Below are 143,436 nucleotides of genomic sequence, written 5' to 3' on the forward strand. Positions count from 1 at the left end.
TCGAGCACACGGGTGAAGGGGGGGAAAAAAAGTGTTGGGTGGGGGTGTGCTGAGGGATGCGGGAGCGGATGCGTGCGGGTTGGAAGAAGCCGCCGCCGACTGTCGTAAAAAGAGCAAAGAGGAAGACGGAAAAGAAGAGGAGAAGAGAGAAAGAGGATTCAATGCTGTGCGGCGCAATAAAAGAATATGACGGCAATAAAAGTTTATAGCGTATAAATTTCTGAAGGTTAAGAACTAAACGGCTGTAAAGCAAACACGGCAAAAGAAAGCGAAGGGAGGGCGAGGAAAGACACACAGAGAGAGGAAATATTAGAAGAAAAGTTTCGAATCCCCCGGCCTGATCATTTATTTGGAGGTTATGATGGAAGTGATAGGCGCGTAATACACACACAGAGAAAGAGAGTGTGTGCGCTATAGTGAGACTTTGCAGACTTCAGGGAGGCAGTGACGGGTAGGCCTGGACTGGGTGGGGGTGGCGGTGGGGTTCAGGAGTAAAAGCCGAGCAATAGTGGGATTCTCCTCGTTTGCTTTTGTGCTACTTTTGTGTTGTAGCAGCATGGGTGGAAGGATGAGACTCCTTCCTCCTCCTCCTCTTCTTTTCAGCTTTGGGAGTTTTATGGTTTTGTAGCCGTTTGGCTCCATTGACGTATTTTTTGCAGCCTGGTTGTGTGTGTGTGTGTGTGTGTCGCCTGTTTGTGTGTGTTGTATCCCGTCCGACCTCCCTTTATCTCACTCAGATGCATCCTTACAGCCGGGGGGTGTAGAAGATATAACCCCCCCCCCCCCTCAAACAAAAAAAAAAACAACACACAGCCAGACAGCTGACCCCGACAGGCGGGCTGTGCTGTGGCCGGCTCACATGCTTCTATTTCCGTCCTAGAAGGCTCGGTGGGGCCGGGACTGGGGCCGCACAGCGGGAGCTGAGCAGAGAAATGCCTGCTTGATGTTGAACCTTTAGCGGAAATCCTGACGGGTTTTCGCCTCCAGAAAGGCTGTGTGTGTAGGGTTTAGTGCGTTGAAGTGGGATTACATTATATATGTCATTATCAGGCCTACTGTTTTTTTAAAATCTCTTTAAGCGCCATGATAGCCGGATAGGGTTCATATTTCCACAGGGCTGAAACTAAGTATCTGGACTGAAGTCTCTTCAGATAATGGTTACAACCGCTTTTTTACAGTCCGTTTACAGCCTGTAATTTAGCAGCCTGCACACACACACACACACACACACACACACACACACACCAGCTCCCTCAAACATAAAAACAGCGATCATCTGCGGTAACTGACACCATTGAGGAGATGCAAGCAGTTTACGCACACGCACACTTATTTACAGGGTCTTTGTTTGTTTTTTTCAGTTTATGCAAACATAGAAATTGTATATATATATCAAACATATACGTATAAATATAATTACATCCAGTTTACAATGAAACTAAGACTACGTCACGCGAGGCTTGCTTAAACATTAGGTTTGATTTACAGATGAGGATTGATATAAAAAAAAGTAATAAAAAAGAATTTGCTTAGTCCCACGCCTATAATTTACAACACAAACCGCAAACTGACTTTTGTGCAACTCAGCTGACTTCTGGTGATTGGGTTTTGAGACATTTGTTTAGGTGCGTGTTCTCACTTTGTGCCTTAGTCTTCAATTCAGTATTTGAGCTTTACACTACACCGATCAGTTCTGTCTGTCTAATGAGTGAGAAGAAAAGTCAACCTAAAACTCCTTGAATGTACCGGGGTTCATATTTCTATTAGACAGGTCTGCCTTCCCTTTCTTTTTTATTTTATCATAAATCCCAAGTCAACCACCACATCTGGCCTCCAGTTAAAACGCGTAGTTGTATTTAAAAGCAGCTTATGTAGCTTATTGTGCGCACATAATACAGTCATAAAACCGCATTACGGGCCCACTTCCCCCTTGTGTTCTTGCTGAGACCGACCGCTTGATGGCGCTCTTGCTCCACCGATGAAACGCGCCTCGCCTGAGGTCTCGCTTGTGCTCATAGAAGACGCGCACACGTACGGGCTCCTTTAAGGGGGTGAAACTTGGCGTTTTCTGCCTCTTAATGTATTTTAAAGGGGATTTTTTTTTTTATTTTTTAGGAAGAAGTGAGGTGATTGGGCCGCTTTTCGACTTTGCTTTAGAACATCCTGACATTTAAAGTAGTTTCAGGTCATTTTCACTGCGTTGGGGGAATGAAGAGCAAGACCTGAGGCCTTGGAAAATAATAACCCATAGGTGTACAGGATATGCATAGGCTGCCAGGAAATGTTTATTTTTCTTTGTGAAAAATTAACACCGAGAACGAGCACCCTCCGCCTTTTTGCACAATATGCTGGACTGTGTGTACTGGGTGTATAAGTGCTTGTGTACTGGGTGCCAGAGATATTTTTCCTCTGGTAAAATGTGAGTAATATCCGCATCCATCACATAAAGGATACACAGACGTCTTTATGTGAACCGGTTCTACGGCCAAATCCATTCTGCGCAGTGTTCAAATGTTATCTTTAGCTGTAATCCAGTTTCTTCCTGCTCCTGCATTGCGGTGAGTGTGGACGGAGTTCACTGTGCCCACTTGCTGTTTTGTCCAAGCTTGTCTTTATTCTTTAACTTCAACTGTCTTCCAATTCAATGGCCTGTCATCGGCTTACTTGGTCAGAAAATGTGACTTTTTCTCATATCTCACCACGCGGAGTACAGATCTCATAAGCAACCGCTTTATTGGAAGTGTAAAACACGACGCGCTGAAGTTTCAATAAGATCAGATTCTGGGTAATAAATTGGAAAAATACTGCGGCAATCACTGCTCAGAAAGTCCCGGGTACAATCAGCTGATTTAGCACAACACAATCAACATTTGGGCCTCCTGTATGAGAGCTGCTTAATCTAAATAAATTAAATTCGGATAATGACAGTTTTATTTGTCTGATATGGGTACATATTGGACACAAAGACAAATAAGACGGTAGCTCCAAAACAAAATAATATTACAAGAGTCAAAGGAGAAGATTTAGGACTGGCTGTTGTACCTGCACAAACCTACATCACCGATTGCTCGGATATGACTGATCTGGAACTATGGGCATGTGGGAACATATTGTGGGAAATTAAGTTTCAATCAAAGGAGAAATAACTCCACAGTTGAGCCTTTTCCGGCTAATCGCTGCACATTAGGCCATCTTACTTTTTACGAGCCCCGGCTGCTCTACAAGGCCGAGCTTAACCTTTCCACAACTTATCTCTCGTTAGAAAAGCCCACCTTACACTTCGACAGGAAGGACCACGGCCGTATGGAAACGAAAATGACAATTAAATACCGAGCAAGGATGAGGCGTTTACGGCCTCCGGCTGCATAAAGGGCGCATCGTAAACCCCCCTTTTTGTTTCTGCGCTGCAATGACGTAAACAAGCAAACAGTGTCCCTCCGCTTTATGGAGCTTTATAGTTGGTTAAATCGTTTACAGCCACTTTCTCCTAGTCTATTACTCTCCCCACTCCTCCTTACATGTTTATGGAGATCATATTTTTCAAAGTATGGGCCTATACGGTGACCAAAAAGCAGGCGTCCAGGGGCCGGAGCTCGTCTATTTCCTGATCAGCAGTAGCAGTCACACAGGAATGGAAAGGAAGAGTGGCACCGACTACTGGCTTTAAAACCTCAATTACATTTATAGGCTAGTACTTGTTAAAACCAATACCAATTAGGAAGCCCCCCCCACCACCACCACCACCACACACACACTCTCTCTCTCTCTCTCCTCAGTCTGCGTTAACCTCTCTCACCCAGGCTCCCTGACATTTTCGGGCCTCATTCACTTCGCTCCCATGCAGCCACGCTCTCTCCTTTAAGGATTCAGGAGGAGAAATGAGAAAGAGCAATTAATGAGAGACATGCTCTCAACGATGCAATACCACACACACGCGCGTACATACACACACACACACACACACACACACACACACACACACAGCACCACCACCACCCCCAACCTCAATCTCAGCTTTGAAGTAAAAAAAAATCCATCTCTTCTTCTTTTGGTTGGTTGGTTCCAAGAGTGGTTGATGTGTGTGTGTGTGTGTGTGTGTGTGTGTGTGTGCATTCGATCAGATGCAAAGCGGCTGAATTCTCATTAACTCCCCCCCCCCCCCCCCCCCCCCCCCCCCCCCCCCACACACACACACACAGTCCTCTTGCTTGATGCTGCACCTCTTCTCTTTCACCTCCTCCTCCTCCTTCCTCTCCTCTTTTTCTTCATTCTCTCACTCCCGTTGCATTATCACAGGCGTGCGGAGCTCCGGGAGCGGACGCCGGGAGACTATCTTCTATGCTTACAGGCGCGTGAGAGTGCAGGCGAAAAAAAAGTGTAATAGACCGTGTGTGCGAGTGTGTATGTGCGCGCGTGTGTATGTGCATGGAAAAAGCCAATGGGATGAAGAGCTGATAATAGATGCAAATTATCCTTGAAGCCGAAACACACACACACACACACACACACAAGAGGACCAAGAGCAGAGAGAGAGAGAGAGAGAGAGAGGGAAAGAGCTCGCGCCAGAGAGAGTTAGAGAGAGAGCGAGAGAGAGAGAGAGAGAGAGAGAGAGAGAGGGAGGGAGAAAAAAATATGAAACAACTCATTTGCAGAGGAGTAAATCACGGAAAACCCGTTTGAGAGCGCGACAGGGCTCCCGCTTCCAGCGCTAACACCGGAATTGTGATGCGCACGAGCCCTTCCTCCTCTACTTCTCCCTCTTCTTCTCCTTCCTCTTCTTTTTCTTCTTCTTCGCTGGAGATTTTATGGAATCGGTGTGATTGTTGTTATTGTTGTTGTGGTGGTTGTGGCTGTTACTGCTCTGGCTGGCTGCCGTTGCCGTTACTCACACCGCTCGTCTGTTGTGGCCGTGAGGGGAAACACCACAACAACGGTCACCGACACCGGCGGCAGACCTGCCTCACACTCTCTCTCTCTCCCTTCCCTCCGTCTCTTTCTGTGTGTCGGTGTTTTTCTGTCTCAAACCGCAAGACAGAAGCAGAAAAAAAGAAAACACAATTGAAAGCCGCCGGTCGCTTCCTTCAGTCCCACTGTGACTCTGCCGATCCGAACACACACTGAAACAACAATAAACAACAACACAAAAGATGAGTTCATATTTCGTCAACTCGCTCTTCTCCAAATATAAAAGCGGGGATTCGTTACGTCCGAACTACTACGAGTGCGGTTTCGCACAGGACCTGGCCGGCAGCCGGCCCACCGTGGTGTACGGCCCGGGCTCCGGCGCCACCTTCCAGCACGCTCCGCAGATCCAGGACTTCTACCACCACAGCGCCTCCACGCTGCCCAGCAACCCGTACCAGCAGAGCCCCTGCGCGGTCACATGCCACGGCGAACCGGGTAACTTCTACGGATACGACGCCCTGCAAAGGCAGACGCTTTTCGGGGCCCAGGACGCGGATCTGGTCCAGTACAGCGACTGTAAGCTGGGAGGAGCGCAGGGGCTCGGCGGCGAGGACGCGGAGGGAACCGAGCAGAGCCCCTCACCGACGCAGCTGTTCCCCTGGATGAGGCCGCAAGGTGAGGAAAAGGACAGACTTTTCTTTTAATATGTTTTGCCTTACTGAAAGCATATCGCGCCGAATCCTTTTTCAAAAGGTGAGTGTTCATGCAAGGAGCAAAGCTGCCGCTCCTCTAGGAGAGGAGGACGGCAAATGTCGGCGTACAGGGAGGAGGAAACAGTGCAAGAAAGTTGGAAAAGTGGTTTTGAAAGCAGCAGTTAATACGGGGCAATTAGAGTCCCCTGCGTTCAAAGCGGGAGACAAAAGTGCGTTTATGGTTTTATTGGTGGCACCAAAACTTGTGAATGACTTTAGGGTTTTATTTCCCAGGCCATATACCGAGTGAACGAGCAGCAAAAGCCCGGATTAAAGCTCAGAGTGAAAGAGGAAAGCAGTCCAAAATAACTGAGAGGTGGTGGAGGAGGAGGAGGAGGAGGGGAGGCGGAGGATAGAGAAGTGAACCTCAGAGACCTCTTCATGAGAAGCCCCTCCAGAAACTGAGAAACCCGTGCTCAGTGCAGACGGGAAAGTGTTGTTAGAGGTAGCTGTTTCCAGCCACACAGACTCATTGTGGACATGCCGCTCTGACCCGGGTTAAACTTTTACTGGCCCCCCCTTTTTTTTCTTTTGCGTTTACTGCCTTGCCTGTAGCCTTCGGACAGCATGGCGGCCAGTTCCCCATAGGGTTAAAGCAGGAGGGTCGCGTATGCGTTTGTGTGAGTGTATGGAGGAGAAAGGGCAAAGGGAGCCTTCACAGCGTGTGTGAGCTCTAAACCCACAGGCCTGTCTGATCCACTGACTCTGATACTGAAATCAAGTAGCCTTATGTCGTTAAGTGTGTGTGTGCGTGTGTGTGAGAGAGAGAGACAGAGAGAGAGAGAGAGAGAGAGAGAAAACATTTCGTGGTCTTTGTGTGTTTGTGCACACATCTTGTGAATATGGATCAGGCCCGATTGGTTCAGACTATAAATCTTAGAAGAGGATTTTTTTTTTCTAATTATTTGCATCATAGGGAGAGCCGAGCTTATAATTGATGGCTTCAACCGAGACCACAATAAGACTGATTATGCAAGGGGGTATTTTTGTGTTAGAGAGACTTAAAGGTGAAGAGAGAGAGAGAGAGAGAGAGAGTGAATGGATTGACATGTATAGTAGCCTATTTTGTTTGAGCCCATATTTCTTGTGTGTGTGTGTGTGTGTGTGTGAGCGGAGAGAGAGAGAGAGAGAGAGAGAAAGAGTTTATTGCTTATGTTCTCGGTTGTATTTTTTAAAGTGGAGCTGCAGACGGGTTATAGCCTGTACAGGACTTTTGTGGCTTCATGATTACGATCATAAAATAGAAAAATAATAAACAACAACAGCCCAGGTCAGTCTTCACCTCGAGCTGCTCTCTCTCCATCCTTATAAGACGTACATTTCAACCACCTGCTACGTTTAACAGTAAGAACTGTGACTAATTTAGATACGTTTTCATGACATTATGAACTATTCCTGCTTGCTGCTCCCCACCAGTGCGTTTGTGTGTGAGAGTTGCTCCTTGTGAATCTGTATTAAACTTTTTTTTGTTTTTACGGCCTTTGTAAAGTGTGTGTTATATATTCCTAGCAGTAGTCTGCCTGGTGCTGTGTGTGCGGGGCGCCTTTTCAACTCATTCCCAGCTTTAAATACGAGCGGCCACACTCGAGCGTGGGGCTGAAAATTACTTCTTAAGGGCTTTGGTCTTAACCGACGATGGCAGTGATTAGCTCCCATGATTAATAGTTTTCAAACACTATGCTTGAGCTTAACGGCGCGGGTGCAGGCTGATGTGGTCATGCGGGGGACAGAAAAGTCGAGTCAAAACAGGAAATCAAGCCGTGCAGCTCTTCGCCGTTCAAGTCCGAGAACGCTTTGTGCGCACGCAGTTAGAGCCTGTGCGCAGTTTGATGGGATATTATTGCTCGGCGTGAGGATTTATTAGTTATAATAGCAGAAAAAGGCGGATGATCGTTTGTGGGTGAAACAGGAGGATGGGGCGCAGCGGCGCAGGCGGTTACCACCCAATTTGCATCGGAAATTCCCCTTTAACGAGGGGGTACAATTCATAATTTGTTTTATAAAGAGGGACATGGCCTCCTCCCTCCTCCACACCTTTTATGTTATAACCCCAACACAGAAGGAGGCTCCTACTTACCATATCTTGAAATTCTCTTGAGCCCCTAAGGTGGAAGTTTGATATCCGAGTTTGATTCTAAACTCGTGAATATGAGCCGTTTAACGACTTTCAGCTATGAGGCTGGAAATCTCGATGAAATGATTTTCTCTGTAAGACTTTTTTTAAATGATAAAAGAGAGAGAGAATAAAATCTGATTAGGTGGAAGATCGGTCGTCCTTTGCCTCGGCTCTCATTGGCATCTGATCTCCCTCCTCCAAATGTCAACTGTCAGCTGCCATGAATTTGTTTGGGGCTTATTTAATTGGCTTTGTAAAGGTTTCACATGTAATTGGTTTTGAAAATGTTTCACTCCCAAAGCTTGTGTCATTTTCTCAGACCGTTAAAGAGCACGTAATCCGTCACTTGACACTAAAACGGGAAAATGTCAAACAAAAGGTACAAATTTTAGGATTTATTCTTAAATAAAGCAGTTTGATCGGCCTCAGCTGTTTATGGAGGGTGTGGTGTATACAGTGCACTGACGCAGACAAGGTTGGGGGTTAAATTCCCCATGCATGTTGCTCCGTCAAAAACCCTTCGGATCAAAGCGTCCGTGTTGTCATTTTATCCAGGAAAGTGTTTCTCGTTTCCCTTAATTCATGGCTGGTGACAGCAGTAAATGTGGCGCCCACTTCCCTTTAGTCCCTATAGCACGAAATCACGGCGCCAGCCCTGTGACAGATAACACATTCAAGACATTTACATCACTTACAAGTCCATGCATTTCCATAAAGACTCCCCTGTCTTCTCGGTGTTTTACCATAGAAAACAGCTATGTGCCCACACACACACACACACTATATGCTGAAATCCAGTGAGACCATGAGAGACAGTACTTATTTCAAAATAAAAGGCATCCAGCTGAACTTTGGTTCAGGCAGACTATGTAATGGATATTGAAGATATTTTCAGCCTTAACTTGCAGCTTTCATATAATGTGATCGGAGTAGATAGACTATATGAGACTTCCATGTGATTATGGCAGTAAGTGCGCGTCCATCAAAGTCATGGTCCTCTTCCTTAATGTAATCCAGAAAAGTGTGTGTGTGTGTGTGTGTGTGTGTTTTCAGTCAGGCAATCAGAACCGTAAGGAAACTGTAGAGGAAATAAATGACATCAATGAATTAACTGAGAGTTTTTCCTCCAAATCCTTTTGCATGCTGTGAATTGTTCCCTTTACGCTGTTCTTTTTAGAATATCAACACCAAATTTGCCCATCATAAAAAAAAATAAAATAAAAAAAATAAAATAAAAATCTGAATATCCCCTCAGATCAGCTATTTAGAAGCAGCAGTTTTGACTTAAAAGCTTTATGATTGTTGGCATATTTTTTCCGTGGCGCAGAGCTCATTTTTATAGTCCAATAATCAAAGAGCAAGACAAACAGTTTAATGGAAATATAATCACTAACACAAATGTCCTGTGTGTGTGTTTGTGTGTGAACTGTCGGGAGCTTGCTGCCAGGCTTTCGCGGTTAAATGTGATAGTTTTATTTGCCCTCTTTATACCGAAATAACTTTTTTTTGATAAGGTGCGGCGTGGAGGACGTATGACGCCAAACTTTTGAACTAAAATAACACATTTTAAGAATATGTCCACATTTTTCAGTGTTGCCAAGCTGGAAATGGGGCTGTTTTGAACATTTATAAGGTAGGATTTTACCCAGTTTGGTGGAGTAAGAGTGTAGAAAATATTAAGAATAAAACATTTTGCAAGTGCATCATCTGTGTCCTCTCTTCCTTCTTAAATTGCAGTAATTAACTGAAAAAAGCCACGCGCCCTTCTCTCATGCTTGTCCAGAGTGTGTGCAGAAATATCTGATCTTTATTAAGTATTTATGAATTTTATATTGCGCCTGTGAACCGGGCATGCTTTTAAAAGCTGCGAAAACAAAGAAACAGCAGCGTAAATGATGGCTTTCTAGAAATAATATATCGTTATCATCAGTCGTCATCGTTTGCACCATTTTTGATTGTGAGTCTTTGCACCAGAGGCAGCTCTTTCAGTTCCGTTCTGATCTTTGCTGAGCGGGATCCTTCTTCCTTTTCAAAGTCTTTACGATGTATTTTTAGCATCAAATATTCATGTGCACTTCTTGAAGTCCTCACTGTGATATGTCCCGTGTTACATAAGAGTTTTGATGTTTTTTCCCTGCAGCTTGCTGATGGAACGATGTGGTCGAGTTTGCACCGAAAGAGTTTGTGTTTCTGTTCTCAGCCTGTGCACGTGTGATACTAATATTAACGGAAATATCTCCATAACAGCGCCGATTGAAAAAAAAAATCATAGGCAAATGTTGACAATGTGAACTCAACTAAAGAATTCACCGGCACTGAGTGTGACGAGAAACGCTAACAGAAGTGAACTGTTGTTAATTGGAGGTTTGCGGAGAGTGTGGGTGAGATAGGGTTGCACCCCTTGTTTGACGTGATTTTTTAGTTAACATCACAAATACTAAAATAATGTTTTTCTCTATTTGTGTAGTTGTCAAAGTGGATGATTAAATAATAAGCTTTCTTAGAAAGCAATTTGCATGGCCTAGAGGCTATCAGGCCTAGACCAATAGGTTTGTTTGGTTTTTATGTAAGGGGCCAACATGGAGGGCGGTGATATACTAATGACCACGTTTAGATGTAAAAATGTTATTTTGCCTCTAATAATGTCATTCTCTCCCCTGTTTCTCCTCTCCTCCCTCCACCTCCCCCCAGTAGCTGCGGGCAGGAGGCGGGGCCGGCAGACCTACAGCCGCTACCAGACCCTGGAGCTGGAGAAGGAGTTCCTGTTCAACCCCTACCTGACCCGGAAACGCCGCATCGAGGTGTCGCACGCGCTGGCGCTGACGGAGCGACAGGTGAAGATCTGGTTCCAGAACCGTAGGATGAAATGGAAGAAAGAGAACAACAAAGACAAGTTCCCCAGCAGCAAGAGCGAGCAGGAGGCAGTGGAGAGGGAGAGGAGGGAGAAGGAGCTGAGAGAGGGCGGCGGAAGTGGAGGCGGAGGAGGAGGAGGAGGGGGTGGAGAGGGAGGGGGTGGTGGTGGTGGTGGTGGTGGTGGAGGAAACTCGGTGGCGGCTACGGCGGGGTCACAGGCTCCCGTCAATGGGGATTGCTGCGAGAAAACCCACAAGCAAATGTAGGGAGAAGCGGTGAATTTAGGGGAGGGGGGAGGAAGAGCTGGAGGACTCTGACGCTGTAAATGTTGGACAGGACGGGGTGAGGGTGGGTGGGGGGACTGTTTTTGTCTTAACTGAGGCCATTGGACTGCTCCGCTGTCTCTACGATCCAATCGATGGAAAGGAACTAAGTCTCCAAAATGGCGACTGGTGAGCTGGACGGAATGGACGGGCCTCGCGCCTCTGTCCAACTGTACAAACCGCGGGAAGAAAAAAAGAAAAAAAAGCAACGAAGCAAGAAAGTGAATTACAAAAAAATGACGAGGGTGGGGGTGGATCAATCAAACAAACATAGTCTACTCTAGTGTTTAAAACAAACAAAAAAGAAAGAAAAATGATAGCTTCCTTTCTCTGTGGAACAATTATTGTGGAAACATTTCTATATTGTTAGAAGTTTATCATTAACAACTTTATCTTTGGCAGCTGTATAGTTTTTAAGTTAAAAATGATGATGGTGCACTTTTTACTGTACTTCTCACTTCTATGTTGTTGTTGTTGTTGTTATGGCAATGATTGATGATGATGATGACGATGATGATGATGACGTAGCAATTAATGAAATTTCCAACAACATGAAACTGCCTATTTATGCCGTTTTAGTAGGTCGGGTCTCTTTTTTACACACTCTAATTGTCGTTTCTTGTTTTAGTTCGTTTTTTGATCGATGGTGTTTGTTTTATGTTGTCTTCCTTTTCTCTTTTTTGGGTAAAAAGCATGCGCACAGTGCAGATTAAAAAAAAAAAAGAGAGAACATTCATAAAAATAAAAAGGAGAAAAAAATGTAATAAAAAAAATGTTGCGTTCTGCATTTAATGTCACGAGTCAGTGATGGCTATGGGAGGCTTGATCTTATCGAGTGTTTAACGTCTTTTCACTCGATTAATCAAGAAGCAGAGAGAATTATTGGTATTAGTTAATCCATGGTATCATTAAAAAACTGTGGCGAAGAAAGGATGAATGAATGCTTCTATCTTTCCCCTTCTTTTCATCCACACTTTCTCTCCGACTTGTCCCTCACCATTCCTCCTCTCCTCTCACCTCTCTCTTTCCCTCCCTCCCTCTCCCTCTCCTCTCTGTACGCTCTTGTCAGCACCCAGACTGATAAAACCGTTCAGTTCACGAGGCCAAGCATTCAAGCCTCGACTCGGAAATCTCCACTTAAAACAACAGACGCCGCCTCCCCTCACACCCTCACCCATCCACTCTCTCTCACACACACACGCACAGACAAACACACACAAAATCCACATCCTAACATCACGTTATTTATGGCCTGGTCCTCATCCTCCACTTACATTATTACAGGCCTCTATTTTCACCATTACACTGTCTTCCATCATCATCACGATGAGGACCGATTGTTTCCATATGGGCAGATCAAACACGCTGAGCATTCATATTTACACATGCATATACTAGGCTATATATCTTTATGTACTGGACTTCAGCATGTTATTCACACGTGATGTTGAATCTCCCCAGTGCTGTCAAAGCACCAAATATCAACCAAATAGCAGGCATGATGGGAAACAGCTTCAGTGCGCACGTTTTGTCTTACGTGGGAAGCTGCTAAAGGACGTCAGAACCAACGGAGGGAGGCTGCAGGCTTCACACACACCCCGAGCTGTCTCCACCATGTGAAAATAAGCCAAACGCCAGCGGATAAAATGGATTTGAGCTCACTAAGTGGAAAGTTGTTTTGACGGTTTGGCGCAGGTGCGTCACACCGGCCAGTTGCGGTTTTCTGTTGCATGATCACGCTGCTGCTGCAGGATTTCCCTCCTTGTTGTCGCTATATTTACATTTTGACAAATATACCATAGAATAAACAAAACAAAGCAAAAAGACCATAAGATGGCGTCATCGGGGTTATCATAAAGCTGTTTGTATAGGCTGGGTAGCAGTCCTAGTACCAATAACTTATATGGCTAAAAATGTTTGTTGACTAAATTTATACATTAAAGCATATCAGAGATAAAGTCCTGAATGTGTGTACTTCTACTGTCGTCCATTGATCTCTATCAAGACACAGGCATGTCTTTTATTGACAAATATAGAAATGAAATAAATAAAATCAATTTAAAGTCCCTGGGTCAGAACTGAACTGTTGGGCTCCACATGACCCTTCACATTACCTGCCTATTTGACCGTAAATGTAGTATTCTTATGCTTATTCTTATGGACCTCTAGCCTAACTGGCCACGGGTTGTCTGAGTCAGTTTGCTCTAACTTTATTGCACACGGTACTCGAAGCACCATGAGAGCACAGTATGGTAATAAAGAAGCAAGGCCTCAGCAAGGCAAAGGATGCCCTTGTTCATACTGTACTTCACTGTTGCAAATTCTCACAAATTTACAAGCGCCAGTTGGCACAAATGAGCCTGGAGGTTTAGTTGTCTGGTTATCGGAGCTCCAACTGTGAATCTGCACCTTCAAAGATGAATAACTTAAACCAGCTCGTTTGGGATTCTCTGCTGTTTGTTACCTACTTGACATAAAGCGTAGAAACCTGCTCTGAGCACAGCTGCTCAGTGGGATGTGATTGAACCTCCGATTGTGGCTGCGGGCCTGTGATATCATAGGGAATCGCTAAAGCCCCTTAGCTGCAGTGTATGAGTGAACAACAAGAGCACGACACTTGCCCCTTTGAAAATACAGATGGCTTCAGGGCACCGTAAGGACCGCGGGTTTTATATATGACAAGCTTTGAGTACAAATGCATGCAAAATCAAATATTTAAAAAGCGCGAAAAGGCAAAGCAACAAAGTGGAGTTTACGCAAATCCCACGCACTTTGAACAAACAAACCTTCTCTTTATAATCAATGAATTGTCTTAAATTTCTTCCCGCTGGAAAAACAGATCTGTACGTATTTTTACGCACGCCTGACTCCTCTTCGGCCCGTTAAACATTACACTCAGTACGAGGGTTTATCTTGATGAACTCAGCGCTGCATGGCGGGGAAAGGTTAACGTCACGGACACGGAACTAAAAAGGGAACCGAGCACCTGCGCCCCAGGTGAGTTTCCCCTGCTGCTGGATCCAGTGCCAGGAGCCAGAACTACTCAGAAGTGAACTCAAAGACAGAGGTGACTTATGTTGAACAGCCTGGAGAGTGGAGACACACCCGCACTCGTGCCACCAGTTAGGATAAACGTGCCTTCCTCTTGTGATTCTCCTCTTTTTCTTTTTTTTTCTTTTCTTATATTAACTACAACTACACGTGTCTCTTCTCTAAAACATTCTACATAAACCCATCGCTTACTTCCAACACCCACTCAGGGTTGTGGTCTTGTTTGCCTAGCGTACAGCTCTCATATTTCAGGAATCATGACACAGTAGTAAGAAATATTAACCTGTAATTCTTAATGTTTATATTAGTTGAATTAAAGTGGAATGTGGGCTCTTGTAGCTCAGCAGCTGCAATCTTTCACTGTGATCGTTATTGCGGAATGATTTTCAAAGTGACACGTTTGACTGCTTCCATAAACGTCCTTCACTCCTGTAATGTTGTTTACACGTCTTCATCTATTACAGTTCCTGCAGTGACCAGTCAGCAGCAGCAGACTGTGTGATGGAAGCAAACAACAGCGTGTTTTGTTCTGCTGTGTGGGACTCTCTCTTCTGCATGTGTGGTCTCTACAAAGAGTTGGGATTAGACTTCGCTGGTGGAAAACAGTGCAAATCCATCTCATCTTTCATTCTTCGAGGCAACTTTACGCACGTGCTTAGCGCCATTCCATTCCAAGTCCAATCAATATCACATCTAATGGTGTTTTCTGCTTTTTGCACACGACTTAACCCGCTTCCAACCTGGCAAGCAGGACAGTAAAGAATGAAGTTTAAGCTGTTTTGTTTTCCGTGTCGACGTGTGCTCGGTGATTAGTGGACAAGTTCGGAGCTGCTGCGTATTGATTGGATTATATAGATTATTGAACACTCTGTGTGTGTGTGTGTGTGTGTGTGTTGCGGCGGTCACTCCCTGCGTGTTGCTGCGAATTTTTTCCATTATAATATTGCATCCGGAGGGAAATCCCGTCGGCCATTGGATATCTTGACATCACATGCACTCGAGGTCACGTGCTTAGCGAGGCAATGGGAGGGAGGGGAGGAGAAGAGCGGGGTGGGGTGATTTTTTTGGTGTAAATCTAGACAGTAATACCGCGCCAATAATTCACGGTACCTCGTAAAAAGTCGACATTAAAGCGCCCCGGGCCTACAAATCACCGGAGCCAAATTATGAGTTCGCTCGACTTCGCCAACGAGCTGTTTTCCAAATACCAACAAGCCTCCGCGAGCTGCTCCGCTATGCTCTTCACAGACTGTCCAACTTCTCCCTTCCCGTCTTCCTCTTTTGCTCCTGCCGTGTCTTCTTCGTGCGCCCTCAGCGGATATCACCTCCATGTCTCTAGTGGAAGAGGCAACAGGGGGCTCCCATTCCCTTCCTCCTTGTCTTCTTCATCTCCTTCCTCCTCCTCTTCCTTTACCTCCACCCCCTCTTCTTCATCGTTCTGTTTATCTCTTTCGGGACTGAACCGGACCAGTGGGAGTACTCAGCCCGGCGTGCATCCCATCAACCCGGCTGAAGTGCTCACAGGAGCGGCGTATAGCGAGTCGGGAGTCGGGCCGCTCTGCTCCTCACTGCCGGGATGCGCCGCGGAGCGGATAGCCTGTCGACCTCAGCTCAGCTCGCTGACTGCCAGACTCCCTGAGCCGGCCTGCAGGAGGCAGAGCAGCCCGGGTCAACAGAGGCAGTTAAATGAGGAGGGGCTACGGATTTACCCCTGGATGAGGAACTCAGGTGAGGAAGAGGCGGGAGTTATGAGCGGTGATGAGAGAGATTAGATGATGATTAGCAAGGCCTCACAGGTGAGTTGGAAGGAGAAAGGCGGAGGCGGGGGGGTGGGTGGGTGGGTTGGGGTTACCAAGAAGAGCTGGGGGAAGAGGACAGGGGTGGTGGTGTGTGTGTGTGTTTGTGTGTGTGTGTGTGTTAATTACGTTAAACGCTCTTAAAACGGCCCGGTTGCGGAGCGGCCACTGCTAGTAGCTGAACTATGCCTGTCTGTCTCTTTCTCTCTGTCACTTTTTACAACCTCTCTCTCTCTCTCTCATACACACACACACACACACACACACACACACACACACATTCACCCTCTCTGTCTCTCTCTCTCTTTGCAGATCTTTTATGGCTGTGCGACCTCCATAAAACCATAGTTTAAGACGTGGTGAATATTCATTAGATGGCATTTTGTTTAAGGAGGGGACAGTGGAGCGCTGGAGTATGAGCGTAAACAGCTTGACAGTGAAGAAAACCTCCAGAGAAAGTCTTCTTCCTCTTACCCTTATCGTTCATATTCAGCGTTTGGCCCAGCTCAGCTCGACCTCTCCTACCTGATAGCCTTGTGTTTCTCTCTCATCACTAGCTGGCTGGCTGAAAGCCTATTGTGCTATTGTACTGTCACCACAAACCGCCAATACTATAAACACTATAAATTAGCAGATGGGTTTGATCTCTGAATGCCTGCCCTTTCCACCGATTGTAAAAGCGGTATTGTGCTTCAGAAGCGGTCTGGAAGCTGAATGGATGCGGGGCCTCGGACCCTCGAACCACAACAAACACACAGCACAAAGAAGATTTTTATGTTTGCGTTAAAATACTGAATGGTAGCGCGTAAAAAAGGTGGGGAAAAAAGATGAAAGTGTTCGCGCGTAAAACTTGCGTAAAAGTGAAGGAGATGTTCTGAAAACAGCAATGTGAAACCACACAGGAGCCTGTCTACCATGAGTGCGCGTGACCAGAGGACGTGCACGGGCATGCACTTTTGGAGGTGTTTTTAACTGAATTTATGCGCGCAAATCTGGTTCATATGGAAAACCGGTCCATTCACCCCATTTGTAAAGATACTCTGGCGACTTCTTCTGCTTAAATTATCAATTCGCATCCACACACACACGCAGAGAGAGAGATTTGGTAAAATTAGGTCTCTCCTCATTAGCAAAAACCTCCTGGCAGCAACTGGACAGCTTCATCGACGCCGCTGGCTTCCTCATAAATTTCCATGCAAGCCCCACTGTGTGTGTGTGCGCGTGCGTACGTGTGTGTGTGTGCGTCTGTGTGTGTGTGAGAGAGAGATAGAAAGAGAACTCGATGTTCCACTGTTAGTGAGCTGCGGAGTAAAGGGAGTGAAATTGCTTTGTATTATATAAGAATTTTTATTTGCTTCGGGTGAATAAAGACAGGCAAATTCGATTGGTGTTTCTGTTTTGAAAAACAGAATGGAGAAATTATAACATATATTTTAAAATATTATAATAATTCATGGTGAGATAAGAGGCACAACCGCCTTACTTGTCTGAAAGTAAAATGGAAAATATGTCAATAAAACTACATATGTCACGTATATACGTGCATATGTAACATTTGTAAAGTAAATCTAGGCGTGTGTGTGTGTGGATGAAGGGGTGGTGGTTGGGTCGAACAAGTCTGCCTGTATAATGAATTTATAGATTTTAATTTAGATCCGTTTCCATTCCAAGGCTCGGAATATGATTGGAGGTAGAGGTCCCGGATGTTCACATTAAAGCCGAAGGAAAAGACAAACACGTTAACATTTATTAAGGTCCCTTATTAAGCTCGAGCTGTAAGACGGACTCACGTGTGCACATATATGAACCTACTAACTCACTACTTGTTTTGCAAATTTATTTGTATCTATCACTGCGTCTGCCTGTGTGTGTGTGTGTGTGTCAGAGAGAGCACAATACAGCCTCTTCTTGTTGTTGACTGCCAGAGAATTCCAGCTCGAGCTCGAGCTCGAGCGCAAATAAATCACAGCCGACAGCGCGAGAGCAGAAAAATATTACCAATAGAGATGAATTCTCCCCATACCCTCTCCCTCTCCCTCTCCCTCTCCCTCTCACACACACATACACACAATGTGTCACCTCGCAACGCAGCAAAAAGGAAGTGGCACACAGATAAATACACACACAGACATAGTTGATCACACACACTTCCACGGTGCTGACACTCACTCAGTCACCCACACATTCTGACTGCTGTCTTCAATAAACTGTGGCGCGCGCACGCACAAATATGCGCAGACGCACACCCTCGGAGACGTGAAAAGATATTGAAGGTGTAATCGCAGGAGCAGCGGCCGAGGAGCGCGTGAGTGCTAACAGCATCCTACTGTAGGGATGTCCTGCGTCACACATTTTGAATGGACCAAATGTAGCGCAAGAACAACAACACATCCTGTTGTAAACACACATGTGACGTTTTCACTCACATGAATAAGAAAGAACTCAAATAAAAAACGGTAAACAAAGAAATACAAGAAACAGAAATAAAATGCAACTTAAATTAAATACAATATAAATTAAATAAATGATAACATATAATGGCATGTAGGTACCAGCATCATAGGAGTCAGTGAAGGCATCATGGCACATAAGTAACACAACAAACCAATAAACATAAGACTTTCCTCTGGTATGTATTGCACAGCTGTTAGAAACTAACTGGAGGGGATTCAGAAAGCAAAATTAAAGCTGTTTCTAAAAAATACATCACGTCTCAGGACTGTCTCCAAGACTCCACTGTGCCGGTTATTACTGTACTGTTAAATTTCAAATGAAAAGCTTGTGTCATCACACTCTGACATTTTTTTGAAGCGTTAATGTAGCACAGCTGTGTCATCCAGAGCAACGTCACGCACACAAAAATACACTTTAAAGATTCATTATTAGAGCTTAAGCAGGCCCCCTCATCCACTGCCCCCTCCCTATTTTCATAGGTATTCCCCTTAAGTTATATTACATAAATGATCCTTTCTGTGCATTTTATTTCTGAACTCGTGGGTATAAATTTTGTTTCGAAGCCAGAAATAACATTTATAGAGACATATACAAGTAAAAAGGAGAGAAAAAGAAGAAAAACCACAATGTGGAAAGGTCTGAACTGTAGAATAAATTCCCCTCAGGTTGCCAGAACTCTAAAATTCTGAGGACACGACCTCAGGGTCGTCAGTCGTAGCTCCAGCCCTTGTCGTATATGTGTAGTAGTCCTGCAGCAAGGGTAATAAAGCCCCTACCTGCGGGGTCAAATTACAGCCAGGACAGGGTCTGCATGGACAGCTTGCAGTCTTTGCTAGAGAAGACTTGAAAATCAATATCAAATCTAAGTAAACCTATTTCCTTTCTTCAGCTCATTTACAGCCAGAAATCAGACAGTCGTGGGCTGAAGATTTACGTCCTAAAGATTTATGTCACTTGTCTGTGCTGAAAAGATGTGGCCGTCTGTGTCCCTGATTAGCATGTAGCAAAATCTCCCAGTCTTCTCCTAACCAGAGCTCAGTCTCAGTGGTCTGTAATGACAACACAGCATTTAGGTTGGAAGCTGTCCGTCATTTGACCCTCTGTATTTCTGTCCTGTATTTCTCTGTCATTGTGCGGTGAGGATTCCAACTGAAAATCTTCCATCGCACATTTATGAGCCTTCACTAAACACCAGCTAATGCTGTTAAAGCCCGGGCTGATTCTCACAGGCTGGTTGCTGCTTTTTATGGCTGCTCGGATGACCTGCGCTCTGTGAGGGTAGATACTACAGAACAGCAGAAACCTTTAAAGATGTATTTCATCCGCGTTGCTGACACTGAACAGCTTCACAGCAACATCCAGGACTCAAATTTTTATCAGGGTCACCTTTTGCATTGCCCCATCTGCAAGCCAAAGACTCAGCAAAGCAGTTTTCTTTTCACGAGGGGGGGGGGGGGGGGGGGGGGATCAGCAGAGGGAAGGAGTTTTGATGTTTGTGTGGCCTGCGGACGACCTCTTAGCTGGGAAAATGTGACCCATTTTCGCTTTAACCTTCAGGCGCTGTGTGACCTCGTGAAGGCAGAAGGTCAGCATGGTTTCTGTGGTCTTACTCAGCACTGACTCGTGCACATTTCACATGAGGAGCGGTGAAGTTTCTGTCTCTTTGATCAGATTAGTAACGCTAATGACTCTCACTGTGTTCATATAGTTTACTGGTCACTTTCTGAACTTCAGCTGCTCATGCAAACTGCTGCAGGAAGCGTCTGGACCCTTTTCGACTGTTTTAATTCAATATTCCGTGTACATCTCCTTTAGGGCTCAACACTGTGAGGTAAATATTGAACAGGCTCCCAGACACACAGCAGCTGAGCCCACAGTTTAACCACAGCATTTAGTAACTACTTTACAATGTTTACGAAGCCACAAGTCAAATGTGTTTGCCAGGAAGTGGAGGTGGCAACAGGTGTCTACCGAGTTTGGACCGAGGCATCGAGATAATAAAATATTGTGAAAAGGTTCAAACTATTCTTTCATTCATTTTCACCACAACTCAATGAGTCCTCATTTACTAATTTTGTTAAATGTAGAGAAAATTGCTATTAGTTTTGGGGTTGTGAAAAAACTAGGATTGTTTTTTTGTTTTGTTTTTTTAAAAAAATGTAACGAAAACAAATATTTATATGTTATAATTTAGCAATAATAATCCTTGAAATAGAACATGTTTAATGAGTCAGTGGTTTGTGGCAGCCAGTTTGAAGTTGCTGAAACTTTATAGCGACTGATGTTGTTGCCAGACTGCATTCCCATATTCCAGAATAACCTCCCAGTTCACTGTTGATATGTTGACACAGTACACTTTCCAAGTATAACTTCCTTTCAGAAGACATTTTAAAACTTAATCAGTGAAGCGGGAGGGGGGTGTAAGAGACACAAACAAGCCACAAAAAACAAAAGAAATGTAAGAAATGTTCAACTTGCGTATTTTAGGTCAACATTGTGAGATTCTAAATACTTCAAATCAATTAAAGATGATTAAAAGTTGTATTTTCAGGGCACTGGATTTGTAGTTGTTGTTCTCAGCCACATCGATTATGACAAGATTTGACTTAATATTTCATTATTTATTTAATGTAGTGTTTTTCTTTTAGTCATTTTCATTTCTTAGAACAAAGTCGGTTGGAAGGAGTAATTTGGTAGTCAAAATGTGACATGTTTGAGACAATATTGTAAGCCAAAAATCTGATTCATTATGCATTAGTTGTGGCTACAAAATAAATAAAAATATGCATATAATTTTGATTCAGAGTCTGTTTGTGTTGAGCTATCATTCATAACTTCTATTGATTCTTTTCTGGTGGAAATTGACATATATAATATTGGATGCTAGAAAAAGTTGGCTCATATCTCGCTTAATATGAGCCAAAGCAAAGCTGTTTCTTCTTCTTCTTATTGTTGTTGTTGTTGAAATCGATGCTGATGGTCAGTCCGCAGCAGATGACAGACTTTGAGCAGACATGGAGAAAAAAAATGTGTTCTTATGTGTGCAGGTGCCGACAGAAAGCGCGGGCGGCAGACGTACACGCGCTACCAGACGCTCGAGCTCGAGAAGGAGTTCCACTTCAACCGGTACCTCACGCGGCGGCGGCGGATCGAGATCGCGCACGCGCTCTGCCTCACGGAGCGCCAGATCAAAATCTGGTTCCAGAACCGGAGGATGAAGTGGAAGAAGGAGAACAGAATCACGGAGAGCAGCTCTCCAGCAGCGGCTTTACCGACTGCTGAAGACGAGGAGGACGACGAGTGATGATAATGAGTCTACTGGACACTTCAAGACAACAAACAGCCTTTGTCCTCCGGTCAGGTTATCATCAGACAATACATCATGTTTGCTTTCTAAATAAGCAATCTGTGTTAACTTCAGTTTACTCTGTTCATTATATTATATTATATTATATTATATTATATTATATTATATTATATTATATTATATTATATTATATTATATTATATTATATTATATTATGATAAATATAGGCAGATTTTAGAACACGATAGCCCCTCACTTAAACCTGTCTTAAAATGGAGGGATGACATTAGGGAAAGAGTTCTTTATGAAAAGAAATTTCTGATTTTTCAGAAATAAAAGTAAATCAAATATTACTAACACTAACATATGGTTAACCATAGGAAAAGCCCACGTTCTAGTGGAGGGATGGAGCCTGATGTCGTACCTGTCGCGGCAGGAAGGGACAATAAAGTTGTTGATGCACAGGAGCGCTTGCTTCCTGTGGACACAAAGCTTATTGTTATCTTATCTTGGTGTTTGTAATTGCTCCAGTGTGAGGAAAGCCACACAGGAGTGAAACCGATCAGTGTGTTATCCTATTAGAATATCAGACTGTTCTGGGTTCCACTCAGAACCACCAAAAGGATTTTAGAAATTCTAACGTCATGAATAAATTTTCCACCACAGAACCGCTATCACTTAAAAAAATTATTTTGGCTGGCCGCCAGCCAAACTGTGTGCAATTTTCTGTGTATTTAAGGGGAAAAAAATGTAACTTTGTTAACGACCCTCATGGTATACGTTTTAAAGCCTTCTCCACAGACATGTGGAAAATGTTACTTTTGACTAAAAACATTTTTAAATCTAATCAGAGTTACTAATCATATGACCTTGGTGTCATTAACATCAGACAGAGTGTGTCATCAGTTTGGTCTTTTGTTTGAAGAAAAGAATTTGGGTTCAGTGCTGCTCCTACTTGATTATGTTTTAATTGTAAGGTTGCTGACCCACCTTGATGTACAGAAAGTCGACTTAGCTTAATGCTGACATACCTCATAGACAGTAATTATTAATATCAGCTGTCCATATGAAAACAAAAGCCCAGTATGATTTGATACATCTGTCTGAATTATATGCTTTAAAAAGAATTATAAGCTTTTCTTTGTCATTGTCTTGTTCAGACTAAAACGTGCTTATTTTTTGTATGTAAATAATAATAATAATCATAATAAAAGCTTAACTTCACTGAGCTTGTTGTCATAACTCACAGAAATATTCCGAGACAGCAGCTGTGGTAGGTTTTTCACACTTTTGTGCTTCTGCTGGAAGATCAGATTCCTTTATGAGAAGATGAGAATAATAAGACATCTGCTGCTAGAGCTACCATAGCACTGTCAGTCAGAATATGAAAAACAGCTAAGCGCCACATAAGTCATAAGTAAAGATTTCAACATGTGGTTTGTAAAATCTGGATTGTGTGTGTGGAGAAACGTGTGCATCGACAGCACTTATTTCATCTTGTGTGCTTTTGGCTACTAGTACTTATACTTCTCTCTCATGAGAGGAGAGAGTTTGTGAGAAAAACAAACATTTCTCTCTCTAACACACACACACACACACACACACACACACACACACACAAGCACAGTGCAACAGAAGAGTTATTAAGTTCTAACCATCCTTTATAGGCTTCACTTTGACTTGAGAGTGTAATCATGACTTCCACAGATTATAAAGCACAGTAATGAGAGCCAGTGCTCTCTTAAAACATCCTCACCTTGTTTACAGGTTTAAATGTATCGACGGGCTTTTACCCCCCACTGTTACAGCCATTAGCTAAATAGCATCCAAAGTTTCAGCATTTACACTTGTATCTTTATTTAGCAGTAATGTAACCAGGGCTTGGGCTCCCTGAAAGGAAAAACAAAATGAACACACAGTGTAACACAAAGTAAATTACAGACAGGATGACACCCAGCTTTGTTTAACCTGTGTGCATCACAAGAGTGGCTAAATGTTTAATACTGAAAAATGAATTTAACTCTAGCAATCAAAGCATAAAGGATTTTGATATAGTTATTTACGAGAAAGTGAGTTAACTTGACACTTTGTGAAACACAGACTGAAGATACACAGGAAATGTTTTGGCTTCGGTGTTACACGGAGTGAGGAAAATACCTGTTTGCTATTTAACAACACTAACATATCACCTCATAATTCTGCAGTGTAGCAACAAATAACACCGAGAAGCTCGTTTAGATGTTGTTCTGCGTCACCAGTTGGATATTCGACTCACAAAATAAAAAGAATATCTAGAATATGTGACAGCCTACACAATGCCACGACGAGCCTCACAGAAGCTGAGCGCAAATATCTGCTGCCACAGGAAGACGAACGCATGTTTTGTTTCTTTCCATATTTTTCCATATACAACCACAACAGGCCTACGTGTTCCTGTGGAAATGTAATTATTAACACATTTCTGATTAGATTAATGCCAGCCGGTTTAAAACGTGAACAAAAAGCTGACTTTTAAACTCTGCTCCCTCCAGACCGAGAGACACCTTCACAGCTCCCGGCTCCCTGTAAAAGCAGTTCGGCTCACGGCAGTTTCCCCACCGTTTAGTTTCTTCGCAGCTTTGTGCTCCAAAAAAAATAAATTAAAAAAATTAAAAAAAACACAAACACAAAACATTCCAGGTGTACTTCATTCACGGAGCACAAAGTTTTCACCGGATCCAGACGACATTTCTGGGAGACGGTGTTTCCTCTGGAAGTCATCTGCTGTCTGTGGAAACCAAAAAGGCCACAAAATGTGGTGGAAGGCGGTGGTGTGTGTGGGGGGATGTCATAGCAGGTCCTAATGTCTTTATGGCGTCCATGAAAAGGCCGGAAACCCCAATAAAAAGCAGCACACACACACACACACACACACACACAAAGAAACCAACAGGATGGGGATCGAGCCTCCTGCTCTGTTTTGCTGCTTTATTTTCAGTTAATTTTTAACTCGGAACATTCGCGTAGAGGAAACTGTGGATCCGGGTCTTCTGCCAGCCAGACGCGGCTTGGAAAGGTCACTTGTGGGTCACTGAAGGTTTAAAATCAAGTTTTCTGGGTTTAAATATGATAATGTGAATAAATAAATATGAATTTTAAACCTGGAAAGTGTAGCCTTTATAGGACCATCCAAGCCTTAGTTTAGATGAGGAGTTTGCACTTTCCCTTTACTTAGTCCTGATAATAACTGTTATGCAGACACAAATCCTGGCTTTATGCGTAAATTCCGAACTGTATTGTATTGTATTTATCATTCAGAAAGAAGAAGACGGTGGTGCAGACTGAGGACCCCAGACAAAACAGGAAACAGATACAGTATTGTGCGTGGTTATTCAAATATGAGCCATTGTGGGGTCTCATCGGATATATTACTTTTTAAATTTGAACTGGTCCGACACACTGACTTTTGGTTCTTCTGAAAATATCTTTTTGGACGAATTCTCTATCGGGACCGCGCAGCCTTATTGCAGCACAAACACGAATTGTTTGTGTCCTAGCCTACTATTGGAAATAAGTCGACACCAAGCTTGTTTAATATTCAGGAGGAGTTAGATTTGGGACCAGGTTCCTGTGTGAGAGCGCAGGAACAAAATTAAGTAGATGCATTTAAAGACTAAGCAGAGGATGTCCAGTTCCCCTCCATATATTATCCCTTAAAACTCAGTCCGCGTCATTCAGGTGCGTTTTCACCTCTCTCCTATGAGACACAGTGCTCCTCTGAACCCATCTGGCTGGATTGAACTGCTGTAAAGCAACATTTTGTGATTTAAAAAAAAAAAAAGAAAAAAAGATGTCTGCATTGTCTTTGCAGCATCCTGCGGCTTCGGGCCTGCAGGCCGTTAAATTGGTGACGCGTTGCCGCATTGCGAAAGTGCTTTTACGCACGGCTTTTCAGGCCCCCTGTACCGCTCAGGTGATGTTGTGCCTGCAGTTCACACATCGGGATAAATTTTACCTGCAGTTCTCTTTAAAAGGCGTGCAGCATTTCAACCCCTGCGGCTTGGGCATGGACGCCTTTGTCGAAACTGTAGCTATTTCACCCCGGAGCCTAAAATTAGTCTTACCATCATATAAACAGAAATGGCTGTTGATAATGAAAATTCCCTGTTCCCGTTCTTAAAACTGAGGTTTTGCCAATCCAGCAGTGATCACCTTGTGTTATGGTTGTCACCCACAGAGCCAGACTTCACCTCGGAGCTGCTTCCATTCACACCTTGATCCCGGACCTAAGGGACATCTGATGGCTTGGCTGTTTGGTGAGACACTGCGGAGGTTTATTCAGCCCAGACACTGTGGCTCTCACAGAAACACTGAGCAGGCTATTGGTGAAGGAAAAGCATCCAGGGAAAGCACTTCTCTGGTCGCATTCAGGCTGGCATTTTGATATGGGGACACATTCACGTCAACAAAGCGTCTCTTACTATGGGATCTTAAATAAACCTTTATATAAAAAAGAAATTAAAAAAAATATTATTCAAATAAAATGAATGAAGTGCTCTGTTTCTCTGCGTTATGCTGGTCAAATTTTGACATCACGCAAACTTCTATAGACTTATCATTCTTTTTAATCACACGCGAGTTGTTTCTTTCCACCTTTTGGCTTTTAATGTTAATTTTTAAAAATCAACAACAACAACTGAAAGCATTTGAACAAATCTCTGATGAGGTTCATTCACATGTCCAAAATGTGCAGAGAAATAAAGCAGCCTATTATGGTTTGCCTTTCAGAAATGCGACACGGAAGCAGATTAAAAGAAAAGACAAGAAGACAACCAAAGCAGGGCTTTCTTTCTTTTTCTTTTTCATTTCCTGTGTTTTGAGCTGCTGGCTTGTTATTTTTAAGAAGGCTAGGAGAAGAAAATGGCGGCGGAGGGAATGAGAGAAAGAGAAAGAGCTGCTCCCCTCTAACAGCACTCCATGAAGAACTGCAATAAATTCCTTGTTGTTTTATGAAAATTTACAACTTTGTGATACAAGTTTATGAGTGGCCGCGCGCGGGGATTGGCCGACGGGCTGGTCATGTGGACGCGCTTAACGTGAACATGAACTTTTTATGATTTCCCAAGTGGCTATATTGCTGCTGCACTCCGCTCCGGCCCGAACAGCCGCCTCTCCTCCCCTGCTCTGCCCGGGGCTCGCAGGGCGCCGCGCGGAGCTCGGCCACCGTCGAGCAAATTAGCGCCTGGCTATAATTAAACGGACTAGTTAATGAGAATTCTAGGCTAGATGTGACTGTGAAACCGGCACGAGGAGACGCTGACAACAACCCGCCCCCTCCCACCACCACCTCCACCTCCTCCTCCTCCTCCTCCTCCTCCTTCTCCTGCTCTTCCTCCTCCGCTATGGCTCCGCGCTACGTCTGGTCTCGTGCTGCTGTCTATGTTAAATCGGCGGACCGACATGGGGACAGTTCCGCTGCGATGAGGCGAAGAGGGGACGAGGCGCGAGACCAAAACCGGGAAACCCATCCCGGAGATGACATCATTATTCATCTTTTTAATTGTAGTTCTGCCTTTCATTTAATTTGTCACTTGTCAGCGCGAGGATGAGGACGATGAGGATGATGATGATAGGAGCGGTGATGAAGATGACGGCGGTGTTTTGACGACTGGGTGACAACGGGGAGCGTATCCCCCCACTTCCCCCTCCGATTCCTCCTCCTCCTCCTCCTCATTCTCACCTCCTCGCGCCGCCACCTCTCCATCCAATTATCATCCATCCGGTATAGGCCTGAACACAAGGTAGGGCTGTCTCGTGCCATTCCAGGGTGCTTGGTTGGCTTGCACGCGGGACACCGAAGCGAGCTGCAGGTGTGCCGTGCTCCTGACGGATTATCAACAAACGGTAAGAGCCATGCATGCACGTTCATCCCCCACCCCCCGGCAGCCCCTGCGCGCGCTGCTGCATGCGCATTGTTAAAGGTGCAAAACAAGTCCAACCGCAGTGTTGTGCGTGATTCCGCTGCTTCTGCTTGATACATTAACGTTATAAATGAGGTGTTGCTTTTCCATCGCAGATTAAAGCGCTTCCTTGCTGGATTAGACTCCATGATGAATTAGCCAGATGAATTGGCTCTCTAAGTGGTGGGATTAGCGGCGGAAGAGCCATCCATCGGTTAAAACTCGGCTCTTTGAGATCCGGAAGATTAGCCGACTGCTTGTTGTCCCGAGCCGTGCACTGAGTATGGAGCAAGGGGAGATATGTTTGTGGGGCTTTGATGTGAGGACAGGTGTGTTGGATCCCATCACTTATTTAGGTTTTTTTCATAAAAAAAGAGACCTTAGTGTGTGTATCCTATCTGATGTTTGTTTCGGGTTGCAGGTAGAGAGAGCTGCAGTCCTTCCATGTCTCCCTGTGTGTGTGTGTTTTTTTACCTTTTATTTTGTGCTCCCTGTGCATTTTTTTATTTAAATTGTTTCACTTCCAGATCTGACTGGAAGAGCTTCCAGGTTCTCCCAGCCGGCCATGAGCCTGTTTTGTGTGTGTGTGTGTGTGTGTGTGTATACAGACAGAGGAATGTTTTTCTGTTGGTCCGTCCAGCCTCTTTTATGACTTTATTTCCCTTCTCATTTCCTCCCTGCGGCGGGCGGGCTGTTTTCTTTCTCCATCTAACCCCACCACTACCACCACCACCAACCCACACCCACACTCACTCACAAACACATTTGCAGGTCTGTCTCTCTGCCTGTTTTCTCTTTGGTCTCCAATTTGTTGCTGTCTCAAATATCAAACAACTCCACTAAAGGAAGCAGCACACACACACACACACACACACTGCTACATAATAAGGTCTATTGGCTTGAGAATAATTCCTCAGAATTGGATTTGGGTTTGTTTTGTTTGTCACCATCTCTGCACCTTTTAAGTGTTCATGCTTGGCTGTCAGTTCATCTTCTTACTGACGAAGTTCGCCTTGTCACTTTAATGGAATCCACTAACCGCTACAACAGCTAATAACAGGACAATTAGAAACTGACCCTGTTTGCTGTCTGATGACGTACAATTTCTTCTTCTTATTATTATTATTCTTATTAGTAGTAGTAATAGCAGTAGTAATAATGGTAATAGCCGTAGTAATAGCATTATTACTAATATTTTTGTTTTGTGTACCGTTAGAAAGCAGTACTGACTTTTATTTACACATGCAATCCCGCGGAATGTAAGAATCAGAAGAATATTTCATACAGAAATTAGGTCATAGAACCAGGAAATGATCCCTGGTTGTTATCTGTTTTAGCACTGCTGTCCAGTTGTTATCTGGAAAAGTACTAAACAAGATATGCGCCTCAGTTGCTTTATTTATTTTCACAGGAAGCACTCGACATTTCTGCCAAAACCAAAGTTAAATCCATCGGTCTGGGTTGATTAGCAACTGAATGCCAGTGATACCTCATGGAAAGCAACTTTGTCCTCTGCTGCGATGCGGTGCATATGTTGTAAACATGGGACAACATGTGCAAACATCGGATTACACTCAGAGACACCAACGCTTTGGTTTCAGAAATGTATTTATGTGTTTAATATCTGCGTCTATCTGCTTTGTCACATTAATGGGTGCTTTTCTTTAAGCAGTTCAAGGAAGTAGTTGTATTTCTAATTTTTTATGTTCGTAAACAGCGTTCCTTCCTTCAGCACAAGTATTTCCCCGTTAAACTGGCTCATATGTAAAACGCATTCAGTGTGCGAGACGAACGGGGAGTAAGAACAAAGAAACGCAACGCCTGCTCAGCTCAACTCTAACCTAATAATAATAATAATATTTTATTTGAATTACATATAATAACCTGATTTATATGTGTAAATTTAAAAGTGTAAATCTTGTGTCAGAAAACCTGCTTAGCAGTCCGCCACAATGAACACATCGGAAACTCACTTAAAGCCATTGCTGTGCATTTTTGAGTTTTCGCTGTCCAGTCACATATTACTCACTAGTGAAAGTGGTTATTATTATTGTTAATTTTAATGAATATTATATCATTAATGTTATTCATTTTTAATAATAGTACTCTTATTTCTGGTCAGTTTTAACAGAAGTTGTAATTCTGTCTTATGTGTTAATTCTGCTATGTGGAGCAGCAGCCTGTTTGTGTTATCAGCGCGTGTATGCATGATCAGTCACGTGGCTCAAGCCAGGTTTAAAAGTTTGTAAGTTTATTTATGTAAACATACATTTATGTAAACATACATTTGTACAACTATACATTACGCTTAAACATGCATGTACATATTCATATTCTTACCCAGTACACACAATACAAACCTGAATCAAATGCACTCCAATTTATAATACAGCATATATTTGGAAAAACATGTCATATATGCAATTAAAGTAGGACTTTCTATTATCTATGTAAACTAAAAACAAAACCAATTAATTTGGGATGATACAAACTCTGAAGTGTCAGTGGTTGCTTTTGCGTTTGGGGCTTGGAGGAAACCAGGCTCACGCATGAACAACAAAGGCCGCTTTGCTTGTATCTGCAGGAGCGGCCGTCTCACTGACACCCACCCAGGGCCATGCTGTTGTTCGGCGGCGGCTGTGCTCATCTGCAAGCCGCCCAGCAGTCCCGACGCGCTCCTAACAAAACGCTCTGGTGCCATCTAGCGTCGTGTTTGCAACAGTACCGGACGGTCGCCACACAAACACTCGCTCCATCTTACAGGGTAATACCCACTCGTCAAAGATTCGTACACATGCAAGCTATGGCGTCGTGGTGTCAGTGCTGAACGCGTCTCTGTCGTCGTTCAAACGTGTGATGTGCTGTTGGCAGCGTGTGAGTGCGTGTATGTGTGTGTATTATGTGTATTGTATAAGCTGTTGACAAGCTGATGATGTGACCTTTTTTTTTTTTTTTTTTAAATCTCTTTGGAATGAAAACAGACCAGACGTGACGAGAGGCAGAGAAGAAGCGCGTGTATGTGCGGGTTTGTGTGGGGTGCACAATTTGCCTTTTGTCTTACTGGTTGCTGGTTTCTTCTTTCTTTCTTTGATGTTAATGTAGTGAGAAAGACAGATTTGTGGCATGGAGGGAGGGAGGGAGAGACAGTAGCCCCTCTCTCTCTGTCTCTTTTTGTCCCCCCCTCCCCGAGTTTAGGCCTGGCTGCTGTTACACTCTGGTGAGTGAGGCGTGGAGAAGTCCATGCGTGCACAATAACACACAAATGGGTTCGGTGTGTGTGAGTGTGAGCGCACACATTCTAAGCTGTGGATGTAAAAGTTGTGCTGATTGGTCAGGGTCTCTGTTTCGGGAAACAGGGGCAACGAGCAGCAGACCCACTGTGCGCGTGCGTGTTCATATGTGTTAAAAAATAATGTCTTTGCTCTGTGATTTCATCTTCTTTACTGGCTCGCTCATCAAATATATGCAACCAGGTGTGTGTGTGTGTGTGTGAGTGTGTGTGTGTGTGTGTGTGTGACGTGTTCATCTGAGAGGCCCATGTGCAGGGCAGGCGGGGGAGGCAGTAATCCACAGTGTTGTGTTTAATTTATGACTCCATCATCATCTGACTTTAATCCGGCATTCAAAATCAACTCCAATGCATTAAGATCAGATGGAAAATCAATATTTTGCCCCCTCTCATCTATTTATTTTCTACTCGACAGCCAGAAACTTCAATTGCATTTTCTGTGGAGTGAGATTATGACTTCCAGGACGGTAGTATCAGAGGGGAATTCCCCATTATTCTTCCGCTGCATATAAACGATTCGAATGCGCCGCCGTATTCACACAAAGTACATCTTTATTGCATGTTCGCAATATAAATGGTAAATTAGAAATACACTACGGGCTCAGAGATAATAAGAACATTTTGTGTTTTTTGGCCTCTGAATTTTTGGTATTAACGACATTAAAGTTAATGATACAAGTTTTTTTTTTGTTTTTTAAAAATAGAATAATTGTTTCACAATTTGTAAGACAACCGGCTGCATCTTTAGCTTATAGCATTATTAGAGTTTAGCTTCAGCATTCGCTCACAACCACACTAATAATAATAATAATACTAATAATGATGTTTATTAATTATATTAAAAAGCTGAACCCAAATAACAATTTGAGTTGTTACATGTTTTATCCTTTTTTATGTCGTACGTTTCCGTTTAATCATTAAAATAAATTGCACGTGCACCTGCACGGGCGCGTGTTCGCTTCCTCCTTATTTTGCAGACCTGGAGAAAAACAAGCGGCCCTCCCCGTGATGCTGCATTCATCTGTCCGTTAATATTTAACTGGTCCCGGGGCCCTTGTGCGGCCGGGTGCTCGCGCCCACCGGTAACAGTCCGGTGAACTGACCCAGAGCACGAGCTCACGGTGCCGTGAAGGACGCGTCCAGTCGTGCTGCCTGGAAACGATTAATACATTAAAACAAAAAAGCACAAGTGAGGCACTTTCTTTCAGTTTGTCTTTAACTCGTGCAGGAAGGGTCGGTCGGTCAGCGAGCGCACTCACACGGCCTCCTTTTCAGTGTGCCGAGCCTTGGCCCGCTACTCTACACGCATGAACATTAGGTGTGTGAAAACACAGTCATCTTAGGTTAAGTCACACTTTCCCTCACATGACTTAACAAACGGATGACCTTTGCTAATTTAAACACGCCACCACCTGTGCTAAAATCCCTAAGTCACTGGAACAAATACCACCTTTGAATATTGTTTTTGTTTAATAAATAGTCTATACGTCTGCGCGTGTGTGTGTGTGTGAGAGAGAGAGTTCCAGATTTTAAATCATTAAAAACACATTTATGGGTTCAAAGTGTAATAGCCTACATGTGCGAAATTAATCTATGCCTTTTCAGCTTATAAATGAAGACAGATATTATATTATTAATTTTTGTAATTAAAACTACATTATCAACCTTACCTCGTCTATGAGCCGTAGTGCAATTCTCCCTGTGCAATGTTTGAAATGAAATTCTGGGTAGGAAAAAACGGATAATAGTGTTAGTCAATAAAATAAATAGCAAAGGTTTAATTTCACAGACTGTTAATTGTTTCACAGTACTTGTTAATAATAATGAGTGAAATGCGGGCGATTCGAGCATTGCCGGGCTGAGATGAACCGCAGATGAACTGTACAGTGCCCGTGTGTGTGCGTGTGTGTGTGTGTGTGTGTGTGTGTGTGTGTGTGCACGCGCGTTCCTTGTGTGCAGCACAGCACATTTCTTCATCTGCTGTTTGCTGCGGGGCTGTTTTTCAGTTCGTCGCCATTCCTCGGACTTTACAAGGAGTCATAAACGGTCATAAAGCCATAAAAGTCCCGAGGTCTCTCACACACACACATACACAGGCGCGCACACACACGAGGTGAAAAAGAGCCATAAAGCTATAAAGCAGCAGTCGCACTCCTTCAGCTTTAATTGTCGATAATCTCTGAAGTTTCTCGGATTCCTGGAGTTCCTTCAGCAGCTCCTAACTGTTTACACTGCAGCTACACCAGCCTGATTTGGGCTACTGCACAGGAACATAACGGGCTTTAAACGCATCGTATATCTGCGACGAAAAACCTGCATATAATCAGCCTACTATAAAGCTATCATTAGTGGTAGTAGGATTGTCGCTGTCCTTTTTGGCTAACTGTGGTTATTGGTAGTAATTAAGTTATTTTCACTAATTAGCGAAAGTAACTTGATATCTTTTGTAGCCCTATTATATTTTATTCGAAAACGTTCAGACTAATCAAATGAACGTGAGCGAAAATTCCTACATTTTTCTTGCGTCACAAGAGTCGCTAAAAACTCGTTCCTGCGGACTGTAGACTATAACTTTAGATGCTCTGAAAACAGGTCTTAAAGAGGCCCAACTGCGCAGGAACATGTAGCACACTTTTTCCAATGTACGCCTACGGCAAGCAGGATGATTCGTATCTGCTAACCTACAAGGAGGAAAAACACAACATAGAGCGCGTGACAGACGACGTTACTGTCTCCGTTTAAGGTATGTCTTCCTATTATCCACTTAGGTTTTTCTCCTTCACTTTCTGTCTCTCAGACAACCTGCTGCTCCCAACGGCTCAGACTCCCGGTTTCTCAAGGAGCAAACACTTTTCCGTCTTCGTTTCCGGTGTGGAGCCTCCCCGCCTTTCTGCCGTTTGGCGCCGTTTGCAGCTCCGCTTCTCCCAAACTGCAGAACACCTGCAAAGACAAACAACAACCCGCTAATTACAAGGAGGCTATTCTGCTAGCATGTAGGCTACTGTATGAATATCTGAAGGCAGTCACATGATATTGTAACAGAAATGAGGTCACACTGTTGCCTTCAAGTTCTATTGAATGAAGCAGTAAATTACATTAAGCCTCCTGCTCAGTTTTTAGTGGGTAAAACTACAGCTAATAGGCTACTTTAATTTTCACTAACCACTAACCTATCTGCGTCTCGTCGAAGAACTTCCGCCTGCTGTTATGGGCTAAAATTTGACACTATTATTACATGATTCTGATGTTAGAAACTTTGGGTAAAAAGCAAGGCAAACAAACAAACAAAAATTATTACCTTTTTAAAAAAACATATCATAAATTATGTCACTAGATTGTAGCAGTCTACGTTTTTAATATAGGCTAAAAGCACTTAATTTAGTAGAGAACAGTTTGTTATTAAAGGCACCCTTTGTCTGTCATGTATGACTTTTTAAAAAATAATTGTTCAGTTCAAATGTAGACTGTAGGTCAGGTTGGGCTAACAGTTGTCTAGAACAGCTTAAGTCTTCATGCTTAACATAAGAAGTATTCTAAAAATTCATATTAGCCTACAGCATTTGCTAGAAACACGTGAACCTCACCTGCTGAGGGCTGTCATTAATTTACGCCGCGTGATGCCATTTAATTCAACTCATGGTAAACGCATTGTAACAGCATATCAATCCAGTCTGGTTGTTTTACACACACTGAGCTGAGTTCTTACTTTGTCGACACACTCTTCTTGGCTCCAACTGCTACATGAGATAAATCCAACTATGTCACTCTTCTGTCAGTATTTACCCTCCAGGCTGCTGAGCAGGTAACACACCACTGATATCATGCCAAAGCCACAATCTAAGAGCCGACGTGCTAATGTGTATTATAAGAATAGGATTACCGTCCTGTGTGTGTCCCAGGCTGTAGGACATGCCTGTCCTGTCTCCACTGCTCATTAATGATTAAACCCCAGTCAGCTCCAACACAATGCTGCTGCTTCCCGTTCCCACAAAGCGGAGAGGAAACGGAGCGTCCTGCCAGAGAGCGAGAGAGAGAGAGAGAGAGAGAGAGAGAGAGATGGACAGAGAGGTCAAAATGAAAGTTAAAAAGAGAGATTCCCCATCTGTCTGTGTGATCCTGCACAGAAAGCCAGAGTCGAGAATTAAATGTAGACCTATCTGTCTCCCTGCTCTGGGCAGTGTTAGGCCTATAGGCTACTTTTCAGAGACATGGCGGAATGGACGAGAGAGGGAGGGTAAAGTAAAAGTAAAAATAGAGTCTCTGTCTCTATTTGTCAGTCGGACTGGCCATGAAGACAAGTCAGAGCCTGTAGCGGGCTACATGGAGAAAGACACAGAAAGGGAGACTTATTTATGGCTGCGGTTATTTTACGACCTCAGCGACACATATTCCGTTTGTAAGTGCGAATGAAAAGCAGGCTGACTGGGCTCTTCTGTTTCCTTTTTTTCCCCTTTCTCTTTCTCTGTTTGGGAGAAGAAGAAGAAAAAGTACAAAATAGGCTAAGTAGTAGTAGTATAGGCTGAGAAGTGTGTGTGTGTGTGTGTGTCCAGCCTCCACTCCACTCCCCTGCTTTTAAAATTTATTTTTCTTGTTTTGAAAATAGATAAGTCAAAAAAGTCAATTGTAACATGTTATAAAACACGTTCACGCGTTTTTAATTACTGAAATGTAATTATTGAGCAAATATAAATATTTTTCTATTGTGCTTCAATGACCAGTTGAATTGTTTTTTGAATAATAATATGATACAGATTACATAATAGCTGCTTTAGTTTTTTCAGACTATGAATATCGTATATTCAGTTTAACTTAACTAGTTATTTTTGTGTTATTTGTATTTATTTATTTATTTTTTTGCCTGAACATGAGCAATTAAGGCCTTTTTTGTGACGGATGTTATTAATTCAGTCCATTTAAAATTGCTGTTTGCGTTAGTTAGACGTTGTAGCCCAGGTTATATAAGCTATAATACATGAAAAAGAACATCTTTCTTTCTGGAGGCTGTAGTATGTATCCTTTAGGCTAAATGTAGGCGATTGGTGTAAATATATCTCAGCTGATTATATATGGCTCCCGTGGAAAAGGTTTCAGGCGCAAAGCTATAATCAGTGTCAAGAACATGGGGAAAAAAATGGGAAACTTTGAGACTGTTTCTTTTCTTCTTCTCCTCTTACATTTCAACCTAATCAGTGTCGCAGAAGAAGAAAATAATAACTCATTGCACGCATTGATCAAACCATACTGACCCGTGCAGAAAACAAGTGGAACACTTTAATTTTCAACAGACACCACAAGCCTTGAATCAACACATCGGCCTCCACTTTATACAGCAGAACCCGGGACGGAGCAACGTCGCCGGGTTTATCTTTCATCAATAACAGTAACAGCTACCAGATTATGTTTAGAATATCCCCTCCAGATTATCAGTTACTCCTCCGATGTAGAAAATAACCGAGATGAAGAGCCTGCGGTAACAACAGGACACACACTGACCGGGGTGGGGGGCACACATCCACCCATCGACCCAAATATACCAATTAGGAATGTACAAACTCCTCAATTATAGACGTGCAGACAAACACACACACACACACACACACACACGGGACCACACATGACTTGTGCGCGCTCCCGGTTGTGATTTACGCGTGCCAAATTCATTTTCACATTTTCATGCGGTCGGTATTATCTGCAAAGCGCCGGGGATATGTTTTATTATTCGGTTGCCTCTGGTGGTGCCCCCCCCCCCCGCCACCCCAACCCCAACCCAATCGGGGAGGGAGCGCGTGCGTGTGTGTGTTTGTGAGCTGCTGTGTTTTATGAGTCCAACAACAGACGGACGAAGACACACAGGGAGAGAAAGAATCAATTTAACGCGCCGAGGATTCCGGTGTGATTGCGCAATCTCACCGGGAACCGGAGGAAGATTAGACAGAGAGATTGAATGAGATTTAGACAGAGAGAAAGGGAGTGGGAGATTGAAAAAGGGAAATAGGAAAAGGGAGAAGTGGTGGGGGAGAGTCGCGGTGGTTCCCAGCACCCCCCTGCAGCCCTCTCTCCCCTTCCTCCTCTTCTTCCTCTCTCCAAGAAAAGGAAAGGGGGCGAACGAATGCCAGGCACGGAAGCTTCCCATTGGTCAGTCTGAGGTCAGCTGGTCTCTGCCTCCCCCTTACCCCTCCTCACCCCATCCCGTCTTCTACACACACACACACACACACACACACACACACAGGCTCTCTCTCTTGTTCTCCCACCTCCTCTCTCTCTCTATCCCATACTGGCACTCAGCCACCCAAATACCCCTTCCCCTCTCTCACCCTCTCTCACCCTCCTCACCCCCCTCCTCCCAATCTGCGATAAACTAAGTGATAGCAGCAGCCCGTTGGACTGTCGGCTATAAAACACAACAAATCATAAAGTGCAGGCAGGGGAAGGCAGAGGAAGGAGGACGGGAGGGAGAACCGTTAGCCGTTAGCCGTTAGCCTCCTTCTACTCCTCCTTCTTCTTCATCGCGTGAACGTTGTTGTTGTGTTTGTGTCGTGCCCTCCTGTCCTCCCCTCTCCTCTTCTCTTCTTTTCCTCTCCTATCCTTTCTTCTCTTCTCATCCTTCTTCTCCTGGCTTTCTCCCGATGAGTTCCTATTTTGTCAACTCCTCTTTCCCGGTGACGCTACCGGGAACGGGTGGAGGCGGGCAGGCGGCGGCGGAGTCGTTCCTGGGTCAGATCCCGCTCTACTCGTCGGGATACGCCGCCGACCACCCGCTCAGGCACTACCCGGCAGCAGCCGTTACCGCTGCCGCGGCCGTGGCGTACGGCGCGAGCGGCAGCGGCGTGCACCAGGATAAAACATACACGGCGTCCACCTACTATCAGCAGGCTGCGAACGGAGCGTACGGCGGGCACAGGGCGGCAGCAGGTGTCGGCGTTGGGGGCACAGCCGGAGCCGGTGCCTGCGACTACGCCACGGCGGCGGCGGCAGCGGCGGCTGCAGCGGCGGCAACTGGCTTCTACCGGGACAAGGAGCACCCGTGCAGCCTGGACGAGCACCAGCTCGCGCTGAGCCAGGACGGCATGCACCGTAAGGCGGAGTGCGCGGGGCTGAGTGGGAAAGGGCTGTTCGGTGACACGATGGAGGATAAGCAACCGTCATCTGCCCCTATTTATCCGTGGATGCAGCGAATGAACGCGTGCAACGGTGAGTGTCGTCTTCTTCTTCCTTTTCCCCTCTTTCTTGCATATTTTATGATCCCCGTCATAAAACTGACGTTGGTTTCCTCTGTCAGCCCCTCTGCTGTCTTTCCTTTCTCTTTTCCTCCTCCTCCTCACCCAGTAGTTGCTTTATGATCCCCGTTTGTTGGCCTGTCAGTCAGTCATGTGCTCTGTATTTTATAGTCCGTCATAAACCGGGTTTGTTTGGGTTGTAGCTCCTGTTACTGTATGTGACCTGCTGACCGACGCAGCTACCGAGCAGGGGGAAAGAAAGTTGAGAGGAAAAGCCTGTCAGAGAGTGTTGTGGGTGAAAACAAGAAACAGATAGAAAGATAGCCAAGACAGACAGAGAGGAAACTTAAGTTTCCACTAGACACTTATCTATTTAACTTTGTCTGTCTCGTTTTGTTTTGTTTTGTTTTGTTTTGTTTTGTTTTTCATTTCTACGTTTAATATTTTTTTCTTCTTTTGGGTTCGAGTCTCCCTTTACAAAAGTAAAAAATAATAACCTAATAATAATAATTTAACAAAAATCACGTTCAAGAGGAAAACGTTCTTTCCTTTTTACAAACCACCTACTGATAAAAGAAGAATAGTATCACAGCTCAAGCCGTTTTTTTTAAATCACAGCTTTTCTTGGGTTATCTTAAATGGAGCCTGTATTGTTAACCTTCTACCGCAGACTGCTATTATGCGCTGTTTATTCACAACCGAGCAGATTAGATAGCCAGTTAAAACACTGACAAGTTCTTATTGAAAGTGATACATGCAGGGCAAGCTTCCAGGGTGGGGTGGGGGGTTATTTGATTCATATTACTGCGTAAATAAGCACAAGTTTGTCCTCCTTTACACTGATGTGCGAATTAAACTAAAGTATAAAATTATTGTTGTGAGGCACTTTGCTGTAAACACGAGTGTCTTTGTTAAACAGAGAAAAACGGTCTGTTGATAAGTGAGTGGATGATGCTGGGCTACTGTTGTACAAAGCCCTGCAGGACACTCCGAGTTATGACAGATGAGGTGGAAACAGGCTCTGCCGCAAAGAAATATATAAGGAATAAAAAGTAACGCGGACTATAAATGACAGCCGAAGATGTAAATGGCAGCTGGAGAGAGAACAGAGTGGCACAAAAAACCTTGAGTGCTCCTCCATAATCTGGTTTGGATGAGTTTTTATTTATGGATATTTAGTGCCCTGAGCAGCGTGCGGTTTTCCATCCATGCTCTGCTTTTCAGATCGATACAGAAAACTGAAGCTGCTAAACTGACAACATGGCCATTTGTTTACCACCGGGGGCCAAAATATAGTTAGTGAGGATCAGAGGAGACTAAAGCCCTGGAAGCTGATCCTCACAGGGGGGGAATACCTTCTGAAATAGAATCGTTACTGCCCTCACTTTAAAATATATATATTATTCTTATTATTATCAGTATTATTATTACTATTGTTGTTGTTGCAGTTGTTGTTGGAGCCATTTCCAAAACTGAAACAAATCGTTTTGTCTTATGCTGCTATTCACCAACACCATTTAAATATTCCGTTTTCTGAGGCTGAATAAATAGATGGGCTGTTATTTTTGATAGCGTTTTGTCTACTTCAAAATTCCAGCCTTCAACAAAGAGGAAACAAGTGTCAGTTTTCCCAGATAAACTTCCTGAAAGCAGATCAGTGTCAAAAACGTGTATATTAAGAAAGACACCAAAAACGTTAGTTGGATAAATGAGGGATTCAGTTCTAAATTTATTGATCCTTCACTGATAGGTTAGGAACAGAATAAATTGAATTGAACAACGGACATGAACGCAACACAGGGTGAGCCAGTCTTTCTCTCTATGTCAGCAGGTAGGCCTACAGTCTATGTGTTCTGACTTTGGTTAAAATGTAACTTTCTCTGTCATTCCTTCTCTCTCAGGGACTTTCGGCAGCCCCGGGAGGCGCGGACGGCAGACTTACACGCGCTACCAGACGCTCGAGCTAGAGAAGGAGTTCCACTTCAACCGGTACCTCACGCGGCGGCGGCGGATCGAGATCGCGCACGCGCTCTGCCTCACGGAGCGCCAGATCAAAATCTGGTTCCAGAACCGGAGGATGAAGTGGAAGAAGGAGAACAAATTGATCAACTCCTCATCTTCCTCGTCGTCCTCCTCCTCTTCCTCCACGGTGAACGGTGCAGAAGAAGAAGAGAAACGGACGGAGTGAAAGAGGAGAGACAAACTGATGTAAGATACATAAAAGAGGAAGAGGAGGATGGAAGAAAAGACATGCTGGTTAATCCTTTCCCCTCCCCGTCTCAAACTTCGTCCAGACCTTTGTCTGATGTGAAAACTCTGGGAAAAAGTAGCCTACATTTCGTTTTACTTTTCTTTTTTTTTTTAAGCCGGAGCAGGGGTGAAACATATTAGAGAACTAAGGAGAAGAATATCCATTTTTGATTCCTCGAGTATCGCCACTCATCCAAAAATGTATCCCACTGCTTCTATAGGCTCAATTTGCCTCTCTGTGTGCTGTGAAAATTGGGAAATCATTTGACTGTTGAGAAAGGATCGCATGGCTGTGGAGGAGAAAAAAACTGATAAAATTAAGAGATTAAAAAAGAACAAAGAATAGAAAAAAAAGAGAGAGAGAGAGAGAACGGTGGCGGACAAGCTATGACATCCGAAGCGTGTAAACAACCCGCCACTCGATGACAAACTGTGTCAAGACACAATTTCTTGCTGCATTCCAATAGAACCTAACTTCTTATATTCTATTTAGTTTTTATTTTTATTTTTCTTGTCTTGCAGGCACTTGTTTTGAAGCTTTAGGATTCGACTTCAGGCTGTTTCTCCCCCCCGATGGTTTTGTTTTCTGTTTTCCTAAACGTGTAGTGTGTATCACTTTCAGTACCTTCAAATACACACAACAACGTGGGGAGCTGTTTGAGAAGTGTATGTATGTCATATGGTGTTCATATTTAAACTGTATAGAAATAAGCAAGGAAAAAAATAAAATAATGTAATTGCGGGAGAGGGTAATTTAACTTTTCCGGCTGTTTTAATTTTCCAATAGAAAGGGGGCGCGTGGGAGGGGGTGTTAACCTGCTGATGTTATTCTCCAAACTACCTAAAAACGTTCAGGAAAGTGTATATTTTATGGATTTTTACATTGTTTGTTTTTGTTAGTGTTTTTGTCAGTAATTACGTATACTACCTATGAGAAATGTTCAATAAAATGTTAAGAAATGTATGGAAAGATGTTTATTTATTTATTTAATTTATGTGTGGGCAGTGACATTTTGGTTCAGTGGAAGGGAAACACTGAGAAAACAGTTTTATTTTATGATGTACTGTTCTGGTTACACCATCGCATAAAGAATTTTAAGCGCAGATATTTACGGCGCGCGAGGCGAACACCAGCCCGGGGCCAAGTAAGCGCACGCGGTGGTCCGGAGGGGAAGTGACAAGGGGCGCGAGCTGCTGCTGATGGCGGGCTGAACTAATTGATGACCAGACCGAGGGAGAGAAAGTTGACCTGTCCTCGAGCCGGCCAGCCAGACACGTCACACATACACACACACACACACACACACTTCACCCAGACAAAGTGGACAATGTCCTCGTGACCCTTTGAACTCTGCTTGTCCTCTGAGTGACCGGCGCGCGGGTTTCATCTCTCGGCAGCGGCAGCTTGGGTTTCAGTGATGCACGCGCGTGAACACAAAAAGGCGCTTTTTTTTCTTCCTTAGCTTATCTTTGTAAATGATTAGCACAGTGGACACATACAAACATGAACGAACACACTGACAGCGTGAGCAGCAACACACAAATGCACACAAAAATGTATGTGCTACGTGTTCACATGAAAACTTTGTATTACAGAAGTCGACTGATTGATTGAAAATATCCAAATTTAAGAAATGTTCTAATGTTAAGATATGCACTTTTAACACAGTGTGTAATCAGTGTGTATCCTCTTTATGTATACTCTGCTGGAAACAAAGGACACATTTTGATTATAATAACAATAATGTTCTTTAGTTCGTATGAGTTTATCGACAGCCATACCACCAGTGCCATTTTCTTTTAAAATGATTATCATTATAGCATGTGCCTATTGGAGAAACTCACATCTGCTGTAAACCTTCAGCTCACTGAATGCTATAGTTGTCGTGACTACATAGAGTTGAAAAAGGTATATTAAGTTTGCTAATGAAAGCCCTTTCAGTTGCAGGGTGTACTGCCAAAGTAATAGGTGGCATGAGTTGTCAGTTAATGATTAATACCACACCGAGGAAATCAAATATTTTCATCGGCCTCTGTGAGAAGCAGTACATTTCGATTTAATGCGATTTCATTCAGTGCACTGCGCTGATTGATAATCACTGTTGTTTTGTGGTGAGATTCAGTTCCAGAGCCACAGACAAAAACAGAGTCCGACTCACCATCAAATGATCTCGGAAGAATATTTTATGGCAAAGTTAAAGCCAGGCAGATAACTTGGCCGGCTGTTGCGTTATATAAACTTCTTTGGCTCTTTGTGCAAAGGTTGGCGGTTCGATTCCCACACTGAGCACGTCTGCTGTAAGGTGAACTGCATGCTGGCAGATGTTCTATGTTAAAACCAGTGGAAATGGTTTCACTGTGACCCAGAGGGCTCATTTTACTCACCAACACACACTAACTGCGCACACGTGTTTTGTGTTTTTGTATTTTTGACAAAGAATGTTATGGATCTTTATATTGCCTATGCATATATCCTCCACCTATGTTTTCTGGAGTTTTGAAAAGCTGCATTCTATATGCTCTGACTTCCTGAGATGATTCTGTAAGAGTTTGAAACGGTTTCTTTAAACCATGAGCTAGACAAAAACATTTCAACTTGAGTTAAAATCTGAAAAGCCCTAAAACTGTAGCATCATAATAGCATCTTAATATCAGTGCACAGCTTGAAGTGAGGATTTAACTACTCTGTCGATTGCTATGAATTGTGCTCACATTTGTGCACTATGTGTAAGAAAATCTGCTATTGAGTGGATGATTTCAGCACTCTGAGCAGGAGCACATACAGATTGCGTGGCTCCAGCTGGAGCACCTTGTTTGACTAGAAGGAATTCTAACTCTGAGTCCTGACCACCCTATAGTCACCAAGCAAACTGGAGAGTTGACAAAACACTGCAGACTATGACGTCAAGGTTACGCTGCGTAACAGAAATACAGAAATAGGACATAAAAACAGAAAATAGTGTCTGCAGTTTTTAAAAGTTGTATTATAAACTAAAAATGAAAGTAAGTCGTGCATTGACCCTTCTTATCTGAGACTGTGGAATTTGTTTGGACCAAAGGGGCCAGCGAGTTGTTTCACGGTACAAATATTCAGCGTGATGGTGAAAATCTATATATATATCGAGGGGAGTATATGTTCAGAAGCCTGCGCCAACTGGGTCAGTGCCTCCTCCTCATCGTCCCTGTGGCTTACTGGCCATTCCTGGCACGCTTTATGTCCTGCGCTTTATAGCCACTCGGCCTGCTTTCAGCCCAAAAGTCGGCTGAATTGGTATTAACATTAAGACTCTAGGGGGTAAAATAATAGCCTACATGTATATCTGTTTTGTGCATTTTAGCCCCCTGTTGCTCGCAGTTGTTTTTACTCTGCCTGGTTACTTTGGAATATTCAAGATGATTTCCATTCCAACTGCTGCTTTCTTTTGCTGGCGCTCAGTGTGAGAGCAGCTGAGTGTCTGAAATGTGGCCTGAAACTGCACACACACACACACACACACACACAGGACAGCACATTTATACAAACACACTCCCCCGCAGAGTGCATTCATTTGTATCATTTCACACTCAAAAATCTGGAATTCCTCATCTGTCCCATGTTCATGTACATGTACGCGTGTGTGTGTCATAGTTACAATGAAGCTTGCACACCGCGCACCCGAGTGCATGATGAGGCCTACTACTACTACGATGACTACTAACACACACACACACACACACACACACACACACACGCCTGAAATGCATCCCAACCCGGGAATCAACAAATCATAAATCAGCAGATTTCCATCCAGTGTGGACGTCACAGATCAGGTTTAACATTCCTCCTCTGCAGCTGGAAGGGAGGCTGCAGGGGGAAAGGGGGGGGGGGGGGATACAAGATAGAGACAGACAGACAGACAGAGAGTAGGAAAGTCAGCTTACTTATACATGTGTGTAAGGTGCCAATGGTTAAAGTTGTGGTGTGGTTTTGGTTATTGTAACAGTTTATTGTCAACACACTGCCCATTCAACTAAAGTCAAAAATAGTTTAATCGACAGTATTTTATTATAAATATTGTTGACAAAAATATATCACCCAAAGTAGAGAAGTAAAGTGGCTGTCTTTTTCCGGCCAATTTATGCGGCCCTCATTGCTTCACTTTATCTGAATGATTGTTTATCCTGTCATTATTATTATTATTGTTATGTAATTTGTGTGGTTTTGTAATTGCTGTTAGAAAACTATACCTTCAGCTGAAGGTGGAAGGCAGCAGTTTTTACTAGCTTGTCAGCCATATCATATTATGAACGGATTATTGATTATGCTTAATGGTCACTGCCTCCTAATTTTCAGCCTAAGCGAAGGTCAGTTAACAGGCCTGAGTGATGAGGGACGCGCACACTCACAGGGAGAAACAGGCAGTGTCAATATTTCATAACAGCACTGTAAGATTTTTTGGCACATCTACTTTCTCTCTTTCCTTCTTCTTTCTCTTTTTAATCAGTGCAATAAATTATGTCTGCAGTAGGTGGCGCTCGGAGCTCACCCCCGGCACCTCCAGCAGCAGAATAAAGGGCGCTAGAGAAAGGGGGAGAGAGAGCCAGAGAGAGAGAGGGAAAGAAAGAGAGAGAGCTGCCCCCGCCCATCCCTTCATCATTAGAAACCTCAGAGCATGAATTACCTCTCCGAAGTCATCGGCGAGAATTTACGACTGGTCAACAAAAGCACGTGACCGACCCCCCACCCCCCACCCCCTCCTTCCCTCTGTCTCTCCTCCCTCACCTCACCCCTCACCTCCCCCATCTCACACACACACACACACCCCTCAATCCAACACACTGACACACACCACCCCACCCCCATATTTGGACGGCGCATACATAGCTAAAAACGAAGTACAGTGCAACGCCATAATTCACTAATACATCATAAATCGTTGAAAGTACCCGCGTTATAACGACCAAGAGAAATCTAACAAATCAAGCGCCCCTTAGTACTCAACTGTAAGCCTGCAACTCTCTAAAACAACCTAAATGAGCTCTTACTTTGTAAACTCGTTCTCGGGGCGCTACCCAAATGGCCCCGACTATCAACTGCTAAATTATGGAGCCAGCAGCGGCGCAATGAACGGCGGGACGTACAGGGACTCTTCCTCCGCCACCATGCACCATGCGACGGGCTCTTACGGCTACGGCTACAATGGCATGGACCTGACGGTCACCAACCGAGGAGGGGGGAGCAGCAGCGCCTCCAACACCGGAGGACACTTCGGGGGCGGCTCGGTGGTCGGGGAGTCTCTTGGCTTCGGCTCCCCAGCATCGGAGAGGAGCTACAGACAGCCGTCCAGTTGCTCTCTCGCCTCTGCGGCAGACTCCCTCCTGTCACCCGGTAATGGAGACAACAAACTGGCCGCCCGGAGCTCGTCCCCCTGCTCGGAGCAACCAGGAAACGGTAATCTCAGCTCCACAAACCTGTCCTCCACCTCCTCCGGCGGTGGTGGTGGCGGCGGTGGCACGACGAAGCGTTTCACGGAGCTGGACGACGCGTCGCCAGAGACCGAGGAGTTACAGCACAACCGGGACGCCGGCCACAGCAGCAACCCGCCTCCCAGGACCGGGCACCCGCAAGTCATGCAGAAGCAGGAGGGCGGCCCGGCGGGATCAGCCGCTGGCAGCACGACGGGCAGCGAGGCTCAGACACCACAGATATTCCCCTGGATGAGAAAGCTGCACATTAGCCATGGTACATGCTGCTCTTGTGTTTACAGCTTATTAGCTCTGTATCATACAAGTTCCAGGGCGATAATATTCATAACGCTGGCTCAATAGATTGTTTGGACACATGGGGTTGGTGACAGTTTAGTGCTTTTAGAAACTACATGGGGAGCCATGGTGCTCTGTGCCTCTTTGAACACACACAAAAGATTCAGCAGAATTATTGCTGCTTTGATTTGAGTTGAGTAAATTGGCTGCTTGAGAATAGCTCTGAAAGACACATATTTAGACACGGTTCCTCTTATTTGTCCGCAGCCTCAAGCCTTTTTAACACTGCGTTAATTCAGTATTTTCAAATGTCAGAAATCAGTCAGCGATGCCTTGAACTTCCCTGTACAGCACCAGCTATCTGATGGATTTAATTATTAAGATGTATTCAGATATTTCACTATTTATTATTTACTTATTTTAGAACCAGAGAGTAACTAAGCAGGGCAGCTGGCCTCCCTCTGGTTAATATTAGTGTGTTTTCTCAGTGCATCACAGCCTAATTCGTTTTGCATTTCCCTCCCGTAGAAGCAAGGAACGCCGGATGGTTGTTTCCTCTGTCTTTTCTCCCTCTTTTTTTTTTATTTAAGCAAATTCCACAAAAGCGTCATAAATCTGTCAAGGGAGAGGCAAGCCGGGCAGCAAAGCCCAACAGGCTGTGGAGCGCAGACAGAGCCGGGTGGGAAAAGAAGAAAAAAAAAGAAGAAGAAGGAGAAAAAAGAAAGAGAGGCCGGGAAGGCTTTGCAGGCTGTTGCTCCTTTGAAAAGTGAAGCTTTATTACGTGTGGGAACTTTATTAGGGAGGTGAGGCAGAGGACGGGGCAATAAAACCCTGAAGGGAGCTAGAGGGAGTGAAAAGGGGGGATAGAGAGGGTGATGGTGAAGGGAGGTAGATAAAAAAAGAAAACAGTAATGTGACAAATAAAAGCAAATCCTTAAGCACAGGCTGTGGAGTGGAAATTGCCGAAATAAAATGTGTCAAGAAAGACTGCTGTCACAGTTAGGGACGGTTTTATGCACTTTTGTTGTGCCGTAACGTACGTTCATTCTGATATAGTCAGTCTTCTGTATATGTGCGTAGCTATGTGTGTGTGTGTGTGTGTGTGGGAGGGGGGCATAGAGTGGGTGGACACGAGCACATTAACACCTGTAGCTACACTATGCGAGAATTCAACGCAGCAAACCAGTAGAAAACACAAGCTTTGTGAGGCATCACGTCAGAGAGGCGTTTGTGGTTCTCTGTATTTTAGCGTACTGTCAGGTAGTTTTCCCACCAACTCTTTGTTTGCATTTCTAATGATCACCCGTTCATATCACGTGTTGATGCAGCCAAACACGTCCCATAACAGCCTTCTGTTCGCTCCAAACCCTCAGATATGACTGGCCCGGACGGGAAACGGGCGAGGACAGCCTACACGCGCTACCAGACGCTCGAGCTCGAGAAGGAGTTCCACTTCAACCGGTACCTCACGCGGCGGCGGCGGATCGAGATCGCGCACGCGCTCTGCCTCACGGAGCGCCAGATCAAAATCTGGTTCCAGAACCGGAGGATGAAGTGGAAGAAGGACAACAAACTGAAAAGCATGAGCCTCGCCACCGCCGGCAGCGCCTTCCAGCCCTAGATATTAACCCGTTTAACAAATCCCATCTCTGTGTAAAGGTTTCTACCATGTGCGGGCCACCCAGGAGGAAGGAGAGACACAAAAGCGTAAAGCGCAGAAAAAAATAAAGAAAACTTGAAGAAAACCATAGAATATACAGCTGAAATGAGCAGAAACGGAGCGAAAGGAGACGGTGATGAAGAAACAACAAACAGATTCCAAATCTAGATTTAAAGAACACTTCCTATCATCAACCGAGTACTGTACAGCAGCGCAGCACTTTTTATTTGTTCGGCATGTTGGTCTTTGGTGTTAAAAAAAAACAAAACAAACAAAAAAAAACACGATGACTGTGGTACTTTCTCATGTAAAAAACAAAAACCTAGTGTTCCTATATGTTGTTGTTGTTTTTTTAAGCAGCTGTCCCGAGGAGAGGCGATAAGGACAGGATGGATAATGCTACCTAACTACGTTTCTACCTAGGCCTACGTCCGCCCTTACAACCTTACTACCTACTTGTTGTTTAATGTCTAAATATCGTTTCTTGCGTCCAGTGCGATGTTTTGTAATTGACAAAGTGCTTTCTAGAGAAGTTAGCATGTGAGCTCTTATTGTAAGTTATTTACAGACAGTAACGCGTGTATAGCCTTTCTAGTTTGAATCCCCCGTCCTTTCTGTCTGTTACTGTCATTCAGATCTGCTCCCATTTTTATTGAGGAAGCAGGGAAGGTGTGTGTGTGTGAGTATGTGTGTGTGTGTGTGTCCAAAATCAAACTTGCCCTCCCTTGCGCCTCCGTATAGATCCACATAATGTTGTGCATAGCGCTATTATTCAAAAATGTAACTGTATATTATTGTTATTATTATTGTAATTATTGAATCCATGTTTCAGAAAAGATGTATATAGATATATATGGACATTTTTAAATGTGACCATTCGGCTATTTGTAGTTGTTGTTGTGTGTGTGTGTGTGTGTGTGTGTGTGTGTGTGTGTGTGTGTGTGTGTGGTTTGAGAGTGTGTGTGTACGCATGTAAGGGAAATGGCTACCGTCCTGTGAGGCCTGTAAGCTTTCTGCCAATGAGCTTTTTGTATTTGTTTGTAACTCGGAGTAAGAAAAAAAAACAATAAAGTTCTCCATACTCATCAAAACCAGACAGACGTGAAGAGCTGCTGTTGGTGATGTACCAAATTGACGCACAAATGGCCTAACCGGGCTTGAAAATCATGACATTTACGCCAGCCAAAAGCTTTATAGGTCTTCAGCATGTGCTGCAGCGGCTTCCTTGGCCGGGAACTGCTCAAGACAAATCAATCGGGAATATTTGTGCTTGATGCTGCTAGAAATTTATTGTGAATCATGTATTTCATATGTGTCTCGGGATGACATCATCTGTCAGCTGCCAAACTCAGAGCTCAGTGTGTCATTTGGTCTATTTGAGAATTTGATGCGGATTAAGCCGTCTGTGGTTCTAGTCTAACTTTGCGACCAATCCAAGTCCAGTTCTAGCAGAGCATTCTTATGTACTTCTACGCAGTTCCGTCCTTCACCACATTCTACCTATTTGAATACGGCTTTCAGAGCCTTGAATGTAGTTTTAACAGTTGTCCTTTCATTTCAGTTCTACCAAGTGACTGAAGATTCTTTTTAAAAAAAGATCAGCATTGCGCGTGAAGTGGCACCAGACCTAACAGGCCTGTGTTCTGTTTTCCAGGCCGCACTGTACGCCACATTTCTAAGGCCACAACCTCCTGGACATCAGCAGCATCAAAGCACCATGCTCAACAATCAAGAAACATGCTACATTACGCGTACACACACACACATATATACACACAGAGACGAGACACGCACAGGGCAATTCTCATCTCTGCAGACCGAGTCTGACAGGACAACAAACTACCGGCGGTGGACAAATTGCTCACTTTTCTCTAAACAGTCTCCCTTTTTCCGTCCTAACGGAGGCCACTCCCGGCCAAATTAGGTTACCCTCTCCTGGTTTCCAACCGTAAACAGCCAACTGAACTTTTAAACTCACCGACTGATGCTGCTGCAGCTTCCTTGCTCATACACGCGCTTGTGTGTGTTTGTGTGTGGACACGAGGTCCTGCTCCGAGCCTCATCTGGACACAACCGCTATCTCCTGCCTCCTGTGTGTGCATGTGTGTTGAGATATTTTTTTAAAGTGAGACCCCCTTCTGCTTTGGGCCAAACTATAAAAAAGAAGGCAGCTTTGACATTTACATGTCAAACGGATGAGGGTTTTTATCTCCAAGTTGGATCGTAAAGATCAGGCCTGGCCTCAGACTGATACCTCTCACTGGCTCTCCTCTGGTCACGTGGGGTCCATAAAGTTAGTTTTATGGTTTTGGGGAGTTGACAATGTACTATATATTTCACATTCTAGAAAGCAAGTGACGGTTTAACGGCTTCGCGGGGATCCTAAAGGGGTCAGTAATGTAGAGACAGAGCGAGAGAGGGAGGGAATGTGTGTGTCTGTGTGTGTGTGAGAGAGAGGGAGAGGCAGAGCAGGCCACTACAACCGGCCGCTGTTCCTGCTCCGGTTCACACGCGGAGCCCGGCGAGCTGCGGTCTGTGCCGCTCTGGACGCTGGGAAAAGCCGGTGGAGAGAAAGAGCCAGGACGCACAGTAAGTAGTGTTTGAAGGAGCTAAGTAGATGGAGAGGGTGGGAGTGAAGGGAGAGAGAGAGGGAGTGTGTGTGTGTGTGTGTGAGAGAGAGAGAGAGCTTTGTAATTAGCATGTCACTCACTCACTCTGTATTAACGCGCTCGCTGAGTGCTGCTAAGCTCCGGTGTATTTGAGATATTTGAGATTCGTTGTTGTGGCTGGTCTGGACAGCGGGACCGTGTTGGTGGCGTCACAGATGGAGTGAGGTGCTGCGCGCGCACAGCAGTGTGTACTTTTATGTAGACCCCAATAAACGCTTGTATGCGTTTTAGTGCGTGCGCAACGACGGCGCAAAAGCACACAGGAGAGTGCGCCGATGTGGTTGCCAGTGTGGAGAATTGGCTGGCAGCAAACACAGAGTGGTTTACGTGCGCACTGTGATTTGTGTCATTGTGTGTCTGCGTATACGTGCGCACCATACTAAAATTTACAGTAAAATTAAGTGGAAACAAATCAGATCAGTTATGATGCAGGTTAGAAGACGACTTTCAGATTTTTCTTTCTTAAATTTATGCACAGACTTGTTGGAACGCTTGAATAATGTATTCAGTGAAAGGATGATGGCCGGCAGATGTTGTTGGTGAAGTTTACGTGATTTCGGATGGTGTGGAACTGATCTGACTCATATGTTTTCTCTCCCACTGGATCACAGGGACAGTATATGGCAACCACAATGTGAAGTGAATTCATACTTCCTCGGTGATGGCTTTTGTTGGAGAGTTTTTGGACAGGAAATCTTGCATAGCACTTCTTTGTCACTTTTACGCGCTGCCACCCTGTGCGTAAAATTGTGTCAATGAATAATCAAGAGTTGGGAAAATGCCCGTGTGTGCTAACATGAACCAAGAAATAAATGGACAAGGACAACACACACACACAGCCTGTAGTGATCTGCGTCCTTGGGCACAAGAAAATCTTTGTCCGCCCCCCGCCCTTGTATTTCCAGGCAGGATGGGTGTGAGTGAATAAACGTCGTGGATACAAACATTCCCAAGGCTCACCACCAGAGTCCTTGCAGATTATTTTACACCAGAGATTTGGCCTGTTCTTTGACTCTCAGCGCGCACACACACACAGACACACACACGAACACATAAACACAGAGAGAGATGCAGTGTATCTGTTCAGCTCAAGATGTATTTATTTATTAGCGAGCCAGCTTCTGAATTTAGATGCTCCGAATTAACCCCATACGGATAAAGTTTCCACAATTTTAACAACACAAAAACACACCTAAATCAAGCTTAATAAATAAGTTCAAGACTACATTTCAGCTGTTTGGTTGTTGTTTAAAAGACCTTTGCATCAAGTGCTACTGACATTTTAAGACAAAGGACATAAAGCGCTTTACTGAAGCAGGTATTAGCGAAATTATTTGTTATTACTCGTTTATATTAGAATACAGCGAGGACAGGCAAACACTGCCCTCAGTGAGCCAACGAAACCATCATGAAAGCTCTTAGTCGTGTTAAAACTTTAACCCGTTCAATAGAAGCGACACCAGAACTCTTCTTTTCTAACACTGAAATTCAGTCAAACAGCCTCCAAGTCAGATGAACTCCCAAATACACCCGTTTGAACACTGAAGGAATGAAACCACATTGCAGCCTGCAGTTACAGTATTAAAAATTAACGCAATTCTTTAAGGTAATAGGCCACTGATCACACCACGTGACACCAAAACCCTCCATTAAAACAGCCCAATGAACTTGTATCATGTAACATCTTAAAAACACCAAAAAACAATAGAGAATTGTGAATGTGACATGAAATAATAAGAAACACTCTGCATGCACACAAACAGGAAAGCGAGTTATTCAAGTCACTTAATGCTGAGGAAAATATAAAGCGACATGTTTCACAATGTGACCCTAATTTATCCGTACAAATCAGCTGTAACACAGCTGTTTTATTTAGCCACACACACACACACACACACACACAAAATCACCATTATTGGTCGATTACACCAGGCCGCTGAGGAAACCAGCAGCTTTATCTGATGTTATGAAATAATAATGAAATAAGGACAGGCTGCGTGTGAATAAAAGGAGAGAAGGTGGAGGTGTTCACAGTGCGGCGTCTTTCTGTTTCCTCTGACCCTGTAAATCTTTATTAGTTCTCCACACTATTTCCCTCTGATGTCTGAAGCGGGACTCGAGCTGTCAAACAGAGAGGCTACCAGTCACGCGGCACCGTCCTCTGTTCGCGCGCGCGCCCTCGCTCTTATTGCTTAGATCCATCATGTAAATTGTTTAATGTCTCGTGTCACGGCTGACGCTCAGATTTCGGCGTACTTTCGGACTTTTTTAAAAATATTCAATCACTGCGGAGTCACGCCGCTCCCGGTGGAGAGTTATCATCAGCAGATCTCCGGCGGTGAAAGTGTCCATCAAAAGGAGCTACGTCACAATAAGATAATAAAATTAATAGTTCTTCTTTTGTGTTAAGATCAACCTCAACATGGCTCCCCGAAGAGGCCGACATACACAGTGAGGAGAGGCGGATGAGTCCCAGCACTGACATACGCCAGAACAGGAACTTGTGCACAGACACAGTGAATTCATTTCTGAATTTTGATTTAAACGTATTTGAGGTTGCAGGAAAATCATTTTAGAAAATAGAATTTATATGTAGTATGATATATACATAACACGGAGTCCATCCCATAAATGACAAGGGGCTCTGAGGGAAAAAAAAAGATAGTAGCGGACCTTGAATTAAATATCTTTTTTCGTTAAAATGTGTGTCTGTTTGGTGGAATCCAAAAGTCATTCTTTATTGTACTTGTTTGTTTGAACTTTTCCCCAAACATGACCATGATATTTTTACATTATATTTTTAGGCCTAGTTGTCGTTAAACCTATTTTCTATTTTCTCTCTCAAATGAAGTTGTTTTTTTTCTATTTCTCTATTTTATTTATTTATATTTTATACAAAGTATTTCACATAGTAGCCTCAGTAAACCTTACGTAAACCCGCTCTTGCAGTATTTACAGAGTACTTCACGCATGAGTGTATTTCTCCTCGCCACGACCACACAGTTAATCCGGTGTCCTCTGCACTCCGCAAATAAGAGAGGAGGATTCTGCTTTCGGAAGTCTCTCTCTGCTCTCAAACTCTCATTTATTATGTTCACTTTACATGTGAAGCCAGCCTGCCCCAATGTATTTTCAGTCTGGGGATTCCTGGCGCTGCCCTCCGCCATCGCAATGATTTTTCACAAGCTTCACAAGAATGTTGCTCAGAGTCGAGCTCTGGATACCATAAATTATGCAGGCACCAGTGGGCAAAAACGGAAGACTTTTCTCTGCAAATTACGGAATAAAGCTTCGTTTCACGGATGCCATCTAACATTTACCCTCCCCACCCCCCTTCTTTTTTTAAAATTCAAATAAGTTCTACTAAAAACTGAAATATTGACAAAAATGATCTGTCTTTCCAGGATGTATTTTCAAATAAAAGCCTTAATATCAGTCAAAAGCGTTTCCCGCTCCAAAAATATCCAAATGCGATTTTTTTTATGCGGCTTTCATGGGATATTTATTTTTTCTATATATTTTTTGAACCATTATATTTAAAATATGTAGAAAATACCTAAAATATTATTGGGTACTATATTTGTATTCCTTTCTTACACAAACCAGAAACAGACGTGTTTTTCTATGTGTACATGTTATGCTCTTTTCTGGCATGACAAAAATGAACTTTGTATTTCCGGTGGGGAGATAACGGTTCGTATGGATTTGTGACTATGTGTGTGTGTATGTGTGTGTGTATGTGTGTGTGTGTGTGCCTCGGGACCGGCCTGCAGGTCCTTGGGGAAGTTTCAGTTCAGTAAACAGGAAGGCAAAAAAACTCCCCATTTCATTTTTCATCAACTTCCTCCTTTTAATGATGATACAGGAACACCCCCAGCAGCACCAAGCGCCCCCCCCAACACACACACACACACACACACAAACATATAGGCCTACACACAGGGACGGGACATGACACGCGTGACACATAGTTCCTTCTCTTGTCGGGCTAAGTGAGAGAGGCTGCTACATGGGAAGGCACAGCAGCAGCTCTGTATGGGCTCCTTTGTTTTTTTGCTGTGTGTGTGTGTGTCATCTGTTTCCCGTTTATGTACACAGGGCAGCTCCAGCCTGCAGAGCCGCTTCTCCTCAGTATTATGTGTATTATGTGCATTATGTGTACGGGCTTGCTGCTCCTTTGAACCTGTCGAGGCTGTCAGAAGGCGCTGAGTTTGGCTTTACAGTCTGTGTGTTGGTGATGATGAGTGGGGTGAGTAACTAATGCGACTGGCCCTTTTTTTTTTCTCTCTCTCTCATTGCATTGCAAAGGTGTGTTTGTCTGTGTGTGTGAGTCGCGGGCTTTGTGTGGGAGTAAGTGGGGTGTGTTTTGTTGTGTTTGGTGGGTTTATTGGGAGGGCATGAGAAAGCTGAGGGAGAGAGAAAGGTGAATGACCCGGGCATGGGAAGATCCTGTGTGTGTTTTTACAGAAACCACCGGCGTGAAACACTTGCTGTGTTTTTTTTCTCAGCCCTAATTTGATCATTTGAGGCAATTTCGTTAAATTTGGGCTATTTCCTGCGTTTTTATGTTCGTACAGAAGTCCATTTTGTGGATTGGAGCTATAGACAGGGTAGGGATACTGCTGCTTTTTCTTTTTAGCAAATAACCTATTCCCTGTCCCCTGCAATCACACACAGACAAAGAGAGGGAGAGAGAGACCTGGCTCTGAACCGTCGCAGCATCTCCTGTGATTGCTTTACGTTTAAATCGGCATTTGCGAAGCCTTGATGTCTTCTGCATACTGATAGGGGTGAATCGCGCGGCCACGCCTCATGAATAATGCACGAGCAGGAGTCATCGCGAGGTCAGCAGACGGGCTCAAGCCACGCACTGCACGAGGAGACTCCCGTCCAGGCGCAGGAGAGGGATGACAGCTTCCAGCCCCCCCTCCCCGCCTGCGTTTGTGTTTGTTTATTTATTCAAAATGGAGGAAAAAAGGATTTAACAACTGGCTGCTTTTATTGATCTGTTGTTCTCTCAGTGTTCCTCAGACAAACAAAAAAACTTCCGCAAGCTGGGTAAATACAAAGTGGTAACTGGACAGGATAACCTCCGTAAAAGGAAAATAATCTGTATAAATTAACCTGCGTCAAGTGATCGGCGTTTTAAATCAATGCCGAGTGCTCGAAATAAACGTAGACCAGTCATGATTGTGTTATTAATTTCAAAAGTCTTTGCAATCAACAGTCTTTATCTGTGCTGCTTTGTGAGGCTAAGAATAAAGCCTGGATAAGACCAGAATAGGTTCTGTTTGCCTTGGCGATGGGTTATGACAAGCCGATAACCTTGCAAATATTTAAAGTTACCCAGGTCATGGGTGGGTACTGTGTTTACACAGCATTTCAGGTTATGCCATGTCCGCCTGGGTAACACACCATAACAAAAAGACTACAGTTAGCCGTTGCTTTCAGATTTGAAAAGGTTTATTGAGAAAAGAGTCATACACATAAAGATGTGGTGAAAGAATATGTCAAATGAAGGATATTATTAACATTACTAATATTATTAACTACTCTCAGTTTCTGTTATTTCTATTTCTATTTAGTTCTAGTTACGGTAAGCCTGTTATTAGTAGTCTACTACAAGCAGTAATATACTAGTCTACTCCTACTACTTATACCAATACATAGGCTGATAATAATGATAACAACAACAACAACGACAATTATAATAATAATAACAACTATTATTATTATTTGGTATTTACTATTAATCGCTTAGTGGCGGTTAATTAGCTAATAGCTAATTGCAGCAGCCCGTCAGTTGTGTGATAGCAGTCACGAGAGGTAACATAATACAGACGAGAGGGCAGGCTCGTTCTAGCGGCTCCAGCTTCATAAGCCCTTTAAAATCAAGCTTTTTGCTGTCCACAACAAGTTTTCCTTCCCTAACAAGATTTAATGAGTTTTAGCCTTATTCCGCTTTATTTTAATGGCCATTCCACGCTTTCAGTGTGTTCCAGAGGAATTTATTTTCCCAGAGAATGCAGCTCTCTCTTGCCACCACCAGAGCCCGCTTCAGACCAGTAGGACAGCGAGAGCCAGCACGAGAGCCCCCACGAGCCCCACTCTGTTCCTGCCTCCCTCCCAGCACGCGCCCCCGTTCTTTTGAATCCTAACCGACGATAACCTGTAACAAGCTCTCGCGTCTCCCTCGCTGTTAAAATATACAACTGTCAGAACTGTCCCCGTCTTCTGCAGTTGATTAATGGTGGGTGTACAGAGACACACGAGGATTTCCGTCAGTGTAAGGTTCAGAGAGAAAATGTCGATTAACTTCTGGCTCCTTTAGGCCATCTTTAGCCGGAGAGAGGACAAGCTAAGCCGTACACCAGCTAAGCAAGCTCAGTCAAAAGCAGAAAACTTCGATAGCATTTATCTGCTAGCGAGTTATTTAAAACCTACTACTGTCGCTGTTTCTACCGTTCATTTTCCCTCTGTGCTCCTGCTCGAAGCAATGCGCAGGAGCAAAAGGAATCCAGGGTTATTATCAAGAGAACAGCCCGGCTGGATGTCCAAGCTAACAGCCAACCCGTAGCAGAAGGTTCACGGAGTTGAAGGGTCAAAAGTTCACTGTCGTGCGTGAGTTCCGCCCTCGCCTTTCCTCACTCGACTCCAGACCAATTGCTGTATGTCAAAGGCAAAAAAAAGAGGGAGGGGAGTACGAGGAGCAGAGGTGGGGAGGGGGGGTACAGATGAGAGAAATGATAGCAGGAGGCAAAGGAGAGGTGAAGGCCTGACCTCCCCTTCCCTTCCCCGGTAACAAAAGCAAGGCTCCTCCTGCCGCCGCAATGTACAGAGAGAGATGAAGGGAAAAGAAAGACAGGAAAAATGGAGGGGTTGAAGGTGGTGGTGGTGGGGGGGGGGCGGAAGGTATTCGGTGACATAGAGGTGGGTGAGGAGATGTCTGGCGGGGGGGTTGCAGGTGTTTGACTACACACTTTGTTCACGCCGGCTAACAGTTTATATGGAGTCATTTTCTTTTCGAATATTTGCCTTTTTATATTTACATTTTATAATTCGAGATTATTTGACAATTATCTGGTTTAGCTGGTGAAGGATAAAGATAAAATGAATGGTGATAAATGGCGACCAATAAAATATAGTGTAGGTAGAAACAAAGTGGGCTGTGTATTATTGTTGTTGTTGTTATTATTATTATTACACTAATCTTAAGCTCAACACAAGGAGACTTTTCCTGATTCAGGTCATTTTTGAGTTTAAAACCACAAATGGATAAAAAATATAAAGCTCACCTAATGCTAATATTACACACAGTCACACACAAGTGAATGGACTAAAGTGTCCTACATGTATTATTCTTGTAACACAGTTACCCGGTCTGACAGCATTCACTGACGCACCCTGTGGCCCTCGGTGTCCAATGGCAACCAGCGACAACATAACGTAGCTTAGCTGTAAAAACACGCGTTCAAATGCAGGAATATGTTTTCAAAGGTAACGAGGATGACTATAACGTTTAATGCTGATAAAAGAAATGATATATTGTATCTCAATATTATGATTCTAAACAATAGTGCTTGAGGTGTGACAGAGAAAGAAAGAGCGCGTGCGCACGCGCGTGTGTAATGTGTGTAAGCATAAGCAGAGTGGCTGTAAAGTGGTGGTTTTATGCATGAGGCTAACAGCTGTCCTATTTATATATCCCCAAACCATTTTAGAGAGGGAGTTTAGCAAAGCAGAGCTCTTCCTCTCCTCAGCCTTATCTCCACAACCCTGTCAAAACTAAACTCTTATCTCGCGCACCATCCATAAAATATTACTCTCCTTATCTGATTTTTCCACTGCAAGATTAATGTCTGGCAACGTTTACTTTTCCAGCTGAGAAGAATATGCCTCAAACCTTTTCCTTTTGCTGTCCATCTTTCTTTCTTTCTTCTAAAGTTGAACAGTAAATATGCTATTTAGTTGTAAGGAAATGATAATAACAAACTTTGTGTCCTTCAGTAGCCCACGAATTAACATTTTACGGCAGTATGTTTAGCTCTGTATATATCAGGGGATATTCCCACAAACTCACGCGCCATATGTGAGAACAATAGTCATAACATAAGTAGGCTGGGTCCGAAAAAGAACCTAATTTAAAGGTGATAATTATCCTCATATGTTTTTGATTGTCCAAATAACCGAGCTTTTTGTGGCTCAGCTTAACTGCTTTTACCTCAAACAATGCGACAACTTGATCTCCAAGTGGTTTGTATCTTAGCTCCTGTTGAACAACACCGTTTGGACGCATGTTGTTGAACCTGTGCTTTATGGTTTAAATGAGGAGGGGGCAGAGAGGGTGGGGAAATCAGTCGCAACAGAGGAGCTAAATGATAACTGGGTAGGCTAAAGGAAAAAGAAAAAGAAAAACACTTTGGCCTGGGCTGGCACGGCTCCGCCTGGCTCTGTTCACTCGCCATATCTAAAATAGGTAATGGGTTAATAACGACGTTACAGATTCCGTCCTTCTCCGAAGGTTCAACCAGAGTTCAACAAATTAATTCAATTTAGGCCGTAGAGCGCGCGCCGCTGTTGGCCGTGCGTTTTCATAATCTACAGGATTTGCGCGTGCGTGCGAAACGTCACACATTAATATAAAATTTTCTTCGTACGTCTTTATCTGTATGTATGGATAACAGAAAAATATACACATCTCTTATTGCAACCGACACGGTGATAAAATGTGGAAATATAATGTAAGTAATAGTAGTGAAACGAGTAGGGAGAAGTGTGGACATATGGCTGCAGTTAACTCAATAAAAATCCCACGGCTGGGTTGCAAAGAGTCGAATAACATCAATATGTATCCACCTGATACCTCCGTGTCTGATCTCCACGCAGCTCCGAGCCCACAGAGCGCACTAAAAAACGTTTGTTTATACCAACTAAGCTGCAATTCAACACATTTGTTTCTCCGGAATATTCATGGATAAGACTCTGAAGTGATGGTGCGGGTTTTGCTGTGGGTTCACATGTCAGCGTGCAAGACGCTGTCATTTATATTTATACAACAAAAGGAAAAGGAGAAATGATCCTGGAAGAAAAGAAAAATCTGTGTGTGAGTGAGAGAAAAAGACCCCCCACCCCCCCGCTTCACATCTACTGACCATTTTTCTTCAAAGTAATGACTCCCAACTCAATTTGGTATGACGGAGAGGGAGAGAAAGAGAAGGGTAAAGAACAAAATGAAAGAAAGAGGAGATGAGTGAGAGAAGGGAGTAAGAGAGAGGTGGAAATGGCAGAAAGAAAGGGTGTGGAAAAGGGAGGAGGATAGAGTGGGGGGAGAGAGAGAGAGAGAGAGAGAGAGAGAGAGAGAGAGAGAGAGAGAGGGGCTTGGCCGCGCTCGGGGTGAACGGGAGGTCAGCGCGTCTCACCAATATTAAAATGTGTACCGGGGACGCGGGGTGACACGCCTCGCCCGTTAAACAAAGAGTGTGCCAAACTGGCAGATTAATTTGAAAACTTGAGTCCCTGCACACACACACACAACACTTAATGCCTTAAAGAGCCCTCAGTCTCCACAGCAGCCCTGCTCGCTCTCCCTCAGCCCCAAACCGCTCGCTATAACACCGGGAAACACTGGGAACAGCCACCGGTTAAAGGGGGGGTTTCCTCTGCCGTGTAACGCCGAATCGGTCGGGTTTTTACGCAAGGAGCGCGCGGTGCTGGTGTCGCAACCTTACGGCGACGTGTCGATTTGTTTTTGCTGGATTATCGCCTTTTACTTGGTTCTAAACACACCGTATTAACGCCTGTATTAAAACACGGACTCTGAGCGATTTGTTTCGGATACTTGCCTATCTGCGCGTGAGCGTGCGTGGGTGCGCGCGTGTGAGCGGGGGTGTCCGCAGAAATGACAGCTTGACTTTTTTTAAGATACCGCGAAGGATCCCGAAGAGGTCAAAAACCTGTGGCGTCGGAAGAAGAGAGAGAGAGAGAGAGAGAGGGAGAAAGAAAGAGGGGGGATTGTGGTGCCAAAGCTGAAGTAGGAAGACTTGTCTTTATGGAGGAAAAAGGAGCACAGCTGCCGAGCTGTTGGAGATGTAAAGAAGAACAGGAAAGAGAAGAAAATACAGTGATAAAAGTAGCAGAAATTGTTGAAATAGATTTGAAGACGACGACGCCTGAATGGAGAGGCGGATCCGCGAGCTACGGAGAAGTGAGTACAAAAAATAGAAATCGCCTTGTAAAAGAAGCCGCTTCATTTGCATATCATTGTGTGTGTGTGTGTGTGTGTGTGCCCGCTTTCTTGCTCGTACCCCGTGTGCATGTGGCAGGTGCTTTGACCATGCTGAGAGGAAGGGGAAGGTCACGTGTTGCAGGAGCTGCCGCAGAACCCCTCCTCATCCTCCCCCTTCCCCTTCTTCCTCCTGTTTACAACACACTTTATTTTCTAATGACTTGATTAGTTGTTTTTTTTTGTTGTTGTTTGTTTATTTGATCGATCGAAGGGTATCCGCGTCACACCTTGGATATTTGAACTGCGTGTTTGAAAGCTCCATCTCCCTCCCTGTTCCACCCCTATCAAACTGGTTAATTAGTTCGTCCAATCACGCCACTGGGTTGAGCTGCAGACATTTCGTCGATAATTTAGGTTTGGTTTTAGCCAAGATCGCATTTCTTCGTCTTGTCAACCAGACATAGCTTGAAATTATATGTTTATACCATACCTACACAGATAGATTGATAGGTAGATAGATGGGCCTTATTATTAACCTTCTTATGCCTGTGCAACCCCAACCACACACACACACACACACACACACACACACCACTAAGCCTATGGCTACAGAGGGTGAAGGCGAGGTCGTGGCCAGTGGAAGGTTAAAGGTCACGCTGGACAACTTTCTCCCCCATAGCCTTAAATTCAAATCGAAAATGTATTTGTGCAGCGTTGTGTATCGTATGTAATCCAGAATAAGCACTCATCTCTGTTTGTGTCTGAACAATCGCCATCTTTTTGGTTTGTGGGCTGTTGTAAAAATGCCTAAAATAGTAGCAGAAATTCTTTGCTAATGAGCCACATGTGAAGAAGGGAAATACAGTGAATATGAATGAACTGAAGGAAAATTGCACTGGTTTTGTCTCAGCGTGAGCTTTGCTGCGGTTTTTTTCCCCTTTTACATCCAGATGTGTGGTTCTGTGACGCCGATGTGCACTACAAGCACGTGGTGCGTTCGACGCGTCGGCGGTGCGAGCCTCGAGAAAGCGGCCGTGGTTTCGCCTGTTTGTTTTCCTCGGCTTGTTGCCAATGTGCTGTTTCTTTCATGATGAGATGGCTGTGGAATAAAATGCTCCCATTCCTCTGGGTGTATTTATATCTGTTCATAGTCTGTGCTCCTCCAACATAGCGCCGTGCTAATGCCAAGCTACAGGCCGAGCAGTTTAAATACGCCACCACTTCTTTTTATTGTTATATTTCCGTGCGTGCAACTTCATCAATGAACAGTCGAGCTGCACGGTGTGATTTTTTTAATAATACGTGTCTGCTATTTCGTTTTATATTCCTCGGCCATATTTTAAAGAATGACGTTGCTCGACACATATTTGGAGACCATGTGTGTTTGACGAGAGCTGCTCAGTTTGACAGGGAAACAGAAAAGAAGACATGTTGTTTTGGAGGTTTTTAGCCCCACACCCATAACGCGCAGCAGTATCTCCGGTCATTTTGCAGCCAGCTCTTGGATTCGTCTTTATTTCCTCCATGCTGTTTATAAACCCCAGTAAACGTGATACGCTGCAGGCTGCTGATCCGCCTGCTGTATTGTGAAATTAATTTAGTCTTATAGCCAGAGCCGAGCTTCTAACTTCCACAATAGAGATCCCAGAAAACACCTTCAGATTAATACTTGCCACACGGAGGGACAGGCCTCCGCGGTACTTCACCCCCCCCCCTCTCTGTCCTACACTTTGCATGACAATAACCAGGGGAATAGACCGCGATGTATTTTTCAAAGCGCACAAAGGAGCAAAAACACATTTCTCTTTTTCGCGTTGTTCATCTCGGTAATATCTCAGAACCCTGACAAGCCCGGTCGCTGCACATAATGAGGCCGTTTAACCCTTCATTATGTTCGTTTTAATTTTCTCATTGTGACTTTACACAAGTTAAGGCCTGCTAGTGGTGGTGGGGGGAGAAAATAAAAACCCTCTGTGGCTTTTTAATGTAACGTTTGAGGCGAAGTTTAGGACGAACACAAAAAAGTCATTCTGTTATGTTATGTCTTCTAGCTATCTGCTGAGCCTTTTAGTCCTCAGAATTAAATTTATGCCTAATTATGTCTTCATTATGAAACGACTCCGGGCTGTCTTACCTTATTACTCGTTCAGATTAATCCGTTTTAGACAAAAAAGTTTAATCCCAATCTTTAACTGAAGCGATGAGTCTGCAGTTTTTTTCAGCAGCTTTGCCACCCAATGCTGAGTTTGTGAGGCCACTGATGTGACAAACTTGTTAAAAAGGTCATAAATTGTGAGGGGGGGGGGGGGGGCTTTAAAGTTATTTATTGACCCTATAGCTCTCTTCCGCTTCCTGAATATTTTATTGCTTTTTATTTCACCCCTCCCCACTCCAAAAACCTTTCGACCTCCGGGAAGTTACAGTTGGAGCTTGTTGGTGTTTGAGCTGTAAACGGAATTGACCCGCAATAAAAGTCACATGTTTAAATCCAGATCCGCTGACCTTTTCCACTCACTCATCTCTGTCCTCGGGAGACACGTGTCCTCATATCACATCCAAATGTTACAGCACACACACACACACACACACACAACGTAGTTTGATTTTTAACACTCGAGCTGTTCACTTTTCTCACGCGGTTTGTGTGTGTGTGTGTGTGAAATCTGAAAATAAGACAGTGTGGTTTTTCAGGTGGGGAGCTGCTAAGCTACAACTGAAAGTGGTCCCTGACAGGTTAGGATTCGTAATATTTAAATCAACTAAACGCCACACGAGCGGGTTTGTTTTGCGTATTTTATAAACAAACTGGGAAATATATTTACGTTCGTGTCCCTAGAGATCCTTTCAACATTTTCTGGAGCAGGAAAACCTATTTGGCGTTTTTCTTTCCGTGTGCTTCAAATATCTCTGAATTTGAGTGGATCTTTGGCTGGCACGTTGAACTCTACCTGCAGCCGGAAACAATGGGGCTCCCGTTGACCTGAACGGCTGATGCTGACACACTTGACAGAGGGAGGTGAAGTGCCGCAGTCAGACTCAACACACTTTGATCGATACCTGTGATGACCCGCAGTTCGAGCGGGAGGTCAAGGTGACAGGAACAGGCCCACACCTGCGGAGAGTAGAATAGGACAGAGGCCACACTGGATCGTATTGGAAAGACGTACTAGGAAAAAAAAGAGAACGAGAGAAAAAGGAAAAGGAAAAAAAAAATCCCCACGCGAATAGAAAAGCAGCAGTTTATGACGGTGGCCCCAGTCTGAAGAGCGGGCTCTGTGCTTCTGTTGTCCAGTCTGGTGATGTATGAGCAACTTTTGGAGGAAACGGAGAACAGCAATATTGCCTGCAGCAGGGAGGGAGTGTCAGTGTCACAAAATCAATGTGGGAGCTGCGCACGAGATAGAAATTACACGGAAAATACAGGAGGGGAAAAACACGTTTATACGTGAAAGCAAAATACATCAGGAGCATTGCCGTTCTCATATATGAATATGAAATTTTAAGGTGATGAAATATAAAATCTACACCATTTCAAGACTAAATACATTTAAATCGCTTAGCTTTAATTATGATTTTGCTCATTTATTGATAGATAGATAGATAGATAGATAGATAGATAGATAGATAGATAGATAGATAGATAGATAGATAGATTAGGGGCAGTTCCTTGTGTGTGGGTCAGATCTCCTTTTAATTCAGTTAAATCAGAGTTTTGAGACCCACTGCAATTCATTTAATGTAGTGAAGGGACATTTATTCATTTATTCATCGGTCCATCCATTCTTCAGTCAGATCATTCAGAACATTTTTAATAGGCCCGTGTTTGCCGTGCCAAGCGATTTGTCTTTTCTTTCATTAAATTGTGTTCACTCTGTCAGAACGCTCCACGGTTGGAGCTGCCAGTAAATTTTTTTTTCTGTCCTTTTCTTTTCTTTTTCTTTCGTATAATTACAACTGTACTTGTACTTTAACTTTGGGTGGTTATTACGTGGATGGAAAGCTTTAGGGATATTTTCTTTTTGTATGACACATTGATTTTAAACGAAGTAATGAGAAACTGCCAGCTAATTGGCCAAGGGAATTTGCAAAAAGAGAGAAAAAAAAATATTTCTCACTCAGAGGCCTGATCATCTCCATGTCACAATAATATAATGGTATTTGGACTTAATCCCATACATTATATTTCACAAATCCGCGGGGCATGATATTAATTCATGCATTTTTAATTAAAGATGCTTACAAATATTGATAGACACTTATTATTTAATGCGGCCCATTAAAATAAAGCGAACAGGCCTTTATTTTTATTTCGTTTTTTTATTTCCATTTAAACCACGATCATAATTTTAAAACCCGCGTAACTGGTCTTAGCACACCTGTCCCTCTTTGTCTCGCGTTACCGTCGCTTTCTACAAGAGAAGAAAAATGCAAAAATATTTCTTCTGTATTTATTTTTCCCTCTTTTCTTTGCGAGATCGCCGCCTTTGACTTCCAGGAAGTGTCACAGCATTATAACTTCATTTCCCAGATCCCCCACCGACAGTGACGGGGTTAGAGGTCACAGACTGTACAGATGGATGGAAATATTCCAGTGCGGCTGCGACAGGGAGTTTATGAAAAGCAATAAAAGTCTATCGACGGTGTAACCGTGCGTCTCCAGAGAGCCACTGTCTTCTATATCTACCCTGTAGATCCGGATTTGTGTAAAAATCATTAGAACAATCACAAATTCGCTTCTAGGGGAGTATATAGTGGATTTATACACGACGGCAGCGCTGGATCAGCACGGACAGAAGAGGCCTTTTGCTGCTTTATATTCGATTTTGTAAAAGCACAAGTGTGAAGGCCAAAAGCACGTCATTCGAACATTTTCTTTCTTTGCATTTTTTTTCAGCCTACACACACGCCAAATATATTTATTCCAGGCCTTTATTGTTGATTATTCGATGCTGAAGCTCCTGCGTTAACTGAACGCAGAGTCTGGTCTCCAAACTGATGAAAACTCACTCCAACTTTTATTTTTCGATCATCAAACCGTCCCACAGTTTTAAAGCCCAACTCCAGGTTGAATTGGAGCTCTTTTCTTTTATTTATTTATCATTTGTCTTGTTGAAAAATGATGCGGTCGACTTTACTGTTCATCGAATAAGGCATATTGGGGGGTTGGGTGTTCTGGGGTCGATTTAGAGACGGTCAATTTTCTCGAAACAAAGGACTTGGATATCTCCATCATCTTGCCTGTTATTGTGTGTGTGTGTGTGTGTGTGTGTGCGTGTGTGCGTGCGCGCGCACCTTTAGCCCCACTGATAACACTACAGAAAGAGCACAACGGACTCCTTTATTTGGAAAAGCATCTATTCTAGTCTCGCCCTGCAGTGTTTTGCTGTATATTTTTATGTTTTGTGAGTTGTTTTCATACTGCTGACAACGCAGATATCGCAGCAGCGCATTTACTTGAATTAAAGGAAGTTAACTGTAATTCTTGTTCGGTGAAAATGCTGTGGAAAGGGTGTTATTATTATTCTTAAGCGTGCTGTCGTCGCTCTGCTTAAAACAAGTTTTCAGTCCTCGTTTTGTCGACTTGTTTATTTCTTTTTTTTTAAAAATGACTGCAGAGCAGAGTGTAACAGCGACTGTGACCTACGTGGTGGTGTTTAAGTATTTGAAAATGGGAGAAACAAAGCAGAGAAAATGTGTGGTAACTACTGTGAGTGGATCGCGGCTGGGGAGATGAATTTTGTGTAAGAAGAAAAACAAAGAGCGGTGGATCTGTTCAGTAATGCACAGCTCAAGGGCAAAAGCAGCCACTCAGTGTGGACTGGGCATATGGACGTGCTATGCCAGTGATGGCAATATTGGAAAACGAGGGGGGGGGATAAATCCTGTTTGCTCATGCAAGGCAAAAGGCGACCCTGACTGGGGCTGAATTACCATGCAAGGAGAGTTAAATTTGGAATGGGCGCCTGTTGGAAAAAAACAGCAGCACGCTTTTAAAAAGAAGGGAATCTGTGCTGGATCCTCGTTCCTAATGCAAAGGTCTGCTAGTGATTTAGGAGGCCGTGCAACCTGAATTAGTTGATGAATTTTCTATCGATCCTAAACAAGGCAGATTTATCTCTGACACGGTGCTGCTGCTGCTGCTGCTGCTGCTGGGTGGCGGCACAGCAGCCGGGCAGGCCACTCTCCCACTCCCCGATATTAGCGATTTAAAAAGAACAGACGAAAAGGAAAAAAAAAAAAAAAGCTTTGGCAAGCACGTCCCTACACACACCCAAATATATACACAGAGGGTGGTGCAGGCGCCACTTTAAATCCCCTCAAGCGCTTTCTTTCTGCTGCTTCTTTTTTCTTTTCTTTTCTTTTTTTTCTATTTGAAGTTTCTGCCAGATGCGTAACTGGGGGAAAGGGTTCGTTTGCAATAAGGGAGGATTTGTCATCTGCACTGTACTCTGCTGCTCGTGTGTGTCCGTGCGCGCGCGCGCGCGCGCGCTCCTTCAGCTCGAGCCCAATGTGTTTTCAGTGTGTCAGACGAGCTTTGTTATTGTTGTGATTCTCTGGCCGCTTAGGACTGCATGCGTGCGACATGTGGTGGTGAGATATACAGAGAGGACGGAGAATGAGGAGAGAGAGCCGGGGAGGGAGAGGGGAAAGTATTGTAAGACTGTGAATGCCCACAAACTGAGGCCATATGATGATGCGCGTGCGGGGGCCGTGGATATGCCTAATCCCATTTCCTTATCCGGGGTCCGTCCTGGAGGCCCGCCATTGGCCCGCTGCCGTCACGTGGCTTCTTAACTTTGTTCACTTGACAGAAAAGTAGGAGGGTTCAACGGAACAGGAATAACCGAAGAGTAAAGGGATGAGATATAAATTTTAGTTATATATTTTCCGAGTAGGTGCAATTCCACAAAAAGACTGAAATTAATGGCCATGAGCTCCTATTTGATCAACTCCAACTATGTGGACCCGAAGTTCCCACCGTGCGAGGAATACTCACAGAGCGACTATCTGCCCAGCCACTCTCCGGACTACTACAGCTCCCAGAGGCAGGAGTCTGCTGCCTTTCAACCGGACTCTCTCTACCACCACCACCATCAACACCACCCACACCACCAGCAGCGAACCGAGCCGCCGTACACGCCATGCCAGCGTGTAGGACAGCCCGCTTCGGTGGTGATGTCCCCTCGGGGTCACGTCCTTCCCCCGTCCGGGCTGCAGACCACTCCAGTCCCGGAGCAGAGCCACCGCTGCGACTCGGTGACACCCAGCCCGCCTCCACCTCCGTCTTGCGGTCAAACGCCCCATAGCCAAAGCACTTCGTCCCCTGCGAGCACTCGTAAGGACCCCGTAGTCTACCCGTGGATGAAGAAAGTCCATGTAAACATCGGTAAGTGCTGCATGCAAACTTCTTTCTCTCTCTCCCCCTCTCTCTTTCGCTGCGCCTTTGTGCAGCCTGCAGTTGAAGTCCATGCAGTCAGCTAGGTGTCCACCGTCAAAATCTACGGCTTCTCCTCCCTGTTTTCTCTTAGAAGTAGAAGAGTAGCCCTTGGGTCAAGATTTACGATCGTCTGTTTGCAGGGCCAATATAATTACACCCTCCATAAATTTTTATTACACCTCTTCGCTGCGGAGCCTTTTGAAGTCCGATCTCAGGCTCGTCTGCTCTAATTTCTCGCCTTATGACAACTCCGACCGAGCCCATAAGTTAGCTTTTATGCTCTGGTAATTTGATTTTAAGTGGTCGGGTTGTATAAACGGTGTACTTTACTTTGTCGAGTCTTCCTTCCCCACTCGTTGTTCCAGGGGAGGGAAAGTTTTATGGCAGCTGAAATATTCATGTTTATGGAGCCGGCCGTAAAACACTAATGTAAAAGCGAATAGCTCCAGTCTATTATGCCTCCTCTGTAGTGCTGTAATAGACTTGCTGCCTACTGCACATCGGGATAACCGGAGCGCATGTTCGCGCGGCGGCAAAATGCCACTTTTGCAGTCACCGTATATCAATCCACCGGGCTGTTTAAGAACGGTCTCGCTTGCATTTTTTCCCTTTGCAGAGTTATTTTAGCTGTCCCGTCTCAGGAGACATCTGACACCACCGCAGCACGTTTGATTGCCGTAGTTTATGGGGGATTTGTTGAATCATTACCCAGGCGGCCATTCAGTACCGTGGTGTAGCTGCTGCACCCCCACAGCCTATTCCCAGTCCGTTTTTTTGCAAGACAGACAATGCTACCATCCCTGTTCCCGTCCGTCTGTGCCTTAGATCATTTGAAAGAAAAGGCTGCCGCACTCGTCGCTACTCTTGTCTCTTTTATGTATTCATATTTTAAAGCATTCCTGGTCGTGCGTGCGCAAACATGTCAGAACATCTTTCGGCATTTGAACGTGGCCGCGTTTCACGATTTGCTCTCAAATCACAACATTTGGACACCAGCGTCAGGTCGGCTCTGCTGGGAGGATTCACGCCGCCGCAGGGCCTAAAATGACACCTGACAACATGTGCACACAGAAAACGCAGAGCCTCAGCGACAAGCCGTGGTATGAGACGAGTTCAGCCGCGACAGCTGCCTCTGAATACAGAAAATAGATTTGTCGTAGGATTAAAGAGGACTGCGATCACTGAAGGCTCTGCCAAGGTTACAGCCATTTTGTATTCTATCGCAGTGCATCAAAGCGCCGTGGCCGTGGCTTTTATTTCTCTTTGCTGCACGCTCATAATGCGCTGATACGCTGATCTGCTTAGCTCAGACGTGCAGGTTACCACTGGACTGTGCTGCGTCCTCTTGAATGAGCCCTAACTAGAAATAAGATCATTTTTGTGTATTTTTGTGTTAATCATTATCGTCCTAATGACGCCTGATGTTGCACTTCTGTAAATCTGAATAGCCCAGGCCTGTTATTATTACTACTACTATTATTATTAATATGTTATATTTGGAGGTGAGTGTGTTGTGGCTGTAGTATTTTATTTTGGTTATTTCTTCTTAAGTGGTTCATGTGGTGTTGATCACTTATTCCCATTGTTCTCCCACAGTGAGTTCAAACTACACAGGGGGTGAACCGAAGCGCTCGCGGACGGCCTACACGCGCCAGCAGGTCCTGGAGCTCGAGAAGGAGTTCCACTACAACCGGTACCTGACGCGCAGGCGCAGGGTAGAGATCGCGCACACGCTATGCCTGTCAGAACGCCAGATCAAGATCTGGTTCCAGAACCGGAGAATGAAGTGGAAGAAAGACCACAAACTGCCCAACACGAAGGTCCGCTCCGGGTCTAACAACACAAACTCCCAGGCTCTAACCGGCTCCCAGAACCGCGCCGGACCCCTATAGCCCGGTTCTTTGGCTCACTTTGGCTCTTTGCCCTCCCTTTCCGTCCCTGATTCCCAAACTGAACGCCGAAGCGGCGGCCATGCTTGTAACCACCGGAGCCTGCACTTTGGACCGGAATAACGCCTTTGCTCTGGAGGGAAGGAGGGATGTCAGTGCCGCCTGTACGGCCTTGATCTTTGCTGATGTTACACACTATAATATGACGTTACGAGGAGGGAGAGGGATGGAGGGGAAGATGTCCCATTCATAAAAAAGAATTAAGTGAACTAAAGTAGGCGAAGACGGAGACTGAAAACAGACAAAATGATGCGGCCGCTTCTTTGCTTTTTACCCCCTTTCCGTCACTGCCTCTCTCCCCTCTCTCCCCCTCTCTCCCTCTCTCTCTGCTTTTTATATTTCTGTCTTTTTATACTCCTCTCTCTCTTCCTCCATATGACAGAGCATAAGACGGTAGGCTGAGGATAATATGCCCGCGTGCGTGTGGTTTCTTTCCTTCTATTTTTTTTCCTATCCGAGACTTTTTTTGGTGAAGATGGATCCTCGTTTTCATCTTTAATCACGCCAAACTCGGGCCCCATTTGTCATGTTTACTCTGCGGGTACAAAGCAAAGGGGTGAACCGCCGCTCTGCCCATTACCCCCACCCCTCCCCAAACCTCTACCCCCTCAGCCTCCCACCCCAACTCACGCACGTGTAATAAATGGAACTCTCGTTTCGTCAGAGAAGTATTCTTACACCCCGCCACACACACTCACAAAAACCAAACACGCTCATATCCCCCCTGTCCGCCCTTATAGTACTCTAACATCAAATATAACCTCCAGTACGATCCAACACGACACCGGGCAGGTTTCTGTCTACTTGTTATCACTGTTGGCATTTCTGTTTTGTTTAATGACAAATTATAGCTTTTTAAATTTTAATTCTAGTTATTTTCGAATTCAGTGTTGATTGTGAAAGGATACTTTAAGCTGTTATCGTGTGGAATGACGAGGAGCGTTGATGTGGTCCGTTGATTGTTCATTTTGTGAAGTTGTATACAGGGAAACAGACTGACAGGGTGTTTAAATTGAGGCATTTTCCACTGCGTACCAAACAGGGTTTATAAAACTGCCTAAACAAAGGGACACTAATATTTAAACCAAAAGCCTGGTACAAATAGCTCAAGAACACATTATAAACGCAGCACTACAATGTACTACCTATTACCTCAGTTGTACTGATATATATTTTTATTTTTTATTTTTGTCATGTTATGTTTTTTTTTCTTGCTCGTTGAATGAAGTGACAGCCTTTCGAGCTTTTATATTTTTTAAAAATGTGTGACGAGTTATTATAGTAATTATTATTACCTGCAAAACAAAAAAAAGGCGCTATTCATTTCATGTATGTGGAAATTTAAAAAAAAAAAAAAGTAATTTAATTATAAGCAATTGTTCTGGCCAGGGACGTTCAGAAAAATGAGGAGCTTTTTGCTGCATGTCTGAATGGTGTCGATTTTATTTTTCTATATTTTCCCTTTTTTGTCTCTCTTTTCTCCGCACATGAAATGCGCGCACACTTCTCTCTTTCCCCCTTTTCTTCTCCTCCTCCTCTCTCTGTTCTGTCACCTTGTGCCACTTTTTAGATATTTTATTCTTCAAGTGCTTTTTATTTCGAATTGATGTTATTTTATTTACATTCCAAAGACCCGTTTCTATCGTTATTGATGATGATAAGAACAATGATGGTATTGTTAAAATGTGTTATTTCCTCCGATATGTAAGTTGCTCCTGTCTCTGCTTATGCCTCCTCGTTGTCTACCTATCTATTATTTGTAAATAGTTCATAGAAATTTAAATAAATGACTAAAAATGAACCTTTTCTATCCTCTTCTCTCTCATTTCCTCTCTCAGAAATATATTTGTTCAGTTTTCCTCAAGCGAATTTCATAAAATATCGTCTAAGTCAAGAGCTTTTGAGCCTGGTCCACCTTCGCTGGACATGACTCAGACGTGCGCATGACGATGCTGCAGAACGTTGTGCGATTAACGTCACATTTCTCTTTGATTTGTTCTAAAACACAAATAAAATAAACAAAAAAAAAGAGTAGAATCGTGTTTGCCTCCACAGCAGGTCTGAAAGCGCCAACCCATTTCCTCCTCTGTCCTCTTATCGAGGCTTAAAGGTGTATTTAAAGCACACGTTCGCGATGCTCCCACATGCACACACAATAAATAATTTCATTTAATTTCACTGTTGGTTTTTTTTTTGCCTACAAACGCACAGCGACCTGTCTTGAGAAATCAGCAGCCTGAGATGATTAATCTGTCCCAGCCGTGAGTGATCTTGGTACATTACGTCCTGTAATCTCGTTTTAAATCACAAACCGTCCCTCCGTTTCACTCTCGTTGTCCCGTTAATTTAACGGCTGCTCAGACTCGCTTGCACCGGCCTGACACAGAGTGCGGGACACCCCTCCCTTCCTCTCCTCCTTCTGAAGGAAAAAAAAAACATTAAATAGTTTCTTGGCTCGTTGTCTTTTAATGCTTTAATGAGTGTAATTTCTGCACGTTTTTTTTCCCTATCGGTGTTTTCTGGACCGGTGCTGTGCGCGCATGTGTGTTTTATTTTTTTATATATTACAAAAAGGGAGCGGGCCGGCGCCATAGCTCAAACCCTGACAACCAAATAGATAATCAACAAGACGAATGGCTTCTTTTGTAAGGCGCGGCTCCCGTATTAATTTTCATTTTCTTTTCTTAGAGCAGGTATCGAAAAAATATAGAGCAAGAGGAGGAGGGGGAGAAAATAGCATTCCTCTCGATGAACTTTAAACAAAAAAAGTGTGCCCCCCAAATTGGTCCGCTCGTATTCCTCGGCCCAGAAAAGATTCCCTATTACTTGTTGGTTGATTTCTCCCTGGGCCTCTTGCCACAGAGACTCCCTGTGCCCATTTATCTGTTTTCTTCCTGTTTATGAAAGGCTGCCCCTGCGCTAAAACCGCCCTCCTATCAAACTGCACACCTACATGTGCTCACACACACACACACACATACACACATTGCGCCAAAAATGGTGAAGCTATACATATAGCCATACATATAGCGTTGTAATGCAAACATTCCATTGTTTCATTACTGCAAAAATCCATTCCACTGTTTTATTTTGTTTTGTACTATTAATCGCTTTTGCTCTAAAATGACTACAGCGCGATGCACTTCAGCTTTCCCACACTGCGCGTTTATTCACAGTCGCTGAAAACGAGCCACACGTATGTTTTCTTCTCCTGGGCTGAGCTATAAGGTTTAACCCCCCCCCCCCACACACACACACACACACACGCACACACCCTCAGGCGGTGTACATCTCCTCTTATAACATAATATTTGTGTCCGAATGCTGTAATTTTCGCCAACACACCAATTGTCCTATATTGGAGCATCTAAACAGACACCCCCCTCCCCAATATTCACACACATGTGCCTCCACAATAACCCCTAAAGCCCCAGAGCTCTCGCAGCCCCAGTTGAAATAAATGAATTTGCGTGCCGGGTGACACCGCGCACAATAAAATCCACCGAGGAATCCTTATTCTTTCTTTTTTTTTCTGGTCCCCTTTATCAGCGGGGCCTTCTGCTGCTTCTGTGAATGTGAATGCGAGCAGATTTTTGTGAGGACCCCCACCACCGTCACCACCTCTCACACAAACACACACACACCCTTCTGAAAAAGTTCACCGCCATTATTTTCTGGACAGGACAGAGGGGACGGCACCTCAAGAAAAATGTGAGAATTATACAAGAAAAAAAAAATCATTAATCACTTGTTCTTCTTTAAACACTTCTTCTCCTTCTTCTCTATTGTCATTCGGCAGCCACACACAAAACCCCTTCTGCCAGGAGAGAGAGAGAGAGGGGCGAGGAACAGAGGGACAGGCAGAGGAGGAGAAAAAGAAGACGTCTTGGAAGACACTTGGAAGACCCCCCACCCCACCCCACCCCTCCATCCTTCACACGCACGCACGCACCCACACACACACACACACACTCATAATTACACCTCCCCTTCCCACCCAAGCTATTTTTACACCCCTCAAGTATCCTACCATAAGAAAAAAAAAAACTTTTTTCTTCCTCATTGGAAAGAAGAAAATCCTCCCAAAGAAACTCCGACAAAGCAGTCAGAGAGCTCACGGCGGAGAAGAAGATGGCCCAGGGGTCGCTGAGAGTGGTGGCGTCTAAGGTAAGAGGCCTGGGAACTTAATTTCTCTCACTTTGCCTCTCTTCCTCCTCCGTGTCTGAAGGCTCTGTGGCGTTTTTATGGTTTTATTGCCCCCTGCGCATTTGGCGAGGTCAGAAGAAGGGGGCATTTATTGCCGTGGGGGCTTTGATTTTAGCACAGTGACTTTTGGAGCAGCGTGTTTGTGTTGGAAAATGTGTGCGTGTGTGTGTGTGTGTGTTTGCATGCAACACACACAGTTACAGATGAGCGACTTGTGTTGTGCTGTTTTCTGTTTTCTCCTGAGTTGGTGCAACTGTTTCCGTTTTCCTTCGCTGTGGTGGTGTCGCTTCTGCGCCTGTCTGTCACTCACGGGGCCTTCTCAAGCTCCTGTTCTTGTGCGCAAAATATGCTATTGTTTGTGTTTTACGCACTGGGTTTGAGTGGGTAATTATGATGAACCAGTTGATTTTTTAAAATAATTTTTCAGGGGAAGCCAAAGTTGTTTTGTTTTCGGTTTGTTTGTTTGTTTTATAGGGTTTATTTGATTCCTACCTTAACGCAGGCACGTATGCAGGCTCATATTACTTCAGAAATAATAATAATACTTCAAAAATACTGGAGCTAACGTATAACAGAGTGGCCCACGTGAAGAATTCTTGGTTCACCCGGAGCTTATTATGCATTTTGTCTTGGCTGTTTCTCTGGGTGTAAAGTGTTGCTGTGATTTAGGCCCTTAGCTTTTAATGAGATACTGTGTGTGTGTGTGTGCCGGCGTGTGTTTTGTCGACCAGGTGCAAAGAGGCTATGGAGACTGCAGTAGGAATATGAATAATACGGCGCCCAATCGGAGAGAGGGATGCAGGGGGGAGGCGGGAGGGCGAAGAAGAAAAATTAAAAGAACTGAGGGAGCGCTGGTTAATGGATACTCTTCTCGGTTGCGCTCCAAAACAATTTACCTCGAAAACAAATGATCGGCAAGCCTTTCCAAATGAACTGCGAACGATTGCCGGTCGCCGTGCGCGCTCAGGCCTCCGGTATCTGCTGAGCCGAGCAGTAGCGGCCTCAGGAAGCGCACTCACTCCTCTTTGACCCCTTCAGAAATCAATCTGGCCGCGATTAAAAATAAAAGGGCTGCGGCTCTGGTGGAGGGGCTCCGGCCTCTCATGGGGACGCAGGCCATGGCGCGCTGCGATGCGTGGAGAAGTAAGAGAAACAGATGAGAGAAATACAAGCGGCGTGTATTGGAAGGAAGGCAGAGAGAGAGAGAGAAGGAGAGAAAAATCGATGGTCATGCAGGGGCAGAGTGGCCAAGCTGCGGCCACTGAGGGTTCAACCAGGGGACACGTTTTTCTGACCGATGAGGTCCACTGGCTCTGAAGCCAGAGGGTGACCCGTGGTTACCCCCCCACCCCCTCTCAACTCCTGCCCCCACCCTCCTGGTCCCCCTTGACCTCGCAAGGCTGCTGGACTCTTCGCTCCCTCGGACATTCCCAGACCCCCGGAGCCCCCGGGCCACTTAGTCATAACAGGCCGAGTTCAGGGCACTGTAACCCGGGGGCATGGCGGCGATATCTCCGCTCCCACACACAGACAGACAGTTAGACAGATAGACGAGTAGCTTAACCACCTGGGCAGGGGTCAGCTACAGGGCACTGCGCACTGTTGGTTTAGTGGGGTTGTGTTGATGAGAATGGTTGAAATGTAAGAAATGGATCACTAACAGTCCTTTCCATGTTTTCACTGCATAACATAATCATATGAACATTATTTTCCCTGTGACTTAGCCATTCATACAAGGACACCGCTCCACTTCAAGTCAGATGTCTCCAGTTTTAATCAGCATGTCACATGAGAGCAGAGCTTTTCAGTCTCTAAAGCCAGTCTAAAAGGAGTGTTGTGAGCCGTCCGTACAGTATGATTTGGTATGAAAGGGTCAGCTGGGCTTGTTAGACTGAAACAGAGGGAATGTGCAGCCTGATGCTGGATGTGCTGGACACACTGGGACCTTAGTGTAAACAGAGTTTGCCTCTCCTGATTGCATGGCTAAAAAGCTGAAGAGCAGCCATTTTAGCTTGTAGGCTTCTTCTAACTTTGTTTGCACGCTGTATTCAGGAGAATTGTACACAACCATAAGCTGAGGAAAATTAAGGAAATTTATTTTGTCATTTGTCATTCACAGCAGCTAGTGAATAAAGTAGAATAGAATCCTGCTAGTTTTTCCGTAAAAGTGACTGTGTGCGTTTCAGTGAGCTGCAGCCGCAATTATTTACTGGCATTGAGCTGGTGCTCATTTTCCAGCCGGGTAATCTGACCTGCACCTGGTTCTGTCTGTGTGTGTGTGTGTGTGTGTGGTGGGGGTACTGATTAATCAAAGCGACAAAGAGGAAAATGCTCTTGGTCAGTTTGGTTTCACTGTGCCTTCAGTTCTATAAAATATTTATTGCACAGTGCAGGCATGCCCCTTCATTGTCTAGTTTACATTTCACCATAAGACATGTCCCATTTAATAGCATTACCTCCGCCATCTCTTACACCTTGCGAGGCCATCTGATGTGTTCGTGTTCACACTCTTACTGTGCCGATAAGCTACAGAGCCATTAAACTTTGCATCCTAAAACACCACACTGTGCAAGCAGGATGTGGCTCAGTGTTGCTTTCAGGTCTCTTCAGTGATCAGATCTGTGACTCCGTCTTTTACCTGACTATATTAATAAGCCATTCTCCCTGTGTTTGACATATTACACTTATACTAAAGTTTCATCTCTTGGAAGCTCAAGTCTTCTCTCTGCTTCTGTACTTATGTTTCACTTGCTGAAGAGAGAGCTGCGTTTGATGTGTGCAGTTTTACCACAGTGTGACTAAATGCAGAGCAGATAGATTGCCCTAAATAAGTTAACTTCAATAAAAATTGCACAGGCTCACTATGTGCCTGAATGGTTTTAAAGACATCCCCAGTACAGCTGTGCATCACTCTGAGCTGGAGGTTTGTCATTTAGTTAACACATTAGTCATGTCTATGACATTCTAACTAAAGTCCATTTAAATGAGATGCTATAGAGTTCTTTAATACCATAATTTAGAACAGCAGAAGAGATTAAGGGTCCCAGCATTTTGGGGATTGTTACTAATCTTTGGTGTAAATATGATACGTGGGTGTCAGTACGCAGCCCCAAATACAATCAGTCAATGTTTTATGTGGCTGAGCATGTTCTCTGCATTTATTTTATACTTAATATAAGCTTAATATTTACACAAGTGTTTTAAAGTTGTCTTAATATCAACAATCTTAGAACCACTTTGTCTACGTAGATTCAAAGAGAAAACGACCAGACATATGATTTAAATCATCCAATGTTTCATTAAGCAATAATTAAACAAGATCAAGACATCTGAAAAGCATTTGGTGCCACCTTTCAGTACTCAGATGGAGCAATGATTCATCACAAATGATCGCGCTCGTGGCGTGACACGCTTTCTGCAAAGCGTTGAACTGAATTCAACTAAAACAGATGCAAGAGAGCGAGACAGTGCAGCATGGTGACACCACACACACACACACACACACACACATGGGCCCTGGTTATTTGCTGAGATGACTCTCAGCAATCCTGTTTGTAGTGAAGCTGAAAGTAACGCAGCCCTCCTGCTAAAAATATGATATGAGGTTGTGCGTGGCGGACGAGCACACAAAGTGTTTGGCAGAGACTGAAAGACAACCGACAGTATTTTGTCATTTAGGTCTGCAGACTTGTTCCACACTTCTGTTCATCGCAGTGAAAGCTCACACAGCTGTAAGGTGACACAGGCTTCAAAGCAAAATAAAGACAAGTGAACCATACTGCAGAAAATGTGTTCAGCGTTGGTTTATTGTGTGCTTTGTGAAGTTTCTCAGCATAAAACCTTGAGTGGAGTAAATCTAATTTCTGCCCTCAGCTCATGCAGGTTCATTAAAAACATGCTTGTTAAATTAAAAGTCCTGCTGCTCTGCTGCGGCATGAAGGCCTGCTGAGCTCTGATTTAGTGAAACTACACATTCCTTTTTTGTGGTTTTCACTCTGTTTCTGTTTTTACATGTTGGGTTGTTTGTTTTGTTTTGTTTTCCTGCAGCTTGATCACTTGTCCTGATGCTTGTTTGAATCTAAAAGGACGTTTCTTTTCCTAACTTGAGCGGGATTAGCAGTGAAATAACTGTGAAGTAAAAGCATGGAGCAGGGAGGAGTGAGGGGGGGGTCAGGCAGGCAGATGTGAGCCAGCTCTCACTCTGACCTGTGGTTTACAGTCTGCTGTCACTGAGCTGTTTGGAGGCTTTGGACCAGCTGATGGAGCTGATGTTTCAACAGCAGCTTTTCAGGGGAAGCAGCAAGCTTTCAGGGTTCACAACACACACGCGCGCGCGCGCACACACACACACACACCTAGATATGCGCTCTGACATGACAAGCCACAGGCACCGAATATGTTTGTGTGCTCGTGCACGGGCTGGCACACTTTCACACGCACACGCTCAGCCAAAATACAACAGTTTAGTTCCAACAACTTGTCTCTCTCTCTCTCTCGGGTCCCGGTAGTCTCGCGGTGGTTTGCTAATTGCCAGACAAATCGCCTGCGAGTTTTTTTTTTTGTTTTTTCTTTTTTTTCCCCCCTCCCTTGCCTTGCGCTAGTTGCAGCCGCGTTGCCTGAGAAATTTATTATTCTGGAGAGCGCGAGGAGCCGAGGAGGTCATGGTGCAGGCGCGCGGGCTGCAGGAGGAGGTCGTCACGAGAGATATATGGCTGCCAGGCTTTTACTACTGCACCGGCTCTGTGTGTGTGTGCGCGCGTGCGTGCGTGCGTGTGTGTGTGTGTGTGAGAGAGAGAGAAAGAGCGTGTAAGCCACTTAAAAGTAGACGTGTATTAAGTATTAAAAAGAGAGGGCCAAATAATGGTTGCCAAGCTGCAACACGCGCCTTTCTTTTTATAGGCCAGCTCGCTGTATTGTTATGCTTCAGCTATGTGGCTGTGGAGTGGAACATTGGTCAGAATTCTGAACGATTAACTAATTAAAAACTACAACAAATATGATGGAGTCGTTATAAGCAACGAAGAATCTGACCGAAAGTGTAAATGTCTTGCCTTTGTCTGGTATTAGCAGCAGGTTTACGCAAGCGCTTAGCGGACACTACCGGACCATGAATGACTTCCAAACTGTCGGAACAGCAGATTTAATTACTGAAACCATTAAAACCTGCTGTTTTAGAACTTATTTATGTTGATTGTTTTATTTCTTTTTTTTCCAACTACGTGACAAATAAGTCATACCTCGGCCAATATGTCAATACGTAATCCTTCTGTTTAGTTTGCTGTACTGTAAAGTGATCCTGTCAAAGCTCACAGTGTGCTGAGCCTGCCGTTGTTTGTTACAGCAGCGCTCATATCCGTTACATGTGAGTGATAAATAGACTTGTGTGGCCTGTATGACTAATGGCGGAGCATTAGGCCGCTGCAAGCATATTGATACTTAAACAACCCCTCTGCCCCTCTTTACCTTTTACTTATCAATATCCCAGTGACAAGGACGCGCTAATTGCTGTTATATCACGCACAATACCGGTGGACAGCAAATCTGACACACGCAAACTATGAGCCAATCACGTGTGTGTGCGGTTTCGTACAAGTCACTGCGTTACAGATCTTGTCACGAAAGTACTGAAAGTAGAAAAGAGATAAATTAACAATATAAATTAAACAACAACAACGAATGAACAACTTCTTCCGCTCGGGACAAAACAGTTTGAACCTTGACTATTTTGTCCCGTTTCCCATTGAACGTGCATCTTCAGTGGATTAAACACTTTACACAGAGCAAAACGGAAGTGAAAAAGTCACACACTTTGTATGCAGTGTTACTCCTTGTCCGTTATGCCCATTTTGTCACATTCATCATTCTGCATATGTGAAACGGATATTTCTGAATGGTGAATGTGCTGGCAGCGGGAGAGTTTGTTGTAAATTGTTTATATGCGCTGAGCTGTACATTATAGTCAGCAACAAATATCATATATCAATTAATGCCACGCTTTTTATCACCCGTAATCTAGAAGTGAGCGCTCATTAAAGCAAGACACTCAAAAGCATGTGGTTAAATTGTTGTTGTAAACACATCCAGGAGGCTGTCCAGGTTGTTGTTGTCTGTAACCGAGGATGTAAATTGCATACAAAATCACGCCATTCAAAGGCCAAATATAATAAGTGAGTACAAGTGTTAAACGTTTAAAGTGCATTGGCTCTATACTGTAACTCAGCAGGCTCTCTCCCGGGCTTTCTCCACGTAACAATGGTGAGACAGTTTGAACAGTGCTCAAAACGCATTGATCCTGTCACGTCTGACAGCAAAACACTCACAACCGCCCATTAAAATACATTGTGCTTCTATTTAATGTAAAGACAGTAGGTGTCATGTGAGCCGAGTATCATTTATGGATCCTTTTCCCTTCATCATCATCATCATAATAATAATACAGCAGTAATGAGCGCGGCCATGCACACAGATGCATTTTTCTTTTAAAAATTATTAATTACTTACATTTTATTAGTTATTATTATTGATTCCGAATGAGCTTTAACATTTATTTAAAAGCTTAAAGAACAATAGTCATGATTATGGGCTTCTCCCGGTCGGGGATGTCTCTGGTTCAATCCCGCGACGGGGGGAAGACCTCACGTCTCCTGCAGAAGAGGAATATATTTCAAAAACCGGTTGTGCGCGTGCTGCCGTCGCGAGACAGATTTACGAGCCGCAGTAAAAGGCGAGATGTCGGGGCTTAGTAAATCAATCTCTCTGTCTCTCTCCCTCTCTTACTGTTCCTGTCTTTCTTACTGTCTTCCACTTCAGGATAGCATCAAATATAATAATTCTAAAAATAATAATAACAATAATGATAATAATAATAACGATAATAAATCTCTTCTCGTGTGTTCTTAAGTACAGCCACTTACGTTTTGGACACTTTAATTTTCGGGCCATTCTACGTTTTTAACAAAGAGACATTTTCAGTTTCTCTCCTTTTATTCAAAGCCTTGTTAATCATTAACTAGAGCGAAGAATCTACCTGTCTTAATCCATCACGGACCGAGAGACCCCCAACATCTCAGAGAACTCCGACATCACTCCAATCTCTGGCTTTTGGCTTGTACACTCGGTTAGTTTTATTCTGCGCATGTTTATAACATGTTGAAATAAACCTTTTAATAATACACAATTTTATTTTACTGTTATATATGCATTATTAGCAGATTACAGACACTATACATATTTATAGATGTTTCGTTGCATGAAACGATTGAAATGCATGAAATTGCTGTACAATAACAAGTCCAGCATGGCACATAAACATCCTATTATCCGCCATGGCGGTAGCCCACCATCACTATAGCATCCCTGATTAGTAGGGTTTAGCCCCGGCGTTACAGCACTCTCTGCCCTCCTGCTTTACTGTACAGCCTCCAAGCATCATAATTCGGATGTTTAGACTACTGAAACCGGTTCTGGGTGTGTAATAGCTTTGCGTGCGGTTGTGCCAAGTTTACAGAGCTGGTTTGTATTGTTGTTGTCAAGCCGGCCCAGGTCTCTGCTGCTACTTATCTGAGCTGTTGTTTCACACTGTGACTGCTATAATTTATGGCCGTCATTACAGACGCCATCATCACCACCGCAAATGTTTGATTTCAATCTTGTTGTGGGTAAAAATCTCAGGGAAACCGCCGCGGCGCTCGGAATACAAGTTTAAAGGACTCTCTCTGTGTGCATCAAAAACGAGTAATAAATACATGACCACCAACCGTTTGGCTGATAATAGGTTTAGAACTACATTTGTCTCCTTCTTGCTAATTATTTTTTATGCCTTCGTAATGTTGCAGATTATATTTTTAGAAACTGGCCAATTGTCTTTCTGCTCTGATCTCACAGCCAAGCAGTTCTGGCTAATTGCATCAGATATCACGTTTTATTTGTCACCAACTCTGACCTCTCAATTGTTTGAAATCGGCTCCATGATAAAATAAAACAAAATTGGTTCACTTTTATTGGGCTCTCCTAATGAAGAAACTGGAACTTAACTGCGTAGAGAAAAGGAGCTGGGACGTGTTTAGCATCTGGGAGGCAGCGGCAGGTAATGTTGCGTGTTTTGAACATTTGCTGTGTGGGAGCCCGGTGTTCCTGCGTGTCTTGAGGCTGCTGCGGCCCATTGTTTGACCTTGAAGTGTTTCTTGTTAGCTACTCGGCAAGCTAGGTTAGCCATAGCCTCCCGAGGCTCAACACTTTTTTTTTTTAGCGTCTGGAGCTCCATTGTTCTCCTGGAGGCTGCTCGAGCCGTGGAACCTTGGAGCTGTGAGAGCGAGCGCCAAAAGGATTCCAACGTTCTATTGTTGCTGCCCTGCCGTGGCCTCGCGACGGGGGTTTTGTCTCTCCGATGTTTTTCGTCTGTCTCTCTCTCCCTCCTTCTTCTTTCTGCTTCTTTGGGATCCTTGCTGGGTTCCCCTCTCTCTTTGTTCTGTCCACAGCTCTCCTCTCGGCCCGGTTCCCCGTGCTTACCTGTCCGTTACTCTCCCCTCTCGGCTAAATAAATTGGCCCTTCTTCTTCTAACTGAATTAGAGCGCTTCGCGGTAGCCACCCCACCAGGAAAACTTGTTAATGGGATTTAAAAAAAAAAAGAAGAAGCAGAAGAAGAAGGCGCCCGTTTGGACTATTTAGCCTAAATGAAATATTGAATTGTGATTCATATTATCACGCAGAGGTGGGAGAAAAGCCCGGGCTCTTCTGCTGCAGGGATGAGACTCCCCCTCCTGTCTTACTCCTCACATTTCGAAGCGGAACGTGAATTTGTTATAAATGAAACAATTTCGACTGATTTGTTTCCTCTGACACATTTGTTTTTTAGTCTTTTGCGGCTGATAAATATTTATTTGAGCTCTTGGACACGCTAACATGACACCGAATATGAGAAATAGACGCTGCTGTGATGCGCAATAGTTAGTTTAAAAATAATAATAATAATAAAATAATAGCTTCCCGTGCTTTGCTCCGTCTTCATCGAATATTTCCAAGTGCTGGAAACAGATACTGTGAAATATCAGACGGGACAATACACGGAGTCCCTCTTGTTCTGTCGACTAACGGCGAGCTGACAAAGAGATGACAGTGAGGAATAACGAAGAAAGAGTCTGGGGCGTGCAGTCATTTTTTTTTAGAACGAACGTAGTCGGTGGCAGTCATCTTTTATCGTTCTCACTGTGTATCTGTCATAGGCCTAACCCTGCTTTAGCTTACACTAAACAGCACACACACACACATTAACACACACCACTCACTGCCTCCCACTGAAAAGGCTGAAAGGTGAGCACAAGTGTTCCACTTTTGTCTCTATGTTCGGGTTTTTTTTTTCTTTTTCAACACACAGCAGTCTTACACGCAGTCACTGGTCCGGATGGGTCCCACAAACGGAGAGGCGCACCCCCTCTACCCCCCACCCCCCCTCAACCAACACCCCCCGCCCCGAACAACACGTCACGTGATTCATTAAATAATTAATGCAGAGGTTGCAGAATAGATATGTATTCGTCAGGAATATAACGTAAAGACCTGGTGCTGCTCCGGTGTGTGTGTGTGTGTGTGTGTGTGTGTGACGTCGAAAATTCAACTGTCCTTTCAAAAAAAAAAAAGAAATACAAGCCCCCCTATAGCAGCGGAGAGAGAGGGGGGAGAGAGAGAGAGAAAAAAAGAAGAGAGAGAGAGAGAGAGGGAGAGAGGGGGAGAAGAGGAGACACTGAGGAACGCCAACGGATAGAGAGAGAGAGAGAGAGGAAGAGAAAAGAGAGAAGAAGGCTGCAATAAAACAAATTTGGACGGGTGTGCGTCTTGCGGGTCGTTGTGGACACCGTGAGTATTGCGGAAGGAAGGGGACTGCATGGGGGGAAACCGCACTTCTTCTTCCTCACCTTCTACGCCGCTGCGCCGCCTTCGCCAGCATCCCTCTCAGTGAATTATAGGCTATTTTAACATCGTGGTAAATATGCCCACAAAATACCCATCTTTCGCCGTGTTTTCTCATCTTGCATGTTGCTGTGGTGTTGTTTACACATCACCCCCCCACACCCATCATCATCATCAGCCATTGTTTATAGGTTGAAGCGGTGCAGCCGCGCAGCCTGCAAGCCGGAGAGGGAGAGAGAAAGAGAGGGAGAGAGAGGGAGAGAGAGAGGGAGAGAGAGAGAGGCAGCAATGCAATGTTAGCCGATGGCTGTTTATATTTTAAGAAGCACTTTGATATTCTCCTCCATCTTTCTCCCATCACCTCCTGTCTGCCTCTACATCTCTCTCTATCTGCCTGACTCTCTGTCCATCCCTCTCTCTCACTCTCCCTCTCTCCCCCTCTCTCTCTCTCTCTCCCTCCTTTTTTTTCCACAACCAGCTACTTCTCTTGATTTATAGTGAGGCAGGGGTGTCAGCGTGCGGCCGGGGCTGCCATTGTGTGTTTGTGAGCCAATGCTGTTGTTTATGGTGCCGTCCGAGATAAATCATGTTTTCCTCCGCTGAGGGGAGACGGTAGGGGAAAAAATGACGGTCGATGGACCGATGATACACCGGAAAGAGGAAGACGGGGGAGAGGAGGAGGAAGAGATCTCGCCACGGCTGCCGCGGGCTCCTCTTTTGGTTCTCCTCCTCTTTCTGTTCCGGCTCTGTTTTCACCGCCTTTCTTCCATTCTCCTCCTCTATATCTGCCTGCCTTTCCCTCCGCGCCCTCTCACACACACATACACACACACACAAGCACACACACGCATCTCCGCCTTTTTACACTTGATTATTACTAGAGGTGTTTTCCCTTTTCTTCCTTGCTCACTATGAGAGTAGCTGGCTGTAGCTTCGGGTCTTGAATTACTGCGTCGACCAATTAACAGCAGATTTGTTAAATTTGGCACACCGGGCACGCCTCGGCCGCCATGAAATCTGATAAAAGGAGCTGCCAGCCGGGAAGAACTCATCTATCTAGCCACGAGGTGTGAGGGAATCCAAGTAGCTCAGTCAAGCTGAAAATCTAAATGCCACCGGCTTCCCGAGCACAGTTAGCACATACCCTGGTTTTAAGTGAAATACAATCGCTAAACTGCTTTCTGCACTGACACAAACTCACCAGGGAGAATCAACCTGCATATTGTTTTACTAAATAGTCCAAGACATAATACTTCTGCTGCTGGCAATTTGATCTAGATGAGACTAGAGGTGTTTTAATGGTGGCCAGTTAAGTTTATGCACAAACCAGACTGCACACTCACTCTGAGTTCATTTTTTTTTTTTTTTACAAGTTGTTTTCTCTCTCTCTCTCTCTCTCTCTCCTTCTCTCTTCACGCATTTTTTTTCCCAGTGTGTTTTCTTTGGATGAGTGCTGGAATGGAGCTGGGCGCCATTATTCATGTCAGCACTCAGTGTCTCTGCCTTTGCTCAAATCCTTCACCGTAAATCAGACCTTCTTCTTTCCTTTAAATGTGGCGAGGAGAATATCATGCAGGCAGGGGATGGGAGGATTTTTCTTTCCTCTTTGCTTCATGTTTATATTCACACAGGCTATATCTCATATCAATTTCCGTTGCATTTTTTTTATTCAGTATTTCTTCGTATGGCTATGGAAAATCAAACGCAATGACCAAACGAGACACTGTGAATTGGAACCATTTCTGGCCTTCCCCATTGCAAATAGCAAGTAGGTGGGGTGACGACGGGCGGGATGGAGTAACATAATTTCAACGTCTAACCTCATAACTCATTGTAGTAGAGATGACGCTTCCGTGGTGTTGTTTTGGTGTGAGGCCAGCTGGTAACATATGTAAAGTGCAATAAGTACAGAGGACAGTGAACGCAGCGTTAAATAATTTTATTCCATACAAATGGTGTGTAAGACTATCAGACATTGTTGTTATAATAATACCAACAATATGATAATAGCGATAAAAATAGCAATAGTAACTATTATATTATGAACTAATAGGCTCGTATTACAGAGATTATTACAGAAGTGGATGGATGCACGGATGGGAGGATTAATGGCTGGATGCATGGATGTCCACCCGGAATCACTTTACAATTGCATTTCCAGTGCTGAGCTCTCCCCCACCCTCTCCCCGGTGTGTGTCGCTCTCTCTCCCCGCTCGGCCATCACTACCAGTGTAAACCTTAGTGTAACCAAATTAGAGCCGCTCCTCGGCTTCCCATCACATCATAATGGCAGTAGCAGCAAGAGGCAGCGCTTTTCAAAATGTGTATTCCTGCTGTCCGCCGCCGTGTCAAAAACAATAACCCGCCTCATTTCTGTGGACGGAGAGGAGGAGGGGGGGACGACAGGATTTCTGTCCTCTTTTTTTCATATATATTCAAATAGTTTGCTGGCTATCTGATTTGGTAGACAGGGAAGCGGTTTTTTTTTTCAAATGCATTTCCAACCGCGGGAAATGGGAAAGTTAAAATGGCAGCACGCTTGACGTTCAAAATTAGTCAAATCACAAGTTTCCTGACACCGCAGTGCCGCGTCCCACAGTGGAACCTTACACGGCAGCAGGAGGCTGTTGGTTTATCTTATCTTATCCCGGGCATGTGTCCACTGTTAAGTGTGTTGTGTCTAGCGAGATAGTTCCAGATCAAACTCAGTTGAAATAGTTCAAATATTTGAAGCGGTGTTGAGAAATGATATCACTGCCTGTCTGACATCCATTATAGCTGCTGCTGCTATCCAAGCTGCAGGAGGGGGACTTGAACTCCTGTGAGGCCTTGCTGCTATCACAACTCTCTCACTAAATACAGTTGTGCCTATGCTGCTGCTGCTGCTGCTGCTGCGCAAGTATTTATTATCTAAATGTGAGAGGGCATGTTTGTCATCCTACTGCGAAAAACACAGATAGATGGCGTTAATGTGTTACGGCGCTGTGTCTCTTTAGAATCAGTAGCCTATTGTGAACATTTGAAGCTGGAATTAATGTTTACAAGAAAACCTGCTGCAGGACAATGGCGGCATTATCAGCTCATTGTCCCGTCAAGAGAGTGGAGGAAAGAGCTGAAAATGTTCATGGCCTGTAATAAGACGGGTAGCTTGCTTTGGTGTTAGTTACTATGTCTATTCTTAATTTAGAGGCTGGTTTGTGGCGTGTTGTTGAAGCTGGAGCGAAATCACTAAACAGGCGACATGTGTGAACCTTTGGGCGAAGGGCTGCATATTCACTTTAAATATGATGGTGCGTTTTCGTTAAATGACCAGGTCATGTTATTTTTGTTCATTTATATTTTTTTTAATCGCTGCTTTCGATAAATTGAACCGCTTATGAGTGTGTGTACAATGTGTGTGAAAATGTATTGTTTGTTGCTATTTTAACCAGTCAGTTCCAGCTAAGGGAGGAACTTGATTGAAATCGTGACTTTGCGGAAGAACATCCAGCAGAAGCTCTGTGGTCAGTGTCGCGGCGCTTCACTGTTACCGAACGCTGAAACCTTAAACAGACGGACACGTCTGTTTGCGTCCGCCGTGATTTTTACTGCATGTGGTCAAAGACAAGGTCGGTGCAGACCCACGCGTCTCACGGACACGCACTCATGAAAGCAAGCAGGCATGCGGACAAGGCTTCACACAAGGCGCATCTTCCCACTCACCGCTGGAACAGGCAGCCATATTGTCTTCTTCTCTGTTCTTTTCCCCACGCAAAAAACAAACCAACAATAACAAAAGAAAAAAGAAAAGAAACAACGATGGAGTGAACGATGGCAAATGGAGAAAATGTTCTAGTTTTATTGAAAAATTATTTTATCTTAGGTTCCTAAACGTCGCCCAATTTTAATGCCCAAAACACAATACAGTTTTTTAAACACAAGTTAAGCTGCGTTACATTCAGAAAGTGAATAAAAAAACAGCGCACGAGCCTTTGTGTAAATCAACTAAAAACATTCAAGCGTGGAAAGCCTTGTTCACCTTCGGCTTACTCTGTAAAAAATACAAGGTTGCAGTATGGTTTGCGACTTGAAAAAGAAATGAAAATATTATCAGAACAACAAAAACCTTTCGTTTACAATTACAATATGTAGGCTGCTCTGGAAGAAAAAAACCCCGTTAATATTCCAACCATGCAGTAAAGCGCAGTAAAAAAAAGAGGTCTTTAAACAGTGAAAATAAATCCAACAAACGAACGGCACTCTTTTAGCGACAGTGAAAACGCATTCCAAAGCCGTAAGATTGGTGCTTATTCTCCGAATCCGCCCACAGCTATAAAACGCCGTGGAGTTAGTTTAACATTAAGATTTTACATGCAGACTATAATAGTCCCTTGCAGACAAATCCGCTTTAATTTCTCCTCCCCACATCTGAAGTGAAAATGCCAAAAAATCCATGGGTGCAATGAAAGCAGTTAGGTTTCAAAGAAAAATTGAGCAAAGATTCCTCGAAAACAGTCAAACATAAATCAGAGAACGGCTCGGCCTCATAAATCTGGAGCCGCTGGACGTTAACGAGCCAGAGATTTAAGTGTGGGGGAAAATAATGTTAACAAAACACGGGAACATGAGTTTAAATCAACCGTAACTAGAGTGGATTTAAGAAACCGGTGCCATTATTTATTATTACCGAAATAAATTAGCTGTTAAAGCAACAATGCATTATTATCATTATTATTATTATTATTATTAAAACTTATAGCCTAAGTTGCCCTGTCTCTTAAAAAGCAGATATGCAGTCTCGAGCTCCATGTGCAAGCGACTTCCGGGGCTCTTCCTCGCGCGGAGATGATTACCCGTTCGGAAATAAATCAATAAGAAGCCTCGCGCTAATTTATAATCGTCAGCGCCAGGGCAGTGATTCAAATCGCGTGAAAAATGAGCGGCTGAAACCGTATCCAGAGCCCGCGAGCTGCGCTTTTCCTCCCTTCAACCCGGCCGGAGAGCAGCATGCACGAGAGCGATAAGGGAGACCGAGCTGCTGAGCCGGAAATGTTTCCACGAGGAGTGGGACCGCCACGAGATTTTTCCTCTTCCATTCTCTTTCTTTTATCAAAGCGGGTGCAAACTAAAAGTAACGGCTTTGCTTTCGTATAATTGAACTTCTCTCTCTCTCTCTCTCTCTCTCTTTCCTCGTCTTCTTCTTCGCTTTATCTGCACGCGAGCGCGCGCGTTTTGTGTGTGGCAGTGAACGCGTGTCTATACGCGTGGGTAGATAACACAAATACAGACAGAGAGAGAGAGAGGGAGTGCGAGAAGGGAGAGGGAGCAAAAGCCAAGTGCATCTCTTTGAAATTAATTGAAAATCTAAATGAATCATAGCCAATACCCAGAAAAGAGAAATCCTCACAAATAAAGAATTCCAGTCAGGTCATCCAAACATGCCCCAACATCACCTGTGATAGGCAGACATGATGCATTTGGCTCTTAAAATGTTTTCGGTCAACAATGAAAACATCTGTCCTACAAAACAGAACGCGTCCCTGAGAATAAAGCGTTCTTGCCGTGACGCGCGTATCGGGTTAATCTGGGAAGGGTTCGCGTTAAATTAGGCCTGTTCTGCTCACAGAAATAGTTGGCTCGATTTCATTCATTGCCTACATAACTGTGCCATTGAAAGTAAAATCTATTTGGTTGAGTTTGATCTATGGTGTTGACCATTGTTTTTTCATACATAGATTTTTAACGAGCATCGTAAATTTGGTGTTGCATTTGGTGTTTTTAACAGGCCTGTACGCCATAGCTAACAACAGAAGGTGCAAACAAGCCAAAACAAAACAAAAAACGACGGAAGCAGTTCCCTGTGTGTGGATGTGCAGGTCAAATCACAGCGGAATTCCTTCTCTTCCTCCCCTCTTACAACCTTCTTCTCCTTCTTCCTCTCCTCTGATCGCTCTCAGTTTGACTCCATGTAATAACCAACATCTGGCCCTCGCGCAGACAGGCAGGTCACGCTGAACCTCGCTAACCCCTTTGGCTCACCTCAACCAGACTCCCCTATTGGACAGGAACAAGAACCAGAACCCCCCCTCTTTCTCATCTACTCCCTGGGCTCTTGCAGCCGATCTAGCTGTCAGTCCGAAGTCTGGTTCAGGAATAGTTCACGGTGTCAATCCAACCATCTCGCACCCGCAAAGTCAGGACGAACAAGCTTAAAGTCCGAGCATGGAGAAACGCCAGTGGAGAAGAGAAGAGAGAGCGAGAGAGTAGAGGAAGGCGACCAGGTTATCTGTGATAGCCTTCAGTGTTCCGCAAATAATCAATGAAACCATTAAAATGCACAGGAAACGAAAGGTTAGCTATTTAAGAGACAAATGTAGATATTTGGGGTAAATATAGGTCAGCAAGGAGTGCTAACGGCTACTAGTTAGCAAAGCAACCAAAAAATAACAACACTGCGTGTTTTGGTGAGTTTAGACTAATTTGAATGAAAAATATCAGGAGGGAAGGGAAGTGAGGAAGAGGAGTATGAATGGCACACGGAGGCTGTGCTCCTCTGTTGTGTTAAACTGAGAGAATCGAGGATAAAGAAGAGGAAAGAAAGGTTGAGAGAGGTAGAGACAGGAGGGGAGCCCTGGGAATACGGCGTCACGCTCAACCCAGAAAAGCCCTGGCAGAGGAAACTGCTTTATGCTGGAGGCTCACTCAGCTCACTGTGGGTCCAGAGTTCGCGCCGTACCCTAATGTCTGCTCTAGTGCCGGTGGATGGTATAAGATAGAGCTTCGGGAAAAGAAAAGCGCGAGCCCTTACTGTGGTGCTGGCCAGGCACGCACCGGCCCGTTATACGGGGAATTTTGCAGCACAGGCGGAGGGGGGGTGAGCGCGCGCACGCGGTGTGCTTTTTTTTTAGGGTAAAGTAGCACCGCGAGCCCCAGACCGAGCAGACCCCGCCAGCTTGTGTGCTGTAGGTAGGACCTGATTGCTGGAGATTTATTGCGGAGCCGGTTCAAGATTTATGGCTTTTCCCAAACCGGGCATGCAAACGCTTAGCGTCTTCTTTGAGTTGGGTTTTAGAGGCCTTCTAATGGATACATCAGCATTATAGCAGCATTCAGCAGTGCAAGTTTAAACGACGGCTTTGATTGGAATAAATGTTGTTTCAGTGCTATTTTGGACTAGGATACACGTTACAAAAAAGCCAAACTGTCAGACATCTGTGCGTAATTACGCACTCACAATCAGTGAAAAATACGTCCAAGGTTTTCCGAGTCGGGATTCTCTGGTTTTCTTTACTCCAGCCGTTGTCTCCGTCCGTGTCCAAAACAGACTGCATCCAGGGGAAAAAACACAACAGCAGGAGGAGATCCACGAGGACATACACGCCGAGAGAGCGCAGGTAAGGTCTGTCGGGATGCTTCTCTCTCAGTGTCCCTGTGTGTGTTCTCGAGGCGTCCCCATCCCACGCGCTCCGCCGCTCGACATGTCATTAATTATCTGTTGTGTGACCGTGGTCTCTCCCGAGCTCGCTGAGGCATCCGGGGTGTGCCCGCGTGCAAGCTCTATGGCTAGCCAAAAACTTTTCTCTCTCTCTCTCTCTCTCTCTCTCTCTCTCTCTCCCTGTGTGTGTGTGTGTAAAGGCAGCTGAAGACAGATGCCTCAGAATAGGTAACAGACAAGGGCACCTCGTCATGCCCCCCCCCCCCCATCTCTGTCTCTCTTCCGTCATTTAAAAAGAAGTTTGCTTGCAGCATGGAGTTCGGTTTGCACAGAGAGGTGTGCGTCTGTGTGAGAATGAGTCGTAGTGAATAGGGAGCTGACGGCAAGGTGTAAAGAAAGAAGATGCATGTTAGCCACGCTGTGATTTATGATAGTGTTAAAAGATTGCTTACTCAAGAAGCCTCCCCCTCTCTTTCTTTCCCTCTCTCCTGTCCACAAATTGTCATGTCTTCCCCTGCCCCCCAACACACAACAAATCCGCAAATGGTCCTGCAACAACAGATTTCTCCCAGGACCAGTTCTAAGCGAAAGCAGGCAAAGTGGTTAGAAATAACTGTGTAAGTGTGGTTATTTCTGTTTGAATTGTTGCAAACAGACATTTGTTCCATAATGACCCTAATCCACCCTTATTCTGAAGTGTGGGGTTTCCCATTGTTATACCAGAGTTAGATTTTGAGGTAGGACCAACTAATATTTGAGGTGCATGAAACTAAACAGGAACATAATCACATTATGTGTGGGCTGAATTTGGGAATTTATGTCCGTAACAATCAGTCTCTTGATTCCTTTGTTGTTTAGGGGCAAGCTTTCAGTACTCCGAAATGATTTACTTCATTTGTTTTTGTGTCTATAGATAGATACTTTGATATTGATCCTGGGGGAAATTCAGTATCCAATAGCAACAGGAACCATCATGCAAGTATAAAGAAGTGTAAAATTATCGAATATAAAAAAAATTAAAAGTATAGGTACATAATAGGATATATAAAGGTGTGACAATAATAATAAAAGGATTATGTGTGCATTAGCACAGCAAAAACAACATTTATCGAAAAAAATATCATAATGATGAAATGATATTCAGTGTGCCGTACAGTACGAATATGTCATTGTCCAATTACCACATATTGTTCTTCCCATGCTTACCCAATATAAAAGAAAAATACATAATGCTAATCTATTCCTGATTGGCCAAACATTGCAAGATCAATTCTATCTTAAAGTTTATAAAGTCTATTTTTATTTTTCACTGTGAAGATAAAAAAAACCCTCAAACATTTAAACATGTAGGCTTCAAACAGTCATTCTCGCTTATGATTCTCAAACTGTGCATAACGAGCTCCTTCAATGGATCCCAACATTAATCTCTGGGGTCAAAAGATGATTTACACAAAATTTCCAGGGAACATAAAATCAATCAAATGAAATAATCTGAGAAGTAAAACTCATTCTTTTTTGAACTGCTCATAAATCACATTTACATAACTTGTGATCTGGGATCTCAGGGAGACGTGTCTTCATCGTGGAGCGTCACATGCCAAACAGGTTGGGAGCCTCAGCTGTGCTGTATGAATGTCATGTCAAGTAATAGTTACACAGCCCTTCTGAAAGCTTGTTTGACCTTGGTGGTTTTTATTCACTTCCGGGTACAGAGACTTTAAAGTCATGAAAAAGCCACAGCAGGTCCAACACCACCGTGATTAAATTGATTTTTTCATACATCACTGACAAAGTATGGGCAAAACACCAATCAGAGTAAAATAGTGGGGGCACACATGCCTAATGCTGTCTCAGTGTATAAAGGCTGACAGGTCTGGCCAAGATCCATACAACCACTTTCTCCTGCTGTAACAGGTTTAATAGCAGGCCTGTCTGCTGCTGGGCCAAGTGGCCTGATTATATTACAATCACTGGCTTCTTTTCTGCTCCATGTGTCAGAAGAGGAGCATGTTGTTAGGAAATGGATACAGGCCTGTTTTACTGGTGCAGGTTGTTCAACATTCAGCGTAATGAGGCCTCAAAGCTATATAATAACAACTTAAGAAAATCCATTTTTAAGGCAATGCCAAACCACAAATTACTGCAGATATATAACACAGAGCACTGGTGTCCCTCTGTAAACTGTAGAAAATTGTCTTATTTTGACCAACAGGCAGTGGATGTATGTCCAAGAATACAAAATTCACAATTAATCAGACAGCTGGACACACAATGACAAAGCTCCTGAAAAAGATTAATTAGTTGTTTGGACCATCAAATGTCCAAAAATGGTAAAAAAAAAAATGTTAGTTAATTTTTATCAAAGCCCAAGATGCCAACCTCCAATGTCTTCTTGTTCTTCACTTTGGAGAAATGGAGATCAGAGCATTTGGACATTTTCTTCTTAAAAAATGACTTAATGACTTCAATTATCAAAACAGTTGGTGGTTGATGTAATGATGTCTGAGCTTTGAATGCAATATTTAAACACAGTTTATCAACTTTATTTTTATATTAGAGCAAGCTAGAAATGAAACGTGCCCTCTAAAAACCTTTACTTTCATGGTTTCTATTTATCACTACGAACACACACACACACACACACAAGCAGTCACATCCATCCCTGTTCTTCCAGTGCCTGACAGACTTGGTGAGCTTGGCACTTTTCATGGCCCAGGAGCAGAAAGGGCAGTTTGACCCCCACCCATCTTCTTCTTAACCACCCCCCAAACACACTCATCTCTCTCTCTCTCTCTCTCTCTCTCTCTCTCTCTCTCTCTCTCGCTTCTGGCATCAGGGCTTTCTTTGAGTTGAGGTTAAAGATTAGCATCTCTGATAAAGATTAACTCTCTGTCAAAGGAAGGCGCTGATGACATGAGTTTCTGGACCAGGACTGTCGCTGACACAGGGTCGAGCTCTTCAGAGACACGGGTGACCCTGCCTATACGGCAAGGAGGGCAAACACTGGGCTAAAATCCTAATTCAGTGGATAAGATAAGCTGCAATATAAGTCAAGAAAACATGATGTAATGCTACATAGCCGGTTAGGCTATGTAGCAAGTGATTTTGGCCAAAATGAGGTCATAAAGTTTGGTTTTGGTCATGTTTCACTGACTGTAAAAATGCCTTTGTTGATCACACGACCTGAAAGTGCTTGAACATAAGGAAATAACATTCATACAAAAACAAAAAAAAAAAAAACAAGCACAGGTTAACAATAAAATGCAATTTATTTTTTGTAATGACTAACAACTATGCAAATAAACCATTTTAATTTCAAAGAGGAAGGAGCTAGAAGACATTTTCCACTCCCAAGCCACTCTCAGTCTACCTAGTTAATAATTTCTTGAAGTCTTAGTTCAGCTCTGTTTGTTAGTAACACTGTGCATGATCCGAGCAAGCTCTTCCGAGACCATGAATTGCAAACTTTCTGAAATTTGTCTTCTTCAGCAATAGCCAGTGGCTTAAACTGGATTCAAATAGGCCTTTTGTACACAGGATGAGTGTAATGCCTCAGTTATGTGTCTGCAGCCAGGAGCAACAGACTGTACAAGTAGAATATTTGTTCAGATTTCACAAGCCTGAATGAAAAGAATGTATGCGTATCATAGGATGCCATTTCTTCTAACATGCTTCAGTTCCCACCCCGGTGTAGGACACATGTAAAGCTGTTAGATGTAACTGAGAAATGGCAGTCTTTAGAAATATGGTTGTACACACCCATGACGGTTGTGTAATTTACTGGCTGTGAAATGAATAGCTTACAGTGTGTACTCAAAGCATTCCTCGTGAATTCTTGTTGGTTCATTCCACAAACCTTTGAAATGAATTAACAATAAAGAGGTGATCCATTTCAAAACAAAGTTGCTAAGTTCTCAGCGCATAGAAGAGATTTGGGTTCGACGTTTGATCGTTTAGTGCCGATTGCTGTTGCTTTGGTTTGTGCAGGCATACCTTACTGATAAATGGGTATGCTCTCTCTCTCCCTCTCTCTCTCTCTCCCTCTCTCTGTCAGTTTGTCCCCCGCCAGACAAAAAAAAAAAAAAAAAGTGTTGAAACTTGTGTGTCATCCGGCCCAAGTAAGCAGGAGGGGAGGAGATGAAATATGTTGCTGTATAAGTTTGTCGTCGCTTGCCCATTTGGTGTGGCTGTGTCGTGGTGTTAGCTGTGACACTTGATGAGCGTTCAACCTCATTACTCTTCAAGGAAAGCCTCAAATGAACTTGATGAAAAATGTCCTTTTGGCAACAGAAGTATGGATACTGACTGATCTTTAGGGAAGCCACTGGTGATTGTAATGGGTGCTCTGGTGGCCCAAAAAGGGTATGAGGGCATGTTTTTGTTTTGTTTTTTTTCCTATCTGTGTAAAAATAATGTCAAGCCAAAATCGTACTTACTGTAAAATAACAGAGAAAAACACAGATAAAGAAAACAAAACAGCCAAACCAAAGGTTGTCCAAAAGGCACACATGCTCTTAATGGGTTTTTGTTATGCAACTTTTTTTTTTTACCACCTACATGAGGCCGAAACAGAGAGCTTTTAACAAGACAAACTAAATGAAACTCTCACCGTGGAGATCATTTGAGAAGATTGTAAGAGACCAGAAGCCCACTGACGTTGCAGTAAATGACGTCAAATGACGAAATTGGATACACATGGGGGGATGTGTTCAATAGATAGGTTGTTTGAGGCCAGGGTGTTTGAAAGGTTTTTTTGTTTGTTTTTTTGTTTTTTGGGGTTTTTTTTGGGTGGATGGCACTATTTTCAAGCAGCCTTTCACAGTGCTGGCCTTCAGCTCCTGTGGTCTGCATTTGAACGTGATCACCTGACTACGTGGGTTCTAATTAAAGTGTAGATTCACACTGCTGACTAAGCAACAGTGCTGTGGCCTCAAATAAAACATCGCATCGCAGTCAGTCAGTCAGTTAAAGACACGGTCTTGATAAGCTAGCTGTTCAATGCAAGCATATGAAAGCACACTTAATGTTAGTGTGTTTTTGTGTTGTTTGTGTAGGATCTGCAGGTTTTTTTTAACCTTCATTTTCTGTTTCAAACTGGCTGCAGTTTCACATCATCATCATCAATATGAAATAGAATCGGAATGTTTTAAATCACAATTAAGATGCATTTCCTGTAAATTCCTTCCAAGTCCAAAGCTTACTGGTTTTAAATCATTTTGTAGGCCATGAAAATGGTGTTCTGGGGTCGATCATTAAAGAAGTCAGTTAGTGCTATTCCAGGTCAAAGGTCACTTGTGGAGAGCTGTGCACCAGTATAACACTGTGAGCTCCTATGTTCACACCACGACGTGCTTTTCTTTTGTTTACAGTGTCTGTAATGCACCAGCACTGATACTAACACTGACACGTCTGAAGTTGTGTTGTGGTGTTGTAGTTTTTCTTTGTGTTTCTGTCGGGTTTCAGTTGGATCTAAGGTCACGGACGTGTAAAGACAAAGAAAAACTAAACATAAAAGCTGTTTATCAAGCTAACGTGCAACATGTTTATTTGTACCCATTTACATCCAGTGTGTGCGTGTGTGTGCATGTGTCTGTGTGTGTGTGTGTGTGTGGGCTGAGGCAGGCCGGTGACGGCACCACCACACCAGGCAGAGATAAGAGCAGAGTGTAGTGATAAAGTTTGTTCAGATCATGTGAGACTTTAAAATGTAGCTGCAGCACAACCCAGCAACATCTGTCCATCTGCCCCTCAACGTCATACCCCCACCCCCACACACGCACAAGCACGCACACACACACACGTCACCTATATACATCTGTATATATGAAAAATGTCCTACTAGAGAGATAAGTACTGTTAGTGAATGCGGGGAGGTATCACAAGTAAAAAGATCTTTCCCGTTTAGTTTATCTCACAGACTTGAGATGCAGCAGACGTGGCATCCGTCCATTCGTCCCTCACCTCCCCAGGAGTCTAAACCTGCTGTTCCCTCACTTAATATGGATTTTATGAAATTACGCACAGACAGTCCCCTTTGTTGCTTCCGCCTGTTTTCTGCCGTTTCTCCAGCCTTAATTTGAAACTTTAGCTCGTTCCAGTCTGAAGAAAAACACTCAGATTGGATCGTGAGCCTTGTTTTATTTGGATTCAGAATCGCGCACTGATTTCATGTGAAAGTCCCCCTCGCTCCCTCTGCCTCCTCTTTCACTTAAAATTTGGCTCATCAGCTGTTCTGGGGCTCTGGAGGCGGCCTCCTCCCTTTGTCTCGGCCTATAGGCTAGCTGGCTAAGCTAGTCGGCCCCTGCATCACTTTCTGGGTAACTTTAGACTAGTCCACTCCTGCTCCGTGGCTCCAAATGTCCGACTAACCCGCGGGGCTGAGGGGGGAACGCACAGGGAGGAAACCCCGGCTGGTGCTGCGATGGGGATGGACGCCTGCCAGAACTGTGCGTGAGTGCATGGACGGAAACAATAAATAACTTTATAGCAGTAGTAGTAGAAGTAGTAGCAGTAGTAGTGCTGGTGGTGTAGGTTGGTACGGGGAGGTCGGGGGATCCTCGCTTGCTTTTGATTTATGTGTTTGGGGAAGCTGTCAGAGGCAGGAACAGGAGCAACGCGGGCCACAGATTTTATTCCAACACTTTAATAATACACAACAGCCACTATGCAACAACACGGACAGATTTTCATCCCGCAGCCGAGGATGCTGTTATACGATTATAGAGTACGATTCCCCTTGAAACCATGTGTACCGCCGCGCGCAGCGCAGCGCTGGATGGATGTGCGGCTGAGCGCCTGTCTGGCCGGCCGGGATGAGCTCACATGAGGACAACCGGGCCACAACGCCAAATGTTTTGTCCGGGACGTGTGCGTGTGTTTTCTCTCGGAACGATGCTCAAGTGGTTCGTGGGCTGCGTGGATGAAGCAGCTGTTCGCCTTATGGGGAACGCTTCTCCTTTTAGTTTGCTTCTCGGTTTTTTTTGTTTGTTTGTTTATCAACATTTTGGACTTTTTTTTAGAAATCATTCTTATTGTTTTTTATTGTGGATCTGTTCAGTATGAACGTACGTGGTTTCTATGTGTTAACGTTGATGGTTTTACTTTTCGATTTAGACGCGCTCCGTGCGTGTTGATCATTTTAATTCATTTCTATTTATAGATAGAATTTATAGATAGATAGGCCCTGCTCACTCTATTTCTGTCACAGCTCCTTCTGCTTCATATTTTATTAATTTATTAATGCACCACAACGGGCTGTTCTAGACTCTTTTTAACAAATAATTTTAACAAATAATTCTTGAATTTCCCTCGGGATCAATAAAGTATCTCTCTATCTATAAGCAAGCAGCCCAATATTATCGGTATTATACTTCGTTAAGTTTTTCTCCTCTTGTCTGGATTGCGCACAGACGTGCTGTTTTACCATAATTACCGTCGCTCCATGATCTGCTTCCACGATTTTGCATCAAATGATTTCTGAACTTTTCGCAGACCATAAAAAGGAAACCCAAAAAAACAAAACAAACAAAAAAAATTCGTTTTTGTTTCTATCTCTTCTATCTGCCTTTTATTTGCATTAGCCTGTGGGGAGGAGAGACATTTTTACAGGTTAGATGTTTAAGTTTACCATATGGGGGGGAAACATGGTAAATATAAAAGGATGTGTAATATGATAACCAGAATCAATAGCATCTCAGATCAGTCCCACCCATGCAGTCTTTATCCTTCTTTGTGCTCTTATTACTTTTATTCGGGGATTTCATAATTTAAGGTCAGCAATACCTGTCAGCGGTTGTTCCTGTCCCAGCCTTTCGATTAGACTACAAGAGGTCTGTGCTCTGTATCGGATTGTTACCAAGACCCTTTGATAACATATCTCTATCTCTTTCTCCCCCCACCTCCCTCCCTCTATCTCCCCTCTTTCCTCTCCCTTTCCTCCCCCCTGCATCCTGCAGTTCTTAGGAGCTTTCTGGGAGCCGTTTTCTTCCATCAAAACACCAGGAAATAAGAGGAAATCTTTCGGTGAGTCCTGCTGTTTTACTTTAATCGTTGTGATGCCACGCGGTGTTGAGAACGTGTGTTTGCAGTGGAATCCATCGACACGTCACAGGACAGGGGATGTGAGGCCAATTCGTTTAAAATCCTCGATTTCTGGGTTTTTATCCTGAACTCTCTAAGTACATTGAAACAAAACACTACATATCTTAGAACATTTTAATCTTTGCAAACCACCTGCATCATCATCATTATTATTATTATTATTATTATCAGTAGTAGTACGTACTTTTACATTTCGATGACGCCAGAATTTACAGAAACAGTGAAGCAGTGATCACGTGGCGGTTACGTTGTAAAAATAAAAATGCTGGTGATTTTGCTACTTTAATAATGTTTTACTCAAAAATCATTTTTTTTTTATTTAAAAATCGACCGAAATTTGTAGAGGAATGTGGGTAAATGCATGTTACACGTATGTATGCATGTGTGTGTGTGAGTGTGTGTGTGTGTGTGTGTAATACAGCTAATGTAATGCCACGTGCTAATGTAATATAATCCAGAGGTGGAAGGGCAGCGTGATGGCCGCGGGTTACAGCCGCAGCAGGAAGCATAAGCGGGGTCAGTTTATCATTTGAGAAGACACTTATTAAAACAACACTTTGTAGCTGCAATAATGTCACTAATGCCAACACTAACCGGTAATAATAGGAGCAATAGCAATGAAACTAGCAGCAGGAAACAGGTCACAGTTGTAGACATTTTTCGACTTATTTTCATTCAGGCCACACAAAGGAGCCAACATGACAAATAATTCTCGACTTGTGATGAATATTTTAGCGTTGACATTTACAGCCACACAGAACACAGCAAAAGTGTGGGTAAAATATGATTTTAAATCCTGTAGTCGGAGGAAAATTCCTTTGTGTCATCCTCAGTGGTCTACAAGTCCTGGGGGAGGGGAAACGAAAAAAAAAATGGAAAGAGGATTTCCATGGCTATGCAGAGTTTCAGTTGTGAAACCCAATATCCGTGACTCAATCCGAAACACGGAGCCGCCGATGCGCGTCTGCAGTCCAAGGAAAATAAAGAATAAGTGCCATCCTTTACAAGCACCGGCGTGCTTTTACGAGTCACTACATACATATAATCCACTCTGCTTTTTTTTTTCTCCACATGCACTTCAGTGAGAAAAGAAGAAATAGAGAGAGACAAAAAAAACGCTGATTAGCGGGTTGGTTAATGAGTAATGCGGTTTCTCAGCAGCAGTTAGATCCTTCAGTGCGCACAAAGGCTGGTTTGAAGGAAAAGTTGCAGACGGGCACATTTCAAGCTCCCACCTTCCACCTACACCGAGCTCATCTTCCCATTTCAGCAGCACACAGCGAATGCTATCTGTTTTAAAGTTGGGGCTGTTTACACACACACACACACACACGCACGCACGCACCCACGCACACACACACACGCTGCTGGGTGCGAGAAAACTCATAAATCTTACGTAGCCATAAACGACAGGGGTAGCGTCCTGAATAATAAAAATAGAGGGAAGAGAGAGAGAGAGTGTGTGTGTGTAGGTGTGTGTGTGTGTGAGAGAGAGTGGTGGTAGACTATGAAAACGCTGTGAGACACCTTCATATTTCCATTTCTATTTTTGATCTCACCTCTCTGTGTCTCTTTTCCTCTGGGTTTTCTTGACACTCTCCTGTTTTTAGCAACTTCACCTTTTCCTTCAAATGTTGTTGCACTTCACTCCGGTCTTCCTCCCGTGTGTGTTGCAGTCAAAACAAGACCTCTGACTGCCTTGTGATGTTTTCTTTCTCTGAGAAGACCTGGAAGTGGAGAATTTTAAGTTCTGAGTTTGTCCTTTCAGCCATGCAGTATATATTTTACCCTTTTCTTGATTTGTTGTTGTTTATGTCATTCTCCTTCCTTCCACTATGACTTCCTTTTCTTTCTTATTTAGCCTTTTCTGTGCATAAGCAGCATCAGGGGGAGACGAGGTGTTGAAATCTCAACAATACAGACTAAGTGTCTAGTTTCTGCAGGGAGACAAGGAATGAGCTGCAGCAGCTCTGTCAACAATGATTTAAAAAAAATCACATTTCTGGGAAAAGTAGAGAGGGGTAAAGACAGAGAGCACCAGTCTTCTTCTGTGGCCTTTAAACTGCCTGCAAATATTACCAGATTAGTTAGCAAAAGTACGACAAACAGGTGAATGATAAGCACACTGCGGTCTAAATGAAGTGGTTTCTCCCAAAAGAGTCATAACCTACATTATCTCCATTTACTTATGGAGATCTTAGGGATCTGACTGTTCAGCTATACTGAGGCTATAATCCACTTTCGAGTAAAAGCTTTAAATTTGCATGTCCAGTGACAGATAGGTGGAACGTAGCCATCCAATAGAGACATAGAGTGAAGGCCTTGTGAGCTAAGAGCTGAATGATGTGAGCAACTGTTTGCTGTGTCCTCTTGAGTTGGACACAAACCATCTAGGCCTATCTGTCCAAAACATCTTCACGATTATGTTCTCACATGAGCTGTGCAAAACTTTGTTGTTTTATATTTTGTTTTTGTCATTTGTTATATTTTAACTCTTGGTTGGCACTGGTATCTGCCCATGATTTTAATTTTTACGCTCCCAGTCTAGTAATTACTACAGCACTAAACTGCAAGCAAAGTCATCTGACCTCTGACTGGAAAAAAGGAAACTATTGCTGAAACTAACAGTGATTTTCTAAAGCTGCCAACAAACGGACTACAGTCAGCCGTATTTCAAGTCAAATGGAAAATGCCTTTGGCCTACAGCCTGGGCTGCTAATTTCAATTGTAAAGCAAGAGTAAAGATGGACTGTGCCAGCCAAATCCTGTTCAGTTTGAAATCTTTTATGAAATTTGATTTTTTCTTAATAGAGGCAGAGGTCCACAAATTAACGCTTAAATTACAAGTTGTGTTTTGTTGCGCAAAAGTTAAGCCCAAATGGCACTTGGCGAAAATGGCTAGTTGTGGGGTATATTTTCACATAACTGTTGATGTAGAGAGTAGACTAGTCTCTGTGTTTGCCTGTAGGGCTAACATAGCTGCCTGCCTGTATCTTTCTACATCCAGCCTGTTAAATTAGCATAATTTGTGAGTGACGCTGAGCTGTTTGATGAGGGAATCAACGCGTCCGCGAGTCAAGCCCCGTTATTTCCTCCGTTACACCCCGGTGAGCGTTGCTGACACCCGGTGTTGGTGTCAACAACAGAACGAGAATATCTAATAGGATACTACCTGCTACTATAGGCTCTTACTGCTGCTGCTAGCCGTGCAGAATAAGCACACCAACCTTGGATCATAGCCTTCCAGAGACCGAAGCGAGGCGGGAATACAGACCTCAGACAGAGAGCAGGACGCGGAGGGAGAGAGGCAGAAGACCCGAGCAGACGCATAGAGGGCAGAAGGAGAAGGGAAATAAAGAGGATGACGAAGAACCACACACACACACACAAAAATGCGATGGGGTAACACTTTGTGGCGGACCTGCTCCTCGGATGCTGACTGACTGACCGGCTGGCTGTGAGAGCTGTGAGAGGCTAAAAAAGAAAGAATTTTTGAGACCATTGTTATCAGCCAGCAGCGGTGCAGGCAGCGCTGGTGCTGGGGCGGAGGGTGGAGGTGGAGGGGTGGGGGGTGGGGGGCGCGAGCAGGCAGCAGGCAGGCTCCCGGTAAGCTCGTTCAGCTCGTGCGCTAGCTAGCCTGCCTGTAGCCTATACCAAGCCTGTCCGTTAATTCTGCCCGTGTATCGAGCCCCCCACCGACGTCTTGACTCCTTCCAGCCCTCTCATCCGCCAGCCGTTCATGCCACACGGCGTGCGGTTCGCCGCCCTCGCGCAGCCCGGTCTCCCGCTGCTGCTGCTGGCTCCGGGAGGTGTTGTTGTGGTGGTGGTGGTGGTGAGCAGCCGTGCTAGTCTCGAGACAGCACTAGAGGAGCAGCGGGTTTGCGGAGAGAAGACGAGAGGAGGAGGAGGAGGAGGAGAGGAAAACGGGAGAGAAAGCGAGAGGATTCATTATTTATTTAATTATTTGTTATTGTTATTGATTACCTGGTGAACGTGTGTGAGGACTAAACTGTAATGCGGCGTTGCTGGGTCCGTGCCGGACAGGACCGGGACCGCCGGTGCTAAGGAAGGTAAGGAGCATCAGCGGCAGGCAGGCAGGCCAGCCGGTAACACACGAGCTCAACAACAAACCAGAAATGCAGAGTGTGTTTGTTCGCTGTGCACTTTGTGAACGGCGGAGTAGCTGGCTCAGTGATTTATGGCCCGTATGACTTCAATCCCGGTTCAAGAAGAGTTCACAATGCTGCCGTAGCTACCCGCCACAAGCAGCCCCCCCTTCTTCTTTCGGCCCTCCATCTCTGTCCTCTTTCTTTTCTTTTTTTCCCCTTCTCATTTCTTCTCCTATTCTGTCCATGCCTGTCCCTCACTCTTAGCTATTTATTTACAAAGAAATGGCCGACCGTTTTTCTGTTATGGATGATCTACATCCCTTTGACGTTTCTTCTTCGCGAGCCTCCGTTTTAGGATTATGTTATTATGTGATATTTATTTATTTATCCAAATTGTTTAGTTTCTTAGTAATAGTATTCACAGTAATTAGTAATTTTATTCACACATGAAGACTTAACTGTTTGGCGATTTCAGCCTAAATGAAGGCCATAACAATGGCTTTGATCAGGCCAATCCTTTTTTTGTTTCTGGGCTCGGCTATAATTGACCCCTCTCTCTCTCTGCCTGTTAATGGGATAAGGAATATGTGGATTGTCCAAGTTAATGCATTCTCTCTGTCTCCCTGCCTGCATAGCTCTTCATGGCAGGCGCCATTTGTAATTTTATATCCCAGGATAAAACACAGACACTGGACACCAAGGCCGACCTCTCTCTCTCTCTCTCTCTCTCTCTCTCTCTCTCTCTCTCTCTCACCCTCTCTCACCCTCTCTCTCCCTCTCTGCTGTTGTTTTTGTTTGGGTGGCTGTTTCTCTGTCAGTGTAAGTGGATTATTCAGGGAGGCGTCTAGTAAAGTTGGTGATTGTATTAAGATGTAGCCTTACAAGCCAGGGGCAGAGACATTACGTGTCCCGTTTAATGGCGAAACAGCGATATGATTTAATAACATATTCCTCCTACACTCACTGCCACGGCCTCTCTCTCTCTCTCTCTCTCTTTCTCCCTCCCTCTCTTCTTGGGACTATTCCTCAGAGTAAATAATTAGGATTCCAGCTTGTCTACTAGAAAGATAAATGGCTGACATGTGTGACGTGCTGAGAGCTGGAGTAGGGCTGGAGTGTGTGATCCAAAAAAGGAGAAAAAAGAAAAATGCAAATATTTTAAGAGCACCATAGAGCTATAAATAATTATATATGATCCATGTGGTTTAGTTCAATTTTAGTCTGTAAAAAAATGCATCTGAAATAGGATTTACTGATTTGTTGACTGTTGTAGGAACTCGCTCTTTTTTTCTCTTTTTAATATTAATTGCTATAAAAAAAATATGGCGAAGCCACACAGTTAGACAACATGGGCTAATTCCTTGTTTGTTTGTTTGTTTTTTTATCGTGGGCCTGATATCTTTAACAACGCCATAGTGTCACAACGTGTTCGCACGCGCATTAGCTAATCATTATTTTAGTTTTTGCAATTCGTCCACATTGAAGTCGCAGGCCTACAAACGCACAAGTGGCTTAGCTTCCGTTTTATTACACTATTGAACAGAAGTGATGGCTGCATAGGCTGACGTCTGTGTGGGCTGTCGTTGCGATAATAACCCTCCGAATGAATTATTAGTAACGTGCACTTGGTGAGCCTCGCTGCTTAGCTCGTAGCGCTGGCGTGCAGAGGCTCAGCCTGCGTGCGATGACAGAGCCAGCAGAGCCGCTTCACCTCCACTTCTCTCCGTTAAACATTTTATCTCCTGAGAAATGAATGCCAGGTGCTCTCTCGCGCCTGACAAGCCGGCCTCTCGCGGCCACAGGCCCACCCCAGTGGCGAGCGGAAGATAGGGAGTCTTTTGGGACTCGCATTGCTCTTTTTTTTCCTTCCTCCCTTTCTCCCTACAGGGGCCATGATAGAGCACTCTGGCCACTCGACCCTAATGAATCAGTGAGTCGTGAAGCTTCTTCCGGGGATTCTTTATTTCCATCTAGGCCTATCTGTCTTTTGTTGGCCTCTTTTGCTTAAACCCAAGTCCAAGTGTTCTATTTATTTATTGTTTTTAACCTTTTTTTTTTTAACCATATTAACCATACACTTTTAGCATCTGGAAAATATTTCCTTTCTGAAGTCTGATCCCGTTTTTTCCCCTGGTCCAAAAAAAAAAAAAATAAAATAAGAAAAGAATATATTTAGAAGTATTCCCGAGATCACCTTTAACACAGAGATTTACCTTAAAAATCTCACAGTGTCACGTGTCGTTAATAGCCAACGTTTTTCTTTGTTAAACGCTTTTTTAAAATTTAAAAATCGCAATACTGCGTAATTTATCACCCGGCTGTGATGCAAGAGTTTGCCTGTTATTCAGCAGCAAAGATCGCTTCCGGAGATAGACTCGTAGCTTTGAGTGAGGTAACAGCCAAGCCAATACAGTAAATCATGTGTGTGAGGCGCTGGTTGACAGAAATAGGCTACCTACATCAGTCACAAAGGAAAATATACACAGGCCACATTCACTGCCGCCATTACACAACAAAATGTCATGTTCAGGCTGACTAACACCAGACGGGATGGGGTAGTGCTTTATTATGAGAACACACATCTAAATTAAATTAGCGTATCGAATAAGTAGACAAATACGATGTATAGTAATGTAATAACAATGGTGAGAGATTTTATTTCATTTTATCCTTATCCAAAGGTGAAGCAGCTTTATCCTTTGAGTAACTGCTGAAAAAAATTGTAAGTGAAAAACACAGTAAACAGCAGTGATTGTTGCTACTAACATTATCAGTAGTAAGAATAGTTGGGCTGCTATGTTACCACTTAAAAATAAAATAATAATAATAATGTTTAACTACTATGATGTAATGGAAATTTAACATTCATAAGTGTATGCATCTTTTCATGTATGTGTGTGTGTGTGTGCATGTGTGTGTGTCTGCATGTGTGAGTACAGAGGGGGAACACAGTTTGCCCTCGTTGTGCCCCCTCCACTGGAGCATCTGCAGGCTGTGCACTCGGCTCAGAAGGGAGGGGGGGAGGGAAAGGGGGGTGAGAAAAGAAAAGCAGTGGTTTCTATTCATGTCATGGTGCCTTTCATTGGAGGAAGATGGATTTATCTCTCTTATTTCTTTATTCTGCCTTTCCTAACCTTTTAGGTCAGATTGCAGGGGACCGTTGGAGAGACACCGTCACGTGACCCCCGGTACCAAATGGTCTTCCGGCAGTGGCTCTCAACAAGGACCGGAGCACAAGAAGACGCCGCCACTTCTCTCAGAAATGCAGAAGACAACATACTACGACAACTCCTCGACGCTTTTCGGTGGCTACTCATCGTACCAGGTGCAGGGGGTGGCAGCAGCAGCAGCAGCCGCCAATGGCTTTGGGGGCTACGATGCCCCGGTCCCAGTGTCCCACCACCAGCCGGTCTTCCAGTCGGCAACCCATCTGGATGTGGATTCATACCAGCGCTCTGCCTGTTCTTTACAGTCACTGGGCAGTAACAGCAGCCACCAGCAGCAGCAGCAGCAGCAGCTAGCCAAGACCAAGGAGCTGAATGGCAGCTGCATGCGGCCCAGCCTTCCGCCTGAGCACCACCCCAGCTCCCAGGTGTCCCCTCCACTGCCCCCCAACCCCAGCAACGGTAATAACGGGGCTCAGCAGCCGGGTGGCAGTGCTGGGGCTTCCTCAGTGTCTAAATCAGGCCCCAATAAGTCGTCTAATTCTTCCTCCTCCATATCGTCCTCCACATCATCGTCCTCCTCCTCACTGCCCCCCAACCCGACCTTGGCCAAGCAGATCTTTCCCTGGATGAAAGAGTGCCGACAGACGACCAAGCAGAAAAACTGTTCACCCAGCAACAACTCTGGCAATGGTGTGTTAGATTACACCTGTCTCTGTCTCTCTGTCTGTCTCTCCTCTTAGCACCACAGAAACAACATGGCTTAGTAGAATCATTGTTCCTCCTTCACTAGTCTCTCTTTCTCGCTCTCTCGCTCGCTCCTCTCCTCAGCTCATTCCGTTCTTTTCCTATTTCTTTCTCCCTTGATTTTCCATCCTCATTAGCATCGTTCTTCCTATTATCTGGTCTTCCTTTTCCCATCACCACATCCCTCTTTCTTCACCTCTCTTATCACCATCCTCTTTCAAGCCTCAGATCCCCAGAGGATTTAAAGGGTTTCTCAGACTTATTGTGGCAAAACAGGTTTCTACAGGCACTGCTTCAGACAGGAAAATGACCACAGGCAACTAGTAAAACTGGTCATTAGGTATCTGAAGCTGGTAAGTTAGTCTGCCCTAGTCCAAGATAAATTTATGTATCTTAGTATTGCTTTTTAATTAACATGGTTGGTAAGCTGGGTTCATTCTACATTGCCATTCTTATTTGATTGAGTCTCTTGACTTATCGAAGCCAAGTAGCAGATGTTTGGGACTTACAAATCCCAAAATATGGCAAGCAGAGACTAGTGACACCTGACAAATATCGTGTGCTCTGGTAAATAAGTAAAAAGCAGGAAAAAAATGTTTATTTGTAATGACAAAGAAAATCCATATATGTATTTGTAGGAAAAGACAAGTGTTTACATTATATGATGTATGAATGTTTGGATTCAACAACTCTAGATCTTAAACACATCTTAAAGTGCACATTTGTGCTTTCATTGCCAGAGTAGAACATTAATATGTGTGTTAGCTGCAGAGCTGAGTCAAGAGGCGATTAGGTTAGCTAATAATAGCTTAGGTTTGGCACCATCATGTCTTCAAAGAGATATATAGTAAAATCTGTGCATAATGTTTGGAAGCAATGTGTTTTTTGTTTTTTTTAAGGGCCAAGACAGATAGCCAACACTTGGAACCAAAGTACTTTTGCAATAAAAATTAAAATAAAAGTGTCAGCATTTAGAATAAGCCCTGATGGAATGTAACTAAGTACCTTTATTCAAGTAGCCCCCTGTACTCAAGGACAATTTTGAAATACTTGTGTTTTAATTGAGTATTTTCATTTTCTGCTGCTTTATTCTTTCCTGCTACTACATTTAGGAGTGTTATTCTGGGTCAAATATTAAGCTGGAGTACCTAAAAAAGTTAAACTCGACAAAGAGAGATGGTCTAGCTCACCAGCTGCCAGAAACCACACTTTCTCTGTTCATTTACTGTCTCCTCTCCTTCCATCACTTCCTTCTCATCCTTTCCTTGCTCTCCACCTTCTGATTATTATTTGCCCTGCGATTGCTCTCTCCTCCTCCTTGACTGCTTTTTGCCACCTCCTTGGAAAGGCACTGCAAAAAGGAAGATATTAACACCATGAATTTAAATGTCATGTACGATAACAGATGAATTGATTTTCAGAGAGCGGGAGAATGACAAGCTGACATTTGAAAGGGAAGATATTAGCTGGTGGGGGGAAAAAAAACAACAGCATGATAAATTGTTATATAATCAGCATGTGTGATAACAGACAGACAGAGATGTTATTTGAATTGGTAGTTATCAATGAGAGAAAATGTGTTGCGCCATAATGAATATGAGTGTCATATTCAAAAAGCTTTCAGCTGACTGGGCATAGAGTTGGGAAGAGATTAGACTGCTTATTGATGAGAATTTGAAAACAATCATTTCAAGGATGTCATCACTCTGTGAGACAGATGATGTGATGGTTACCTCTCTCATCTTTCTGCCCCCGTCCACAGAAATAAGCATTAAAGTCAACTGCTTCTACTGTTGAGAGAGATACAATTATGGAAAGATAGGATCTCAAGTGCTTGCTTTGAACTGTACTGCATCAGCAGTTATTAGCAGCATGCACACAGACACAATCCAGTGATTTCATAACAAAGGCATATTCTGCATGCTCACGGAGAGTCACGAAAGAAGCACTGTCCTTCAGCACCACTGTTTAATATGGGATAAACATCAGATGGAAAAAACACCAGCCCAGAGCTGGCAAAGTGTCATGTGTTGCTGGTTAAGTCAGCATACTCTATCAGCCATTTACTTCAGTAGTAAACCAACCATTGTGTTGTTTTGACACATGGAACATGTAGAATTACTGGCTTCAGCTGATGTGGTTGCTTTTGACAGTTACGCTTATGGCAAACATCTCAAGTCTTTTCACACCAGGCATATTGTTACAGCTCTGCCTATTGACTCTGTCATTATAATAACATGGTATACACCAGTGTCACTGCTGGGATCTGGTAATGCAGGAAGAAACAGCAGGACTCAGACAGTCTGACAGGTTGTACACAAACTCCAGGGTTAGACAAATTTTTTAGGGCAGCAGTACAGTTATTAACAAAACTTAACTTCCATCACAGTGTAGAGGCCAAATTCCCTCTTCAGCTCTGACCCTCCGTACTTGCTGGAGTTGTGCACACTCATACAAGTGAGTGAAGGATTGTTGCCACTCATCTACACCTACCATCAGGAAGGCTCTAATGTTCGGATTTTGTTGAGCCCCATTTAAGAGAGCTGTTGATTCACCTGTTGTTTCTCTTAGTTAGTCTGGCCTCATTGATATAAATGGGTTGGACACAAGATTAGAAACACATTCAGTATGATGCGATGTGATTTACCCGCCAAAATGATCATACAGTTGAATCAAAATCAAAATTTGAAAAACTAAAAATTAAAAAAATCAAGAAGCTGAAGATTACATTGTTGTATTAAGTTGCAGTAGTTTGAGCTCTCACTGTATAGTAAACTGATAACACAGTGAGGATAAACTAGCTTAATTGTCAGCTTGTGCACAACATGTCCGATCACACGACTGCTCGTGATCGTTCACATGTTGGATCTACTTTTACTCCAAGATCTCAGCAGTGACTTTGGTGATTACAGCGTCGTTCATAGCTAACAGAACCGATGGCCAGAACTAAGAAAATAAGCTGAAGTTGTAATTAAAGTGGAGCCTGTAGGTTTGACTCCTCACTGCAGTGGCAGCACTGGTTTAGAATGGCTGTGATGTGGAAAATAAGGAAGATCTTGTTATTTCAAACACAGGTAGTAGTAAAGTACATGTGTGAAGCAGGCTTCTGAACAGCCAGCTTTCTTTGCATAAACGTGCATTGACATAAACTGATTCACTTGCAAACGAATGACGTTTCTTTAAGTATTAAGTATAACAGTATTAAGACAGAACGCTGCATTGCAGAACTGACTGAAAGGATGAAGGACAGTCGTCAACGCCATGCTAGTTAATTGTGGCCATTGTACTTGATTATGTGCCTTATTCGCTCAGATAACTAACTATGCTTTAGAGTCGGTGAAACATATCTTATAAAGCAGTGACAGCAGTTTGTGGATTCAAGGTTAAGCAGTCTCTATGAACTAATTAGCTTCCTTCTAAGCGTATTTTGAAAAAAAAAACAAAAACCATGTACACCTATCACTTGCGCTCACTAAGATTGACTGACAGTGCAGCAGGTTTCCACTGATGTGGAGCAAGTCACTGAGAACGTTTCAGCTCTAGTACAAGTCAGTCTGACTATCACGTAAATGTCATGAGAAGTTTGACTCTTCTTAGCAAGCTGATTGAAGTGAGGGCAAATCAACCTCAATTCCTGCTCACAGTCTTTGTGCTGCAGCTGCTGTTCCTGTGGGGGGTTTGTCTTTCCAGTCAAGATGCAATTTAGCTGCCCTCGGCCAGCGCCGGGGCCTCTGTCTCTTAATAACTGCCACTGTTATGAAGTGTTGACAACTAATATCAAGGGGTAATTCCGCCAGCATGCCTGGACCCCCCTCTGCTTTATTAAGAACTTGAATGCTTTCAGTTTTCACCAGTATGCAGCTTGATTGTGTTTTATTCCCTCTTCTTCTTTGATTGTATTTTCATTTCATCATCCTTTTTTTTACCTCTTTCATACTGCATCCTCATTTTTTTCATTTAAACTCTTTTCTTTCTTTTTGCGTGTTTCAACCTTTGTGCTTCCATCTTCCTTTTGGTAGTTTTTCTGCTCCATTTTTTTCATTATATTTTTCATCTTTTTGGACCCCTCTCTGTCTCTTCTCTGCATAACGTTTTCTCTCGTCTCCTCAGCATCAGGAGGAGCAGAGAGTGGCAGCAGTGGAGAGAAGAGTCCTACTGGCGGGTCTTCAGCGTCATCTAAGCGGGCTCGTACGGCGTACACCAGTGCCCAGCTGGTCGAGCTGGAGAAAGAGTTCCACTTCAACCGCTACCTATGCCGGCCGCGTCGCGTGGAGATGGCCAACTTGCTCAACCTGTCTGAACGCCAGATTAAGATCTGGTTCCAGAATCGACGTATGAAGTATAAGAAGGACCAGAAGTCCAAGGGCCTGAGCTCTAGCTCTGGAGGGCCCTCACCTACTGGCTCCCCACCCCTGACCATGCAGTCGTCTGCCAGCTTCCTCAACTCCATGCATCCCATGGGAGGGGGAGGAGGGGGGGCAGGCTACGATGTCCCATCTCCGCCATCCTTTGGCAAGCCCCACCAAGGAGTGTCTTACTCCATGTCCACTGCCTACTCCAATGTCCCTGTGAAGGGTTGCCCACCCCAGCAGAAGTATGGAGCCCCAGATCCGGACTACGGTGACCCCCATCCCCACCACAGTCTAGTGCAGGCCAACAGCGCTGGCTATGGAACTCCCACCAACATGCAGGCCAGTCCAGTCTATGTAGGGGGTGGCAGCTATGTGGAACCCATGCCTGGCTCGGGGCCTTCTATGTACGGGCTAAACCACCTCGGCCCCACGCCACCCCACCACCAAACCATGGACTACAATGGCGCCGGGCCCATGACGGCGGCCAACCAGCACCACGTGGGTGGAGGGGGCCCCCCGGGTCCGTGTGACCCTCCCACACACCCTACGTACACCGAGCTGTCGGCGCACCACACCTCGACTCAGGGCAGAATCCAGGAAGCACCCAAGCTCACTCACCTGTAGCAGGTTTGGAACAAAATGACAACGTAGGAAATAGTGAAGACAAACAAGTAACACGACGTGACTCACTAACAGACTAACTAACACACGGTGACTCTACTGCTGCAACGAGACGGCACGAGAGACCCAACGAGGCAGCCTGAAGCCATCCAGTGGTTTGTCCTGCGCTCTGTAGCCACAAAAGGGAACAATCGGTGTTTGATCTTGTTCAGCCCCACCCTGTTTCCACTGCCTTCATCAACAGCTCCATCAGGCCTGAGAGCTTTCAGTGTTACCTTGAAAGTGCAGTTAGTTTTATTTATAAGGGGGGGGGGGGGCTGTGCCTATTATCAAGTGGAAGTGACCCAAACCATGTTACCACTAAAAGCCACATCTCTGCCCTGTAAAAGTGCTGAAATCAGTGGAAGATGCCTAAACATTTCTAAGGATTTGTTTTCAAGCTGGGACCAAACTTTTTAAGCAACGACTACTGAAATCTCATTGTCTTACAAGAAAAAGAAAATCAGAACTTGTCTACCATATAATGAATTATCACTTTAACTGATAAAAAAGGATTCCATTAATTCAAAACTTCTTAATGTTGTAAAGCACACGATTATAATATATTTTTAGCTCCTTTTATCCATGCCTACACATTTAACTTGACCCTTTTTAGAGCCATTTACACCGAGTGTATTTCTTGGTCCCAGGACAGTGAATCATATTGTAGTCAGTTGTCTCCGACGTCCCCGTGGAGACAGTGAATGTCAGGAAGCTCTCTTGTGGCACTGGTGCAGAGACATATCGGCAGCTGTTTGGCATAATGGGATGTATGGTGAGCAGCATTGTTTGGTCAGTGTTCACTAGACTAATTATCCACTGTGCAGTCAGTGTGAAAACTGCAGTTTGGACTACTTTATTCAAACAATGTTTTTGATTAAAAATATTTCTCAGGAACCAAAAAAAATCTAAAATGACTCTCCATATAATGAACAATTTTTTAAGAATTTAAAACATTGCAAAATTATTATTTACAAGTCACGGAAGTCTTCCTCCATTGATTTCTAATGCATTACAAGACATTTCCAAACAATTTTTGTGTGGACAGAACACATTGCAGGAGTAGCTCAGCTAGCATGTTGTAAAAAAGACTGAGTTAGAGTTAGTATGTGATTTAAAATTGTACTTTGATAATAAAATCCCCCCCTTAAGACACACACATATACAAACAGCTCTCCCGCCTGGTAAATGAAATAGTTGAGATTTTAATGGGTAGTTAACGAGGCGGTTAGATTTATGACACTGAGCTCTCTCCCCCTCCAGGCAACACATGTTGTTGTCAGCCGAGCTGAGCTATGTGGAGGGCTTTGCCTCTCCATCAGCCACAGAGAGAACAGAAATATATGGCCGGAGCTGGCAGCACTCGTCTTCCTCTGTTCCCCTCATAAAAACCACTGGACGGTCTTCCCTTCGCTGTCTCTTTCGGCCTCGTGTCATGCTTGTCTCTGTCCATCCAGACCGAATCACTACTAACCCTCTGTCTCCTGTCTGTGGCAGCAGCACATGTCTTCTGAAGGAGGCAAAATTTCTCAAATCCGCCACAGACCCCCCCACCCCACCCCACTACACAAACACACACACACACACACACACACACATACACACATCCATCAATGCACATGCACTCACCACCCCTCCAATCACTATAACAGGGTTTAAGAAGCTAAGCTACGAGCTCAAAGGCTAAACTAGCTCCAATGGACACTCATCTGTGCTAAGCTATGTTAGCTAGTCACTCTTCCATACACCCACACACAGCAGTGCTAAGCTAGCTTCCTTTCATTGACACACATCCACAGCCAGGTTATGCCAGCTGTTGACATCTTTAAACAAACATATGAGAGGACACGGAAGAGAAATTTTTAATGTTCTTATTTTAGCACATCATCGACACAGGGTAAATAATAAGAGTGGAGAACACTATTTATTTATGTTTGGGTAAGTCATTGCCCTCCCTCTCTCTCTCTCTGTCTCTCTCTCTCTCCCTCTCTCTCTCGCCTCCCCTCTCTCTCTCCCTCTCTCTTTCTCTCACTTTGGAAGGGTTCATTGACATTAGAGGACACCAATGCATAAAAGTCCACATTTTGTATTGTTTTGTTTTGTTCTCACATATCTTGACTTTTAACGTGGATACAGGGTATATATTTGAACAAAAATGCATGTCCCAGAAATCTGAGCTGATGTGTATCACACATTTTGAAAACAGCTGGGTTTACTTGTTTGAACCGTCGCTGAGTGGAGTTTGTGTCAACACACACACACCAGAGTGTTCAAAAACTGAAAAACGAGCCGTGTGTGTTCTTGACCCCCACTACACTCTCTGCTGTTCTAGAAATAAACCTGTTGTATTGTTTTTAAAAGTGCAGATTCGCACAAACGCTTTTCGCATCTGGGCATCATTGTTGCACTTAGAGTTTACATTTTGATGGTTAAAGGTAAAAAATAATAATAATAAAATCTTATTTTGAAGACGGAAGGCCGTCCAATCAAAGCGTCTTTCGCCAATGTGTGTTCAAGTGAACATTCATATATAAATATTTATTTGTTATAGCCAGTTTAAAAAGACTTTCTGTTTTGTATTATTATTTATCCTTCATGTATTTATATCGAGAAAAATTACTGTACTTTTTTAGTATTTACCTGTTATGAAAGAAAAAAAACAACGTTGTTTCTTCTTGTCCATTGTACTGAAGTTACATTTTTTTAGTTCTTGTACTTTAGAAGAAAATAAGTAGCTTTTTTGTTCCTATAATGACCCTTGTACATAAATGTTTTGGCTTGTACAGGGAAAAAGGCAAGGATGGGAATTGGTGACCCATCCATGCATAGTCGGAAAATTTAGACGAACTATTAGCTGGAAAAAAACGAGTCTTTTTGGAGAAAAACAACCTCTTTCTTTGTCCTTTGTAGCTCCTTTTTCTTTCATTGTTGAGAGAGTTGTCTGTCGAACAATTCTTTAATAAAATGTTATGTTATTCAGAGCTATCGTCAGTTTTGTATGATTTTCAGGAGTAAAGAATTTGACTCTCTGATAGAACATCTTAGAAGGTCATCATCACCTAAAACCCAGAGAGTCCCATCTGAGAGCTCACTAATACTGTGTTTGGCAGTGTTATTGTCAGGTGGAAACCTGCCAGCACAGGTTGTACTGATTGTCATGGCAACATGCAAACAACCATTTGCGCTGCTGGGCTCCTCTTGGCTGCCAGCTGTGGCAAAATTCATAAACTATGAAAAGTTTATGAATTATGAAAAGTTTATGTCAATAAATGCACACCAGAAATCAACAAACTTTTGAAGTCAGTCAACGTCTTTGGTTTTGGTTAATTAGCTGTGAAGACCACTTTTTAGTGCCTTATGGGGCCGTTCATAGTGCATTATAATGCTTTCATAATGCTTCATGATGCTACTCATAAAGAGAAGAGAGAGAGAGAAGACCTATAATGAATTTTGAGTATAGAGTAGTAGAGTATGAGTATAGGTAGTCCAAATGTGTTATAAGTCCCATCAGTCAACCTCTAGTTTAGAATTAGTCAGGACAATCATGAAGACACCTAAACTTAGAATTCAGTATAAGTCACATGGCTTATGATTGTGGATATAGTGAAAAAAATATTATTTGTTTATCAGTGTAGTCTTTATTAATACGTTATAATACACTATGAATGCCACCATAACACATTATAGATATGGTCTTCATAGAAAGTGTTAACAAATAATTTGCAAGCATTAAGCTCTTCAAAATCAACTGACTTCAATAGACGGAAAGTGATGGAGCCCAAAACATGCTTTTTGTACATACTGAAAAGTTAATATTTTACAGACACTAGACATCACCGTTGTTTTCAGACAGTTTGAGTTTAGTACGCCACAGTTATGTACAGTGAATATCTGGTCTGTGTCCCAGTGTGGGAATGGTGTGTATTCTTGTGTGCATTCTTCATGCACATTCTACCATTGTTCACAAATCCCAGATCTACTGTGACTTCTTTCATCATGTCTGTGGTTGAGAGATGACCTGACACTGATGCCAGTATTGAATATCAGGTCAGCACCTCAGGCTAAAGCTTGGCATCACTGTCTTAAAACTTTCCCAATAATTAAATCTGAAACCCAGAGCCACATGTAACATGTCAGAAGCACAAAGAAAAAACATCTTTACCTTTAGGAAAGCCTCATATCTGCTTCAACTCTCCTTTATGCTTTACAAGGAGGTGGATGATTGTTATTCAGCTGGTAGCTGATTACCGCTGATTAACAGCATCAATGACCCACCAATGCTGATGTCAGATACTAGGCTGCATCCCAGTGAAGATCTACGATCAGAGCCAGAAACTAATCCAATACTAAAACTGAGAGCACTTTCTAAGAGGGAATCTTCTCCAAACTATTGGTCAACATCTGTGTTCGATTACAGTAAAACCTCAAAGTCACACCAAACTTGTCTTGATATTTTGGAAATTTTTATTTCAATTTTGGAAAATGTATGTCTGGTCTGACTTCTAAAGCTGCTCTGAAAATGAAAATGAAAATGGTGAGCAACAAACTGAGTGGACCCTGAGTTAAGATCTGAAGTGCGAGTAACTTTTAGCTGATTTATGGTTCCAAAGCAGACAGTCAAGAGTCAGAGACGCAGCTCTGCCGTCTCATCTTCACATTTTCTCCGTTCAGCTTTTCTTTTTCTGCTTTCCACACACACAAACGCGCTGATCCTCCTGCTTGCTATGTTGATGTTTATGACAAAAAAAAAGCCCCGAGGCCTGCGCCTTGGCGTGGTCACGTGGTCTCTAACCCCCACCTCTCTCTCTCTCTCTCTCTCTCTGTGAGCGCGTGCTCAGAGACCTGAGAGCAGCATAAAACTTGGGACATAAATCAGGCTCCCATAAATAATGGCCGTACTTCCCTTTACATCTCAGTTGGACTAACAGACAATAAAAACACCAATAAGCAGAGATTGGATCTAATTTATTGCCTCATAAAAACAGAGTGAGAGCTCGGCTCGGCTTCAGAAACTCAGTCACTGCTGAAAACGCCGAAAATACTACAGCAAAACACGCTCGCAGCAGGCACATATACTGATTTGTTGAAGTTTAAAACATTAAAACTGCCGATAAGTTTATGACTTACTTATGCGTATTAGGCAGGAAATAAGTTATCTGTCACATGTCATCAAATGTCTTGGTTTATCATGCACAAGCTCTCAGTGTAACTAAAGTATATATACTACTACCAATAATAGTAGCAGTGGTAGTAGTAGTAGTAGAAATAGTAGCAAGAGAAGTACTAACAAATCCTTGTCATTTTAACACGCGGTAGATTAAACTGAAGGAGGGACAACAAATCATTAAGAGTTAGCCTACATCTAAAGCTTTCCTTTTTATCTTTTTCTTTTATTTATTTTACCGGAAACTGGTCTTGGATCCACCAAAATGACAATTGGCAATTAATTAGCAATTACATTATAAATTGGACAAAATTATTTTAAAAAAATGGTTCGCCCTGCATTTATCACCAGTAACCCCAAAACAAAAGAGCTGACTGCTAAATAAAATAAAATAAAATAAAATAAAATAAATCCTCTTGAGTCGATCAATCAGGCTTTGTGTATTTCCAAATAAAATAAAATAATTAAAAAAATAAAAAATAAAAAAGGAGAAGCCTGGAAAAAAGCTTCATCAAAATTGCCCAAAAAGTTGTAGGAATTTTCCCAAAACAAAACAAAACACACATACACACATATATATATATATATATACATCTACAAAATGTTGACGGAATAAAAATGAGGCGAAGAAAAGACAGCAGTGTGTTGTGATGCTGGAGCTCAGTCAGCACTTTGTGTTGTGTTGGGGCTTGTGTGTGTGCTGTGTGTTCATGCAGCCTCGGCCTACACGCTGCCTGCGTTTTCAACTGCGCTCAATGGCCGTCACTCCCACACACATTTCCCCTTTCTCTGCCTCTGTTGCAGAGTCAGGGGGCGAAACCAAATGGCATGGGAAAGATAGGGAGCCTAAAATAAAATAAGTTATATCCATTTGCCCCTGGTGTCTGAGACGTTTCTCTTTTTTTTCTTCTCTTACTGTAACAGATAAAACATTTCTGAGTGATATGTTTCCTGCGCATAAAAGCAAATCAAAAATAAAACATGGCGAACATTGGCCCTAAAAGAAGAGCGACAGAGAGAGTAAGACTGGAGGTTTTCCTTGTTATTTATGGAGAGAGAGGGGCTGCTGTCAGGTCCTTTGCGGGGAGAGAAAGATTGATCACCGCACTTCTTTTTTTTCCCACTCGGGGCTCCTCCGGCCCTCCCCAAAATAGGCTATCCTCTGTTAAACTCTTTCCTCATCTTCATAAAAAGATCTCTCTAATCCGAAAGCCACTCATCACACTCTCACTTACTATTAGCAGTCAGATTACTGCTGCTCTGTTATTATTTTTAATATTAGGGGGAACAGGAGGCCTGCGCTCTCTCCTCTTTCTTTTTTTTTCAGTTGCGAGGAGCGACCTCGCTGTGAACTCTCCCTCTCTCTCTGCGTAAACACTCCGAACATTTTAACACACACACATCACAGTGGAGAGCGAGGGTGAGAGACCCATGGCAATTCTGTAACGAGAATCTTGGAGCCTGTGTGCACAAACTATTTTAGTGAGATTATATTTAGACAGAAGCTATTCAGGCTTCTGTCGCGCTCGTAGACACGCTGACTAAAGCTCCAACAACTAGGCCTGTTTTTTAAAAAAACAACACCATCCCCAAAATATGAAGAAAGCTTTTAAATACAAAAAATGCACTTACACGCCAACAGGCTCCCTCTCTCTGCCTCTCTTCACAGTTATATCTAAGTGTCTGTCTCTCAGCTCTGTTAGTAGTCAATCTGCTGAGTAGAAATCTTCATCATCCTCTCCTCCTGAGCTGCTGTGCCATCTAAAACCCTCTCCAAGTTTTCTAAGTTGGGGATTTTTAGCTTCTGTCACACTTTATAAGATTAATGAGCTGAGTGCTGTAAACGCTAGGTTTTTTTTTTCTGATGGAGCCATATTGTAAACGGCGCTGACCTGCTCCGTTCACCTAATGTTAACCGTCATTACATCACCCAGAGGACCGAAAAAAATGTCCGAAAGATGCTCTTTTGTTTGTGCGTAACGCCGGGCCGGGATGCGCAGACCCGCCGCCCACACAGCGCACATGGCGACCGGCAGCCTTCCCGTTTTTTTCGCCCCGAAAATTTACCCCCCGTTATGACAAAACAATAGCACCTATCCGTTGATGGAGCCTTTCTTTCCCAGAGCATTTGGTGGAAAAATAATAATGCTGCTTCCCACAGCCATCGCCGCCGCCAGGCCCGGGCTTACGATTGGCTATTGAGGGTCACATGACCAGGAATTGGCTGCAATTTCGCCCCATAGTTCTTCAGTTTAGCCTACCCAGGTCCCCATACGCTAGTAATATCACCAATATACACAATTATTATATAGGCACCGCATTTACGCCATTGCGGTGGGGAGCCTACATGCTCGTGCGTTTTTTCATTTCGTTTTATTTTTTTTTAAAGCCATATTGTGTTGTGTGCGTGCGTGAGCGTGTGTGCGTGCATGTGTTTTGCTTTTTTTTATTTTGGGGAAGGGATTGTTCGGGGGTCTCGCCGTTTGAGAGTGAAACCGGTTTGAGGGAGCTATGAATTTTGAATTTGAGAGGGAGATCGGTTTTATAAACAGCCAGCCGTCCCTAGCAGAGTGCCTGACGTCCTTCCCAGCCGTCCTGGAGTCATTTCAAACTTCATCAATCAAGGAGTCGACAGTAATTCCGCCTCCCTTCGAGCACACCATCCCCAGCCTCAGCCCCTGCACAGCCAGCCAGCCGAGACCGACTGCTAGGAGCCAGCAGAACCGGAGAACCTCCGCCACTAATGGCCTCCAGACGCACCACCGAGCCGCCCAGCAGCCCTGTCCGTCCGGTCAGGCCCCTGCCACGGCGACGGCAGCCCCGGTCGGTCCGCTGGCCCACGAGTTCCCCTGGATGAAGGAGAAGAAGTCATCAAAGAAATGCCCCAAGCCTGGGAGCAGTTCCAGTGGTGGCGGATCCATCATCCCGCCTGCCTCGTCCTCCCCATCGCCGACCGCCTCCGGGTACGCTTCGGCGGGCATCGAGTCGCCCACAGGTCGGTATGCTGGGATGCAGGAGGCAGTGTGTGTGTGTGAGTGTGCGTTTGTGTGTATGTGTGTGCGCGTGCATGTGCATGGTGGTAGTGTGAGGGGTGTACAACCTATGCTTTCATTTTCTGCCTGCATCTTCATTTCATTTTCACTTCAGAAATAACCCACATTGCATTACGTACCGCATGGATGTGCTTAGATAGCATTGTCTTTTTCCTTCTTGCATGTGTGTGTGTGTGTGTGTGTGTGCAGTGCTGGGATGCTGTGTCAACAGGGAAGCCATATCGAGACCACTGCATTATGCTGCAGTGCTTTGCACACTCTCTGATCATGCTTTTAAATATTTTAACGTCTTACACTCGTTATCTCATTTTTAGGATCACATTAGAAACCAGCCTGACACTGACTGCAAACCTTTCACACCAGCGTCCTGTTACTTCTCTAGCATCTTTTAGCCAAAATGGTCAAAATGCACCCAGTCCATATAGAATTAATTATCGGACATAAAGACGCACAGAGTGGGGTTTTTTTTTGTTTGTTTTTGTTTTTATCCACCCTGCAGATGACTGTTGCTGCAGCCTGCGTCGTTCCGTTCATTGGGTGGTGTGATTTGATATCAGCAGTAGCATCACCCTGGTATTATATATTCATAACACAACGGAGATGGTAGCCATATTGGATGGAGGTAGGAAATATAATGGCGAGCCAAAGCACAAAAAAAATATGTTGGGGTGGGGGATGGGGGGTATAAGATACATTCACGCAGGATACACACACAGTTTAGGTCATTTCTGTCTTTTACACTGACCTCCATAACAGTCACTGCATTTTAAAAGTCTATTTCCTCTTATTTCCACACACATTCCCAACCCCATTCATTTTTAATGGAAATTCTTTGTTTTCTCGTCTTTCTTTCTCGCCCAATTTCCTGCCTTTTCTGGTCTCATTCGCAAAGCCCTTTCAGAGCTTCAGTTATGTTTCTGACACATTCGTTTCACATCAACATTCCCACATTTCCTTGCACATTTCCTCTCTGTCTCATGATATATTTATTTTGCTCTCTTTGCATCTCTCTGATCACATGCTGCAGCTTCTCGCAGCAGGCTCGCTGCACTCCAGGCTGACAGAGGAGTGAAACCCACTTTGACAATATGATCATTCGTCTTAATCTGCGTTTTCTTTTATTATTATTATTATTTTTTTTTTACCAGCACCAAATTGGTCCGCTCTCACAGTTATGGCTTTGGCTGCTACTGTAATTGGATGGAGTATTTTTTTTTATGAGACTTTTTGTGTTTTATTACTGTTTTATTACAGACAGAAGAGCCGAGGGGATTTCTGCTCCGTGCTGAAGCAGCTTATTTCTTGGCTGCAAATCTTGCACGTAGTAATATTGTAGAGGTTTTACGGGACTCTCATTAAGTAGATAACAATTTGAAGCCGAGTTGAAATATAAAATTAAAATAAAAAACGAGACTATCTGCAAAAGATTTTTTGCACAATAAATCTTTCACATAATTTCTCACAATTCTTCCTCTTTTATTTGTCTTTGTCTCGCTCCAGACCCGAGCCAGGCGAGTCTGGATGGTGGAGGAGCCGGGTCTCGTCGGCTGCGCACCGCCTACACTAACACACAGCTGCTGGAGTTGGAGAAGGAATTCCACTTCAACAAGTACTTATGTCGGCCCAGGAGGGTAGAGATCGCCGCCCTTTTGGATCTGACCGAGCGGCAGGTCAAAGTTTGGTTCCAGAACCGCCGGATGAAACACAAGCGCCAGACGACGCACCACCGGGACGGGGGTGGTGGAGGCGGTCATGAATCCAGCGACCCGGGGGGATTTGAGCCTCTCGAAGGCGCCGATGCCTCATCCCCGTATTCAAGCCAGCCGCTCGAAGCATCTGGAACCGGCGAAGCTACATCTGAGAGCGAGCCGACGAGCGGCAATCCATCTTCGGCCGCCTACGCCAGTGACAGCGGGGACAATGCACAGCCCACGCCGGAGGAGGGAGGCCGTCTGAGCCGCCCCGAACGCCCACAGCTGCCAGGGGCTTCTGGTTCCTCTGACCCTGCTGCGACTCACCACTCCCCGCCGGCGTTCACAGCCACGAACTCCGCTGACACCCCGGGCCTGATGCAGCTCAGCGAGGCCGGGCCCGCAGCAGCAGCAGCAGCAGCAGCGGATCCGTCGTTCTCCGAGCAGCGGGACTCCACCATCACCTCCACCTCCTCATCGGCTCCTCCCGCCACCTCCTCATCATCATCCACGCTGCCCGACCTGACCTTCTTTGCCGGGGACGCCTGTCTGTCACCCAGCCTGCAGAGCTCACTGGATAGTCCGGTGGATTTCTCCGAGGAGGACTTCGACCTGTTCACAAGCACACTGTGCACCATAGACCTGCAGCACCTCAACTTCTGAGGGAACGTTTCAGCAAAAAGACGATTTACTAACAAGGGAAGGAGTGGCGGACGGCCTGTCTGTGTGGATGAACAATCGAGCGGAGGACACAGCACTCGGCGGGGACTCTGTTGTTTAAAAAAAGCATTAAAGCTTCTCGGCAACATTCCTGAAACACTTCTAAATGAAAATTCTGTTCCGTTTTGAAATATATTTTTTATCGTCTTCTTGCTGGTTTTTCTTTGCGGCTATAATGTAGTTTAAGAGCGACGCAGTTTATTTTTATTTTTATTTTAAACATCGAAGGGAAATTGTTTTTCTCTCTCTCTCTCTATCTCCCACGATCGAAACGTTGTGGATTTATTTTCTCCCCTTGTCCAAATTTCAGGTATTTATTGCCTTTCTTGTTTAAAATTCTGAACCCTTACCAGTATGTGTGGATTTGTTTCGTTATTCTAGTGCAGCTTCATGGATCCTTAATAACTTCTCAGGAACTGTTCACGGAGTCTAGGTGCAGATAGCTGGACTGCTCTTAGAAAATCTGAAGTGAAGAATGAATTCATTCTCTCTGAACGAGACGAGAGAAGCCCTGCTGATGACCCGAGTTTTAGACCCTAGTTTATTTATTGAGATTCTTTAATAGTGAAAATCCAAATTATTTATTGTACATATATTTTCATAGTGGAATAATAATAACAATGATAATAAAAAAAACACATAAACATTTACGATGTGGCCCATGTCGTTTTGTTTTATAGGCTATATGAATTTAAGAAATGCTGAATTTTAAAATGCCACGCAGTAAGGACATATACACCAAAAATACAGTGCGGTTTTATAATAGCCCAAATTTAAAACAAAGTGAGCATTCAACGTCAGTCGACCTCCTATCGATTTATTTGTCTGGTTGCTGTTACTTGTTGCCTAGTAGACTATTTATCATTTTATAATACATTTATACATTGCAATGAACCATGAGCCTATAATGTACGGGTTTATTATAATTCTAACTGTCATTTTGCTATTATAATGACATTTTAAAAATAATAGTTTCTTCTAATGTATATTGAAAGTTGGTTTCATAGTATGGACTAAATGCAAATATAGGCATGACTCTGACTGGCGTTCCCACACTTATAACACAGGATAATTATGTAGCCTGATATAGCCTGGTATGGCCCAGTATGGTTCAACTTTTGTATTTACACAGAGATAACCCTGACAAAATGACTTTGAGAAAGAATGTGATATTTTCCAGAGCAGATAAAAAGAGGAGAAACAGTCTGAGGGCAGAGCAGGATCATTGTTTTCCTCTGTCACTCGTTAGCATAGCATGGGTAGCCCTCTGCTTGCTCTGAGTAGGAGCTAATGGCTAGCATAGCATGGCCCTCCAATAGCTGTAGCTTCCATCATGTGAGAACAGCAGTGTAGCTACAATGTAGCCTTTTACTGAGAGTGTGTGAATGCCAGAACTGACCACAATGTAGCACAACTCAGGCTCCTTTTTTGTAGTTCATGAGCACAGAAGATAACTGGATCCCCACATTGCAAATTCACTCTCATTATGAGGTTAGTAGGGTGAATGTGGAGTTAACTTTGAGTTAGCATGGCTAGCTCTCTGCTATTGGTGTGTGGGTGTGATGCTAACTAGCTGCTCCTCCTCAGGCAGAGTCAAAATGGCGCTGAGGACAAAGCAGGATGTGAACAATGAGCAGTGGCAGCCATTACAGGATGACTGGCTCACTGTGACAGGCATGGTGTATGTGTGTGTGTGTGTGTGTGTCTGTATTCAAGAGAGAGGAAATGAAAGAAATAGGCTATTACTGGGGGGCAGGTTGCTCTATTTTTTTAACAACAACAACAACAACAACAACAACAACAATAATAATAATAATAATAAAAATAAAAATAAATATATGAAGTTTTAGACCTAAATCAAATTTTCAAAAACCTGCAAAGTTGCTGTTTCAAAGAAGACAAGAAAATAGAAACACTTAAAAGTCTTTCTTTTTACCTCATGCATGCAAAGGGAGAAAGCACTTTGATTCCCAAAAATACTTTCCTTACTCTTCAAATACACAACATTCATTTTATTTCTCTATACCACATATGCAATAATAATTTGTGTTCAGCTGAGAAGCTTGGTGTGTAACTTAAGCTGAAACAACTGTAAGAGTAAATCAAACCCAGAATGAAGAGGCTAAACTCCCAGTGGTGCTCTCTGATTGTCTTTTTAACCACAGAGAGAAACCTTATTTCTTTATCTGGGCCTCATTTAAGCATTACATAGCTCCGTATTGAACTGTGGCAAAGCATGTAATAAATTAATTCAGGGATCTACTGTTATTTACTGTAGCTCGTCTGATAATTACACACTCATGTTAGATACGCGTACTAAAGGCGATTCTGTGGTAACTAGAAGACATACAAAATTGAACTGAGACAAAGTCAGCTGACATCTATGCATGTGAGGATGAATTTTAAATTGTGCAATACAACATACAACATACAACAACCTCTTCCTGCAGAAACACTACCAGAAAATATACCTTTGTACGTTTGGCAGCTCCTGAACATCAGCTCCAATACTATTATTATGCAGCAGGATGTTTTGTATCGTTCAATCTAACTTGGTTGACATAACATTATCCAACTACTATTCTAAAAACCTTCTGAATCTTGTTCCAACTAATCAGCATGTGTGATTTTAGCAATAATAATAATAACAATAATAATAATAATAAGAAGAAACTGCACGATGTTTATATGACAAAAAGTGACAAAAAATTACAAATACAGCAGATACATTTAAAGAGAATAAACATTTATTCTTTCACAAGAAAAAAAATGCTGTTTAAAGAATGATGTCCAACAAAACCCTGTTAAGAATGTAAGTGTGTTGTAAGAAGAGATTCAAAAGAGGTGAACTCATTTTCCTAATGTACATCTGCTTAGGGGGTACACAGCAAAGGCATTTAATGTTCAGTCTCATCCTTCAGACCCCTTAAAGGCCAGTATCAAAAATGTGTTGGAGGGCAAGACCCAAGTTTGTCCTAAAATGCTAAATAGTAACTAAAACTGGCATTCTGGAACTGTGTGGCAGCAGGGTTTTCTACTGATTGAAGTCTAGTTATGGTTGGCTCAGGCCCACGTGGTGACACGGTGGTATTTGTTTATGAATAAGAACAGGTTTTGAAGCAGCAGTCACACGCTGTCATATTTTCTTGGACATACAGGGTTCACTCTGCAGGATACTAATCAAAAAAAAAAGGTAAATCCGTATGAAAATTAACATTATATGTGTAATGTCAAACAACAGTGGTCCCAATATGTAACCAAGGGGAACTCCTATATCTAAGACACTGCTGATGTACTGGAATCCCCTTACGGACAAAGTTCCATTTCAAACACATGAATTTAAAATAGACTGTAGAATTCCACCCATTATTTAAAACACTGAGTTAAAATGAAATGGCCAATAGAGAATTGACAATGTTTCAGCATGTCTCTTTAAACAACCTCCATGGTGTGGCTTTTTATAAGTTTGGTTCCACAAGTGTTTGCAATAGAGACACTTACCAGTCTTTATGCTGAGCTAGGTTAAACACCCGCTGGTTCCAGCTGTATACATTGATCTGCTTATCCAACTCTTGGTAAGAAAGAAATTCAATGCATTTACTTTAGACTTTCACAGTTTTACCAACCAATGTGATATCGTGATATTGACCAGACCACATCTGCAGTTGTATGTGATTGGCTCTCAGCCAGGTGTGTAAATGATTATTGGAGAATTTGTGGGTGTCAAAAATCAAGTGGGTGTCTTCCAAAGCGAGACTTTTCAATACAAAATGTATTGTGCTTCTTCATTTAGTGTTTTTTTTTCTTTTGTGACTTCTTGGTTGCTCAGTTGTCACCATGACAATAAAAGAACAGCAATAAATCAGACAGATAAATTAACTGATCTTGCTCATTAGTCTTAGCTTGAGTTTAGAATGTATCTTTGCACAGGGAATGAAGGCTGTGGACATATGTTTCAGTAATCATGCATTACCATGATCATAAAAAGCAGTAACTCCTTCAACGTACATATAGCAGGTGGATATTGTATTTAGAAAGCCATAAAGAAAATTTCAGCTATCCTTCCTAAAAATTAAAAATTTACCATCATTCCATCATAAAACTAAATGTAGACTGAACATAATAACTATTTATTAAGCCCACATAAAAAAGTGTTTCAAATGTGGCACAGACTAAAGACTGGCACTTACAGTATAAACTGCATCACATTCTCTCTCTCTTTCTCTCTCTCTGTCCTGTAACCATCCATCTAAGTGTATCTTGTAGACAAAGAGATTACAGAAGAGTACATCTCTATGCTGGGAGACATATCTCACCTTCCGAGTGTCTGTATATGTGTGTGTGTGAGGGAGAGATTGTGCGTGTGTTCCAGTAATCTCTCTCTCTCCTGGCTGTCACCGCCTGTCGACCCGCTGCCATGCTGCAATACGCGGACTGCTCCTTTATCTCTTGCATCACCGTCACCATCACTGTTATGATTTCTGCCTGTGTGTGTGTGTGTATGTGTGTGTGATATTGCATAACTCAGGCGTGATAGATCACCCACTTAGGAGCAGTGGTGAAATGTGTGAGCAGTGAATTTTTATCATCCCAGGTGTCAGGAGGAAACTTTACCCTCAGACACACAGACAGCCCTACTGCTGGCACACGTGGCAACCTGCAAGTCAAAGTGGTGGGATTAAATAAAAAAGGGAGAACTGTCACTTTGTGCCAGGCCTCATACTACATGAGCTTAGTATCATAGGTTCAACATAGTTTTGAAAAGACAACAAAAGGTAAATTATGGCACCACTTTTTAATGAGTCACCTTTTGTACTAAACCATAATAACAATATCTTTTGCACTGCTCCATAGATTAACAGCTTCTTAACATTTGCAGCTGCAAACATCACAAATTATTTGAGGATAAAAACTTTATTTATGGCTTACTAACATTTATAATTAAATACTTAATGGCTTATTTGAGAGTGAGAATAGATGGATATCAATAGATTACCATCACTTTAAGTGCATTATTGCATAATGGCAAGGTTAAACAGCAGTCAGACAGATCTCTCACAAAGTGGCAGCCCAAATGTTGTCTGTATTAAGGTCTTATAATTGAATCTCTCTCGTCAGAAACATCTTCTTGTTTGTTCACTGAGTTGTTTGAGTATGATATCACAAATAGATTAAAGCCAAGCTAGTCTGAATAGCCCTACATATCCATAGTGCTGCTGCACTACAGGTTACATGAGGTCAAACAACTGGTCCTTGAAAGAATTTAGATGATGTTAGATATTGAATCCAAGGACTATTCTACATTGTTTTTGCCTTATGTGATTCACGTTCACAGAGCACAGTAACATTGTGCTTGTGCCCTCTGACTTTGGATCTCTCTGAAATCTATTTTTTAAAAATACATGATTTACTGCAAATCTCTAAAATAACACATTAGGTAAACCATTCCACTTCATTATCTACAAGTGTAATTTATTTGAGATGTTTTGGGCCCTGAACAATTTGTCAGTGTTCCCACACTGACTCCCCGTCCTCTACTCTGAGCCAAAATGGCTGCCCACTGTGAGAGAGATCATGTTTAAAGAAAAGATACTGAAGATCAGGGCAGAGTCATTGCTGAAAAAACAGTCAGCCATGGTTCACCCATGTACATGCTGTGTGTGTGTGTGTGTGTGTGTGTGTGTGCGTGTGTGTGTGTGTGTGTGTGCATGCCCATGCACATGAATTGTGTGTTTATTAGCATCTACTTTACTAAGTTACCATCTGCTTTTCAGATGAGTCAATGCTTCAGCCTCTGAGAGCCTCATCAATACACAGCTTTTGGTGTGTGTGTAGCCTTCTCTCTCTCTCTCTCTCTGTCTCCTTCTCTCTCTCTCTCTCTCTCTCTCTCTCTCACACACACACACACACACACCACTGTGTATTGAGTTGTCAGGTAAGACCCTTGGAGGATACACACCAAGCACAAATCACAGTGTGTATGTGTGTGTTGATGCACCAAAGTCCCCCCTGCTGTCTCTCTCTAATAGGTCAATAAAGAGCCATTCCACAGGATTTACTGGTATTTACCAAGGGACCAACACAGACAATTGTCAGTCAATCCAACTGCATCAATTAACAGCCAGTGAATAAAATGCTGAGTGGGCAGCTCAGACCTCTAAACAGCAGCCATGTTTTTTTAAGCTAATTACTACTTTTTGAAACCACTGTCAGAGCAAATCAAACAATGTGGCAAAAAAAATGAGCTGTTTTATTTAATGACGGAAGCGGCGTTGCATGGATCAGTGCAGTACAATAATGGTGGAAAGGTAAAAGGTGACAAATGAAGCAAAGACAATATGTGAAATGTAAAACACGATTGGTTGTCCATGCATGTTGTGCAACATGATGTCATGGTGTATAGATAACACACCTTTTTTTAAAGGCGTCTTATGAGTCATGTCACACATTATAAGCTTTTTGCGTCATTGATCAGTGCCCTCACTCTGACTCGTTGAAGATCATGGTTTGGCTTCAAACAACCAACCAACCCCTCCACACCTCTGAAGGACACACCTCATTCTCACTTGCGCTGACTCATAAACTGTGGACAGCACGTGTTGATTAGGGAATAGAGAGTGTATTGTCCACCCAGGCAACCTTTTAAAGCCTGTATCTCCCTAAAATGTGATGTCACTGATTACTTATGAGGCTTAGAATTCTGGTGTACAATCCCACTGGGTCAACTTTGGTACTTAGGAGATATAAGACAAAGTAGAAAAGACTATGAGTATATGCATATTACTTTTTATCCTGGTATTATTTTTGTCACACTAACCTATTCACTGCTCTTTGTTGTGACTTTCCACAGTATGTGAAGGTTCCACATGGTTCTAGCATTTGAGCAATAGGTGATTAATGGTTAGTATTTGGCAAATAGTTTTTCAGAGCATGTGAATACAGGTTTTCTTAAGATATATTGAACAGACGTGAGAACATGTTGCTGTTCCGTACAGTAGGATGCGTGACACTTTAAAGAGCAAAAACACACTGGAATCATTAGAAGAACCTGCTGTTGCAACATGTTCTCATCTCATAACATACCATACACTTTGTCAGCGCCCGTCATGTCGCATCCAGATGCACAAGCTATCCTTTGGTGTCTGTGGGTGATGGGCAGAGACTTCCTTCCCCAAAACCTTTCAAACATGTTCTTAATATGTAACATCACTTAGGATAAGTTAGGCATAAAAACTAGTTGCTTAGGCTTAGAAAGGCATTGGTGATGTGTTTGATTTCACCAGGGTTTCTCTGTGTAAGTCATTACAGAGCACCCTCTGCATTTGGATGAGACGCTGAGGTGCCCTTACTGCAGGTAATTGACACCCAGTGAGACCTGGCTCACTGTTAAAACACACAGATAGCTTCCAAACAGCTAAAGGTGGACCACAACCATCAAGCAGTTTCCAACCATCTGGAACTCCTTCGAGCACAGTGGCTGTTTGTCATTTGGTTTCTGCTGCTGTGTTTGTAGACTAAATGAGAATCAGAATCAGCTTTAGGGGCCTAGTATGTCCACATTTAAAAGGAATATGGGACTACTTATTTCAATGAAGAGACTGAATATTAACACAATATGGGCTCATTGTTCTACACACTGTTGATGAAATACGGTGAAATGTTTTCGGTGGTGCTTTGACTGAAAGACAACTTGTTTTCAAGGCTAAAATTGTTGCAGTTCAGCAATAAGAGTCCAGAGGTAAGTGAAGTTGTTCTGCCACACAGTGCTGCAAATATGGGACTGATCAACTTGCACTATATCTTACACCATGTCTAACAACAAGTGACTATCATGTCACATTTCTGAACATCAGACACTCTCTGCGCACACTGAATGTATTTAATATGTACTTTTGTCATAGCACAAAACAAATCTTGTCTTTATCAGCTGCTGCTGCTCCCAATCAGACTGGAGATGTAACCACTTGAATAAAAGATGTATGAGTAGTACTTGCTATGTTCTTTCCTATGCAGCACTTTAACTATGAGCAACAAATAGAAACAGCACCTCAAATGGCACATCACTCATGGCCTGTTAAGCCATTCCAATAGAGAACAATGCAATCAAGCTAATTTAAAAAAGACTGTTTCACCTCTAGCCAGTCAGAAACATACTGAGATAATTCAAAGGTAAATACCTGCCAATTAGTGACCCTGTCTGTAACACCAGCAGCACAGTGCCCATTGGTTTTTATGGCTTGGACCCAGTGTGCCTTAAGCTGCAGCTCTTCATTCTCACCACTGGATGTCAGCTCCAAGAAAATGGCATATTTGATGAAGTGAGTGGGAAAAACCTTTAAAATCCAGTCAATAAATTTTACCTAAAGGTGTTGTACCTGTTCATACTTTCACACATTGAAACAACACTGAATAACTTGGACACCATTCTCCCACTATAATGTGTTTTTCCCCTTTTTATTGAGATTCTTACAGTAAATTTTGGGAATGTTTTTCTCTGCATGGTAGAAGCTGAAAATCATAGCCTCCAATAGAAGTACTGTTAGATGCGATATTTTTGTCATCCTCAAGTATTTCCATGAGTACTGTCATATACTGAGTATCTGTTTCTTGAGTGTTTAGTGTTTCAGTCTATTCATCCATCCATCCATCCATCCATTTTCTATACCGCTTATCCGTCAGGGTCGCAGGGGAGCTGGAGCCTATCCCAGCTGAAGCTGACTACGGGCGAGAGGCGGGGTACACCCAGGACTGGTCGCCAGTCAATCGCAGGGCCTCAGTCTATTCAGTTTAATCTCATCAAGTTGTTGCAGGACCCGTTGATGATATTCCACTTAACCTGTCTCTCTGACTTCTCTGTGAATCTCAGACCCAAACCTGGTAAATCTTATTGAAGACAAAAATCTTTAAAAATCACTCAAGAAGTTATACTTTCACATATCATGTGCTGAAAAGGTTTAGTCATCCCCTGAAACAGCTGGTCACTGTAGTTTTTATCAAAGGTTACTCAAAGAGGAGGAAATAATCCATTTGTTGGGCACTTTTGTTGCTCATTTGGCGCGAACATGTCCCGGCATTGTGGCTCCCGGATGGCACACACCACTTCTTAGTAGAATACATTCACTGCTGTTTGGATCCGCCGTTAGAACCGCTGTCCTTCTTGGCCCTTCTCCTCTGTCCCAGCCTGGGTGTAAATGTGTTGTGTAGATAAGAGTGTCCAAGCTGACAGTGTCTTATCAGAGACAGCCGATGGCAGCGATCCAGCTGGAAAATCCCCTTCAGCTTTGAGTTGTTTCCTTTGCTCTCCACTCTCCTCCAGTATCCTCATTCTGCATACACACGGGTGATACATACATGCTTTGTCCTCCAACTTTTCACCTCTGTTGAACATTTTGTGTTTGTTTAAATATTGCTCCAAGCAGTGACTGCAACAGCTGAATGTTGATTCCGATGCTGTCTTAAGCAGCAGTTCTTCACATGGCCACTAGAGGCTGCTTTCAAAAAACTCTGAAGTCAAAATAAAAATCTTTTTGAGAAGTATGAAAATTCTGTCGCAGTCCGTCCATCGTGTCACAAAGTTCGACTTTTCATGTAACTCCTCATGGACGTCTATGGATGTGCAAATCATCTACAATATTTGAATGTCCTCTCAGATGTCTGTGGAGATGCAAGATAAACAATATTTGGATAGAACATGTCATTGTTGAAATGTCTTAATTGTTAAACACATGTAAAATAAGCTTGTGAATGCTTGTTACACAAGCAAATAAAAATAATGAAATTTTAAATTCATGAAAACAGCAATTATGACAATACAGTGAGTTGATAATATCCAATTATATCTAATTATTGATTAACCAAAGTTACCAGAGGGTTGCAAACAGGCAGAAGTATTTTGAAGTAGTTTGAAAATGTCTTCTTGGCGTAAATTTGGATCTCCGTCCTCTTCCAAGATAATTTATCAAACTGCCATCCAAATAAACGACAGGAAAAAAAATTCAAAACACAAAAGCTTATGGGTGGTAACATATGGATGCTGAGATTACCAGCATTTCCTCCAGCAGTTGGCAGTGCAAATCGTCGAATGTGGGTAAAAACCTAAGTTAGTAAATTAAATAAGTGAAGCCAGTCACCATTGGTGTGTGGCTGAAATGGGTCTGCTTTACCACAAACTCTCATCATTACAACAGATATGCTGATGGACTGTTTCCTTTGGTGGCAGCATGCAGCATATGCTGAGTCAGCAATCATGACATAGTGCTTTGATGGACCCTCACTGTCTCCTGTAAATGTGTTTCTGTTGGTGACATTCGTCCAGGAGAGGTAACATTTGTCACAACTTTGAATGTAGGAAGACACTGCAGTAACGCTGCACGAACAGGAGCTTTTTATTCCTCCTGTGTGACAGCAAACACAGCACACAGCCTTTGACTAACTGTTCCAGGTGTCTATTATGGGCGTCTAGCCACAATACAGCCGATTAAAGTACCTTTACTACCATTTATAGCATGAAGCACTTTTCTGTGACTGCAGCAATATGTTGGTACTTCTAACTTCCCACAACAAACCTGCCAGACCACATCACGCACAGGTTACCCACAGGGCCACCTTCTGTAAAGTGGCGGCTGCAGCTGGGATGTGGGTATACACTTAACTTGTTACAAAAAAAAATAAACAAACATGGAAATATATTACTTTTTAGAATTTTTAAGTATTTCTTTACTCAACTCAACTCAACTTTATTCATAAAGCCCTTTAAAAACAGCTGCAGCTGACACAAAGTGCTGTACATAAAATAGGACATGAAATAAGACATATAAAACAAAGAACAATATAAAAACAATAATATACGATAAAACAATGTTAAAATAATATTAAAGCAAAAACAGAAACAGGGTCTCATGCTGGATTAAAAGCCAAGGAATAAAAATGGGTCTTAAGACGTGTTTTAAAAACGGACAGTGAAGGGGCTTGTCGAATGCATAATGGGAGGTCATTCCACAATTTGGGACCAGCAACAGAAAAGGTCCTATCCCCTCTGAGCTTCCGTTTAGCCCTTGGTAACTCCAGGAGCAACTGTTCAGATGACCTGAGGCACCGGGCAGGAGTGTATGGGCGGAGCAGCTCAGAGAGGTAAGGCGGGGCGAGACCATTTAAGGATTTAAAAACAAATAAAAGAATCTTAAAATGGACTCTAAAGTGCACAGGCAGCCAGTGGAGAGAGGCTAAAATGGGAGTAATGTGCTCCCTCTTACGTGTTCCAGTTAGGAGGCGAGCAGCAGCATTTTGCACTACCTGGAGACGCGCGAGGGAGGACTGGCTGACTCCAAGATAAAGTGCGTTACAGTAATCCAGCCGCGATGTAATGAAGGCGTGGATTACTGTTTCAAAGTGCTTTTGTGCAAGGAAGGGCTTCACCTTTGCCAGCTGCCTAAGGTGAAAGAAGCTGGACTTAACTATTGCACCGATTTGCCGGTCAAGTTTAAAATCACTGTCCATCTTAAAACCCAGGTTTGAAACTGTTTGCTTCCTGTAAGGCAGCAGGGGGCCTAAGTCAACAGGAAGTGGTTCACAAGAGCCACTGGGACTGAACACCATCACTTCTGTTTTATTTTCATTAAATTTTAAAAAGTTCAAAGACATCCAGGCTTTAATGTCTTCAAGACATAACAGAAGTGGTTTCAAGGAAAACCCGTCCTTCTTCTTCAGTGGCACATAGATCTGGGTATCATCAGCGTAACAATGAAAAGAGATACCATGTTTTCTCAGGATGGAACCCAGGGGCAGCAAGTACAGTGAGAAAAGCAGGGGCCCTAAAATTGAACCCTGTGGAACCCCATATGACAGCGGAGCAGAGCGGGACTCAGAACCAACAAGGCTTACGCACATAGTCCTGTTTGCCAGGTAGGACCTGAACCAGTCCAAGGCGGTACCAGAGATGGGATTACCTTAATAGGCAAAGAGGTGAAGACATAGAGGAAATACTTTACTTAGTACAAGTATGACTAACACTGTGAAAATGCTCTTCTACAAACAACAGTCCAGTTCATTGAAATGTTACTTGGAAAAGCTTGGCAACTGAATGGTTGCTGGTTTGTTTGTTGGGTTAGGGATTGTATGTTGCTTTTGTGTGCTGTTTGTATGCTGGTTTGATTTCAGCCAGCGACTTTTCTGCATGTCATAACCACTTTCCAATAAAAGCAAATATGCCCCCTCGGCAAATCCTCACATTTGTAAAAATGGAACCATGAAATGTTTAGACATGAAAAACGAGGGTTATGAAATAATTGCTGTGGTCCTCACAGGTCAGTTTGGAGATGGAATCAAACCTTCCCAGGAACAGCTTTAATGTATTCCCATTGAAAGAAGAGACAAAATGGAATACAGCAGAGTACGAAAAGGCCGTAAGTCATAAATACACTGAGGTGGGATAAATAACCTTCTGACTCCAGTGAAGTTTAGAAGCTAGCTAGCCAACTGGAGGGTTTGTTTATCATCACATATTGCCTAAGAACTAGTAACATGTCGGCAAAATGTATGCTGCAATATGGTGGACCACCCAGCAGCAGTTTAATTTCACACTTTAATTTCATGTGCTGTGCTCACATTTTCTTTCTCCATCAGGCGAGATGTGAGTGTGTAAATGTTATTAATAATGGTTAATAAATGCTGTTATGTGTCTACATCAGCGGTTCAGGTTTCAGCACTAATGCAACAAGGGTCAGCAGTCTGAATGCACAGCTTCTCTCACTCTTCCACTCAGTCAGTGGCTCTCTTTCGGTTTCTCTCCCATATCATCTTTCATGCTTTCCAAAAAGCTCCTCGTATCTCACACACAAACCCACACACACACAGACACACACTTGCACATTCCCACTCTTTTCCAGGAATACTGGAGCATAACTTCCTGGTTCGGAGTCATTTGAGCTGTGTGATAGGACTGTCAGAGGAGACAGGGTGAAAAAAGCAAAAGGACAAAGAAATTATTTGTCCAATCAGATTGCTATATTTATCTGAAGTAATGATGAAGGTCATAGTGTGTATAATTATTTTTAATTCGAAATTAACCCTTTGGACAGACATCCTACATATGCAGACCAAACAGTCAGAAACAGTAACAGATAGTTGGAGGTGAAGCCGATGCTCAAATTCCTCTCCTGACCTGAGACAAGACAGAAACCAGGCTGAGCCAACCTGGAGGTCATGACCCCACAGAAGGTATGACAGGCCAGCCTGCTAAGAAGCAGCTTGAGTCCTGGAAGCTTGAAGAGCACCAAAAAAATAGAAACATTCTCTGGGTTTCTCGTTCATTAGTTTGAAGTCACACATTCGTTTTCCAGTTGAATCCATGTTCAAGAAATTGCAGCAAAGTCTTGTTTTTCTTCAGTGTCAAACAATAACACAAGCTTGTGCTTACAGGATAACTGCTGCACATACACAACACATGAATACTCTGAATCCCTCCAAGCATCCTATAAGCTCATTAGCGTGGTCATCACTAGAAACAACATTACAAGGATCCTCATAACAAGAATGCAACACTCTCAAGAAGCAGCAGACCATTAAACGCTCCCTGATATATAACGAAGTCTTCATTTCAGGCGTATGCACAATGAAATTCCATCTATCACCATAATATATATTTATTTGTTACCACATACTGGCTCTCTCTCAAAGCTTTTTTAAAAACACATATAGGCTAGGTCTGTTGCTTTCTGCAGACTGTAATTATTTCATTTGAAGCAGGTAAATTAACAAGTGCTTGTACTACTAGCTGGTGAACCATATGTCGGATTTAACAGATATTTTAAAAAGATATTTTATTAATAACTTTCAATAAGGTTTGAGTAGATACATCACATATCATTTAAAACACCCATATTAAAATTCAGTTTTTCACTTTGTAATAGTGACAGTACAGCGTTCGTTTGACTATCCATCGCAGTATAGAGTAGCTAATGTTGAACAAAACTAAACTAGTGAGGAACAAATCAGGAATGATTTGCTAATTTATGAACTGTTGATAAGTACATCCCTAATCATTCCTAATGGATTGATATAGCAGAAAATAATGGCTTATGATGGAACAGATGGGGTGATCCCGTATTAATGAATCATTAGGTAATGTTTAGTTCATGAATATCTGTGAGTATCGATCATACTGACTACTTCCTTCAGGAGTTGGTCCCGATTACCTCTGAACCAACAGGTAAACAGTGTTTACAGGCATACTGTGTGCGTATGCAAATGCGCCTACACGTGTACAATGTGTACCCATCCCACACCCATACATGAATTAAGTACACTCAACATTTACTTCATAATGATATGGAAAGAAAAATATTTGCCTATTGCCAGTTTACCAGTGCAGAACTTTTGTCTCCCCCATCTGGTAGTGAGGGTAATTACACAAACACGATGTCGTTACTCCTATTGGCTGCAGCCTACTCTGTTGCTATGACACCCCAATGGGAGCACCATGACTCTCCAGATTTTAAAACTGTATTATACTGCAAAATAAATTAAAAATGAAATTCTTCTAACTTGAGGTCTACCAACTGGAAATGATGAACTGAATGAATGTACTGCTGACAGTCCAATCAGCTCATCAAATTACCACCTTTAGTGCGGAAACATGCCAAAGGTTATCTTATCTGAATAAGAAGAAAACAAACATGTTTGTGCGCTTCAACTGGAATGAATTCAGCAGACTGAGATGATTTGAATCACACCGTGATGAGAGTTATTATGAAGCCACTCAGAGTGAAGCACATCCAACATCTTAGATGACTTGATGATGTTCCTAAGTGCTCAGACTTGATCTCAACTCCCAAATGACTTTGAAGAGCTGCAGTGAGGAGTGAGCAGCAGAAGCAGCAATTACTAAATCTGAATAAAAGGAAATTTTGGGGAATCTTAACCATGATTTAGGAGCACATGAAGCTGTGATGCTGCTGACGTATGACCTGTGGAGACCTCCTATTGGCTGCTTTAGTGCTTGTGACACAAATCAACCTTATCTTGAATCAACTAATGTGAATGCTATGGGTCCATACATAACATCTGTCAGGAACCAACTGGGGCTAAGCTATTTTTGGTGGGTAAATCTGAGAAGACTGTTGGCTACACTGGTGGGTAAATGTTTTTACAACATAGTCACATAATGAATTAGCTGTGCTGAGAGTATCTATTGTTTTTTGATCTCATTTAAGACATTATTAATTGAGAACAATCAATGACAGATTAATTGGTAATGACGAAAAGTCCAGCATCTCCATCCTCTCAACGTGCGTTATTCAGATCTGATCTTAGTGCAGGCAAAATTGAAATAATAGAATACTAAATGTCATTACCCAGGTAATGCACCCATATCGCATGTCAAAAGTACTCTGAAAAAAGACTGAACAAACAAATGTACAACTGAATTAGTGTATGATTTGAAAAAAACTTTCACATACTGGAGCTCTGGCTTTTTGACCTGTCTCTCTCCTGCAGTCTCCAGACAGCCGTGTGGGCGTCATTTAATCTTCTTCTTCTTGTCCCGGTCTGTTCCTGCAGACTTCCTGCCCACTCGCGCTCCCTGTCTTTCCTTTCAGCCCCTCACTGATCATTAACCTCCCTCCTTGTCGCACGCCCACGCCACTCGTCCTGATTTCGTCCTGGTGGTGGGACGGCGTTGCGTCTCCTGTCAGGCCCTTAACAGAGCCTCTGGAGTGAAGAAATGGATGATAGGTTCATTGAAGGCAGTCATGTTGGGGGTTAATCAGTAATGAAAAAGTGTCCAATCTGTGAAACAGACACTTCATAAGCAAATATTTGATGCGCACATGAAGAAAGTTTGACATTTTGTTGCCCTACAAAGGCTAAAAATAAATCAAAGAAAAATGTTTGTTAAAAAAGATATCGTTGTACTGGAACATTTCAAGAATAAAAGGTACAAAATAATTCCAAAGAATCCAACTAAACAAAAGCCCCACAGTTGCAGGCTTTTGTTTTACACACACACTGACACACAGAGCACTGTGCTGTCGTCAGAGATATCCCTGCTTCCTGCCTTTCTGGTTCGGCCGACCAGAAGGCCTCCTGTCTACTTTAACCTCATTTCTATAACAGATCAGCTCATTCATTCAATTAGCAAACACACGCAACCTCACACGTGCACTCGCACACGCACGTTCAACCATTTCAAGTCTATGGCGTCCCAATCCAATTGTTGAAAAGTAAACAGATTCCCATAAGTCTGTGCAATCGATAAACCTTTTGATCCATTTAAAGATTGCCTCTGTCCTGTGAGGAAAATGTGCAAAGAAGAGATATAGTCAAATCAATAATCTTTAAAGTGACGATCAGTGTTAGTGAACTGGGCTGAAGGAGGGATGGAGAAAAAGATGATCAGAGCCGAGCAGGGAAGCATCTTTAAACAGGGAGGGGAAGCGAAGCCGCAGTGTTTGATGGAGTGTCAGTGCTGCATGCTACAGTGGAGGTCAGTGGGTGCGTCAATCAGCCGCACACTGACACATTTAAATGTCAGAGCGGAACAGCTGGCACTCAGCACTGCATTAAACTCACTGTAGAAACAACATGTTCCCATATAGCACATTTACAGTGTAAGATAATAAATCAGTCCTCTCACAGTGTTCATTTGAGTAATGCAAAGCTTTTCACGCGTGTGTTTCCTCACTGCTGATGAACCAAAGAAACAAAAAGCCCCTGCAAACTGATTTAAGCTGCTTTTAAGATCCTATTTAGAAATTGGAGACCAGGACCAGACCACACTGCTTTTCAGACTGCTCGTCTGAATCCTGTGTTTTCCCAGAAAAGGTGGGGGTTGGCTGAGTTCCAACTGTAAAAGCAAATGTATAAGCTCAGTATAATTTAAAGGATAATTCCACTTACAACTGGACATTTATTGCTGTAAATTTTTACATTTATATTGCTATATGTTCATGAACTTAACAACATCACTACAGCATCTTAGCTGAATCTGTTTAGAAGAGAAAATATAGGTGTGAAATTATTGCCCACTCTACAGACCAACATCCTGCTTTAACTCTCCTAAGAACTAATTTCTACAGAGGACCTGAAGAGCAAAACACAACAGCACATCAGAAACACACAACAGCAGTGGTGACGCTGAAACGGGAACATGTTGGAACATGCTTATTGTCTGTTACACTGAATAACAGTGATGGTTAACATGGTGAAGTTATTTAAACATGTAGCAGTATGGTGTACAGGCTCCATAGTTTTATCAGGTCCAGGAACAGCTCCAAGTCCTTTCCCCGATGTGATCCCTTAGAAGGACGTGCTTCGAGCCTCAGTGCCTGTGTAACCCCAATGAGGACCTCAGATCTTTTAAATGAAGGAAGGTTTGCCCTTTAAAGTTGATGGTAACTTATCTATATACATTTTGAGAATTTAAGTAATATTAAGTTTGTGCCTCAGTGTTTCCTGTAGAGATGTCAGCACTTCTGTTGGTGAGTAACACATATGTGATAGAAGTTATATTCAAAGTTATGGAAATAACTTGTGAGATTATCCTTAAATTTTTAACCCACTGACAATGGCTTTATTTCCTTATTGTTCAGGATCCCACAGGCTTACTGCTGTTCATGTAAAGAATAATATTAACAGCATATTATAACAGCACGTTATTGAAACACAGCATTAAAGCAGTCTCCTGACTCCTGACTTTGTCACATTTGATGAAGGTCACGAAACACAAATGAAATGAAATCCTTGTTAAAAGAGAAAACAGAGAACCGTTCCACGTTTGCTCAGTTCTATGAGCCGTAGCTACATAGAACAAATATAGATTCATTTTGTTTGACAAAAAGTCGCTCAGCCCACAGTATGTTATGTAGAGCTCTTACGCTTCCAAAACTCTGAATTAATTTATTTGCTTTGATTTGGGAGAATACTGCCTAAAGAGGTCCTGTCTGTACCAATCACAGATACCATGTATGTCTACTGGATTTAATCAGGTTTTACAGTTAGGGCCGAAACAGAATGAACATTTATTGAAACATGTCATCAGTTTGTTATCAGGTTATAAGTCATCCTTTCCAATCAGGGAAAGTCATGAAGTAGCAGGCTCTTAAAACAATGTTAAGTACGTTTTTTTTAGCTGTTAGTGAGGGTCCAATGGCACTAACAATTTTACTGCAGTAGTAGTTAGCAAAATAGTACGGATTGCAGGATTTTGAGAAACATTGATACTATCAGTGCAGCAGCAGTACTTGGTGAGAGGTCTGGTTCCTGGAGTATTTTGCAGCAGCAGGCCGACTCACAGCTCCTCTTTTATTCTCAGCCTCTCTCTTTGCTCTGACAGATCCGTGCTGATATCAGATTGATGGGCCCGTTTGATTGAAGTCTCTTTGTCGTGCTAATGTCACGGCGAGTGATGGATGATGCGCGTGCATCAGCGCCAACACGCTCGCGCAAACTACACTTCTAAACCGAAAGGCCACCCTCCCCTCTCCTCATCGACACACACTCACACACACACACACCCTGTTCCCCCCGCGCCTGTGACCGACTGACAAACTTCTGGCCTCCGGACACCAGGCGACGTGACGACGACCCACGTGACAGGCTGGAGAGGTAAGAAAAGAAGTGACACGGAAAAGAGGGAGAGAGGGGAGAAAGAGTCACCGAAAAGAGGAGAAAGCAGAGAAACTGAGGGAACAGGCAGAGGATGGAGGAGGACTGAGTGTGGAACCTGTGTGGGGGTGATGAGGTGACTCTTTTCTGTCTTCTCGCGGTGTTTTCCTCTGTCACTGATGAGCGCTTGGAAAACACAGGTTGGACTGAGCTATTGACAGCACAGGGCCTTCCGTTGACGCACACACCACGGCAGAGCACATTATTCATGTGTGTTTCGGTTTTGGGGACGTGCAGACTCCACTTTTTCATTCCATACCGGAACATTTTTTTTTATTTCTCTCTAACTTTGTTGAACATTTCCAATTTTACAAGTCTGGTTTTTTTACAAACTTAATTTTGGATTCTTTTGAGGGGCTATTTATTTTTTCTTGTGATTTTCTGTTCACTCAGCTGACGTACTTCACACCATCCTTCTCTTGGAGAGAATAAAAAACTTTTTCGTGGAATTATTCGATTTTTGATGTTTTCTCTAACTACGTTCTGCTAACTTTTTCTGCCGGCTCCCGTTTCCTGCTGATCATTTTGAACTGTTTTCAGTCCCTCTGTGCCTCCGACCTGCATGGACAACATGAACTCGTTTGTGGAATATAACATTTGTACCCGGCCGGGGTCCGGCTCTTATTCTGCCCCTAAATCTGGATACCATCACCACCACCATCATCATCACCACCATCTGCAACACCAACATCATCCTCTGGATCAGCATCAGAGCTTTCCGGTGACCTCTGGTGCCTTCCATACTGGACCAACCGGCGCTCCAGCTTCAGTTAACGGGTCGAGAAGTGACGGCAGCGCCGCGGGAGCGAGTTACACCGGGGATGGGAGGCTGTACGGGGGCGCCGTAGGTGATGGGGTTCACGCGACCGCAGGGGCCACCCAGCATCATCATCAGCATCCTCATCATCATCATGAGCAACAACAGCATCAACAGACGCATAACGGGTACCATCATCATCCTCACCTTCACCAAACCCAAAGCTTACAAAGTGGAACATTGTCTCCTTATAATAACGGGAATAGTGGAAACAGCGGGGCCTTTGCGGGCCAGGCGTGCGCCAGGAACTCGGAGTACGCTGCAGCGACGGGCCCTCCGGCTAGCATTCACTCCCAGTATTTCTTGGAGGAGCCTGTGGCCTCCACCTATTATCATCCATCATCCTTCCCCAGCTCGGCCCCCACAGTCGGTCCCAGCTACGGGGCGCTGGCCGGGGCCTACTGCGGGCCTCAGGGCGCTCTGGCCGGCTCACAGTACCCACAGCAGCTAGGCGGGGGTCTGGACACAGCGGGCTACCTGGGCCTTCCGCACGGGGGAGGTTACGGGGAGCTACCGGTCTCCCAGGACAGAGAAAGGGGAGACGAAGAGAGTCAGCAGGCCGGACAGGGGCAGACCTTCGACTGGATGAAAGTGAAGAGGAACCCGCCTAAAACAGGTAAAGGAGGGTGGGTAATTTTTCTAAAAATAACTGTGGTATGTGATAACAATCAATAGTAATTTGTGATGGCAACTTCTGCATTGATCAGAGCGGCCGTCATGGGATTTTTTTTTTT

General features: G+C 43.6%; 8 protein-coding genes and 1 long non-coding RNA gene across 17 annotated transcripts in view; 8 read left to right on the forward strand and 1 right to left on the reverse strand.

Moving 5' to 3' along the window:
• Nucleotides 1-4,567: 4,567 nt before the first annotated feature.
• hoxb8a (homeobox B8a) lies at nt 4,568-12,381 on the forward strand. Of its 2 annotated transcripts, none has more exons than XM_046415154.1 (2): nt 4,568-5,580; nt 10,465-12,381. In XM_046415154.1, the coding sequence occupies exons 1-2, from the start codon at nt 5,148-5,150 to the stop codon at nt 10,890-10,892; spliced, it is 861 nt and encodes a 286-aa protein (XP_046271110.1). In that variant the 5' UTR covers nt 4,568-5,147; the 3' UTR covers nt 10,893-12,381. The 2 variants fall into 2 exon arrangements, with proteins under 2 accessions (XP_046271110.1, XP_046271111.1); XM_046415155.1 differs by having other exon boundaries at nt 4,570-5,580; nt 10,468-12,381.
• A 2,693-nt stretch (nt 12,382-15,074) lies between these two features.
• On the forward strand, nt 15,075-23,016 carry hoxb7a (homeobox B7a). The gene is made up of 2 exons (XM_046415158.1): nt 15,075-15,728; nt 21,298-23,016. Exons 1-2 carry the CDS (start codon nt 15,167-15,169, stop codon nt 21,552-21,554), a joined length of 819 nt encoding a protein of 272 aa, XP_046271114.1. The 5' UTR covers nt 15,075-15,166; the 3' UTR covers nt 21,555-23,016.
• Nucleotides 23,017-26,688: 3,672 nt separating this feature from the next.
• On the forward strand, nt 26,689-115,578 carry hoxb3a (homeobox B3a). Of its 7 annotated transcripts, none has more exons than XM_046415146.1 (5): nt 26,689-27,440; nt 73,738-74,105; nt 99,421-99,487; nt 106,816-107,531; nt 111,696-115,578. In XM_046415146.1, the coding sequence occupies exons 4-5, from the start codon at nt 106,937-106,939 to the stop codon at nt 112,559-112,561; spliced, it is 1,461 nt and encodes a 486-aa protein (XP_046271102.1). In that variant the 5' UTR covers nt 26,689-27,440; nt 73,738-74,105; nt 99,421-99,487; nt 106,816-106,936; the 3' UTR covers nt 112,562-115,578. The 7 variants fall into 7 exon arrangements, with proteins under 7 accessions (XP_046271102.1, XP_046271103.1, XP_046271105.1 ...); XM_046415147.1 differs by lacking the exon at nt 26,689-27,440 and adding an exon at nt 50,101-50,246; XM_046415149.1 differs by lacking the exon at nt 26,689-27,440 and adding an exon at nt 54,078-54,575.
• On the reverse strand, nt 30,673-62,801 carry LOC124073152. 2 transcript variants are annotated; one of them, XR_006845650.1, is made up of 3 exons: nt 62,686-62,801; nt 34,492-34,798; nt 30,673-33,725 (listed from the first exon to the last, which is right to left on the reverse strand). It is a non-coding gene; the product is annotated as an uncharacterized LOC124073152 (long non-coding RNA). The 2 variants fall into 2 exon arrangements; XR_006845649.1 differs by lacking the exon at nt 62,686-62,801 and having other exon boundaries at nt 34,492-36,297.
• Nucleotides 36,368-41,219, forward strand: hoxb6a (homeobox B6a). The gene is made up of 2 exons (XM_046415156.1): nt 36,368-37,979; nt 39,907-41,219. Exons 1-2 carry the CDS (start codon nt 37,415-37,417, stop codon nt 40,191-40,193), a joined length of 852 nt encoding a protein of 283 aa, XP_046271112.1. The 5' UTR covers nt 36,368-37,414; the 3' UTR covers nt 40,194-41,219.
• Nucleotides 45,023-50,087, forward strand: hoxb5a (homeobox B5a). Its single transcript, XM_046415153.1, has 2 exons — nt 45,023-45,977; nt 47,371-50,087. Exons 1-2 carry the CDS (start codon nt 45,269-45,271, stop codon nt 47,616-47,618), a joined length of 957 nt encoding a protein of 318 aa, XP_046271109.1. The 5' UTR covers nt 45,023-45,268; the 3' UTR covers nt 47,619-50,087.
• Nucleotides 67,050-71,739, forward strand: hoxb4a (homeobox B4a). The gene is made up of 2 exons (XM_046415159.1): nt 67,050-67,938; nt 69,586-71,739. Exons 1-2 carry the CDS (start codon nt 67,476-67,478, stop codon nt 69,879-69,881), a joined length of 759 nt encoding a protein of 252 aa, XP_046271115.1. The 5' UTR covers nt 67,050-67,475; the 3' UTR covers nt 69,882-71,739.
• A 2,783-nt stretch (nt 115,579-118,361) lies between the features above and the next one.
• Nucleotides 118,362-123,875, forward strand: hoxb2a (homeobox B2a). Its single transcript, XM_046416312.1, has 2 exons — nt 118,362-120,756; nt 122,315-123,875. Exons 1-2 carry the CDS (start codon nt 120,273-120,275, stop codon nt 123,166-123,168), a joined length of 1,338 nt encoding a protein of 445 aa, XP_046272268.1. The 5' UTR covers nt 118,362-120,272; the 3' UTR covers nt 123,169-123,875.
• Nucleotides 123,876-141,750: 17,875 nt separating this feature from the next.
• hoxb1a (homeobox B1a) overlaps nt 141,751-143,436 on the forward strand; it is a 3,800-nt gene continuing 2,114 nt past the window's right edge. The window contains exon 1 of the mRNA XM_046415397.1: nt 141,751-143,318. Coding sequence (XP_046271353.1) covers nt 142,448-143,318 — 871 coding nt within the window. The 5' untranslated portion in view covers nt 141,751-142,447. The remainder of the gene's footprint in view (nt 143,319-143,436) is intronic.

Source organism: Scatophagus argus, chromosome 16 (assembly GCF_020382885.2).
Source record: "Scatophagus argus isolate fScaArg1 chromosome 16, fScaArg1.pri, whole genome shotgun sequence".
NCBI classification, from domain to species: domain Eukaryota; kingdom Metazoa; phylum Chordata; class Actinopteri; family Scatophagidae; genus Scatophagus; species Scatophagus argus.

Excerpts from the sequence above, each read along its gene's own strand:
- hoxb8a (XM_046415154.1), top strand. The coding sequence starts at position 5,148 with ATGAGTTCATATTTCGTCAACTCGCTCTTCTCCAAATATAAAAGCGGG. Across the intron at positions 5,581-10,464 it reads CCCCTGGATGAGGCCGCAAG|TAGCTGCGGGCAGGAGGCGG; the intron begins GTGAGGAAAAGG and ends ACCTCCCCCCAG.
- hoxb7a (XM_046415158.1), top strand. The coding sequence starts at position 15,167 with ATGAGTTCGCTCGACTTCGCCAACGAGCTGTTTTCCAAATACCAACAA. Across the intron at positions 15,729-21,297 it reads CCCCTGGATGAGGAACTCAG|GTGCCGACAGAAAGCGCGGG; the intron begins GTGAGGAAGAGG and ends TTATGTGTGCAG.
- hoxb6a (XM_046415156.1), top strand. The coding sequence starts at position 37,415 with ATGAGTTCCTATTTTGTCAACTCCTCTTTCCCGGTGACGCTACCGGGA. Across the intron at positions 37,980-39,906 it reads GCGAATGAACGCGTGCAACG|GGACTTTCGGCAGCCCCGGG; the intron begins GTGAGTGTCGTC and ends CTTCTCTCTCAG.
- hoxb5a (XM_046415153.1), top strand. The coding sequence starts at position 45,269 with ATGAGCTCTTACTTTGTAAACTCGTTCTCGGGGCGCTACCCAAATGGC. Across the intron at positions 45,978-47,370 it reads AAAGCTGCACATTAGCCATG|ATATGACTGGCCCGGACGGG; the intron begins GTACATGCTGCT and ends CCAAACCCTCAG.
- hoxb4a (XM_046415159.1), top strand. The coding sequence starts at position 67,476 with ATGGCCATGAGCTCCTATTTGATCAACTCCAACTATGTGGACCCGAAG. Across the intron at positions 67,939-69,585 it reads GAAAGTCCATGTAAACATCG|TGAGTTCAAACTACACAGGG; the intron begins GTAAGTGCTGCA and ends GTTCTCCCACAG.
- hoxb3a (XM_046415146.1), top strand. The coding sequence starts at position 106,937 with ATGCAGAAGACAACATACTACGACAACTCCTCGACGCTTTTCGGTGGC. Across the intron at positions 107,532-111,695 it reads CAGCAACAACTCTGGCAATG|CATCAGGAGGAGCAGAGAGT; the intron begins GTGTGTTAGATT and ends TCGTCTCCTCAG.
- hoxb2a (XM_046416312.1), top strand. The coding sequence starts at position 120,273 with ATGAATTTTGAATTTGAGAGGGAGATCGGTTTTATAAACAGCCAGCCG. Across the intron at positions 120,757-122,314 it reads GGGCATCGAGTCGCCCACAG|ACCCGAGCCAGGCGAGTCTG; the intron begins GTCGGTATGCTG and ends GTCTCGCTCCAG.